Raw genomic sequence first — 144179 nt, 5'->3', positions numbered from 1 at the left:
TGTTTTCCTTCCTTTGGTCATTGCTCGTTGCTTAATTTTTTCCCCCTTTTTCTAATTTCTTCTAAACTGTATTGGAAAAGAAGTAAAGATTTCTACTGTTGCTCTAAAGTCAAGAACTGGTTTTCTCAAAGATTTTAGACCTTGGATCCTTTGAAGGGTGGAGGTGATACGACAATAGGCAGCGGGTCTCAAGCAGCTTTTGGACCCCCTTAAAGATACCTGCTGCTCCCATGGATTACTTGTTACACCCGTTCTTCCTGCTCTTCAGTATCACCAGAAGAAAGAGAATCCAAGGACAGCTGTGGATAAGGCATCAACAACTATCCCATCAACAAGAAATGTCTTGTTATATTTTAGGCATTTGTTCTACTAGATACGCAACCATAGCCTACATGAAGCACCCTCCAGAACCACAGTCTGAAGATCCCAAGGGTAGGAAAATCACAATGCAAAACCTAGCTTACTTCACTCCAACTTTTCCCAGCCTCATGCTACACTATTTTCCTTAAAAAAGTGAAGTTTTCTGAGGTACCATGTCCAATATTTCAATATATGAACACTACTTAGACTAAAGTGAGGACTTGCTGAGTTTTATTGGTTTGTTTTGGTTTTTGTTTTTAAATTAGAGATGAGATCTCACTATGTTGCCCAGACTGGTCTTAAACTCCTGGCCTCAAGCAAACCATTACACCAAGCAGCCCTTGCTGAGTTTTAAGTAGATTAAGTCAATGGAACATTACCAGCATTAGCTGTGATCATTGATAAAAGCGAAAGCAACATATCTCAGAAGAATGGAGAGCTCAAATCATTCTTCAAATTAGGAGGACTTGAGTGGAAGAAAGGAAAGGCCAGCCCATCATAACATACTTAGAGAGAGGTGGCCCATTTGAACATGCTTTGAATTTCCTCATCCTTGCAGCCATTCCCCATTACCTCAGTCAATAGGAAATCATCAGTATACATTATACTTTATTTGCCTTATTTCACAGACACTCCATGTAGACTCAGAGATCCTAATGGTAGTGTCTGGATTCTCACATCAGCTTACCTGAGAAGCATCGTTTCTGAAGTCAGAAATAACTGTCAGAGCCAATAGATGAAACCAAGTCCCCATCTGGCTGATGTCTCTGCTACCTTTGGCCTGTCTAATCTCACACCCTTCCCCCAGATATGATCTTCTGCTCATGGATGTTTTAACAGCTCTGCCTCGCTCTAATTTTTACTCTGATCCCATGGTTCTTCATTTCTGCCTTTCTCAGCATGTCAGTTCCATTTTCCTATCCACAGACTCAGCAAGGCTATAGCACTTCTGCTGCCCACTTGCTTGTGGTCCTGGCTTGCCATGACTCCAGAACTGATCTCATGCCTACATAACCATTCAATTCAGTATACTGTATGGCCAGGCACAGTCATTGACCTCATCTATAAGGCAAATGCCCAAAAAGGAGAAACTGCTTGATCACATTCAAGCCAAAAGACGGACTAGCTGCAGGCCAGGTCTAATCAGTGGGAAGTGGTGATGGGCATGCTACCCACTTAGTAGGCCCCGTAGGGAGCACTGGGTAAACATTAATTGACTGTTGGTTCATAGCATGCATTCTTCACTGTTTGCCCTCAGCCCACAACTGTTGTAGTCCGTTATTTATCTCTTATTATTCCCCTGCCCTCCTGTCAATCCTTTGCTATATTCACAATGGAAGTTTCGCCATTTTTGCCTTACTTTTTCATGCTTTTACAGATGTCATTCTCTCTGCCTGAAATGCCTCTATTGTTTTTTTGTCTGCAAAATTTATGTTGCAAGACCCAACTTTACCTTCTGTGGGATAACTTCCCCTACTGTTGTAGGCACTAAGTTCCCATTCACTTTTGCACTTACTTCAATTTTAGAATTATTTTACCCTTATTGTACCCAGTGACTTCAATTTTAGACTTATTTTACATTTATTGTACCCTGTGGACACTGGGTATTAATATATCTTTCTTCTGTAATAGAATTCACGTTCTTTGATGTACATGTCTATCACTTGTTAATCATATCCTTTTTTTCCAGTGCCTACGACTGTATCAGGAATTCAGGGACTCAATAAAGATTACCTGAAAGAATCCACACATAAGTGAGTGAGGAGTTTAAAATGAAAATGGAAATATTAAATCAAGGATAAGGAAAAGGGGAAGAAAGGCACTGAAACAACTTACAACAGTCATTCTTTCAGGATTCTTCTGGCCAAATAAATGCGTGTACTAAGATAAATTTTACTGCTTCAATTGGCTTCTCTATAAAAGGTAGGGCTCATTTATGGGGAAAGAAATTGATACTGTAGCTTATACACCATAAATCACATTAAAATTAACTTCCTTTCTACAAAATAAAGAAGCTAGCTATGGCTTTTCTTAATGCTGATATCCTGGACATATTCTTAACATAGCAAAGCTTGAAATTAGCATTATTAGATCTTTCTAACTTGTATTCATTTGTGATAAGAGTAGGGAGTCAGCAAAATTTTACATTTAGAAAATTAGAATTATTTTCTAATTTCCTAATTTAGAAAAATAGAAAAGTAAAATTATATACTTGTTCAATAAAGAAGTGTTCCAGTTATTTATTGTTTCATAATAAACTACCCCAAAACTAAGTGATCTAAAATAATAATCTTTTATTATATCTCAAGATTTTATCTGACTTCAATTCAAGCAGGACTCAGCTATATAATTCTTCTGCTCCTTGCGGTACTGACTGTGGTCACTTTGTGATATTTATCTAGATGAGCTGTTCTGGAGGATTCGAGACAGCTTTCTTCGCATTCCAAGAGCCAGGGTGGGGGTGGCTGGAAATTTGGTCTAAGATGGGCCCCTCTCTCTCCATGTAGTCTAAATACCTCTTCAGCACTGAAGTTGAACTTTATACATGGTGGCTCTGGCCTCCAAGAGACCAACGTGAAAGCTGTTATACTCCCAAAGGTCGGGACCAGAACTGATATAGCGTCAGTACTCTACTGGTTAAAGCAGTGGCAGGGTGGGATTCAAGGATGTGGTGGAATAAGCTTCATCTCTTGGTGAGGGAATAGCACCTAATACAGGCACAGGAGAAAGAAAGGCAGCCATCTTGGGACGGCTACCACAGAGAGATAATTTTATTACTTTTAAGAACATAAGAGTAATTTGATTCATGTTTCAATCTATCAATAGTTACTGAATGTTTCTTGTGTGCCTTAGTCTCTGCTCAGAGTCCTGCCTTAAAGTCCTTAGAAGGCCTGTTTTTATAAGTAAATGTTATTACTGATGATACTTTTTAGAAAACGTCACAATTTGGCCTTAAGAAGAAGTCAACCGTCTCTGCATCGGGTATCAGAAGAGGGAGAAGTTTCATTCTAGCTATGTGTGTAACTTTGACTAGTTGAGCAGATATTTTCAGGTTTCTGTTTCTTTATCTGTAAAATTTATTTAACTACTCTTTATTTAGTAAACACTCTATATCTTTCTGGTGTAAGCACTGATGACACAAAGAAACATAGACGATGTCCTCAAAAGCTTTCAAGGAAGGAACACATTCACAAATAATCATGATATACAGTGATGTGTTGAACACTGAAGGTTTCTTTCATATCTGAAGTGATGTGACTCTATAAGTTTTAATTAGCTCGTAAATAATTCGTATTTACATGAATGTCTTTGAAGAACTTATTAATATTTTCTTAAGAATTTAGAATATGCATCCACACAACTTGTTTATATTATTACTTTGACCACATTTTAATCTGTTCTTAACCAGTCATAAAACTCTGGAACTGAAAGTGACTAAGAAGATAAGATATTCAACCCTTTCTTTCATGGACAAGGAATCTGGGACACAAAGAGGCTAAGGGACTTGTTTACATTACATGGCAGGCCAGGCCAGCATGTTCTTCATCTCACAGATCTGCCTGCCAATGAAAATGTTTTGGTCCAGCATCTCTTTGCCCACTGAGGTGCTAAAACCCAGAGCCCTGTAAGTATTATTGTACTTTGTTTATCTTCTCCAAAATTCCTGTGCTATTCTAATGAAGAGAACGTCTTAATCTCTCTGCTTCACAAATTTTGGAAATTAGGCTGTGACATGTTGACATAACTTCTTTGGCCATGGAAAAAAGTCCCTAATTATATACACACTAAGCATACCACCACAAATTCTAATTCTATTTGTCCTGTAATTCCTAACTGGACATTAGCATAGAAAACACAATTGTTCACAAGCATAACAATGTCTTCATTACTCAAACCACAGTATTATCTTTATTTTTTAACACCCATAACCAACAGGACATGTACTAGAGACATGGTTTCTATGAGCTTTCTTTTCTTTCTCTGAACTTTCAGGGAGAAATATAGATTTCCAAAATATTGGTACCGGGAGGAATCCTTATGAGATTAAAGTCATTCTCTTCCAAAGGAAAGGAATGCTAGTGCTTGCCATATATCAAGGAACAGTTTCCAATCCCTCTGTGCCTTTTATTTATAGGGACGTTTTCTTCTCGAGTGATTCACTTGGTCTACAAAGGTATGCCCTGGATAATAGGTAAACATTCCACTTCTCTTTAAAAAGTAAGACAAAGGAGTGACATTTCCATTTTTGCTTCAATAATTTATTGCTAATATCAATAAATAATAAAAATTCCTTGAGCCATTGTTTTCTGCCCACAGATGCTTTCCTCATATTTTTCCAAATCAAGGAATTGTTGATATTATATTTTAGTAATAAATATTTGTGCAAACCAGATCTTCCTTTAATTTCAGCCAAGACTAGTGTAGACATGCTGTAAACCAAAGCAAAAACTCGTGGGGGATAGCCACTCATTGCAGCAGTTGTGACTACATTTGTGCTTAGTGGTTGCATATGTGGTCGTTTTGTTATTTCTCTTTATTTAGGTCTAAGAGACCATTACATCTTCCTAAGTCGTCTTCTTTTGTTCATTCTTCTTTCTGAACATTTAACTCATCTTACCATGATCTTTCTGACATCTTCTTTCTTACAAGTATCAGTACAAATCTATTAAGAGATAGAACAATATTTAGGCACCACAAATGTTTATAGGATAAAAACAAATCATCTAAGAGAAGGAGTAAATATTTCACTTTTATTCTCTATGTACTGATGGTATATAGACATAGCTTGACTGTGCATTTTGAGTTAGATAGAAAACATTTTATTATTTAAAACATAGGATCCCAGTAAGTAGAGCTGATCTCTTTTGACCTAATCATGAAGAAAACATCTGCACGTTTTAAAAAATATCCTGATTCTGACACTTAGACACAAATGCTCTTGGATGAAACCTGGCCATTGGGGCACAAACCCCTGAGGCTCTCACTCACTCTTGTCGGTGAGATTTGCCAATATTTCCCTCTGTTACTAATGTAGCCTAAAGTCATATTTTTAAGACAGCTTTTAAAAAATTAAGCAAAAAGCTAGCCTCAAGAACATAGACAAACAGAGGTCAGACTTATCCTTTCGACAGGCTGAGAAATCTCCATTTGGTTGTGTCAGCAGGCTTAATGAAAAGACAGCAATTAAAGAAATCAAACATTGCAGTTTGGCCAGAGGAGGCAATATAGGCACCAGCACATTAGCCAACTTTTAGGCCTTACTAGGATAGAATTACACATGTTCTAATGACTTGGTTTAGTTCAACCTATGATAGGCACTTCCTGACAAATAACTTCAGAGTCTGTGCCCCTGAACCATCAATCTCATCCTGCTTTTTGGCTTTATCTAGGAGCCTAAAGTTTACTGTAACATCTTGGTTGCATCCTACTCTTCCACAGTAACATGAGGAAAAACAGAACTATCCCAATCTTTAGGTTTCAGGAGATAAATAACATAGAACAGTTCTCTTGGCTCTTTTCTTAAATAACTTTTCTTGCTGGCTCCAACTCCAATCCCATCCCCAGTACCTCAATGCCAGCCCAGGGAAGTCAGGACCACGTCACTCTGGGTCCTGTCTTCTGTCCACTACCCTCTTCATAGTATACATGGATAATATGAAAAGCTTTGAATGCTGTTCTTTTTCTATTATCTGGTCCCTAGCACAGCTGTGGTACCTCATTGGACTCTGGCCTAATGGTTTTTATGGAGTCAGATAATTATTCACAGGACTTATCTTCATTGAACACATGCTGGGGAGAAAAATAATAGCAGGATACAGGAAACATTATCTGCTTCAGATTCAAAATTGGCTTCCAACTATTTGATTCTGATTCATGTTATGAAAGAGGAATAAATAGTTTGCTTTCTGTTGCTATTAATGCTTTTGCTGAACCCTATCCCATAACTTCACAATCATACATCAGAAAAGGCAGTTATTTCATGCTACTTATGGGTGATGGGGATGGAAATAGAACCATCTATTAATATATTGCATCCGTTGGTCCTTATTGAGACCAATGGCACCTATTTGTGCCATGATATTGAGGGAGGAGAGTACAGTCTATATTTGAGCTTAAGTGCTCTGGTTCCAGTGACCTCTATGAAAACATAAGAATGTTACCTAGACAGGGAGACACACACACCAACCTACTGATGCTCCTAAAGAGTACTTTAACAGGTTTTGTTAATATTGGGTAGCCTGAATCTAAAGCCATAAAGAGAAGCAAGATTGTTGGACAGAGGAGGAAACCAGGAAAGATTTCTAAGCAGGTCAGATATTATATGTTGTAAAAATAAGGACACTATACACTCAGCAGCTGTCATACACATTCTGAGTACCAAGACAATATTTAGGGAGAAACAACTGAGAGGTTTATGAGGAGGGGAACTCCAGACAAAGTTGAGAGTGATGGTGGTGAGGAGAGATAAGGTAAGATGGGACCAAAAGCAAATCTTGGCTGAAGCTTAACCTTGTCTGATCTTGAATTTTGAGGAAATCAAATGACTTTAGCAAGGAGTAGACATTGTTCAAATAAATTACTTGAAATTTGTATTTACAGTTTTTAAAAAGTCAAATAATCTTAAAAACAACAAACATCTTACTTTCACTCAATGTACCTTAAGTTTTGATTCCTCCTTCTCACATGGACTAGTGAACTATCTATCAGCCTATAAATTACCTGCACGTGGTCACTTGTTCTATTGGTCACTGCAAAAACTGTAAATGTTGGGGAACCAATTCCATGAGATGGCCATGGCTTATTTCCAAGTTTGGTCACTTTACACCCTTGTAAATGGCATCATGCTTCAATTCAATCTCAATTACAAAAACAAAGACAAAAAATTATCCAGTCGTATACTCATATTACAATAGCTTTCTTCCTTAGGTTGTAGCAAAGATAAAAACACTTTAGTCAAAATAAAAAAGTAAAACTAGTTATTTTACCACCTGATATATGTATGAGTAAAGAATCAAGTACGTTGAAAATCCCTCCGTTTGAAGGAATGCTTTTCAGATAGTCGGTAAAGCTAATTTGTTTTGCAGCCTTCACCTTGTATTGGATGTTGAAACATATTACCTAGTTAATTAGATCTCTTCATAATATGCTAATGTTTGTTTGCACACTGACTCCAAACAGCAGTCATGTATGAAGTTTGTCATAACCAAATGGATTACAGTACACAGAAAAGCAAAATTTCTAATAATCTCAATTTTTCTAAATCAAAGAATGCCTCTCCATGTTTTCTAAGAATGGAAACAAAAGAGAAGGTTGAATGGAAACAAAAGAAAAGGTTGAATTTCACCCCAAAATTGAGAAATCAGTTATACAAGCCCTATCCATACAGATGTACACAGTCAAAAAATGAAACTTTTAAGATATCTTTTGAGTTACCCCAGAAGACACAAACTTCCTGCTCACTATGCACACCTAGAGGACCTCAAAGAGGAAGAAATAGTGAAATAAAAAGTCCTTTCTGTGGAGGCAGGAAGGAGGAAGCAGCACGTGCAATGAAAAGGCACAATCGTTTCAGGTGTTAAATTTCTCCTTGATCCTCATACCACAATAAAAATCTGAGCTCTTGCTGCATTTCAAATTACCTCAAGCAGTGTCTACCATCTTGGAGTGTGACTGTAGCCTTTACAAATTGTTTGCTATGGTTTCATCCCTCTTTATTTTTTCTGTTCATTTTTCCTGTCCTCCCTGCCCACCTTAATTCTCAATTCCAGGTTTGTGGAACATACTTTAGGAAAAGTGTATTTGAGAGTAAAGAAGAAAGAAAAGAAGGAAGGAAAGAAGGGAAAGAGACAGAAAAAAAAAGAAAAAGATGAAAAAAGAAAAAAGAGAATTTTCTTGCTCACTTATATATACACAGGATTTTTTTTTTTTTTTTTTTGCCAGCAGTTTATCCTCCAAAGGAATGTGTCTTGCTTATCATATAATTCAGTATATTTTATTCAATAGAATTTTTAATTAATTTTTTGTGTTTTCTAAAAACCTGTCAAAAACATAGAATTTGAAAGTATTTTGAATGCAGAAAAAAATCACCACATTCTGATGTAGTGACATTGCTACCCAAAAAAAGAAAATCAATCTCATTAAAAATGAAGTGAAAGATAATAATAATTTTGTATTGATAAGTGACAATTAAATAAGTTTTAAACTACTGTTTATATTTGAAAATTTTAATAGTAAGATTGATTTTAAATATTTGAGATGCAACCCCAATCTTTCTGAATTTGTGATTTTTTAAAATTGAAATAGAAAGTTTTTGCAATGTTTAATTTGTGTGAAAAAGTTCTAAAAGATAAAAATAAGCAGGAGATGGGGGTAGGAAGATAAAACAGAACAACACAGTTGTATCTGGATTTGCATTGAGTCTCTATTGCAATTTCGTTTAAAAAAGAAAACTAAAATGTAGAGATTCTCAATCCGTTTTATCATACATAGGAGTTTCTCCCCAAAATATACTCGTCTCTCTTAATTTTGTATGTCTTCAACATAACATTTATTAAATTTTATTCTGAAACTGAGTCTTAAAAACTGAAATACTTTTAAAGAGAAATGTTTCTAGCTTAAATATTTCAGCATATAATAAGATTCCTGCTGAGAGCTCATAATAAGAATTATGAAACTAGTTACTCTGGACTTGGAATTTGATGTGATGAAGTATTTGCTGGTATTTCTTCAAGTCATAGATGCATAGTAAGTTTTCTACTTTTTTCGTCTTTTTTTTTTAATTGGTGGGCATGCATATGAGGTTGGTGCTTCTTGAAATGGCCGGTTAAAAGATTTCCAGATGAAAGTTTACAAAGGCAGTAGTTTAGTTTTATAGGATATGGTTTTGGGTACATTTGTGATGGTACTTTTTATGATATGTGATTGCTGTGTGACAATGTCTTTGTGAAGTCAATGGATATTTCACATTTGGAAAACGAACCTTTGTGTAGTGTCTTGTCATTACTAATTGAAGTGTAATTTTGTCAAATCTAACTTGTTCGTGTTTTCATTTTCATTCACGCTGTTTCTCCTTACTCACAGTATCCGTCTGTAGGACTGGTGTGTTTAAGACTAGAGAAGTTGCAGTTTGTTTGTTTGTTTGTGTGTTTGTGTGTTTGTTTATTTTGAGACGGAGTTTCTCTCTTGTTGCCCAGGCTGGAGTGCAACAGTGCCATCTCAGCTTACCACAACCTCCACCTCCCAGGTTCAAGCGATTCTCCTGCCTCAGCCTCCTGAGTAGCTGGAATTTACAGGCATGCACCACCATGCCCAGCTAATTTCTCTGTGTGTGTTTTTTGTACAGATGGGGTTTCTCCATGTTGGTCAGGCTGATCTTGAACTCCCGACCTCAGGTGATCCACCTGCCTCAGTCTCCCAAAGTGCTGGGATTACAGGCATGAGCCACCGCACCAGCAGTTGCAGCATTTTGTTTGTTTGTTTTAGGGGGGGTTATTTGTTTGTTTGTTTTTACTGAACAATTCTGGATTTACTGAAGAGAAGGGATCTGAAAGCACTAATTACAAGTCTTGATATAATGTGTTTGAAATTCTGTGCCTCCAATATTTGCAATACATCCTTTTTCTGAAGACAGTTATGTAACTGAGTCACAAAGCTGGCGTGTGTGTGTGTGGTGTGTGTGTGTTTGTGGTGTGTGTGTGTTTGTGATGTGTGTGTGTGTGTTCAAGTTACTACTTCATTTGCCTAGGCAAATGAAAATTTAAAAAATAATCAGCTTGTGTTTTATACCTTATAATAGCCTTGTAGTGGATGAAAAGCAAAATATTCATCTGAATTACTTTTGAGGAAAAAATTAAACTACAGGAAGCTTTGACTGCAACTCATGAATAACCTAGAAATCATTATCCATAACTGGATAATAAGCAGATACATTGAATAAAATAGTTCTTTCTCTTCAGAGGTGTTTAGATTTCCAGCTGAGAGTGGATTTTTCTCTACAGGACATTTGGAAATGTGCGGGGATAGCCCCAGGCTTTTAGTGGGTTCAGACCAGACGTATCAAATAATCCTCAATTTCTATGAGACATTCTGGTTTAAGGAACAATTGACACATCATAATGCCAATAGCAGCCCTATTGAAAGCTGATGGTGTCCATATTCTTAATAGGTACGACATATGGGAGATATTAGGAAAACATAATGGATAATTTTATTCTTTTTAAGTGCAGCCTCAGGCCAATAACGTGAACTAATTAGGAAACAGAAACCTCCTCTTCCTAAAATTAGAGTTAAGGACCACTTGTAAGCAATTGGTAATTTAAATTTGCAGTATTTGTGCCAACGTGTTTATTGGATTTTTGTAAAGTGGTAATGTGCTGAAAACAGTTCAAATCTTGTCGTAGGAAAATAGTGCTATTATCTCAGAAAACAAAAGATTATTTTTTGTAATTTCAAGGACTCAAATTTGGAACAACTATGCAGTTTTTAATGGCATTGGACCTGACTTGAAAAATAGAATTTAAAATTGATATTAACATTGTCAAGAGCCTGGACATCATTGCTTATATTAACAATGGAATAAAATACAAGAGATTCTAGAAACCCATATACATTCACCAAGGAATGCAAAGTAAAATAAGCCACGTGTTTAGTTCACACTTTGCCAGTTATTTTTACTCTTTGCTTCTCCATTAAGAAGAACTAAGGTTAGATTTATATCTTTTTAATAATTTCATTAAACATTTGATTTAATCATTTTGAATTTGAATAAGTAAATGTTTTCAAGTACATTAGAGCAAGATCCCCTAAAGGCAACACCAATTTATTACATTCTCTTTTTTAAAGCTTTTAAAATGAAACTTCTCATCTGTGACAGTGACCCAGAGTCCAGTTCATTATTAGTGAACTTAAAACCCATAAGCATGTTAGTTGGTCTCACTGTATACGTATGTGTCATATGGTTTGGCTCTGTGTCCCCACCCAAATCTCACCTTGAATTGTAATCCTCATAATCCCCACATGTCAAGGGTGGGACCAGATAAAGGTAATTGGATAATGGGTTAGTTCCCCAATGCTGTTCTCGTGATAATAAGTGAATCTCATGAGATCTCATGCTTTTATAAGTGTCTGGCATTTCCCCTGCTTGCACTCATTCTCTTTCCTGCCACCCTGTGAAGAGGTGCTTTCCACCATGATTATAACTTTCCTAAGGCTTCCCTAGCTATGTGATACTGTGATTCAGTTAAACCTCTTTTCTTTATAAATTACCCAGTCTCAGGTATTTCTTCATAGCAGCGTGAGAATCTCTAATACAACACATATAGATATGGTTATTTTCATTCAACAGGTCTTTCCCTCTAAGACCTGTTCAATATAAGTAAATTCTTTGAGAGCTTTCAAAAATATTTTTTTGCACCCAAACAGCATTAAAACACTTAAAGGACTGGGTTCCAAGGTCTGACATTTAGAAAAGGGCAGGTCGGCCTTCTAGTTTGAAGCTTTTTCTATTAATATATAACCTTCTTATTTTCATTCAATGTGGTTGTCTCATATTTCAGCTAATAAAATCATTAAACAAAATCATGGAATTACTACAGTATAGAGACTTCAGCCAAAAAAAAAAAAAAAAATGAATAAGTGTCGGAATCCTTCTTCACTTCATATAGAATAAAGAAGTTTATAAGGAGTAAGGAAAGGATCCAGTTTCAGCTTTCTACTTATGGCTAGCCAATTTTCCCAGCACCATTTATTAAATAGGGAATCCTTTCCCCATTTCTTGTTTCTCTCAGGTTTGTCAAAGATCAGATGGCTGTAGATGTGTGGTATTATTTCTGAGGACTCTGTTCTGGTCCCTTGGTCTATATCTCTGTTTTGGTACCAGTACCATGCTGTTTTGGTTACTGTAGCCTTGTAGTATAGTTTGAAGTCAGGTAGCGTGATGCCTCCAGTTTTGTTCTTTTGACTTAGGATTGTCTTGGCAATGCGGGGTCTTTTTTGGTTTCATATGAACTTTAAAGCAGTTTTTTTCCAATTCTGTGAAGAAACTCATTGGTAGCTTGATAGGGATGGCATTGAATCTATAAATAACCTTGGGCAGTATGGCCATTTTCACGATATTGATTCTTCCTATCCATGAGCATGGTATGTTCTTCCATTTGTTTGTGTCCTCTTTGATTTCACTGAGCAGTGGTTTGTAGTTCTCCTTGAAGAGGTCCTTTACATCCCTTGTAAGCTGGATTCCTTACTCCTTATACGAAAATCAATTCAAGATGGATTAGAGACTTAAATGTTAGACCTAATACCATAAAAATCCTAGAAGAGGCCGGGCGTGGTGGCTCAAGCCTGTAATCCCAGCACTTTGGGAGGCCGAGACGGGCAGATCACGAGGTCAGGAGATCGAGACCATCCTGGCTAACACGGTGAAACCCCGTCTCTACTAAAAAATACAAAAAACTAGCCGGGCGAGGTGGCGGGCGCCTGTAGTCCCAGCTACTCGGGAGGCTGAGGCAGGAGAATGGTCTAAACCCGGGAGGCAGAGCTTGCAGTGAGCTGAGATCCGGCCACTGCACCCCAGCCTGGGCGACAGAGCAAGACTCTGTCTCAAAAAAAAAAAAAAAAAAAAAAAATCCTAGAAGAAAACCCAGGTAGTACCATTCAGGACATAGGCATGGGCAAAGACTTCATGTCTAAAACACCAAAAGCAATGGCAGCAAAAGCCAAAATTGACAAATGGGATCTAATTCAACTAAAGAGCTTCTGCACAGCAAAAGAAACTACCATCAGAGTGAACAGGCAACCTACAAAATGGGAGAAAATTTTTGCAATCTACTCATCTGACAAAGGGCTAATATCCAGAACCTACAAAGAAGTCAAACAAATTTACAAGAAAAAAACAACCCCATCAAAAAGTGGGCAAAGGATGTGAACAGACATTTCTCAAAAGAAGACATTCATACAGCCAACAGGCACATGAAAAATTGCTCATCATCACTGGCCATCAGAGTAATGCAAATCAAAACCACAATGAGATACCATCTCACACCAGTTAGAATGGCAATCATTAAAAAGTCAAGAAACAACAGGTGCTGGAGAGGATGTGGAGAAATAGGAACACTTTTACACTGTTGGTGGGATTGTAAACTAGTTCAACCATTATGGAAAACAGTATGGCGATTCCTCAAGGATCTAGAACTAGAAGTACCATATGACCCAGCCATCCCATTACTGGGTATATACCCAAAGGATTATAAATCATGCTGCTATAAAGACACATGCACACGTATGTTTATTGCAGCACTATTCACAATAGCAAAGACTTGGAATCAACCCGAATGTCCATCAGTGGCAGACTGGATTAAGAAAATGTGGCACATATACACCATGGAATACTATGCAGCCATCAAAAAGGATGAGTTTGTGTCCTTTGTAGGGACATGGATGCAGCTGGAAACCATCATTCTTAGCAAACTATCACAAGAACAGAAAACCAAACACCGCATGTTCTCACTCATAGGTGGGAACTGAACAATGAGATCACTTGGACTTGGGAAGGGGAACATCACACACCGGGGCCTATCATGGGGGGGGGAGGGGGGACGGATTGCATTGGGAGTTATACCTGATGTAAATGACGAGTTGATGGGTGCTGACAAGTTGATGGGTGCAGCACACCAACATGGCACAAGTATACATATGTAACAAACCTGCACGTTATGCTCATGTACCCTTGAACTTAAAGTATAATATTAAAAAAAAAAAAGAAGTTTATAAAATTTGACTTCACAAGTCACCTTTGGGTCTTTAGATCTGTAGAGCAAAGCAATAACAATGACTTTCAGATGTATTTTACCTTTCCTCATAATACATTAACAAGAATTTTAAACCGACGTTTGGATAATACCAAGACTACGTTATTGTAGAATAATGAGAGAAATTAAAGCAATTTAATTTTTGCTTGTGAGGACCATGCCTGGTGGGATTTTTCTTTTTTGTTGCTGTTTTAAAGTCATAAAAAGTAAAGTTTTATGATTTGGTAGAAAAAAATGAGTTAATTATGTAAAAAGATTTTTTCTGTGTGAAATTTTAAATTTGATTTAAAAAATTTGTGCTGATGGTTGTTAAGCTTCTTTCAAGTAAATCATATCAAATGCATGCATGTACATGGGGACAATCCAGAAAAGCAAGAAAATTGGATAACTAGCCAAAAAAATAAAAAGAGAAATATGTGGGTGGAATCTTCCTAATTCAGCATGAGGGGACTAAGAAGTAGTATATATGTCAGCCTTAGCTGGGAGAATAGATTGTTAACAACAGGGAGGGCAGAGTATGTGCCCACAAAAGCAGGTAGGTGAGTAGATGTGATATAGTTGTTTGTAGCTTTCCATTCTGATAGCTTCTATTTTCATAGTGGTAACCCTTCCTTAAACCTAAAGAAGCCTGAAGTCTACTCCCAAACACTTTATTCATCAAGTGCAATAACCATGCAACCCAGCAGCCCTACTGCTCGGTGTGTACCCCCCAAAAATATAAATCATTCTACCAGAAAGATACATGTACTCATATGTTCATCACAGCACTATTCACAATACCAATACATGGAATCTATCTAGATGCTCATTAACAGTGGACTGAACAAAGAAAATGTGGTATATGTACACCATGGAAAGCTATGTAGCCATAAAAAAAAGAAATAATGTCCTTGCCCGCAACATGAATGCAGCTGGAGGTCATTATCCTAAGTGAATTAATGCAGGAACAGAAAACCAAATACTGCATGTTTTCATTTATAAGTGGGAGCTAAACATTGGTTACACATGGACACAAAGATGGGAACAATAGGCACCAGAGCCTACTTGAGCGAGGAAAGTGGGAGGAGTGTAAAGGTCAAAAAACTACCTATGCTTACTATCCGGGTGACAAAATCATCTGTGCACCGAACCCCAGTGAAATGCAAATTGCCAGTGTAACAAACCTGAACATGTAGTCCCTAAACCTAAAATAAAAGTTGAAAAATAAGAAATAAATAAATAAATAAATAAATAAATAAATAAAAATAAGAGTTGGAAGTACTCTCTGTGGCATTTTTCGTGTAAACAAAGATAAAAGCCTCATCCAAATTGCAGAAAGCCTACCTCATTCAGAAAACAAAACACCCCATTGGACTTGGGGATGGGAAGTGGGTTTGGGAACTTCCCACTAATATTGCACCATGAGGCAATTGTTCCTTTACCCATTTATAAAATGTGTTCCCTTTTATCAAGGAGCTGACTGGCCTTCAACTTCTCTAATAAGAGACTCAATCTGCTCATAAGGTACAGATGTTCCAGAAAAAAGAAGGTTGGTTTGGAATATGATGCAGTTGGTAACATTATTGAGGTCATTAGGGGCAGGATATCATAACATAAAACCAGGCAAACTTTATACCAGAGAACTTAAAACCAACATTGAGAAACCCCTGTGTGATACAAAGATTAGTTGACATCAAAGCACAAAATTCCCTCAGCAATGGGGCCCTCTGATCTCAGTAACTGAAAAGGTGGCGTTAAGGGAAGCTTAGCAGTCTGGGTGGTGCAGTCCAGCCTGAGGCCTGTGGAATCTGAGACTCTTAACCCCAAATTACATCTAACAGGACATTTGCTCTCACTGCACAGCAACCTCATGATGAGAGAAATTAAAGCAATATAATTTTTGCTTGTGAGGACCATGCCTGGTGGATTTTTTCTTTGTTGTTGTTATTTTTTAAGTAATAAAAAGTAAACTTCTTAAAAGTTGGGAATGTAACCCCCTACTTCCTTTCCATTAGCACATATCCACTCACAGATGCTTAAACATCTTTTCACAATGATTTTGCCTTACCTGGGAAGTACTCCCTCTGTAGAGGCTGAACTATAAAGATAGGCTTTTTACAGTAATATAATCTCCTCATTGGACCACAGGTCAACTCCTGACCAAGCTGAACACTCATATTCCCTTCTCTGGGAATTAAGAATTGGAACTGCCAGTTTGTTTTTACTTTTGACAGACCCATAGCACATAAATTCAGTTGTGAAACATTGTCTTCCCTTCATAGACTGCATACAGCAAAAGCTAATCAGGGCAGGTACAAGAATGCATATGGTATTCAGAGAGAAGTGGAGATGTGCTGAGGCTTCACAGTTTCCCATTTCCTGATTAGAGTCCCTTCCCAAGGCTTGGCTTCATGACTGCCATTGATTCCAGAAGACACACTTGTACTGCTATATACATTTCCTACTAATAAGCCCTTGTCTCCATTACTTGCAGCCCAAAGAGTCGGATTTCCCTTCTACCAAGAATGTGAAAGAATGAAAGTGGATCCTGTGGAACCATGTTGAGACTCTTATCACTTTTTTTTTTTTCAATGGAATCTCACTCTGTCTCCCAGGCTGGAGTGCAGTGGCACAATCTCGGCTCACTGCAGCCTCTGCCTCCCAGGTTCAAGCAATTCTCATGCCTCAGTCTCCCGAGTAGCTGGGATTACAGGCACTCACCACCATGCCCGGCTAATTTTTGTATTTTAATAGAGACAGGGTTTCACCATATTGGTCAGGCTGGTCTTAATCTCCTGACCTCAAGTGATCTGCCCACCTCAGCCTCTCAAAGTGCTGGAATTACAGGGATGAGCCACCATGCCTGGCCAAGACTCTTACCCTTTTTTAAAGATAATTTCTAGTTGGCCCCTCAAAGCATTTATTCTCTGGGAAGTTGATGTGGATGACCAGGAATGGGACATGAACACCTGTGCATTATACACCGGGTCTTCACCATTTCTTGCAAAATTTAAAGTGACACAATCCCTCTATGAGACCTGCCTACTCATTTGCAAAATTATCTAGGAGACTAAAATGCTTTCACTGAGATCCATAGTAGCCGAAGTCCCATAAACTCTTGCAGCACTAGTCACTGTGTGCTTCCTATAAATCTTGCTTTCTGGATTGCAACTGTTCTTCAGTTAAAAAATTATAAAGAAAAAATGTTGTCAAATTGATTAAAGTCTATTCCAACACTGTATTATGATTTCCTTGCTATAGGGAATTTCTTAACCTTTACATTGAGCTGAAATACACAGCAGTAATCTCTGATCTATCAGATAATAATTAGAATAATTGTGAAGGTTCTACAAACGGAGTTATCAAGGTTCTCTTCACTCTCCACTTGGTAGTTATATAATGAGGCTGGTGATATAATCTATAAGTAATATTTTAATTAAACCTAAGAAATGGAGGCTATAGATGTAGGTACTTCTGTAGAAACTCTATTTTACTAGCTAAGGAGAAGACAAAAATTATAAAACTATTCTTTCCTTTTCTTTCTTTCTTTCTTTCTTTCTTTCTTTCTTTCTTTCTTTCTTTCTTTCTTTCTTTCTTTCCTTTCCTTTCCTTCTTTCCTTCTTTCTTTCTCTTTCTCTTTCTTTCTTTCTTCCTTCCTTCCTTCCTTCCTTCCTTCCTTCCTTCCTTCCTTCCTTCCTTCCTTCCTTTCCTTCCTTTCCTTCCTTCCTTCCTTTCCTTCCTTTCCTTCTTTCCTTCTTTCTTTCTTTCTTTCTTTCTTTGTTGAGACAGAGTCTTGCTCTGTTGCTCAGGCTGGAGTGAAGTGGCGCAATCTCGGCTCACTGCAAGCTCCGCCTCCAGGGTTCACAACATTCTCGTGCCTCAGCCTCCCAAGTAGCTGGGACTACAGGTGCCCACCACCACACCAGCTAATTTAATTTTTTGTATTTTTAGTAGAGATGGGATTTCACTGTGTTAGCCAGGATGGTCTGTATCTCCTGACCTCATGATCCACCCACTTCGGCCTCCCAAAGTGCTGGGATTACAGGCGTGAGCCACCATGCCCAGCCAAAACTGTTTTTTCTTTTCTATGTAATACTGGTTTCCTATGTATATTGCAGTCAGGGACTTACTTTTATACATAAATCATTCCTAGAAACATGTACTATTAATACATAAGGGCAACTGTGTGAAATTTGCCCATATTTGCAACTTTTAAGGTTGGGATCTAGACTTTGAGAACTTGGAATGTTATAAAATCCTAAATTACACATTGCCTTTTGGGCATAATTATCAATATATTTTTTCACTGTTGCATTCAATGTATTTTTTATAACTCAAAAACACCTTTAGGAAGCACTATCAATTTAATTACAGCTTTGGAGAAATAACAATAAAATACCATATTTTTAAAAAACACTTACTTTATTGTTGATGTTGATATAAACAATAGCACAAATTATCCGTACAATTACATTTCACTCTGGATCAAGAAGGTGTAACAAGGACAAGCCAAAATAACCTAAAAACAAGCTAAATAAAACAATGGTTGTTCAGCCATTGGACCCTACACACTGTAGAGCAGTGATTCCTGGGAGAGAGAAAACAAATTAGGTAGGTCCTACAATTGCCCTAGTTTACAGCCTTGATAAAAGTTTTTAGGCTTCAAGAAAAGGAGGAAAATCCCAAGTGGAGCCTGGGAGTCTCCCAGAGTTAAGAAAACAGAGTTGGGACTGAAGGACATACAGCCAACTAGAGTTCACAGGGCAGGGTAATAAAAAGGAGAGAGCTACACAGAGAGGGATTTATGAGATAAAAATTTGATGACGGCCCTTCTCCAGCCTTCGGATGATTATCAGTCATCTCACAGGTGTGAGGAAACCACCCGAGGCCCAGCAAAGAACCACCCAAGAGGTTGGATTACAGGTGCAAACCACAGAGCTCAGACAAGGTTAGGGATGTTTATATTCCTACCAGCCAGAAAGGAAAAACCCCATGCATAACATAAACGAAGAAAAGTACACCAAGTGACTTCATAATCAAATGCTTAAAACAATTACATGTCACTCTTAACATATAATTAGATTTCAATTCAAGCCCATGCCTTCTTCCCCTCTTCAAAAATATTTGAAGAGGTTTATTCTGAGCCAAATATGACTCAAATATGACTGACCATGGCCTAGAACACAGCCTCAAGAAGTTCTTAGAACATGTGCCTGAGGTGGTTGAGTTACAGCTTGGTTTTATACATTTTAGGGAGACAAAAGTTACAGGCAAAGACATAAATCAATAAACGTGCGATACATATTGGTTCAACCCACTCACATGCCAAAGGTGGAGTCAAAGATTTTCTGATTGGCCAGGCAAGACAGGACACAGAACCAAATGTCAAACAAGAGGGGAATAACATGTTAGAAACAGAATCATAGGTACACCACTGACTTTAAAATAAGTCTAATTAGTACTTTTTTTAAAATGTCAAAGTGGAGAATTTTACCAGAGGACCAGAATTTATTTTTAAAAAGAATTTTTTTAAAATGAAAAATATAACCAATTAAAAATAAACTAGATGGTTTTAATAGCATGTTAGCTTAGATATTACATATATTATGATTACACAAGATAATAGAGGAAGCAAAAGTGTAGTTTTTGTATGTGAACAAAATTAAACCATTATCAGTTAAAACTGGACTGGTTTAACTGTAAGATGAATTCTGTAACTTTAACTGTAAGATGAATCTGCAACTTTAACTGTAACTGTAAGATGAATTCTGTAAGCTTCATGGTAACCATAAAGCAAAGCCATATAGTATGTACATTAAAGAGAAAAAGAAATGAAACATACCATCATAAAACAATCATAAATATCACAAAGACAGCAAAAGAAAGAATTTAAAAAAACCTACAAAATATCAAGCAATTTTAAAAATGAAACAAGTCTGTATCGTTCAATAATTACTTTAAACATAAATGGATTCAATTCTTCAATTAAAAGAGTAGCTAAGTGATAAACAATAAATACATTTTAAGAAAACAACATCCAATTGTATGCTGTCTACAAGAGAGTCACTTTAGCTTTAAAGACACACATAGATTGAAAGTGAAGGAATAGAAAAAGATACTCCATGCAAATAGTAACCAAAAGAGAGCAGGAAAGGCTATACTTAGATGACACTAAATAGAATTTATTATTGATAAATTGGTTAATCCATCAAACAGATACAACAATAGTAAATATATATGGAAACAACATCAGAGGACCAAAATATATCAAGCAAATATTAACAGAACTGAAAGAATAAACTGCAGTATGATTGGTATTGAACTTTAATACCCACTGTTAACAATAACCACATTATCCAGATAGAAAATAAATAAGGAAGCCAAAGATTTGAATAACACTACAGATTAAATGGACCTAAAAGGCATATACAAAGCATTCCATCCAACAACAACAAAATACACACTCTTCTAAAGCACACGCTGAAAGTTATTGAGAATAGATCACGTGTTAGACCACACAAAAAAAGTCTTACCACATTAAAAAAAATACTGAAATCAAATTGCACCATCTTTTCTGATCACAATAATATGAAGCTAGAAATCAGTAACAGGAGGAAAATTTGAAAATTTATAAATATGTGTAAATTAAACACAGTTCTGAACAACTGACAGGTCAAAGAAGAAATCAAAAAGAAAAGTTAAAAACATATTGACACAATGAGAATGGTAACATAACATACTGTAACTTATGGATGAAGCAGTAAAAATGTTCTGAATGAAGTTTATAGAGATAAACACCTACATTAAAGAAAAAAGAAAGATCACACATAAACAAACTCCACCTCAAGAAACAAGAAAAAGAAAAAATAAGCCCAAACTTAGCAGAAGAAAGAAAATAACAAATATCAGAGGAGAAATATATGAAATAGAAAATAGAAAAAAAACATTAACATGATCAATAAAATTAAGAGTTGATTTTTTTGTTTGTTTGTTTTTGTTTTTGTTTTTGTTTTTGATGGAGTCCCGCTCTGTCTCCCAGGCTGGAATGCAGTGGCACAATCTTGGCTCACTTCAACCTCCACCTCCCAGGTTCAAGTGATTCTTCTGCTTCAGCCTCCCGAGTAGCTGGGAATTATCTCTGACTCATTCTACAGTGTAAGCATTAGCCTAAGTGCAAAATCAGACAAAGACACAACAAAAGAAGAAAACTACAGGCCAATATTCCCATGGAACGTAGGTGCGAAAGCCTTCCATAAAATACCTGCAAACTGAATTCAACAGTATATTTAAACAATCATTCACCATGATCAAGTGGAAGTTATCCACAGGATGCAAGGATGATTTACCACATGGAAGTTAATAAATGTAATACAGTGCCTTAACATAAGGAAAAACAAAAACCATATTATCATCTCAATAGATGCAGAAAAAACATTTGTCAAAATTTAACATCTTTTCATGATAAAAAGTTTCAATGAATTAGGTGTATAAAGAATGTACGTCAACACAATAAAGGCCATATATGACAAACCCACAGCTAAAATCATACTCAGCAGTGAAAGATTGAAAGCTTTTTCTCAACAATTAGGAATAAGGCAAAAATGCCCACTTTCTTCTTCTATTCAGTCGAGTACTGGAAGTCTTAGCCAGAGAGATTAATCAAGAGAAAGAAATAAGACATCTGAATGGGAAAGGAAGGTAAATTGTCTCTGCTTGCTGATGACACAATCTTATATAAAGAAAACCCTAAAGGCTGCACTTAAAATATTATTAGAACTAATAAACAAATTTGGTAAAGTGGTAGAATATGAAATCAACATTTAAAACATCATAGTACTTCCATACACCAATGACAAATATTCAAAAAAGAAATCAAGAAAATAATCCCATTTACGAAAGCTACCACAAAAAAAAAAAGGAATAAAGTTAACCAAGGAGGTAAAAGAGCTATATACCCAAAACTATATATTAATGCTGAAAAAAACTGAAGAAGACACAAGTAAATGGAAAGATATCCCATGTTATAATTTGGAAGAATTAATATTGTTAAAATGTCCATATTACCAAAATCGATCTACAGATTCAATGCTATCTGTACTAAAATCATGATGGCATTCTTCACAGAAAACAGAAAAAAAAAATGCTAAAATTTGTAAGGAACCAAAAACACCTCAAATAGCAAAGTAATCTTTAGCTAAAAGAGCAAAGCTGGAGGCATCACACTACCTGACCTCAAAATACACTGTAAAGTAATAGTATTTCAAACAGAAAGGCACAGGTGTAAAAACAAATACATAGACCAGTGGGACAAAATAGAGAACCTAGAAATAAATCCATACATTTGAGGTCAATTGATTTTCACAAAGATGCCAATATCACACAGTGAGGAAAGGACAGTCTCTTAAATAAAGTGTTGGAAAAGATAGATATCCACATGAAAAGAAATAAAGTAGACCCTTATCTCACATAGTATACAAAAATCAACTGAAAAGTTATCAAAGACTTACACACACGATTTGAAACTATTGGAAGAAAACTCTGAAACTATAAAACTACTGGAAGAAATCAGGGGTAAGTTCCATGACATTGGTCTGGGCAATGATTTTTTTGGATATGACCCCAAATGCACAGGCAACAAAAGCAAAGATAGGTAAGTGAGATTACATCCAACTATAAATCTCTTGCTCAGTCAAGATAACAATCAATCGAGTGAAGAGACAACCTACGGAATGGGAGAAAGTATTTTCAAACCATACCTCTGATGAAAAGTTTATATGCAAAGTGTATAAAAAACCTCAAACAACCCAATAGTTAGAAAAAAAAACACAATTAAAAAATGGGCAAAAGATCTGAACACACATTTCTCAAGAGAAGACATACAAATGACCAACAGGAATTTGAAAAACTGCCCAACATCACTAATCATTGGGGAAATACAAATTAAAATCATAATGATGTATCACCACACACCTGTTAAATTGACTATTATCAAAAGGATAAAAGATGATAAGTTTTGATGAGAATGTGGAGGAAAAAAGCTCTTACATACTGTTGGTGGGAATATTAATTAGTATAGACATTATAGAAAACAGTATGGAGATTCTTTAAAGAATTAAAAAGAGAAATCCATATGATCCAGCATTTGCATTATTGGGTATACATACAAAGGAAATAAAATTAGTATGTCAAAGAGATACCTGTACTCCTATGTTCACTGTGGCATTATTTACAATAGCCAAGATATGGAACCAACCTAAGTATCCATCGGCAGATGAATGGATAAAGAATCCTTCATATATATATATGTATATGTGTGTGTGTGTGTACATATATATATACACACACACAAAGGAATATGATTTAGCCTTAAAACATGAGGAAATCCCATCTTTTGAGGCAACATGAATGAACCTGGAGGACATTACACTAAATAAAATAAGACAGGCAGAGAAAGACAAACACGGAGTGATCTCACGTATGTGGGGAATCTAAAAAAGTAGAACCCATAGAAGCAGCAATTAGAATGGTGGTTAGCAGGGGCCACAGGAGAGAAGTGATAGGAATGGGGAGATGTTGTTCACGAGACATAAAATTTCAGCTAGACAGGAGGAATAAGTTCAGGAGAGCTACTGTATAACATGGAGACTATAGTTAGTCACAATGTACTCTACAGTTGAAAACTACTGAGAGCACATTTAGTGTTCTCACCACAAAAAACAAAATGATAAGTGAGGTAATAGATATGTTCATTAGCTTGATTTAGCCATTGGACAATGTATGCATGTATCAAAACATCATGTTGTGCACTGTAAATATAGACAAATATGTATAATTTTGTCAATTAAATAAAATTAACTGTAATAGATTTATTGATATTATTTCTGGATATGATACTGTCAGACAAACCCAAAGTAAAGAATATTCTAAACATAATTTGCTTTTATTGCTCAAAATTGACAATGTCTAGAATGACAATGAAAATTTAGCCACTGCTCTCTGTATTAAAGAGATAGAGAGATATGATAACTAAATGAAATGTGATCTTGGGCTGGATCCTGTACTGGAAAAAGAAAATAAAGAAACGTTGTTGAAATGTGAACAAAACAAACCATATATTAAATAAAAGTACTGTATATGTTGCCAACTTTTCTAAATTTGATGACTATACTTGGTTTAAGAGTAGATTGCATAAATAAACTGTGAATTTCCTTCAAAGACATGTATTTTTGTTGTCTTTCATACATCTAAGCCTAATGGAACGGTTTTTATTAAAATAAACTGCTTCTCATCCACCTCCAACTTAACAAATTAGAAAAGATTAAGCCAATACAGTCAGACAAAAGGCCAATTAAGCATATTCCATGATGTCAAGAAAAGGTATTTCAATTTATCCTCTACTGTGGAGTAGGGCTAGGAAGGTACCATGTCCAAGCCAGATTGAGAGTTTGGCTTGGTACCCTGGGACCTGAGATTCCCCACCCACCCAGCCTAATGTGTAATTGTTGTTCCTCTTTGGTTTTCTCTTAAATTACTCCAGAGAGAAGAGCAGAAAAAGCATATTTATCCAAGTATAGGTTTATTCAACCATCTAGTCCTTGTAGAATAATGAAATCATCACAGTTTTTTTTTTTTTTTAAACTCTAATTATCTGGTGCTTTCTTTGTTTCCTGCCTCCCCTGACATATATCACCCCAGTGCCCAGTGTGGTAACAATACCTGTTAATCTCTAAATGTTAGCTATAGGAGAAACCATAGAAACCAAGCTTTTGTTTATTACAGTGGTACCTGAAGTAAGTTCAGCTCCAGGCTAAGTACAAATCTATCCCTCACAATAACATAAATTACATTATTTAGATCTGTGATCAAAACAAATTGGGAGGTTGTATTTACAATAGAAATTCCAGAGAATTTAAGCATGTTAAAGTTTAAAATGGGAGTGGGGATAGGGAAAGTTTCTGGTTAAATGAATACAGTTAAGAGATTAAATTTATTCCCATTTAAAAGACTACATGAATTTCTATTGAACATAGCAATTAGCCATGTGGACTTATTTCATTACTCTTTCAATACAAGAGAAAAGAAATAAAATGCTATAAACCCGAAGGACTAGGAGAATAGAGGAGATCCTAGTAAACATAATATTTTAACAAATTTTAGAAAACAGAAAGCAGTAGAATACTACTTGACTCATAAGAGCAGGGGAAGCTATATGCAAAAAGGTATCAGAAATAGTAAATATATAGAGATTCATAAAAATAAATATTTTTCTTTTAATTTCTTTAAAGTAATGCAATAGTTTAAATTAAATCTTCAAACTTTTTTCCATTATTTCCCCCCAAGAAAACTTTTAGATACTTTTCACTGTAATTATTCATTCCTTCCTTGACATTTTTATACCCAAGATACGTTATGCTCTTATATATATGTTATAGATATATCTGTGCTTTATACATCGAAATAAAAAATATAAAACTTAGTTTTTTGTTTAATGCAAATTTCAGAATGACTAAATTTTACAAGTTAAATGTAATATTTAAAAAATTATAAAACTGGCCGGAACTGGTGGCTTACGCCTGTAATCCCAGCACTTTGGGAGGCCAAGGCGGGCAGATCATGAGGTCAGGAGATCGAAACCCTGTTGAAACCCCGTCTCTACTAAAAATACAAAAAATTAGCCAGGCATGGTGGTGGGCGCCTGTAGTCCCAGTTACTCAGGAGACTGAGTCAGGAGAATGGCGTGAACCCAGGAAGCAGAGCTTGCAGTGAGCCGAGATCACGCCACTACACTGCAGCCTGGGCGACAGAGTGAGACTCCATCTCAAACAGAAAAAAATAAATAAATAAAAAAACTATTAGCATATAACAACTTTGTAACTACATGATTATTGCAAATTTTAATATATTTAATTATATAATTATACAAGTTAGCAACATATATAAATACACAGTAATAGTTTTCAAAACTATTAATTTTCAGCAAAAGTAAACTAATTACAAAATTAAATTTCTTAAAGTTTATTTTTAGTGAATTTAACTTTTTTTTTTTTTTTTTTTTTTTTTTGGTGAGATGGAGTCTCACTCTGTCACCCAGGCTGTAGTGCAATGGCGTGATCTCAGCTCACTGCAACCTCCACCTCCTGGGTTTAATCAATTGTTCTGCCTCAGCCTCCCAAGTAGCTGGGATTACAGGTGCCCACCACCATGCCCAGGTAATTTTTATATTTTTTAGTAGAGACGGGGTTTCACCATGTTGGTCAGACTGGTCTCGAACTTCAGACCTGAGGTGATCCATCTGCCTCAGCCTCCCAAAGTACTGGGATTACAGGCGTGAGCCACCGCGCCTGGCCAGTGACCTTAACTTTTAACTTCTGCTCAATATAAGAAAATAACTTTTAACTTAACTAGCTGCCAGATATTCATTTATATATTGTTACTTTTTTTGTTTTCAGCACCTGTATAATGATGGATTTAATAACTTTTATATACTTGAATAACTCTTTTGAGTAACTATTGAATAATTATTCCAAATAACTATTGAATAACTATTAAAGCACTATTCTTATTTAATTCTCAAAGTCCTAGTCACACATCAAAACAATGAGGATCAAACATAAACAACATCCATAAGGTAGCCAATGGCAGCCAATAAACTTGAATAGGCCACTTCTTACAATCTATTAAGGAAAGAAAGCTATCTACTCCCTGTAGCACTGATCTTATATACATTTTGTGTATCTTCCATGAACTCAATGTCAATGCTGCTCATGGGATGCCCATGAAAACCAAACACAAGAAATTAAATTGTAAAGAATGAGATTGTGTCAGACAGGGTTGAACTTTACAGGCCATACACCATTGTAACAGCTGAGAATAGTTCAGGAACCCCATGAACAACCAATTTTCATCCTTTTGGGGGGAAATATCATCCCTGTTGAGAATGTATACCTTAAAGCAAAAATCATGACAGTGCATTGTAGAGTTTTCATGAAAACTATAGCATAAAGGCCTGGGATCAGGATAAATGAAACTACATAGTAGCAAGTACTATGAAATATGGAGATGAAAACCAACAACAGCAACAACAACAACAAAAAAAACCTTCAGTTTGAAAGTGTACTAGGAAGAAAACTGCAGGGCTGGGACAGGGTGGAGCAGTGGCTTTGGTTTGCTGCTTTAAGTCTTGTGTTTCTATTTTTAGCTACATAAATAGATTAGTTTTAAAAGATAACATTTTAATGAAATATTAAAATTAAACTGCCAAGAACATATATTAGATACTTGTTCTTTTTTAAAAATCTGTCTATACATTGGGCACACAGGGACATAAAGATGAGAACAATAGACATTGGGGACTATTGAGTCATGGAAGAAGGAGTAAGGAAAGGGCTGGAAAACTACCTATTGGGTATTATGCTCACTACCTGAATAATGAAATCATTTGTATCCGAAACCTCGATATTACACAATATACACATATAACAAACCTTCATGTGTACCCCCTGAATCTAAAATAAAAGTTGAACTCCCTTTTTAAAAAATTAGCAATCCAAAGAATATATATAAACGGGCAGCAGGCACATGAAAAGATGCTCAACATCATTAATCACTAGAAAAATGTAAATCAAAACCAAAATGAGTTATGACTGCACCCTCACTCGTATGGTTATAATAAAAAAAGATGGGCAGTAAAAAAAAACAAATGAAAAATAAATCTAGTTTATATAATGGCCTTCTTTCTGATTACACACAAAACCTTAGTAAGTCTTTTGAAGGAAAATAAGCAAAACAGGATGGTTTGAGGGAGCCAGGGAATACGGGAAGATAATAAAGAACAAGGTAAAACAGCTTCCACCAGAGAGCAGAAGACCACAAATTTCTCTTCCATCATTTATTTGTTGCATTCATTTGACTAATTGTTTAAGTAATCAGAGCCTTAGATTCTCCTTTTTAAATAATTCATTACCTGCATAAAAATGAGGGCTGTCCAGGGAAGCTCTCAAAGTCCTTTTAGGCTTGAAGAAAATAATTCATTAATTTCTACTCTTTACCTATTGGCCTCCATTCTACTTATTAAGCTATTTTTTATCTAATAGGTCTCAGCTTAGATGTTTGCCCTCCATCCGTTCCTGACCTCCAGATCTATTCCATATACTTTCTCATAGTACTCTATAATTGTTATGGCACTTAGCAAATTTGTTATTATATACTTTTTCTGTGTGTTTATTTAATAATATCAGTTTTTACCTAATATACCGTAAGTACACTTATGAGAGGAAGGATTATATTTGTTTTATTCATAATTATATTAGGGTTTTAACTGAACCTAAAAATAGACTTTTAAAACACATCTAGTTTGAAGGTGGGTTGGGAAATAGTTTGGACTCATTTTCAGCTCTCTTAAGTTCAAATTTTGACAGATTGGTAAGAAAAAGTAGCTTTTTATCATAAAACGAATAAACACAGCTAAATGGCCAGCCTCATTTTTGCAAGTGTTTGAAACACATGGCAAGAAATCAGCAAACTGTTTGTCCTTGTTTTACACACCACCCCAGGTCAGTAGATGTTGACATTTTGTTACTGTGAGATTATTTCTTGTCATCATTAATAAAAAATACAACTATTCATCAGAGTTTGATTATTTTAAAAAATGACCTCCTCAAACACTTTTCAATTTGTTCCTATTCTTTCATTTCCCTCTTTACTTTGGCCACACTCCTAATAATATGTAGAAAGATGATTGGAAACTGCTGTCTTCCCATGCAGGATTCAATACCCAGAGCATATGATGTTAATGGGATTGTCACGCATTCAAGCATTTGACTGAGACAATCTTTCTCCTGGAAGAACTTTTAAAAATTGGTATTTATTTGTGTGATTCATGTCTCAAAGAGTGGCCTTTCTACCTCTCACTGCCTTTCTCCCTTAGATGTCGTTAAAACTTGGAGTTGCTTAGATGACAACACAGCATGTGTTTCTTTGCCTTGTTACTATGAACTTAGCTAAGATTTCAATAACCTCTGACCTGGAATTATTTCTTCCTTCTTTTCATCATGCTTTAGGTATTGCTCTTTGCCCACAGGATCACATCACTGCTATCATTAGTTTTTCAGTAGTTTCCCACAACCTCAGAACTCAGAATAAAAATTTTCCCTCAAAGTACTTTGTCAGAGTTATTTCAAGGACTTCACATTTCCCTTCATTGCTTGCATTGCCTCATGTACTAGTTACTTATACCCCAGAGAACAAAGGGGTTCAATACAGCCCTCCCAAAGCTCTCTCAACAACTTTATCTGACCACAGAACGGCCTTTCTTTCTCAGTCTCCCCACTTCCATCCTACAGACAAATCTAGATGACCCTATCTCAAATAAGATGTCCAGACTTGGAAGCATGATTTCCAGCTTCCTTTTTCTATACCACCCAAGGAGGTAAAGAATCCTGGTTAATTAAATTGATTTATTAATTTCTACAATTGCTGGAGATTGTGTGACATACTTGTGCATCAAGCTCAGGGCTGACATCAGCCAGCACGTGTGGCTTGAATAAACTGGACAGCATCCATTCTCATTAAGCAGTGCCACTTGTGAAATTGTTGGAGTATCTTTTCTGAAATTGTTTGCAATTGTTTGAAAACCATAAAAGACATCCTAGTTAGGATAACTTCCTTGCAAGTAACAAAAATGTATTCAAAGTATAGTTTACTAAAAGGAAAAGGTGGACCTTGTGAAAGACAAGGGAAGGAAGTGCAGCTGAGCTTCACAGGGACAATATTTGCATTCTCCAGGGCCATATGTTCTCACACTCACATTTCTTCAAGTCCTTACTTCATTATTTTTTCTCTCTACAGACAGGCATTCTCTTCTTCTCCCTGCATGCAGCTTAAGCAAGCTTCACATTCTATTTAACTAATATCTCCAAGTCCCACTCCCCAGCCCTGGCACATGCAATCCTAATGACCCATACCCAATCCTGGCCTATCACCTTTGTCCAAGGGGCAGGATCATGAGATCTGAAACCAGCTCAGTGGGTCCTACAGGATTAAATTTTCTGAGATCAGGCTGGACAGATTTTCTTCAATAAAGCATAGACCCAGGAAAAAAAGAGGCAGAAAGAATGATCTGCATTTTAAGAAGACACAAAAGTTGAATAAATATTAAAGAAACATTTCTTTAAAACCATATAATTCATTTATTTATTTTGTTTTTTCTCTCCTCTCTTTATGGAGATTGCAAATTTTACAAAGGCAGGATTTTTTTTCTGTCTTGGTTACTATTCAAGTGCCTAGAACAGTTCCTTGCAGTAAATTTTTGCAAAATTCGTGAATAAAAACCTTTGCATAATGACAACAGTGACAACAGTGGTAATTACAGTGAATATGATTAAAAGATAAGAGAATAAGTGACTGCATGAACAAGGGAAGTTACAATTTCTGTGAATAGATGAATTTCTTATAACTTTTAGTACTTCTTAACATTCTTTTTCTTTTCTATCCAACTACTATTACTATGAGGTGAAGTTCTTGAAAGAACTAACCAAAAGTATTCATCTTTGAATCTTAAGTCCCAGCATAATGACTGGTATATAATCAGTAAATGTTTGTGAATTGAGTGAAATGGATGAATCAAGATAGTGTTCCTCCTATGGCACTTTGAAGAGTGCTTTGCAAGCCATAAAATGCTACCCAAATATTAGATTGTGATTTTCATTATAGTAGTGCTTTAGAAAAAAATAGCTTAGTCACAGTATTCCAGATGTTTGGGAAAATTGGAGGACAAGAAACAAAGTAGAAAGCTGACCCAAGAGTCTAGGTACAATTCGTCTGACCTCAATAGGCCTTTTTATTCTACATTTTCCCACAAAGGTCTAAATTAGACTCCAATCTAAGTTTCTCTATAATCCTAGAAGGGGCAAAACTTGCAGAAGTTTGGCTTCATTGTCTCAAACTAGATTTCTATTACTATGTTAGACCAATTTTAGATTTGAGACTAAATTGTAGCTCATTTTCTTTCCATTCCAAAGAGTCACCAGAGAGTTTATTCCATTTAATATCATCATTATGCATTGTTCAACAATTCAACAAACATAAATAAAAGCAATTCTTCGAGCATTTTGCTATATGAAAGACTGCTACCTCATTGCCAAACCCATGAGAATCTACATAGTGGAATTTACCCAAGGGCACATTTGTAGAGGCATATTCAGCAATTTTCTCATAAACTCGTGTGTAGACAACTCAATTCAATCAACATTGATTTAACTTTTATGTTTATCAAATATAAAGATAAATATTATTCAGTCTCAGTATAAAGGAACTTTGAATCTATTAAGTGGACCAAGAGTGGGCAATAATAAAGCACACAATGATCACGATATCCGGCAATAGAAAGTGAGTTCCGTATGAAAGGTAAAAAGAGGTTCATACGTTTAAAGGGTGGAGGAATCATGTAGCATCTGATCTAAAGTGTGAAAATGGTTGTGAAATACAGAAAAGATTTAAGAAAGGAATACATTTGGAATGGCCTCTGAAGAACAGGTACACAATACACCACATTTGGAATTGGGGAAGAAAAACTTTCAAGGGAGAAAATACAATAACAAGAGAAATCATAGTCCATTCTGAGGATCAGCAAGTTGTCCAATTTGGTTAGATGGTAGATTGTGCAAAAGGAAGGACAGAAAATGAGTCTAAAGGGTAACAGAGAGTAAAATTGCTCAAGGTTTCCAATACAAAGACTGGGACTTTGTAACTAATTTGGTGGTTTCCTTAAAAGAATAACACTGAGATTTTGAATAGGGTTGTGTCACTGAGAGGTGAACTTTAGAATATCCTTACAGAGTAGATTAGAAGAAATTACAGGAGGAGTTCTAAAGCTCAGAGACCAGCTAAGCCACTGATGCAATCTTCAAGGTATGGTATCATAAGGGCTGGAAGTGGAGCTGTAGCCATAGGCATGATGGCAAGGTGGGAAGATGAGGAATGCATAGATGAGATACTTCAAAGATAAAAGCTAAATAAAAGATAAAATTGCATCATATCTTAGCATCTAAAAGGATAGGAGGAGTCAGGGAGTGAGGATGTGATCTCTGTGATATGGTGTTTCTATTATCTTGTCTGAACATTAGAATACTAAGACAGGTGGACTAGGAAACAATCAATACAAAGGTGATCAATAAACCCATGGAAGTAGATGAAATCTCAAATGAAAGAAAAGAGGCTGAGGATAAAATCCTAGATGGGTGTAGGAGGAGAATCATAGATGAAGGCATAAGAGAAATTGCTTAAGTGTTCAGAGAAATACATGTATTATATTTTGTCCAGGAAGACAATAGTGGATTGAGAAGAGGTCATTCAGTTTGGCAATTAGGAGGTTAATGGTGGTCATTGAGAGAATAGTTCATGTAGGCTGGTGGTATTTATCACACAGATTTCAGAGTGAAGTGACTGAGGAGTAGATGGCACAACATTAAATGCAGTCAACTTGGACTATCTTTCTAATAATTGTAGTAGGAAAGAGAAGACATAAAGAGCATGGAAGCCTGAGGTCCAAAATACCTTCTATTTCCTCCATATTTGAGAGTTTTGATCTATGATTCCCCAAGTGAAAGAGTTTGATTTGCTGTTTCACTTTGTCTGCTCACGTATTGACTGACAAAGCACACTCTGAAGAGTTTTTGAAATAGATGGGATCATTAGCTTTGGTTCTAATGAGAAATTATAGTACTTTTGTTATAATGATAAGTTGGCATGTGAATACTTAGCATGTGAAAAAGCCTTCAGATAGCAGCTTCCATTGTTCATTATTTTATATTTGTGGTTATTTTCTTGGCAGAAAATACCTTTTGGCTATGAATCTATTATCGTTAAAAGAGGAATAATGCTTTCTAACAGAATACATATTCTCCTCCTGGTAAAATGATAATTGCTCCATCTTAACTCTCCACGTCCTGGCCCTCATTTTCTCCTGCACCCTTCTGTTTTTTTTACAATTATATGCTTTCTACTCGTCAGTCAATAGCAACTTATGAAAACAGGAGATTTTGTGTGAGAAGGTCTTCCGTGTCACCAGCCAGAACTTTAGAAGGCCTGCAGTTGCTGAAGCAACTCAGTCAGTAAACTTCATAGCAGACTTTGTTTTTCAGCAGCACACATCTAAATATTGTTTAGAAAATGCCTATATTCTTTGCATGCAGAGTCAGACCTGAGCACAACCACACACAAGTATTCAATTCCTAGCTCTGAAACAGTCACCTACTCATCAGTCCCAAGTAGACTACTTCTACTTCCCAAAGCCACTGGACACTGTGTTTTATGTATCAGACCAGCAATATCTGCCTCTGGGTTGCAACTTTTCCTATAAAGGGCCAGACGGTAAATATTTTAGGCTTTTTAGGCTAGATAGTCTTGTTGCCAGCTACTTAACTCTACCATTGTAGCGCAAAAGCAACCATAAACAATGGCCAATTATGTGACTTTATTCCTGTAAAATGCTATTTACAAAAACAGGCAGTAGGCTAGTTTACCAATCCCTGCTCTAGAAAAGGACTCATGAGGGTGCGCCCAAGATGGCCAAATAGGAACAGCTCCAGCTTTCAGCTCCCAGCGTGAGTGACACAGAAGATGGGTGATTTCTGCATTTTCAACTGAGGTACTGGGTTCGTCTCACTGGGGAGTGCCAGACAATCGGGGCTGGTCAGCTGGTGCAGCCCGACCAGCAAGAGCTGAAGCAGAGTGAGGCATCACCTCACCTGGGAAGTGCAAGGGGGAAGGGAATCCCTTTTCCTAGCCAAGGGAAACTGAGACAGACAATACCTGGAAAATCGGGTAACTCCCACCCTAACGTTGCACTTTACCAAGGGTCTTAGCAAATGGCACACTAGGAGATTATATCCCACACCTGGCCCGGAGGGTCCCACATCCACGGAGCCTCCCTCATTGCTAGCACAGCACTCTGAAATCTAACTCCAAGGTGGCAGGGAGGCTTGGGGAGGGGCACCCACCATTGCTGAGGCTTAAGTGGGTAAACAAAGCCACCGGGAAGCTCGAATTGGGTGGAGCCCATTGCAGTTCAAGGAAGCTGGCCTGCCTCTGTAGACTCATCCGCTGGGTTCAGGGCATAGCTAAACAAAAAGCAGCAGAAACCTCAGCAGAGGTAAATGCCCCTGTCTGATAGCTTTGAAGAGAGCAGTGGATCTCCTAGCACAGAGGTTGAGATCTGAGAACGGACAGACTGACTGTTCAAGTGGGTCCCTGACCCCTGAGAAGCCTAACTGGGAGACATCCCCCATGAGGTGCAGACTGACACCTCACACCTCACACGGTGGGGTAAACCCCTGAGATGAAGCTTCCAGAGTGAGAATCAGACAGCAACAATTGCTGTTCAGCAATAGTCTCTCTTCTGCAGCCTCCATTGCTGATACCCAGGCAAACAGGGTCTGGAGTGGACCTCAAGCAAACTCCAACAGACCTACAGCTGAGGGTCCTGACTGTTAGAAGGAAAACTAACAAACAGAAAGGACACCCACACCAAAACCCCATCAGTACATCACCATCATCAAAGACCAAAGGCAGATAAAACCACAAAGATGGGAAAAAGCAGTGCAGAAAAGCTGGAAATTCAAAAAATCAGAGCTCATCTCCCCTTCTAAAGGAAGGCAGCTCATCACCAGCAATTGAACAAAGATGGACAGAGAATCACTTTGACGATTTGAGAGAAGAAGCCTTCAGTCAACCAAACTTCTCAGAGCTAAAGGAGGAACTACGTGACCAGCACAAAGAAACTAAAAACCTTGAAAAAAGAATGGATGAATGGATAACTAGAATAATCAATGCAGAGAAGACCTTAAAAGAAATGATAGAGATGAAAACGATAATACAAGAAATACATGACAAATGTACAAGCTTCAGTAACCAACTCGATCAACTGGAAGAAAGAGTATCAGTGACTAAAGATCAAATGAATGAAATGAAGCAAGAAGTGTGGAGAAAAAAAAAAACCTCCAAGAAGTATGGGATTATGTGAAAAGACCAAATCTGTGTCTGATTGGTGTGCCTGAAAGTGACGGGGAAAATGGAACCAAGTTGGAAAACACTCTACAGGATATCATCCAGGAGAATTTCCCCAACCTAGTAAGAAGAACCAACATCCAAATTCAGGAAATACAAAGAATGCCACAAAGATACTCCTCGAAAAGAGCAACTCCAAGACACATAATTGTCAGATTCACCAAAGTTGAAATGAAGGAAAAAATGTTAAGGGCAACCAGAGAGAAAGGTCGGGTTACACACAAAGGGAAGCCCATCAGACTAACAGCAGATCTCTCAGCAGAAACTCTCAAAGCCAGAAGAGAGTGGGAGCCAATATTCAACATTCTTAAAGGAAATAATTTTAAACTCAGAATTTCATATCCAGCCAAACTAAGTTTCATCAGTGAAGGTGAAATAAAATCCTTTACAGACAAGCAAATGCTTAGAGATTTTCTCACCACCAGGTATGCCCTAGAAGAGCTCCTGAAGGAAGCACTAAACATGGAAAGGAACAACTGGCACCAGCCATTGCAAAAACATATCAAAATGTAAAGTCCATGGATGCTAGAAAGAAACTGCATCAACTAGCGAGCAAAATAACCAGCCAATATCAAAATGACAGGATCAAGTTCACACATAACAATCTTAACCTTAAATATAAATGGACTAAATGCTCCAATTAAAAGACACAGACTGGTAAATTGGATAAAGAGCCAAGACCCATCAGTTTGCTGTATTCAGGAGACCCATCTCACATGCAGAGACACACATAGGCTCAAAATAAAGGAATGGAGGAAGATCTACCAAGCAAATGGAAACGAAGAAAAGCAGAGGTTGCAATACTAGTCTCTGATAAAACAGACTTTAAACCATCAAAGATCAAAAGAGACAAAGAAGGCCATTACATAATGGTAAAGGGATCAATTCCACAAGAAGAGCTAACTATCCTAAATATATATGCACCCAATACAGGAGCACCCAGATTCATAAAGCAAGTCCTTAGAGACTTACAAAGAGACTTAGACTCCCATACAATAATAATGGGAGACCTCAACACCCCACTGTCAACATGAGACAGATCAATGAGACAGAAAGTTAAAAAGGATATCCAGGAATTGAACTAAACTCTGCACCAAGTGGACCTAATAGAGTCCACCCCAAATCAACAGAATATACATTCTTCTCAGCACCACATCACACTTATTCCAAAATTGACCACATAGTTGGAAGTAAAGCACTCCTCAGCAAACGTACAAGAACAGAAATTATAAAACACCGTCTCTCAGACAACAATGCAATCAAACTAGAACTCAGGACTAAGAAACTCAATCAAAACCGCTCAACTACATGGAAACTGAACAACCTCCTCCTGAATGACTACTGGGTACATAACGAAATGAAGGCAGAAATAAAGATGTTCTTTGAAACCAATGAGAACAAAGATATAACATACCAGAATCTCTGGGACACATTTAAAGGAGTGTGTAGAGGGAAATTTATAGCACTAAATGCCCACAAGAGAAAGCAGGAAAGATCTAAACTTGACACCCTAACATCACAGTTAAAAGAACTAGAGAAGCAAGAGCAAACACATTCAAAAGCTAGGAGATGGCAAGAAATAACTAAGATCAGAGCAGAACTGAAGGAGATAGAGACACACAAAACCCTCCAAAAAAATCACTGAATCCAGGAGCAGGTTTTATTTAAAGATCAACAAAATTGATAGACTGCTAGCAAGACTAATAAAGAAGAAAAGAGAGAAGAATGAAAGAGATGCAATAAAAAATGATAAAGGGAATATCACCACCGACCCCACAGAAATACAAACTACCATCAGAGAATACTATAAACACCTCTATGCAAATAAACTAGAAAACCTAGAAGAAATGGATAATTTCCTGGACACTTACACTCTCCCAAGACTAAACCAGGAAGAGGCTGAATCCCTGAATAGACCAATAGCAGGCTCTGAAATTGAGGCAATAATTACTAGCTTACCAACCAAAACAAGTCCAGGAAATTATCCATTTCCTCTAGGATTCACAATCGAATTCTACCAGAGGTACAAGAAGGAGTTGGTACCATTCCTTCTGAAACTATTCCAATCAATAGAAAACGAGAGAATCCTCCCTAACTCATTTTACGCGGCCAACATCATCCTGATACCAAAGACTGACAGAGATGCAACCAAAAAAGAGAATTTTAGACCAATATCCCTGATGAACATCGATGCAAAAATCCTCCATAAAATACTGGCAAACCGGATCCAGCAGCACATCAAAAAGCTTATCCACCATGATCAAGTGGGCTTCATCCCTGGGATGCAACACTGGTTCAACATATGCAAATCAATAAACATAATCCAGCATATAAACATAAACAAAGACAAAAGCCACATGATTATCTCAATAGATGCAGAAAAGGCCTTTGAAAAATTCAACAGCCCTTCATGTTAAAAACTCTCAATAAATTTGGTATTGATGGAACATATCTCAAAATAATAGCTATTTATGACAAACCCACAGCCAATATCATACTGAATGGGCAAAACTGGAAGCATTCCCTTTGAAAACTGGCACAAGACAGGGATGCCCTCTCTCACCACTCGTATTCAACATAGTGTTGGAAATTCTGGCTAGGGCAATTAGGCAAGAAAAAGTAATCAAGGTATTCAGTTAGGAAAAGAAATCAAATTGTCCCTGTTTGCAGATGATATGATTGTATATTTAGAAAACCCCATTGTCTCAGCCCAAAATCTCCTTAAGCTGATAAGCAACTTTAGCAAAGTCTCAGGATACAAAATCAATGTGCAAAAATCACAAGCATTCTTATACACCAGTAACACACAAACAGAGAGCCAAATCATGAATGAATTCCCATTCACAATTGCTTCAAAGAGAATAAAATACCTAGGAATCCAACTGACAAGGGATGTAAAGGACCTCTTCAAGGAGAACTACAAACCACTGCTCAGTGAAATAAAAGAGGACAAAAACAAATGGAAGGACATTCCATGCTCATGGATAGGAAGAATCAATATTGTGAAAATGGCCATACTGCCCAAGGTAATTTATAGATTCAATGCCATCCCCATTAAGCTACCAATGACTTTCTTTATGGAATTGGAAAAAATTTCTTTAAAACTCATATGGAACCAAAAAAGACCCCGCATTGCCAAGACAATCCTAAGCCAAAAGAACATAGCTGGAACCATCACACTACCTGACTTCAAACTATACTACAAGGCTACAGTAACCAAAACAGCATGGTACTGGTACCAAAACAGAGATACAGACCAATGGAACCGAACAGGGCCCTCAGAAATAATACTACAAATCTACAGCTATCTGATCTTTGACAAACATGACAAGAACAAGAAATGGGGAAAGGATTCCCTATTTAATAAATGGTGCTGGGAAAATTGGCTAGCCTAAGTAGAAAGCTGAAACTGGATCCTTTCCTTACTCCTTATACGAAAATTAATTCAAGATGGATTAGAGACTTAAATGTTAGACCTAAAACCATAAAAACCCTAGAAGAAAACCTAGGCAATACCATTCAGGACATAGGCATGGGCAAGGACTTCATGTCTAAAACACCAAAAACAATGGCAAGGAAAGCCAAAATTGACAGATGGGATCTAATTAAACTAAAGAGCTTCTGCACAGCAAAAGAAACTACCATCAGAGTGAACAGGCAACCTACAGAATGGGAGAAAATGTTTGCAATCTACTCATCTGACAAAGGGCTAATATCCAGAACCTATAAAGAACTCAATCAAATTTATAAGAAAAAACAAACGACCCCATCAAAAAAGTGGGCAAAGGATACGAAGAGACACTTCTCAAAAGAAGACATTCATACAGCCAACAGACACATGAAAAAATGCTCATCATCACTCGCCATCAGAGAAATGCAAATCAAAACCACAATGAGATACCATCTCACACCAGTTAGAATGGCAATCATTAAAAATCAAGAAACAACAGGTGCTGGAGAGGATGTGGAGAAATAAGAACACTTTACACTGTTGGTGGGACTGTAAACTAGTTCAACCATTGTGGAAAACAGTGTGGCGATTCCTCAAAGATCTAGAACTAGAAATACCATTTGACCCAGCCATCCCATTACTGGGGATATACCCAAAGGATTATAAGTCATGCTCCTATAAAGATACATGCACACGTATGTTTATTGCGGCACTATTCACAATAGGAAAGACTTGGAATCAACCCAAATGCCCATCAGTGACAGACCTGATTAAGAAAATGTGGCACATATACACCATGGAATACTACGCAGCCATTAAAAAAAGATGAGTTCATGTCCTTTGTAGGGACATGGATGCAGCTGGAAACCATCATTCTCAGCAAACTATCACAAGAAAAGAAAACCAAATACTGTATTTTCTCACTCATAGGTGGGAATTGAACAATGAGATCACTTGGACACAGGAAGGGGAACATCACACACCGGGTCCTATTGTGGGGAGAGGGTGGGGGGAGGGATAGCATTAGGAGATACACCTAATGTAAATGAGGAATTAATGGGTGCAGCACACCAACATGGCACATGTATATATATGTAGCAAACCTGCACGTTGTGCACATGTATCCAAGAACTTGAAGTATAATAAAATAATAATAATAATAAAAGGATGGAAACAAAAAAAAAAAGAAAAGAAAAGGACTCACGAGTGGGATATGTCATTTAACCTTCCAAAAGAACCCAAGATGGAGAACCCAAGTACATTTTTGGAAAAATTCTAGATTTTCAGTTGGTGCTAGCTCAATTCTAGTGTTTGGATCACAGACATTTGCATTCCATCTCAAGGATTTCCCCCATACCACCCTTAACTCTCTCCACCTGTGTTTTTCCAGTGCCACAGCACGCAGTCTTACTTCTCTGTCCTCCTCAAAGCCCACACAAATAAAGCCCTCTTTAAGATCATCCTACTGGCAACTAACTTTCCATCTCTCTGTATTAAGACTTCTAGAATTTGCCTTTAGCTCCAAACACTTTGAACTCAGGACAAATGAATTTTATTTTAGGGCCTCAAAGACCAATTAAAGAAAGAAGTATGCAAATTAAATGACATATATTCTTGTCCAGTCACCGAAGATTTCTTTTCCTATTTATCTTCTCTGGTAATAAAGGGTGAAACTGCCATCTCAGCCCCAAACTAGCTTCAACACTGGTCTGCAGCACACCACTCTACTTTCCTCTTTAGGCTCAAATTTCAATCTTTAAAGTCTCAATGTAGTATAAGAGAGTTAAAAAAAAGACTGGAAATCAGATAGTCTGTTTTCTGGTTCTGACTCACTCTGTCCTTGGGAAAGTTACTACCATGTATGTTAAAGTATATGACCTTTGAGTGGTGGTTTCCCAGCTATGCTTCAAGTAATCTGTAGACTTGCTGAGATCATCATTTCCCACCATGTGATAAAAATTCAAGTTGTCTAAGGAATATTTGTTTTAGCTGTTTTCTACTGATTTGAAAAAAGTTTGAAAAGCACTTATTTTACAAATGAGGGACCAGTGTTCCAATGAGGTAAAGTGATTTATTGAAGCTCGCATAGCTGGTAGCTGCTCAGTGCAGAAACAAGACCAGAATATGTATCCACATTCTCATTCTCTATAGTTTTTTCTTTTCTATTGCACTATTTTGTTCTGCTTCACCTTAGGATGAAATCCATTTTAGTCAATCTCAAGTTATATTGCAACCATTTCAGAGAAGCATAATCATCATTACATATAAAGAGCCCATTCGATCATTGCTATTTTAATTCTTTCCAAATTAAATTTTCTGTTTGGTTTTGCTGGCATATAGAAACACTTTTTCCTATAATAAACTTGTGTAGATAAATCATACCAAATTCATTTATTAATTCTAATGTTTGTAGATCCTTTTGAATTTTCTACATACACAATCACATTGTCTACAAATAACATTTCTTAAATAGTTACCAATAAATATTCTATAATCAAAAACTAAGAATCTATACATTCCTAAGGGGGGCAGCAATTTTAAGTAATTAATCTAAAGGATTCTTTAAAATTGAGAGATTTCTATGCAGTAGCAATAGCTACTACAGTAACCCTTGACTTGAAAACTCACTGAAAATTCAAGACTCTGTGTAACATCCAACACCCAGGGTTTCAGGGTTACTGCTGATTGGTGTAATCATTTGCAAAGTTCAAGTTCCAGAGAACATTTATTTTGACAACACTCTAGGTGTTGCTAGGCCTCTGGGATATGACAGCATTACCTTGTGTTAGCTAGCAATAAGAAAAGAAGCTTTGTTTGGATTAACATATATACCCTCTTCATTGTGCATATCTATTTTTTCCTAAATAATTTACAGGTTAGGTCCGAGGACACCACAAACTCTCCTTAAACGTGAGTAATATGATGATTTCATTTTCAATCTTAATATTTCAAAATTGTTAATCATGTTTCCAACAAAATTACCATTCGTAAAAATACATAACTCAGACTATAACCATTTCTTTGTCTTTGTTTTTTATAATCGCTTTGCTTAAATCTGAAAAGAATCAGAGGTCATGTTTTTTAAACAAATGTCATTCCAGAGGACATTTGAGATCAAGTTTCTCTAGGAGTTAAATTAGTTAAAAGTAAAGCAAACATACTCTTTAGCCAAGGTCAGTCATGCGCCTGGACCACCCAGCTTACCTTGGCTATAGTAAATATCCTTTCTTGAGCCTCTGGGCATGCACAAAAACAAAAAAAGTAAGAAGAAATAAGAAATTTAGTACGTGTAAATGGAGATGTCAAGCAAGAATCTATAGTTGGGGATAAACTAGAGCATCCTCTGAAATCTGTTGGGTAAGATATGCTGAACTGCCTTGCAGACAAATGGTTCATGTGAGTGAAATACATTAGTAGGTGACAGGTTAGAATAAGATGGGCTTCATTTTAATTGAAATTCTCTGAATGCTCATAAAGCTATCATCAATGGTTCAATGGGATCACTGATTTTTGGAAAACTCAAGAGAGTATGGCAACTATGAGAAAAATGCAGAATTTCTGCTCTTCTACCATGGCACTGAATTGGAAGACTTTTTCCTATCTTCCTCTATTCACTGAACATTCTTTTATTCTATGTTTGTATGAAAATTGTATAGTAATGGGTAAAATGCCTGCATGTAATTTTAGATACCTCCAAAATGCCTGGAGATGTGGAAATTAATAAATAAGAAACCATATGATACGATATGCTAAGTCATCATAACAAAAAAGTTCAGAGAAGTAATTATTTTCATTTGAATAAAAATTGTTGCTGGGCATGGTGGCTTGTAATCCCACCACTTTGGGAGGCTGAGGCAGGTGGATCACGAGGTCAGGAGTTCAAGACCAGCCTGGCCAAAGTGGTGAAACCCCAAGTCCACTAAAAATACAAAAAATAGCTGGGCATGGTGGCAGGTGCCTGTAATCCCAGCTACTTGAGAGGCTGAGTCAGAGAATTGCTTGAACCCAGGAGGCTGAGGTTGCAGTGAGCTGAGATCACGCCATTGTGCTCCAGCCTGGGTGACAGAACATAACTCTGTCTCAAAAAAATAAATAAATAAAAATAAAATTGTTTTAACATAAAACAGTTTTTCTTCCTAACAATAGAATATTAAAAAAGAAAAGCTACCAATTAGCTCTTTCATTAGTACCTCATCAAATAAGTTTTAATGTTTCCATCTTATATTAGGCTCCATATTGCCTCAAAACAGTTACAGCTTAAAGAGAGATCAGAATATTTTATAAGGGTTCTGTTTTTGCAGTTTTTGATGATAATTGGAATAAAACTCACCCATACATTTCAAGCTTTTGGAAGTTAAAACATAGTGTCTGCTGAGAACTGAGAACTAATAATCTCTTGCAATTTAACTTCTCCAAATTATTTACATGAAAATTTCACAAGAGGCTTTAATAATTTGTTTTCTCCACAATTGAGAGAAATATTCTGGAAGATATCTGTCTCATCCAACATCTAAAAAGAAAAAAAAATTAGACAAAAAAGTATCTATTTAGTTTTTCTTGCTGAAAAGATCCCTGTATGAGAAGATTCCAATTTTGGCAGTGGGGAGCAAAGGTGAAGGGTATAGGGAGGTGGTTTCTCTAGTCTATCTAGTGGTTGAAAGGAAAGCTTCACATTATTTGGGAGCCTCAGCTCCCAAGGGCCCTGAAGCCAGTGAAACACCACCCAATCTTGAACTCAGGTTGGATGTTTGGGACTCACATCATATGTCTGATCAAAACCTAAATTCTATCTGGCTATTCTTGTCCCAATACCGTGTGATTCTGTGTTGCTGTGGAAAACCAGGAAATGCGAGTTACTTACAGGTGAACTAGAATCACCTTGCAAGTGGAGTGGGAAAAAAAGCCCCTCATTTTTTTTTATTATACTTTAAGTTCTAGGGTACATGTGCAGGTTTGTTACATATGTATACATGTACCATGTTGGTAGGCTTCACCCATTAATTCGTCATTTACATTAGGTATATCACCTAATGCTATCCCTCCCCCTTCCCCCCACCCCACGACAGGCCTCAGTGTGTGATGTTCCCCGCCCTGTGTCCAAGTGTTCTCATTGTTCAGTTCCCACCTATGAGTGAGAACATGTGGTGTTTAGTTTTCTATCCTTGTGATAGTTTGCTCAGAATAATGGTTTCCAGTTCCATCCCTTTTTTTGGGTGCATAGTATTCCATGGTGTATGTGTGCCACATTTTCTTAATCCAGTCTATCATTAACGGACATTTGGGTTGGTACCACATCTTTGCTATTGTGAATAGTGCCACAATAAACATATGTGTGCATGTGTCATTATAGGAGCATGATTTATAATCCGTTGGGTATATACCCAGTTACGGGATGACTGGGTCAAATGCTATTTCTAGTTCTAGATCCTTGAGGAATCGCCACACTGTTTTCCACAATGGTTGAACTAGTTTACAGTTCCACCAACAGTGTAAAAGTGCTCCCATTTCTCCACATCTTGTTCAGCACCTGTTATTTCCTGACTTTCTAATGATTGCCATTCTAACTGGTGTGAGATGGTGTCTCATTATGGTTTTGATTTTTGTTTCTCTGATGGCCAGTGATGATGACCATTTTTTCACGTGTCTGCTGGGTGCATAAATGTCTTCTTTTGAGAAGTGTCTGTTCAGATACTTGCCCAATTTTTGATGGAGTTGTTTTATTTTTTCTTGTAAATTTGTTTAAGTTCTTTGTAGATTCTAGATATTAGATAATCTTTGTCAGTTGGGTAGATTGTAAAAATTTTCTCCCATCCTGCAGGTTGCCTGTTCACTCTGATGGTAGTTTCAATTGCTGTTCAGAAGTTCTTTAGTTTAATTAGATTCCATTTGTCAATTTTGGTTTTTGTTGCCATTGCTTTTGGTGTTTAAGTCATGAAGTCCTTGCCCATGCCTATGGCCTGAATGGTATTGCCTAGGTTTTCTTCTAGGGGTTTTATGGTTTTAGGGCTAACATGTAAGTCTTTAATCCATCTTGAATTAATTTTTGTATAAGGTGTAAGGAAGGGATCCAGTTTCAGCTTTCTACATATGGCTAGCCAGTTTTCCCAACACCATTTATTAAATGGGGAATCCTTTCCCCATTTCTTGTTTTTGTCAGGTTTGTCAACGATAAGATGGTTGTAGATGTGTGATATTATTTCTGAGGGCTCTGGTCTGTTCCATTGGTCTATATCTCTGTTTTGGTACCAGTACCATGCTGTTTTGGTTGCTGTAGCCTTGTAGCATAGTTTGAAGTCAGGTAGTGTGATGGCTCCAGCTTTGTTCTTTTGGCTTAGGATTGTCTTGGCAATATGGGCTCTTTTTTGGTTGCATATGAACTTTAAAGTAGTTTTTTTCCAATTCTGTGAAGAAAGTCATTGGTAGCTTGATAGGGATGGCATTGAATCTATAAATTACCTTGGGCAGTATGGCCATTTTCACAATATTGATTCTTCCTATCCATGAGCATGGCATATTCTTCGATTTGTTTGTGTCTTCTTTTATTTCATTGAACAGTGGTTTGTAGTTCTCCTTGAAGAGGTCCTTCACATCTCTTGTCAGTTGAATTCCTAGGTATTTTATTCTCTTTGAAGCAATTGTGAATGGGAGTTCACTCATGATTTGGCTCTCTGTTTGTCTGTTATTGGTGTAATTGTTAGCTTAAAGTCTGTTTTATCAGAGACTAGGATTGCAACCCCTGCTTTTTTGTTTTCCATTTGCTTGGTAGATCTTCCTCCCTTCCTTTATTTTGAGCCTATGTGTGTCTCTGCAAGTGAGATGGGTCTGTTGAATACAGCAAACTGATGGGTCTTGACTCTATCCAATTTACCAGTCTGTGTCTTTTAATTGGAGTATTTAGCCCATTTACATTTAAGGTTAATATTATCTGTGAATTTGATCCTGTCATTATGATGTTAGCTGGTTATTTTGCCCATTAGTTGATGCAGTTTCTTCCTAGCATCAATGGTCTTTACAATTTGTCATGTTTTTGCAGTGGCTGATTCCGGTTGTTCCTTTCCATGTTTAGTGCTTCCTTCAGGAGCTCTTGTAAGGCAGGCATGGTGGTGACAAAAATCTCTCAGCATTTGCTTGTCTCTGAAGTATTTTATTTCTCCTTCACTTATGAAGCTTAGTTTGGCTGGATATGAAATTCTGGGTTGAAAATTCTTTTCTTTAAGAATGTTGAATATTGGCCCCTACTCTCTTCTGGCTTGTATAGTTTCTGCTGAGACATCTGCTGTTAGTCTGATGGGCTTTCTTTTGTAAGTAACCTGACCTTTCTCTCTGGCTGCCCTTAATATTTTTTCCTTCATTTCAACTTTGGTCAATTTGACAATTATGTGTCTTGGACTTGCTCTTCTTGAGGAGTATCTTTGTGGCATTCTCTGTATTTCCTGAATTTGAACGTTGGCCTGCCTTGGTAGGTTGGGGAAGTTCTCCTGGGTAATATCCTGCAGAGTGTTTTCCAACTTGGTTCCATTCTCCCTCAGGTACACCAATCAGACATAGATTTGGTCTTTTCACATAGTCCCATATTTCTTGTAGGCTTTGTTCATTTCTTTTTACTCTTTTTTCTCTAAACTTCTCTTCTTGCTCCATTTCATTCATTTGATCTTCAATCACTGAAACCCTTTCTTCCACTTGATCGAATCAGCTGTTGAAGCTTGTGCATGCATCACGTAGTTCTCGTGCCATGGTTTTCAGCTCCATCAGGTCATTTAATGTCTTCTCTACGCTGTTTATTCTAGTTAGCCATTCGTCTAATCTTTTTTCAAGGTTTTTAGCGATGGGTTCGAACATCCTCCTTTAGCTCAGAGAAGTTTGTTATTACCGATCATCTGAAGCCTTCGTCTCTCAACTTGTCAAAGTCATTCTCCATCCAGCTTTGTTCCGTTGATGGTGAGGAGCTGCATTCCTTTGGAGGAGCAGAAGTGCTCTGATTTTTAGAATTTTCAGCTTTTCTGCTCTGGTTTCTCCCCATCTTCATGGTTTTATCTACCTTTGGTTGTTGATGGTGGTGATGTACAGATGGGGTTTTGGTGTGGATGTTCTTTCTGTTTGTTAGTTTTCCTCCTAACAGTTAGGACCCTCAGCTGCAGGTCTGTTGGAGTTTGCTGGATGTCCACTCCAGACCCTGTTTGCCTGGGTATCACCAGTGGAGGCTTTAGAACAGCACATATTGCAGAACAGCAAATGTTGCTGCCTGATTGTTCCTCTGGAAGCTTTGTCTCAGAGGCACACCTGGCTGTATGAGGTGTCCGTTGGCCCCTACTGGGAGGTGGTGTCTCCCAGTTAGCCTACTTGGGGGTCAGGGTCCCAATTGAGGAGGCAGTCTGTCCATTCTCAGATCTCAAACTCCATGCTGGGAGAACCACTACTCTCTTCAAAACTGTCAGACAGGGACGTTTAAGTCTGCAGAAGTTTCTGCTGCTTTTTGTTCAGTTAAGCCCTGCTCCCAGAGGTGGAGTCTACAGAGGCAGGCAGGCCTCCTTAAGCTGTGGTAGGCTCCACTCAGTTTGAGCTTCCCAGACACTTTGTTTTCCTACTCAAGCTTCAGCAATGGTGGACGCTCCTCCTTCAGCCTCACTGCTGCCTTGCAGTTCGATCTCAGACTGCTGTGCTAGCAGTGAGCAAGGCTCCATGGGTGTGGGATCATCTGAGCCAGGCATGGGATATAATCTCCTAGTGTGCCATTAGCTAAGACCATTGGAAAAGTGCAGTATTAGGGTGGGAGTGTCCCAATTTTCCAGGTACCATCTCCCACGGCTTCCCTTGGCTAGGAAAGGGAATTCCCCAACCCCTTGCACTTCCCGGGTGAGGCAATGCCCTGCCCTGCTTTGGCTCACACTCTGTGGACTTCACCCACTGTCCGACAAGCCCCAGTGAGATGAACCTGGTACCTCAGTTGGAAATGCAAAAATTACCTGTCTTCTGTGTCACTCATGCTGGGCGCTGTAGACTGGAGCTGTTCCTATTCGGCCATCTTGAATAATGCCCAAAAGCCCCTCATTTTTATGACTGAAATAGTCTAGGGCTATAGCAGCATATCTATGAGTTGGAGTAAAAAGCTTGGGTAAAAAGCATAGGTAGTATTTTCAATTTCTGTCTACCCTCCCAGACAGTGATAAAGGCTTCTATTTCTTTGTGTCTCATTCAATGCCTAGCAGCACACAATGAATACTCAAATGCATGTTCATTCCATCTTAAATTGAAAGACATATTCAGCCATATGTCAATGGATTTGGTTTCTTTTATTCTGACATTTTTCTTTGAGCTTGTAGAAGAGTTTAAAAAGCTTACTGATTTATTAACAAGAAATACCTTAGTTTCTGAACATACTGAAGAAACAATTTTTATATCTGATCTCAAGCTCTTGGCTTAAACCAAGATTTATCAAATGATGAACCCCATTTATTTTTACTGAGATATCCTTTCATCAAAACTAAGAAACATAAACTAACCACACACGAATATAATCAGAAACTCATCCTCTGAGACATGAGGGAGCCATATTTTATCAGGGCAATTTGGAAATATCTATTAAAAATATGTGACCAACAGCTCCTATTAAATCTGTAACATTCTTAAAGTTATTACTAATTTGAAAAGCTAGTATTTATTGAGTAATGATTCTATGCCAATAATTGTTCTAAGCATTTTACATGAACCTTCTTACTTAATCCTGACAAAAGCTTTATGAGGTAGGTATTACTCTTATTTTATAGATAGTGAAACTGAGACAGAAAAATTAGGTGAATGGTATTTGACTCTTTAAAGTAAAAGTTACTACTTTATTAATTACAGCAGAATTATTGACATATACATATATAATCATGTTGCATGTTTCATTAGGGATATAACGATCAAACTGGAAATAACGGGGAGTGGGTATGGTTTTGCAAGTAACTCATGGATCTTCAAGACTATAAATGGGAACCACTGGTCAAAGATTTTTCTGTTCAACCTCTTGTGGTCTGAGTGGTGGAGCTCCAGCCATCTTGATGCTCCAGTAACACAGTACTTAGGATTGTTAGAAACTCAGTGAAGGGCTACACCTCGTTCAAGAACCAGGGTTCATGAGCTCCTACTTGACCTGCAGCCTCAACACTATTGCACTGCCTTGAGCCTCATTTTATTTCCATAAAATGAAGGAGTTTGACTTGGAGGTTTCAAAGACCCTTTCCAGCTCTTATTTCTCTGGCTCTATATGGAGTCAGTGAACATTCTCTTTAGCAGGTTTCCAGCATGTCAGGAAATGAAAAAGAGCATCCAGAAGAATGATCCAAACTTCTTTCCTAGTCCCAGAAAAGTAGGAACAGCTGAAATGTACTTGAAGCTATTGCCCACACAAAAGGAGCAGGTGTTTTGAGAAGGATAAGATTGTGTAAGTCTAAAATACTTTTTGGAATGAAATGGATTACAAATACATGCTACATACTTTGTCTTGTAGCCTATCACTAACCGTTTGAAGAAACTTACTAGTACTGTATGTTGTGCCTATGGTAATCTCCACACTAAAAATCTTTAAAAATAGGATTTGTACTCATGAGCATGTGAATTTGTAAGTGTTGACTTGCCTTAAGGAAGGCAGAAAAATGCATATATTTTCTAAAATCACATTTGAATCTGTGACTCAGGATGACTTGTGAAGGTTTACCCTCAAAAAAGCATTTGATATGTGGTATATATTCTTTCATTTTAGGGCCTGGAGGCTCTCCAAGCATGGCCAGACACTCCATCTTGTACTTCATCCTGCTGAGTGCTCTGATCAACAAGGGCCAAGCCTGCTTCTGTGATCACTACCCATGGAGTCAGTGGTCCAGCTGCTCAAAAACCTGCAATTCTGGAACCCAGAGCAGACACAGGTGGGTGTGAGCTTTGTAGCTTTTCTTTGTGCCCTGGAAGGACTGGAGGATGAAGTCAGCAACATCAGAAGTGCCACACTAAGCAATGGGGGAAAAAAACATATATATATATATATATATATATATATATATATATATATATATATATATATCTCAAAGTAAGAACTTACAAATTTGGAGGAAATTTGAAGTTTTTTTCTTATGAGGTTGAAAGAAAGTCTACTTTTGTTCTCTCTACAAAAACGAAGGGTTTCAAAGAAATTTAATTAAGAATTCATGCAACACTTTCAGTTGACTATTCAACTTGCTTAGAATCACTACCCAAGCTTTTTTTCAATCAGCATACAACTCTGCTTGCCTACAGTTAGTGAGTTAATTATAGAGAATTTTCTACTCATTAAATCAAATCTAACAGGACCTCAATTGAGCAGAACTGCTAGCTATTAGCTTGATTGTTGGCATATACAAAATGGCAATAAAACTGTTCTTTCTTGATAACATTTAATAATTCAGTCTTTTCACCAATTCAGACTTCTCATCCCCCACAGTTTCTTTAACTCTGTTAAATGTTTCTGTACCATGGAGTTGCTCACATGTTAGGAGAGAAAAACATACATTTAATGTGTTTTCACCATTACAGAATCTTTTAGGATCCTTATTTTAGAAAATTATGTTTACATATGTAGTGTGAATCTCATTAAACTTACCGATTGACTTCCCCAATAAACTATCTACTACATATGTGAAAACAGATTTGTTACAATATTCCTCAGTAGCTCCCTGCTGCCTACAAAGAACAGCAAATATTCCTGGCCAGTCACACAAGCTCCTCCCTGGAGAGCTACCTGGACATGCTCTCTTCTACCTCAAATCTTTGCACATGTCACTTCCTCCAAATTCCCTTCCCTCTGTTACCTGGAGATTTCATGTGAATTATTCAGGATGTTTCTCTCATGTCAATTTCTCTTTGAATCTTTAGCCTTACAGCACCCTGTATTGTCCTCCTCAAAGCAATTTGCAGGATATTTCTCTCCTTTCATCTTTCCTTGCCTTCCAGTCCATTCGAGGAGCTCCAGCATGGCTGGCTTCACAGTGTAACATGTGCAGTCACACAGGTCCCACACTTAGAAGGGCTTTGTGCTTGGATTAATGATCTGCCATTGCTGCCCTGAAGTTCTTAGTTTTGAGCAAGAGGTTTCCTATTTTCATTTTATACTGAGTCTCACAAAGTATGTCCTGAGTTCTATTAAGTGACGAGAACTGCATATATGCCAACCTGCCTAATTTTTCCATGAAAATTTTCTTTCTTTTCTATTTATTGTAGTTAATGCTCAATGATACTTTGATTATGGAGCAGGATGTATGGTGAATACACTCATTCTAAGCAACTTTTTCTTCACTGTTACAGACAAATAGTAGTAGATAAGTACTACCAGGAAAACTTTTGTGAACAGATTTGCAGCAAGCAGGAGACTAGAGAATGTAACTGGCAAAGTTGCCCCATCAACTGCCTCCTGGGAGATTTTGGACCATGGTCAGACTGTGACCCTTGTGTTGAAAAACAGGTAGGCAATCATGGGCATTTCCAGGAAATACAAGTCACAGTAGAGGGCTCTGATTCCCTGACACGCTTAAGAGCACAGTAATGCTGAATTACTTCAATTTCTGAAAATCAATTGTCCCAGCTTCCATTGAGGGAAAATTCCATTTAACACTTTTGTGGGGGGAAGAGGGGATTTATTTATTTATGTATTTTACTGTCATATGAACACAAAAAGGAAATTTTGCTCCCAGTATTGGTATTGTACTTACACAGTTCTGAATTCTACTACCTGTGCCTTCTGAGAATTCTGAAAGCAAAAGTGTATACAGATTGAGTAATCCTTATCTGAAATGTTAGTATCAGAAGTGTTTTGGATTTTGGATGTTTTTTGAATTCTGAAATATTTGCATATACATAATGTTGTAGCTTGGGGATGGGACACAGTCTAAACATGAAATTCATTTATGTTTCATATATACCTTATACATATAGCCTGAAGATAATTTTATACAATATTTTTTATAATTTTGTTCATGAAACAAATTTATGATAAGTATTTACATATACAATACTCCACTGTGGCATCATGTTGGCACTCAAAAATTTTTAGATTTTGGAGCATTTTGGATTTTGGGTTTTCAGACTAGGTATGCTCAACTCGTACTAAACAAAACAAAACAAAACAAAACAAAAAACACTGGGTTTCAGGCCAAGGTTTTAAACCAGACAGAAATGAGGGAAATGAATCAAAACCTTGACTCCTTGCCCTTCCTCTACATTCCCTCTCCTCACAGCAGTCCCTCAATTTGTTTATTGTTCCTGATTGGAATATTTACCCACCACACGCTCATTCCTGTAAGGGCATTGGCCAATGTGAACCACAGTCAGGGTTGTGCTGAGCGTTTACATAGCAGGGAAGAAAAAGAAACTCATCTGTGGAACACCTACTTTCTAACAGGAACTGTTCTAGCTCCCTTTCATGTGTCATCTTATTCAAACTTCACATCATATTGGGTTTCTCTACCCATTTTACAGATGAAAAAGTTATTGCTCATTTGGGGTTAAGCAATTTGCCCAAGAATACACCCATTAATTAATAAATTGAATTTTTCTGACTTCAAAGTCAGTACTTTTTAGTCCTATCATATTTCTATTCTCCCTTGACTCACCATTTTTTTTACTTACCATTTAAAATCTTTTTAAAGTGTAGACTACATTAGCATTGGCTTTCACAGGGACTTTCTTATGCAAAAGAACCTCAAAATTATTTCACATTTATCCCTTGACATTATCTTTAAGATCTAGGAAAGGCTACTGTTATGGCCTAGAGGAATTTACTGTACTCAAGAGACTCTCAGCAAACATTTTTTTTTTTTTTTTTTTTTTTGAGACGGAGTCTCGCGCTGTCACCCAGGCTGGAGTGCAGTGGCCGGATCTCAGCTCACTGCAAGCTCCGCCTCCCGGATTCACGCCATTCTCCTGCCTCAGCCTCCCGAGTAGCTGGGACTACAGGCGTCCGCCACCTCGCCCGGCTAGTTTTTTGTATTTTTTTTTTTTAGTAGAGACGGGGTTTCACCATGTTAACCAGGATGGTCTCGATCTCCTGACCTCGTGATCCGCCCGTCTCGGCCTCCCAAAGGGCTGGGATTACAGGCTTGAGCCACCGCGCCCGGCCCTCAGCAAACATTTATACATTTTATTTTGAAAATGTATAACCCATATGGTTTCAGAGTTATAAGAAGCCTTAGAAACCTTTTTGACTCACTTCCTCATTTTACTGGTTGGGAAACAGAGGCCCACAGAGGTGGTTACTTCCCTAAGGGAGCATAATAATGGAATTTGAAGAATCATTAGTAAAATTTAAGAAAGGTTACTACAAGAAAAATCACTATTGTGACTGAGAAGCCCAGTTTTCTTAGATACATTTTGACCTTGACCCTGCCTCAGAGTTTTATCTTTCTCTTCTTTCCTTTCAGTCTAAAGTTAGATCTGTCTTGCGTCCCAGTCAGTTTGGGGGACAGCCATGCACTGAGCCTCTGGTAGTCTTTCAGCCATGCATTCCATCTAAGCTCTGCAAAATTGAAGAGGCTGACTGCAAGAATAAATTTCGCTGTGACAGTGGTAATGTATTTTTGTGAAATGTTCAGTCCACACTAAAAACAACTTAACTAAATCAAAGTTACTCCAATTGACTAACAGTAGAATCCATCACAGAGAAATCCCACCACGTTTTAAGCAGAGTGTAATGGAGTGTTACGCTGCCAATTTCCAAGATATTCCACTGTAAAATTATGGCTTTTCAGTTATACCATTTTGACCACTTACCTGATATGCACAAATCTATAATCAGGATAATTTTAAAAGAAATCACGTATTTTAAAAGATTTTTAATATAATTTATTGTGACAAGAATATTAAAATATCATGGTGGAAGATGACTAGAGATGATGTACAAAACTTTCTTGACTGGCTCTAAAATTAATTCCAAACGAGTAAGTCAAAAGCACATACACAAATGAGCATGGCTGTGTTTCGATAAAATTTTCTTTACAAAAGCAGGTGGCCATAGTTCAGGTTAGTTTTAGCCCACAGGCCGTAGTTCATTGACCTCCTATCTAAACAGTCAACTTAAAGTTACAATAAAATTAAATTTCAGATGAATGAAATGTCTATCATTTCTGTGTGCTCTGAGATATCCTGAAAAGTGAAGTATTTATAACTAGATAGCAAATTTCCAATTCCATAGAAAATTGACCCAAGACCTTGGAACCCATGTTTTCCCCTCTTACTCCCTGCCTCCTGCCCTCAGCTTTGCCAGCTTTTTCTGAATGTCAGACAGGAATGCTGGGGTCAGGGTTTTCCTCTATCCACCTCCACCCCAAACCTGGAATATGAGAGTGAGATTTGGGTGGGGAGATATACTTTGTGCTTATATAAATAAGGTCATGTCACAAATTGACAACAGAGGAAATCAGAGCAAAATCCTGATGACAATGGCTGAGGGTAATACAGACCTGATCATTTTATCCAGAGTGTCAAAATCAAGATCTAGAACTGAAGTATAACTATTTGAAGCTTGAAAGATGGTTTTTACCACATATAAGCAAAAAAGACTCTTTTATTCAGTAGATGATAAATCTATGAAAAATTACAAAAGAGCTGCATTCAGGCCAAAAATTCTCAAAGTTTGAGAAGCCTTGAAATGCATCAATGGGTCACCAATTTATAATGAACAATTTTAGAAAGGTTAGCAATGTAAGCACAGCTGATCACCAGTTCATCAACAGTTATGTCCATAACCACTGATTTTCAAATAACTGTATTATGAAGACGTGTCTGTAATGATTGGTAAGCAGCTGCTACTCCGTACTCCCTGAGTAACCCATGCCCTGCTTTCCGGAGCCCAAAGTCCCTAGATATTTTCATGATCCAGGAACTGATTGGTAAATCCCTGGCACAGATATAGTTGGCATACATTCTGACTGGGTGATGCCATAGGCTTTTGGTTGTCAAATATTCCATTGAAGATGGTATACTATTTTGCTCTCCTTTTGCTTTTGCGTCTACTAATGCCACTGTCAATGGGAATAAGAGGTTTATGAATGATTGTTTTTCTGACTCAAGATGATACTTGGCCCTCAATTAACAAAGAACTATCTCTCCTGAAAAGATTGACCATCTTGCCTTTCCTCCATTATGACTGATGTTCAGAGTCTCCCAAGAGTCCCCAAGACTAAATGGATTATTTTGATATATACATGGATTTTTAAGAATTACCCTTTAGGTTAATTCCCATGCAATATACCAACTCTTCTTTCAGAGCCCTAATTTTAAGCATAAAAGGTTAGAGAATTTGCAGCTGGTTTTAAAAAATAATACATTATTACAGTGACACAAATCGCTTCCAATGGATAGGAAAAACGTGCAATTTCTAAGTGATTGCATGGTTCCAAGTACAAATGTATATATGCATGTGCTGGCTAAGCATGCTGACTTCTGCAAATCCTGCAATATTCAAACTATCCTTTAATTTCTCATTCCTTCTTTGGTATAGAATATATTTATGGCTTACAATATCTCTCCCCTTATGCTTTCTATTCCATAGAGTTTTTATGGCCTGAAACCATTCTCAACCATGACACGTCAGGCCTATTCCTAAACATCACTCAAGAGGTATCCTCTTCCCTTCATCCCTGCCCTTGCTAATGGACTCTCTAAGATATCACTATAAGTACTAAATGAATAGAATTTCTTTATTCTCACAAATCTGGTACTCTACTCACAAAACTAAGCTAATGAGAACTATATTATACATGTGTATCCCTCTTTCTGTCTAATAAAATGTGATTTTAGTGTAACCATATCAAAAATAAACCTTTGCTTAAATTTTAAGTGCTAGGTTCAAAACTTTTTTTTTTGTCTTTTTTTTATTATTATTATACTTTAAGTTCTAGGGTACATGTGCACAACGTGCAGGTTTGTTACATATGTATACATGTGCCATGTTGGTGTGCTGCAAAACTTTTTTAAAAATGTAATATGTATAGATTCATATTTTAACAAATAGCCTCTCTATTTCAACCTAAAATGCCCATTCTCTTCTGCTCTGAAAACAACACAAAACAAAAAAAAAGCTAGAAATGCACTGTTTAAAAATAGAGCATCTTTCAGGTTAAGTCATGGGATGAACAGACATTCAATTCAATCTGTATTTTCAGTCCTGTGTGATTATGGTTCTCGTAGCTATAATTCTTTATAATAATAGTCCTGACATAATGCAAAATGGAAGATGTAATTATTTTAATTACACTCTACCTTCTAAGTGAAGATTACTAACCAAAAAGTTGAAACCAAGTACTTTCTTGGGAACCCGCTATTAATTAAAAAAGAATTAATTCAACAGAATGCCCAATTTTGCCGAGCATTTTAGTCAAAATAGTCATGCACAATTGTAGTGAGATGCTAATCACATCTTAAAATAATCCACCAGATAATCTCAAGTAAAACCTTTAATCATTGTCAGTTGGACCTGTACATATGGGTACAGATGCCAACATCATTGACTACAGGCAAGAAGGTAAAAGGCAGGAGAGGAGATATCTGTCATTGCACATAAGTATTTCAATTTCTGTAATATATAGTTATACACTGATTCCAAGGGTCCTTATGAAATTCAGTAAGTCAAAAACGGAAGGTAATTATTTGGGTACATTGAATTTGTACCATTTTCTAAATTTGCTCACTCAACTTGCTACTGTAGTATTTAGACACTTAACTTGTCCAAAAAATAGATACAGCAAATTATATGCAGTAAAACAATTATGTATAGTAATTATATATAGTAGAATACATAGTAGATATATTTAATAAAATCTGTACTAATTATACATAGTAAAATATGATTCTAAGTATGCGATTTTGCTTTGACAAATTATACAATCATGTAAACAACCCTATGTCAAGATATAGAAAATACAGATTTCTATATCAAGATATAGAAAATTCCCATAAGCCTAAAAAGTTCCCTCCTCCTTTCTAGTTAGTTCCCCCTCCTTCTTCCTGGACATTATATAAAGGAATCACATGACATGACTCACGTGTCTGGCTTTTTTCACCCAACATAAAATTTGAGAGATCCAACCATGTTATTGTGCGTGACTGTGCATCTGTGTGTGTGTCTATAAAATTACAGGTTTTTAAATCAAAACAATGACCTTGAGTCTCCCATCCTGGATCAAAACAAAATTTTGAACCTCCTGTTAATTTTCTCCTATGGAACATGACCTCTATAGCATCTCACTGTAATGGCAATGATATTCTAAGTGTACTTCTCTTTTTAAAGACAATCGGCCCATAGCAACTAAATAATTCTGTGGCAACCCTTTTAATCTTACAAGTGGAAATTTATCAGTTTATCACTCCATTTTTATGTGCTCCTAAAACTCTATCAAAAATAGTGAAGACTTGCCTTCAACTTCACCTTGAAACTTAAAGCATTTGTGTTTCAAATTAATAAATATTTTCTAAAATGATAATTTGTTGCAATGATGATGTTTGCTTTTCTTGACTAGGCCGCTGCATTGCCAGAAAGTTAGAATGCAATGGAGAAAATGACTGTGGAGACAATTCAGATGAAAGGGACTGTGGGAGGACAAAGGCAGTATGTGCACGGAAGTATAATCCCATCCCTAGTGTACAGTTGATGGGCAATGGGTATGTAATGTCTTTTTATCATCTTGGGGGGAACAGGTATCAGAATAAATGAGTCAGAAGGAGCAATAAGATACATCATTGTCCATCTTCCTCATTAACTTCTTACTACTCCTACCAGCCATATCTCTGATACTTAGAGGCCATGATCCTCACTCCTGAGAAGTAAAAGTTAGCATTTTCACATATAGTTTGTGCCAGGCAATGCTATGAGCCCTTCATAAACATGGCTTGTTTTATTTCTCATATATCTCTCAGAAAGCTTTGGAATGGTTTAGAGCAGACTGGTAGAAAGCCCAAGCCAAGAGGTACCAGGGTGGGGTCCTGGAGCTAGGCCTTGAATGGGTGAGTAACCACTCAGAAATGTCAGGAGCAAATGTAGGAAGAAGGTGTGATAAAAGTATGCCTATGGGTGGCTTGAAAGCCAAACACTAGAGAAACAAAACCAGTCTTCCAGCATGAGAAGCAAACCCAGAGTCCAATAATGAATGGTAAAGCCAAAAGGAAAGAAGTTAAGCAAACATAGAAAAAAGAGAGGGCTAAGCAACAAGGGTGTGAAAACGTAAGACGGTAGGAGGTGAAGTGAATATAGCTAGGTATTCTCTCCCATAGGCTGTGTGATGTGTGGGTAGGTCAGTAGAGCCCAATGGCAGAGGCCAGACCTATATTACTATCCAGTCTCAGCTTACAAACTGAGAAATGAGTCCCAGAAAGCTTAAATAACCTGACCAAGTCTACCAACGAGCAAATGGTGGAACCAGGTTTCAAAACCAGACTTCAAAACCCAGGCTTTTCTCACCATTTCATGCTGACTCAGGACTACATCCACCTTACAAATGAGACATTTTGGAAGAAACCTCAGGAGATCACATAGCTCTTTCTCCTATTGTTCCTACTACAGGAATGCCCAATTATGAACACAGTGCGGGTTTTACAAGGGGTTGTAAATTCATTAGACTGAACCAGTGTCTTGAAAGATGTTAGGAAATATAAGAGAAGGCTATCAAAACAGAAAAACTGAGCCTAAATTTGAAGCATAAGAAAAATCAGTAAAGATAATCTATCCTCTTCCCTTTACATAATAAAGAAACCCCTCTTAAATGTTTGGCCAGAAGGCCGAAGTTTGCTATCAATTTCTATTGCTTCATGCTGGACTTTTAAAAATTAGAATCTTCACTTAATGCTGCCAGAGTTGCATAATATGAAACCTCGAGGCACCAAAGACAAACAGCCACAATTGCAAATACAACCTCATTTGATTTAGAATAAAACCCAGAAAATATTGAACCAAACCCAAGGACACCAGTAAAATGGAAAAACCACTAGTCTGAAAGTAAGAGGAGCTGGGTTCTAAATAACTCAGCTGGTTCTAATGTAGAACTAGAACCAGTTCTACATTATGTCACTACACCACAGCTGAGTTATTTAACAACTCTGGGCCTCGGTTTCCTCATCTATATGGTGGATGACTATAAACTGATGTGAGGTTCTGTTCTAAGAATTTCTAATTAGTGCTGATTTCGATGAAAGTGCTTCAACAACATGTTCTTATCCATGTGCAGAAATGGTTTACTTCTCTTGGTTTGCCTACAATAAAACGTCAGCCAAAAACTCCCACTGATAATCACATCTTCTAATGTTCTGACTGATGAAGGGTGACATTACAAAATCACCCTTTTGTTCAGTTGATCTAAACTCTAGAGTTACAGATGGGGAGGACCACATGCTATGTGTACTTTGGCTGAAGGACCATGTGGCCCTCTGCCAACCAGAGCTGTTGTCCCAGTGATTCTCAGAAATGAGCAAAGCCTGCTGGCTCAGGACAACCAGTCCTCTCCTTGCCTCCCCAGGGACTGAGAGTTTTGAGAATTGCTTACTGTAATCTTGTTCTAATCTGCTGGCCTTAGAATCTCTGCCTCTCCTCTATATCCTGCTCCCCAACATATTTCTAACCACAAAAAAGTAGCTCCCTGAGTGACTGTCCTTCTTTTTAAATGATACTTCTCCATGAAAAATTTTAACAAGAGATAGAAAAATTTCTACATTGCCAACATCAGTCACTAGGTCCTAAATATGAAGCAAGAATCAGGCAATGATAGCACGCTATTTGTTTTCACTCAGGCTTAGTGCGTGTATTGATACACACACAGTTGAAAGGACACATTCATCTATGTGGCAAAATACTGAGACCTGTGAGTAGGGATCACACACATACATATGTGAAAATTCATGCATACACACAAATATATATTTTTGATTTATATATTTCTAGTTATATTCAAAAAGTTACAAAGTATGACACATAAATCAGTTTAGATCAAAGCACTTTAGAAACAACACTGTATGTGAAACACTAAATTATTTTAAGTCAATATCAACAACTTGAGAGGAGGAAGGAAACAATATAACGGAAAATGTATTCATAGCTTGCTTAGCTCCTAAAAGATTTCTCAGGCATGGTCTGCTGGAAATACCTCCATAAAATCCTATCTTCAGATTCTCCACAAATAGCTGGTCACCTTCGTAGATTCCTCGTGACCTGAAAGCCATTTTTCTCACGCCCTTTTTCGCTTATGTACAAACATAAGTACATAGTGTAAAGCAGCATAAGGTCAATAGTTTTTTAGTCCTCACTGTTATGCTTTCAGCTATTTGAATATAATATGCATCTTAGACAATCCACAGAATTCACTCATAAAAAAACAGCCTTATTGAGATGTAATTCGCATGCCATACAATTCACCCATTGAAAGTATCTAATTCAATCATCTTTAGCATATTCACAGACTTGTATAACCATCACCATGATACAACTTTAGAATGTTTTCAACATACCCAAAATAAAACGTTTGTACATATTAGATATCAAGCTTCATTTCTTTCCCCCTTCTACCTGACTCCTAACCCTAGGAAACCACTAATTCACTTTCTGTTCATGTAGATTTGTGTATTCTAGACATTTCATAAAAACGGGATTATACAAAATGCAGCCTGTGTCTGCCTTTTTGCACTTAGCATAATGTTTTTAAGATTCATCCATATACTCACAATTGGTACTACAGAAAAACAAAGGATCATTAAAGACTATTATAAACAGCAATATGCCAACAAATTTGAAAATCTAAAAGAAATGGATAAATTCCTGGATACAAAAAAAAACTTACTAAGATTGAATAAAGAAGAAATAGAAAACAGACCAATTGTGAATAATGAGATTAAATCAATAATAAAAATTCTCCCAACAAAAAAAAAGCCCAGGACTGGATGGTTTCACTGCTGAATTCTACCAAATTTTGTAAGAACTAATACCAATTATTATCAAGATATACCCAAAAATCAAAAGGGAACTTTTCCAAACTCATTCTACAACACTAGTATAACCCTGATACCAAAACCAGATAAAGATGCAGCAACAACAACAACAACAAATCTACTACAGGTCAATATCCCTGATGAAAAAATCGTCAATAAAATAGTAGCAAACAGAACCCCATAGTACATCCCAGATATCCACTATGATTAAGTGGCATTTAATCCGGAGATGCAAGGATGGTTCAAAATATTCAAATCAATAATGTCATCACATCAACAGAGAGAAAAAAACATCTGATCACCTCAATAGTTGCAGGAAAAGTATTTGATAAAATTCAACATCTTCTCATGATAAAAACTCTCAAAAATTAGAAATAGAAGAAATTTAACACAATAAAGGCCACATATGGTAAACCCACAGCTAGCATCATACTGGATAGAGAAAAGTTGGAAACTTTTCCTCCAAGGACTGGAATAAGACAAGGATACCTGCTCTTACCACTGTTATTCAGCATAGTCCTGTAAGTCTGAGCTGGAGCAATTAGGCAAGGAAAAGAAACAAGTAGATCCAAATTGGAAAGGAGTAAGTCAAATTGTCCCTGTTTGTAGATGACATCATCTTATGTAGAGAGAATCCTAAAGATTCCACCAAAAAAGAAAAAAGCCCTAGAAATGATAAATGAATTCAGTAATGTTCGCAGGATACAAAATCAATATACAAAAATCTGTAGCATTTCTATATATTACCATGAGCTAGAGGGAAAAGAAATCAAGAAAGCAATCTATAATAGCTACAAAAAAAAATATCTAGGAATAAAGTTAACCAAGGAGGTGAGAGATCTCTGCAAAACACTGATGAAAGAACTTGAAGAGGACACAAAAGAAATGGGAAGGCATCCTGTTTTTATAGACTAGAATATTAATACGTTAAAGTGACTCAACTGTCCAAAGAATGAGTTTGGAAAATTACAAGTTCAAGGTAATCCCTATTAAAACACCAGTGGCATGCTTTACAGAAAAGAAACAAAGCTCTGAAATTCATATGGAACCACAAAAATCCCTTAATAGCCAAAGCAATCTTGAGCAAAAAGAACAGGCCAGGAGTGTTGGCTCATGCCTGTAATCCCAGCACTTTGGGAGGCCGAGGTGGGTGGATCACAAGTTCAGGAGTTCAAGACCAGTCTGGCCAACATAGTGAAACCCCATCTCTACTAAAAATACAAAAATTAGTCAGGCATGGTGGTGGGTACCTGTAGTCCCAGCTACTTGGGAGGCTGAGGCAAGAGAATCGCTTGAACCCAGGAGGTGGAGGTTGCAGTGAGCAGAGATCATGCCACTCCACTCCAGCCTGGGCAACACACAGAGACCCTGTTTAAAAAAAAAAAAAAAAGCCAAAGGGATCACACTACCACCTTTCAAAATATACTTGTTACATGTGTTACATGTTACAAAGCTATGGTAACCCAAGCAGCATACTATGGGCATAAAAACAGACACACAGACCAATGGAATTGAATACAGAACCCAGAAACAAAGCCATGTATTTACAACCAACTGATTTTTGACAAAGGTGCCAAGACCATGCACTGGGGAAACAAGAGTCTCCTTAATTAATGGTGCTGGAAAAACTAGATATCCATATGCAGAAGAATGAAACTAGACCCCCATCACTCACACTATACAAAAATCAACTCCAAATAGATTAAAGACTTACATGTAAAATTCCAGAGTTATTAAACTGTTAGAGAAAAATATAAGGGAAAAATCCTTAGAACGCTGATGTGAGAAAATGTTTTATGAAAAAGACCTCAAAAGCAGAAGCAACAAAGCAAAAATAGACAAATGGGATTATATCAAACTAAAATTTTTTTGTACAGCAGAGGAAACAATAACAGAGTGAAAAGACAACATACAGAGTGGAAAAAAGTATTTGCCAACTATTCATCTGACAAGGAGTTAATATCCAGGATATATAAGGAACTCAACTCAACAGCAAAAATAAATAATCCAATTTAATGGATTAAGTTCACCAGTGAACTTAATAAGACATTTACCAAAAGGAGACATAAAAATGTCCAACAAATATATTTTAAAATGTTCAACATCACTAATCATCGGGGAAATAAAAATCAAAACTGCAATGAGATATCATTTTACCACAGTTGAAATGACTGGTATCAAAAAGACAAAAAATAACAAATGCTGGAAAGGATGTGGAGAAAAGGAAACTCATACACTGTTGGTGAGAATGTAAACTAATGTAGCTCTTATGGAGACCAGTATGGAGATTCCTCAAAAAACTACAAACAGCACTGCCATATGATCCAGCAATCCCACTACTGGGCATACATCCAGAGCAAAGGAAATCGGTATACTGAACAGGTATCTGCACTTCCATGTTTATTTGCAGCACTGTTCACAGTAACCAAGATATGGAATCAGTCTAAGTGTCCATCAACAGATGAATGGATAAAGAAAACATGGTACATATACAAAATGGAATACTATTCAACCATAAAATAGAATGAAACCTTGTCGCTGGAGAAACATGGATGAGCCTGGAAGATATTAAGTGAAATAAGCCAGAAACAAAAACATAAATACTACATGTTCTCACTCACACGTAGAAACGTAAAAAGTTCATCTCAATGAGATCACTTGGACTCAGGAAGGGGAACATCACACACCGGGGCCTATCATGGGGAGGGGGGAGGGGGGAGGGATTGCATTGGGAGTTATACCTGATGTAAATGACGAGTTGATGGGTGCAGCACACCAACATGGCACAAGTATACATATGTAACAAACCTGCACGTTATGCACATGTACCCTACAACTTAAAGTATAATAATAATAAATAAATTTAAATAAATAAATAAATAAATAAATAAAGAAGTAGAGTAGAATAAGGGTTGCAAGAGACTGCAAAGAGTAGGGGAAGGAGAGGATAGGAAGATGTTTGTTACAGGTTACAAAATTACAGCTAGATAAGAGGAATAAATTCTAGTGTTCTATAGCATTGTGGGTGACTATAGTTAATAATTTAGTACATATTTTCAAATACCTAGAAGAGAGAATTTTGAATGTTCCAAACACAAACAAATTATATATTTGAGGTGATGAATATGCTAATTACCCTGCTTTTATTACTATACATTGTATGTATCTAAACATCACTATATACCCCATAAATATGTACAATTATGTGACAATTTTTAAAAACATAATTTTAAAAATCACCCATATAAAGCATATGCTAATACTTCATTCCACTGTATGAGAGAATAACAACCCATTGTATCATTCTGTCACATTGTGTTGATTCATTCATCAGCTAATGAACATTTGGTTTGATCCTACTTTGACTAGTACGAGTAACGCTGCTTTGAACATTCATGCACAAGTTTTTGCGTTGATATATATTTTCAATTCTCTTGCATATATACTTAGGAATGGAATTGCAGGGTCTTATGGTAATTATATGTTTAATTTTTAAGAACTCCCAACTATTTTCCAAAATAGCTGCACCATTTTTCATTTCCCCCAGTTACATATGATTGAAAATCAACTTGTCCACACCTTCATCAAAACTGTTTCTGTTCATCTTTTGATTAAAGCTATTCTAATGGCTATGAAATGGTATCTTATTGCAGTTTTGATTTGTATTTCCTAATGAGTAATAACATTAAGCGTTTTTTCATATGCTTATTAGTCATTTTCATATTTTTTAAAGAAATACATATTTAGATACTCAAATTAGTTGCTCATTGTTTAATTGAGTAATTTGTGGTTTTTTTTTGTTTTTTTTTTTGTTTTGTTTTGTTTTTTGTTTTGAGATGAAGTCTGGCTCTGTCGCCCAGGCTGGAGTGCAGTGGCCGGATCTCGGCTCACTGCAAGCTCCGCCTCCCGGGTTTACGCCATTCTCCTGCCTCAGCCTCCCGAGTAGCTGGGACTACAGGCGCCCGCCACCTCGCCCAGCTAGTTTTTTTGTATTTTTTAGTAGAGACGGGGTTTCACCGTGTTCGCCAGGATGGTCTCGATCTCCTGACCTCGTGATCCGCCCGTGTCGGCCTCCCAAAGTGCTGGGATTACAGGCTTGAGCCACCGCGCCCGGCCGAGTAATTTGTTTTTTATTATTTAGTTCCAAGCATTTTTTGTATATTCTGGGTGTAAGTTCCTCATTAGATATGTGATTTGGAAATATTTTCTGCCATTATATGAGTTGTATTTTCGCTTTTTTGTTGGTGTCCTTTAAAGCGCTAGTTTTTAATTCTAGTGAAGTTCAACATATTTATTTCTTCTTTTATTGAATGTGCTTTTAATGTCATATCTAAGAAGGCTTTGCCGTACCAGAGATCACAGATACTTAGTCCTATATTGTATTCTAAAAGTTCTATAGTTTTAGCTCTTAAATTTAGGTTCTATTATCTATTTTGATTAATTTTTTTTTGCATTATGTGAGAAAGGGGCCCAATTTCATTCATTTGCAATATAACTATTTGGTCGTTACAGCATCATTTATTTAGGACTATTTTCCCTCATTGAACTGTCTTGGCACCCTTGTTGCAAATCAATTGACCATAAATGTATGGGTTTATTTCTAGATGCAATTCTGTTCCATTGGTCTATATGTCTGTCTATCCTCACGCCAGTACTACTACACTGTCTTGATTACCCTAATATTGAATTAAATTGTGTATCAGGAAGGTAATTCCTTGAACTTTGTCCTTCTTTCTCAAGATTGTCTTGGCTGCTCTGGGTCTTTTGAATTTTAGAATTGGCTTGTGAATGTTTACAAAAAAAAGGCAGCTGAGAGTTTGATAATGATTGTCTTGAATCTATAGATAAATTTGGGAAGTACTGCTATCTTAACAATACAAATTCTGCCAATCCATTAATACGGAATGTCTTTCTATTCATTGACATTTCACTTAATATCTTTCAATATTGTTTATACTTTTCAGTATACGAGTCTTAGACTTCTTTTGTTAAATAAATACCTGAGGATTTTATTCTTTGAGAGGCTATTAGAAATGGAATTGTTTCTTTAATTTTATTTTTGGATTGTTCATTGCCATTTGTATGGAAATACATTTGATTTTTGTTTGTTGATTTTGTTTCTGCAAGCAATTACTTTTGAATTTAGTATGCAACCTTTTAATAAAATTAAAATATACTTTCCCTGGTGGAAAAATTGGGAGAGTTAGTATGTGTTGTTTCCTCTCATAGGGCAGACCAGGCCTGTGCTAATCACTATTAATTTCCACAACTACTATAAAAAAGCAATTAGCTCCATTTTCAAATGAAGAAACCTTTTCAGAAACTTAAAAGCTGTGTGTGTGTGTGTGTGTGTGTGTCTGTGTATTTTTACATTAGCACAATTTTACTGGTAGAGAATTTACAAGTATTTCTATTAGCCTTACTTTCTTTTCAGTATTTTAACATCACTTTACAACTTTTCAAACTATCCTTGCTCCTCTTTGATATAAACTATTGTGTCCATTGGTTAGAAGTACCTGAGTAATCGATCAAATTTTCTACTTTAAATCCAAATGTCTAATAGCAGATCACAAAAGCCTCGCATAGTGAACTGCTTCTTGATTCCCTCACAAATGGATGAGTCTCTTTGTCTTTTTTTCGGCTCTTTGTGATAGTTACAAAACTTAATATTTCAGCTTCTGGTAAAAGTGGTGCCTTTCAGGTACATTTTGTCTTGTGAGTTAACGCTATAGAAGTACAAGGGAAACAGACATGTAAGTGGTAGATGACGTTCTTGAGGATGTTTAGAGTTCACTTGAGCCCCCACAACTATCAGAAAGGATGGTTGTACTGAAGGGTCATGAGAAAGGAAGGTCATTGGTGCTATTCCTTCTGCTACATGGAATTTTCCAGTAATATTCTGGAGAACTATACTATGTGTTCTATGAAAGACAAGGTTATTTGGTCAAATGTATTTGGAGATTGAAAATTTATATTTTTAAGTCTGTGACATGACCTGTAGAAAAAAATTTTTTTTATTATTATTATACTTTAAGTTCTAGGGTGCATGTGCATACATGCAGGTTTGTTGCATATGTATACATGTGCCATGTTGGTGTGCTGCACCCATCAACTCGTCAGCACCCATCAACTCGTCATTTACATCAGGTATAACTCCCAATGCAATCCCTCTCCACTCCCCCCTCCCCATGATAGGCTCCGGTGTGTGATGTTCCCCTTCCCGAGTCCAAGTGATCTCATTGTTCAGTTCCCACCTATGAGTGAGAACATGTGGTGTTTGGTTTTCTGTTCTTGCGATAGTTTACTGAGAATGATGGTTTGCAGTTGCATCCATGTCCCTACAAAGGACACAAACTCATCCTTTTTTATGGCTGCCTAGTATTCCATGGTGTATATGTGCCACATTTTCTTAATCCAGTCTGTCACTGATGGACATTTGGGTTGATTTCAAATCTTTGCTATTGTGAATAGTGCCACAATAAACATACCTGTGCATGTGTCTTTATAGCAGCATGATTTATAATCCTTTGGGTATATACCCAGTAATGGGATGGCTGGGTCATATGGTACTTCTAGTTCTAGATCCTTGAGGAATCGCCATACTGTTTTCCATAATGGTTGAACTAGTTTACAATCCCACCAACAGTGTAAAAGTATTCCTATTTCTCCACATCCTCTCCAGCACCTGTTGTTTCCTGACTTTTTAATGATTGCCATTCTAACTGGTATGAGATGCTATCTCATTGTGGTTTGATTTGCATTTCTCTGATGGCCAGTGATGATGAGCATTTTTTCATGTGTCTGTTGACTGTATAAATGTCTTCCTTTGTGAAATGTCTGTTCATATCCTTTGCCCACTTTTTGATGGGTCTGTTTGTTTTTTTCTTGTAAATTTGTTTGAGTTCTTTGTAGGTTCTGGATATTAGCCCTTTGTCAGATGAGTAGATTGCAAAAATTTTCTCCCATTCTGTAGGTTGCCTGTTCACTCTGATGGTAGTTTCTTTTGCTATGCAGAAGCTCTTTAGTTGAATTAGATCCCATTTGTCAATTTTGGCTTTTGTTGCCATTGCTTTTGGTGTTTTAGACATGAAATCCTTGCCCATGCCTATGTCCTGAATGGTATTACCTAGGTTTTCTTCTAGGGTTTTTATGATATTAGGTCTAACATTTAAGTCTCTAATCCATCTTGAATTAATTTTCGTATAAGGAGTAAGGAAAGGATCCAGTTTCAGCTTTCTACTTATGGCTAGCCAATTTTCCCAGCACCATTTATTAAATAGGGAATCCTTTCCCCATTTCTTATTTTTGTCTGGTTTATCAAAGATCAGATGGCTGTAGATGTGTGGTATTCTTGAGGACTCTGTTCTGTTCCATTGGTCTATATCTCTGTTTTGGTACCAGTATCATGCTGTTTTGGTTACTGTAGCCTTGTAGTATAGTTGGAAGTCAGGTAGCGTGATGCCTCCAGCTTTGTTCTTTTGACTTAGGATTGTCTTGGCAATGCGGGCTCTTTTTTGGTTCCATATGAACTTTAAAGCAGTTTTTTCCAATTCTGTGAAGAAACTCATTGGTAGCTTGATGGGGATGGCATTGAATCTATAAATTACCTTGGGCAGTATGGCCATTTTCACGATATTGATTCTTCCTATCCATGAGCATGGTATGTTCTTCCATTTGTTTGTGTCCTCTTTTATTTCACTGAGCAGTGGTTTGTAGTTCTCCTTGAAGAAGTCCTTTACATCCCTTGTAAGTTGGATTCCTAGGTATTTTATTCTCTTTGAAGCAATTGTGAATGGAAGTTCATTCATGATTTGGCTCTCTGTTTGTCTGTTACTGATGTATAAGAATGTTTGTGATTTTTAAACATTAATATTGTATCCTGAGACTTTGCTGAAGTTTCTTATCAGCTTAAGGAGATTTTGGGCTGAAATAATGGGGTTTTCTAAATATACAATCATGTCTTCTGCAAACAGGAACAGTTTGACTTCTTCTTTTCCTAACTGAATACTCTTTATTCCTTTCTCTTGCCTGATTGCTCTAGCCACAACTTCCAACACTATATTGAATAAGAGTGGTGAGAGAGGGCATCCCTGTCTTTTGCCAGTCTTCAAAGGGAATGCATCCAGTTTTTGCCCATTCAGTATGATATTGGCTGTGGGTTTGTCATAAATAGCTGTTATTATTTTGAGATACGTTCCATCAATACCGAATTTATTGAGCGTTTTTAGCATGAAGGGCTGTTGAATTTTGTCAAAGACCTTTTCTACATCTATTAAGATAATCACGTGGTTTTTGTCTTTGGTTCTGTTTATATGCTGGATTACGTTTATTGATTTGCATATGTTGAACCAGTCTTGCATCCCAGGGATGAAGCCCACTTGATCATGGTGGATAAGCTTTTTGATGTGCTGCTGGATTCGGTTTGCCAGTATTTTATTGAGGATTTTTGCATCGATGTTCATCAGGGATATTGGTCTAAAATTCTCTTTTTTTGTTGTGTCTCTGCCAGGCTTTGGTATCAGGATGATGTTGGCCTCATAAAATGAGTTAGGGAGGATTCCCTCTTTTTCTATTGACTGGAATAGTTTCAGAAGGAATGGTACCAGCTCCTCCTTGTACTTCTGGTAGAATTCGGCTGTGAATCCATCTGGTCCTGGACTTTTTTTGGTTGGTAGGCTGTTAATTATTGCCTCAATTTCAGAGCCTGCTATTGGTCTATTCAGGGATTCAGCTTCTTCCTGGTTTAGTCTTGGGAGAGTGTAAGTGTCCAGAAAATTATCCATTTCTTCTAGATTTTCTAGTTTATTTGCATAGAGGCATTTATAGTATTCTCTGATGGTAGTTTGTATTTCTGTGGGGTCGGTGGTGATATCCCCTTTATCCTTTTTTATTGGGTCTATTTGATTCTTCTCTCTTTTCTTCTTTATTGGTCTTGCTAGCGGTCTATCAATTTTGTCGATCTTTTCAAAAAACCAGCTCCTGGATTCATTGATTTTTTGGAGGGTTTTTTGTGTCTCTATCTCCTTCAGTTCTGCTCTGATCTTAGTTATTTCTTGCCTTCTGCTAGCTTTTGAATGTGTTTGCTCCTGCTTTGCTAGTTCTTTTAATTGTGATGTTAGAGTGTCAATTTTAGATCTTTCCTGCTTTCTCTTGTGGGCATTTAGTGCTATAAATTTCCCTCTACACACTGCTTTAAATGTGTCCCAGAGATTCTGGTATGTTGTATCTCTGTTCTCATTGGTTTCAAAGAACATCTTTATTTCTGCCGTCATTTCGTTTTGTACCCAGTAGTCATTCAGGAGCAGGTTATTCAGTTTCCATGTAGTTTTGCGGTTTTGATTGAGTTTCTTTGTCCTGAGTTCTAGTTTGATTGCACTGTGGTCTGGGAGACAGTTTGTTATAATTTCTGTTCTTGTACATTTGCTGAGGAGTGCTTTACTTCCAACTATGTGGTCAATTTTGGAATAAGTGTGATGTGGTGCTGAGAAGAATGTATATTCTGTTGATTTGGGGTGGAGAGTTCTGTAGATGTCTATTAGGTCTGCTTGCTGCAGAGATGAGTTCAATTCCTGGATATCCTTGCTAACTTTCTGTCTCATTGACCTGTCTAATGTTGAGATTGGGGTATTGAAGTCTCCCATTATTATTGTATGGGAGTCTGAGTCTCTTTGTAAGTCTCTAAGGACTTGCTTGATGAATCTGGGTGCTCCTGTATTGGGTGCATATATATTTAGGATAGTTAGCTCTTCCTGTTGAATTGATCCCTTTACCATTATGTAATGGCCTTCTTTGTCTCTCTTGATCTTTGATGGTTTAACGTCTGTTTTATCAGAGACTAGTATTGCAACCCCTGCTTTTTTTTTGTTCTCCATTTGCTTGGTAGTTCTTCCTCCATCCCTTTATTTTGAGCCTATGTATGTCTCTGCATGTGAGATGGGTCTCCTGAATACAGCAGACTGATGGGTCTTGACTCTTTATCCAGTTTGCCAGTCTGTGTCTTTTAATTGGAGCATTTAGTCCATTTACATTTAAGGTTAATATTGTTATGTGTGAACTTGATCCTGCCATTATGATATTAACTGGTTATTTTGCTCGTTAGTTGATGCAGTTTCTTCCTAGCCTTGATGGTCTTTACATTTTGGCATGTTTGTGCAATGGCTGGTGCCATTTGTTCCTTTCCATGTTTAGTGCTTCCTTCAGGGTCTCTTGTAAGGCAGGTGGTGACAAAAATCTCTAAACATTTGCTTATCTGTAAAGGATTTTATTTCTCTTTTACTTATGAAACTTAATTTGGCTGGATATGAAACTCTGGGTTTAAAATTCTTTTCTTTAAGAATGTTGAATATTGGCCCCCACTCTCTTCTGGCTTGTAGAGTTTCTGCCGAGAGATCTGCTGTTAGTCTGATGGGCTTCCCTTTGTGGGTAACCCGACCTTTCTCTCTGGCTGCCCTTAAGATTTTTTCCTTCATTTCAACTTTGGTGGATCTGGCAATTATGTGTCTTGGAGTTGCTCTTCTTGAGGAGTATCTTTGTGGCGTTCTCTGTATTTCCTGAATTTGAATGTTGGCCTGCCCTACTAGGTTGGGGAAATTCTCCTGGATGATATCCTGAAGAGTGTTTTCCAAGTTGGTTCCCTTTTCCTCCTCACTTTCAGGCACCCCAATCAGACGTAGATTTGGTCTTTTTACATAATCCCATGCTTCTTGCAGGCTTTGTTCATTTCTTTTTCTTCTTTTTCCTTTAGATTTCTCTTCTCGCTTCATTTCATTCATTTGAGCCTCAATCACTGATACTCTTTCTTCCAGTTGATCGAGTCGGTTACTGAAGCTTGTGCATTTGTCATGTATTTCTCGTGTCATGGTTTTCATCTCTGTCAGTTCGTTTATGGCCTTCTCTGCATTAATTATTGTAGTTATCAATTCTTCCACTCTTTTTTCAAGATTTTTCGTTTCTTTGCGCTGGGTACGTAATTCCTCCTTTAGCTCTGAGAAGTTTGATGGACTGGAGCCTTCATCTCTCATCTTGTCAAAGTCATTCTCCGTCCAGCTTTGATCTGTTGCTGGCGATGAGCTGCGTTCCTTTGCAGGGGGAGATGCTCTCTTATTTTTTGAATTTCCAGCTTTTCTGCACTGCTTTTTCCTCATCTTTGTGGTTTTATCTGCCTCTGGTCTTTGATGAGGGTGACGTACTGATGGGGTTTTGGTGTGGGTGTCCTTCCTGTTTGATAGTTTTCCTTCTAACAGTCAGGACCCTCAGCTGTAGGTCTGTTGGAGATTGCTTGAGGTCCATTCCAGACCCTGTTTGCCTGGGTATCAGCAGCAGAGGCTGCAGAAGATAGAATATTGCTGAACAGCGAGTGTACCTGTCTGATTCTTGCTTTGGAAGCTTCCTCTCAGGGGTGTACTCCACCGTGTGAGGTGTGGGGTGTCAGACTGCCCCTAGTGGGGGATGTCTCCCAGTTAGGCTACTCAGGGGTCAGGGACCCACTTGAGCAGGCAGTCTGTCCGTTCTCAGATCTCAGCCTCCATGTTGGGAGATCCACTGCTCTCTTCAAAGCTGTCAGACAGAGTCCTTTGCATCCACAGAGGTTTCTGCTGCTTTTTGTTGTTGTTTTTGTTGTTGTTGTTTAGCTGTGCCCTGTCCCCAGAGGTGGAGTCTACGGAGGCTGGCAGGCCACCTTGAGCTGCTGTGAGCTCCACCCAGTTCGAGCTTCCCAGCGGCTTTGTTTACCTACTTAAGCCTCAGCAATAGTGGGCGCCCCTCCCCCAGCCTCGCTGCTGCCTTGCTGTTAGATCGCAGACTGCTGTGCTAGCAATGAGGGAGGCTCTGTGGGCGTGGGACCCTCCCAGCCAGGTGTGGGATATAATCTCCTGGTGTGCCCATTTGCTAAGACCCTTGGTAAAGCGCAGTATTGGGGTGAGAGTTACCTGATTTTCCAGGTGTTGTGTGTCTCAGTTCCCCAGGCTAGGAAAAGGGATTCCCTTCCCCCTTGTGCTTCCCAGGTGAGGCATTGCCTCACCCTGCTTCAGCTCTCCGTGGTTGGACTGCAGCCGCTCACCAGCATCGATTGTGTGGCACTCCCTAGTGAGATGAACCCAGTACCTCAGTTGAAAATGCAGAAATCACCTGTCTTCTGTGTCGCTCGCGCTGGGAGCTGGAGACTGGAGCTGTTTCTATTTGGCCATATTGCTCCGACCCCCAGAACAATTTTTATAATCTATGTAATATAGCATTACCAAACTGTTTGACAAAAAAACTACTTTTTTCACAGAATACATATCCCTTAGAATTTGGAAAAGTTTTAGCATCTTGGAGAAGTTTTTTTAATCTATAACAAAATAATCTCTTAAATATTTGATTTATGTTAAGCTAATTAATCTCTATGTGCCTCAATGTCCTCATTTGTAAAACAGGTATAATAATTATATCTACATCACATAGTTATAGTAAATATAAGTTACTTAGTAAAGCACTTAACTAAGTTAATACTTTAAAGCACTTACTATTGCTTGGCTTATAGTAAATAGTATGTAAGCATTTGTTAAATAAAAAATATTTTAAATATTATAGTCAGTTTTTAGTAAAACTATAATATTAGTACAATTCCATTAAAATATTGCTGTTACTAGTTTATTATGAGCTCTCTATTAGAATTCCACTCAGAAAGAAGTGGACCCGGAATGGCATTTATTATATAATAACTTATTTCATAATCTGCTTCCAAACTTTGCGCTGGCATTGTAAGTCATAAAAAAGTATAAATCGAGATGTTATTGTATGTTGAAAGCCAAGAACAATTAAGTAAGTTGAATAGGAGAACCTAATAGAGCCAGAAAAGCTGAGCTTGGGCTTTCCAGCTTCCTTGCGTGCCTCACCACAGACTACGGAAAAAAAAGCGGGGGTGTGTGGAGTTCCTGCAAATCATTTGTCTTCAGTCAAAAATGTTTAGAAGAGGAATTCCTTTCATGTAACTAAGATAAATTTTAAAGATTGCTCTACATCTATTGAATTCCTGAAAATTACTTTGTTTCTAGGTTTCATTTTCTGGCAGGAGAGCCCAGAGGAGAAGTCCTTGATAACTCTTTCACTGGAGGAATATGTAAAACTGTCAAAAGCAGTAGGACAAGTAATCCATACCGTGTTCCGGCCAATCTGGAAAATGTTGGCTTTGAGGTATGACAGTCTAGCATGGTGGCAACTTCAACACCGTCAGTGATTACAAGCTAAATTTCTCATGCGAAATTAGTGATGAATGAAGGGACAGAATGAAAAGGTAGTGAACAATTTTAATCACCTGTTATGTGTTTGTATTTTGTCCATGCACACCCAATGAGGCCAGTGTTATGAATTTACAGATGAAAAATCTAAGGTAACTAATTTTCCAGAAGTCAAACAGCTAGCAAGAAGTGAATTTGAGATTCAAGGCCAGGTTTTCCTGCTTCGAATCCATGCTTTCTCCAGTGAATATTCAGCTCTAAAATAGCTCCACACAGATAAACAGTTTGATTTCTTCAGATTTTCTCCTAACCTACTTAGTTCTCTTAGATAACTACAAAATATAGACTTTTTTTTAAAAGTGCCAGGCTCATAAGAAAAATCATGATAAGTCAGTCTAATGAGACAGTTCTGCTTACTTTTATTCCTATTTTATTAGTTGGTTTGGTTTATTTGTTTGTTTTAGTAAATTATAATGAGCAGCATACTACCTACTCTCAGAATCTAACCCACACTTTACACATAAGTGCTCCATATTCGTTGCACTAAAGTGAGTAATCTGCTTCTTTTAAATTGTGGTAAGAACAGAAAATACACAGTTTTAATGGTGACATTCATGCATAGAAATTTGACAAGCTAGAGAGAATTTCAAAAGTTGTAATTATTTCTGAGAACCACTTTATGGGTAATATAAGTTCAGCAAAAAGTCATTTAATCCTTCCTTTAAAAAGACCTTTATATACATATAAATACAGGCATTTTCCAATTCGATTCACTCAATTTAAAACCATCTAATATATACTAATAGGTGGGGAATGTCTTTGGGAACTAACTGTCAAATTTGAATACCTCTGGGAAGACTGATAATACTGCTCTTGAGATGTATTGTATTGAACAGGCTTTGTAGACAGAGCTAAAACCTAAACATTTATATGTAATATTGTTCTGATGGAAGTTGCTTTCTAGTTCCAAAACAACCAATCCACAAGTTTACTTTCAAAATACAATCATTTCACACAGGCATATTGCCTACATTTTCAGCAAGCATCTATTTCATGTAGTTTTACAAGTAACAAATTAAAGGAAGTATATGAGATTGGAGCAAATTGAGGCTTAGATAACACTTCATACTTATCATACTTATATGATACTTCAGAGTCTTCAAAGTACTTTCGTATATTGCTTTATTTGATTCCTATAACAACCTCCCCAGAAAGGTAGCAAATTGTTTACATCCACATTACTAACAGAAAATTTAGGCTCGGCCGGGTGTGGTGGCTCACACCTGTAATCCCAGCACTTTGGGAGGCCAAGGTGGGGCGGATCACTTGAAGTCAGGAGTTCAAGACCACTCTGGGCAACATGGTGAAACCCCATCTCTACTAAAAATACAAAACTTAGCTGGGAGTGGTGGTGCATACCTGTAGTCCCAGCTACTCAGGAGGCTGAGGCATGAGAATTGCTTGAACCCGGGAGGTGGAGGCTGCAGTGAGCCGAGATTGTGCCACTGCACTGCAGCCTGGGTGAAAGAATGAGACTCTGTCTCAAAAAAAAAAAAAAAAAAGAAAAGAAAAGAAAAGAAAAAAAAAAAGAAAAGAAAATTTAGGCTTATTGAAGTTAAACAACTTTCTCAGAGTTATACAGCAAATAAATGGCACAGAAAAATAAGAACTCCTGGCTTCTGGCTCTTATAGTCGAGGGCGGCCTATGTTAGATGAGACATTTATAGTATATCAAGAAAGACATTAAAACTCCTCGCAGTAGGTTAAAAGTCTGAGCACCTTCATAAACTATCAGTTAAAATGTATCCCCCATGAAGGTAGACAAGGATGTGCTGGAGCCAGCTCTTTGAGTTCACGAGTCAACTGTTAAATTTTCAGGAATTTTGGAATCCAGTTGTGAAACATAGACTTTTTTTTTCTTTTTCAACTTTCATTTTAGATTCAGGGAATACATGTGCAAGTTTGTCACCTGGGTTTATTGTGTGATGCTGAGGTTGGGGGTACAAATGATACCTTTACCCAGGTACTGAGCAGAGGACCCAACAGGTTTTCAACTCTTGCCCCTCTCCCTCCCTTCCCCTTCTAGTAGACCCCAGTGTCTGTTGTTGCCATCTTTATGTCCATGAGTACCCGATGTTTAGCTCTCACTTATAAGTGAAAACCTGTAGTATTTGTTTTTCTGTTCCTGTGTTAATTTGCTTAGGATAATGGTCTCCAGCTGTATTCATGTTGCTGCAAAGGACATGATTTTGTTCTTTTTTATGGCTGCTAGTATTCCATGGCACATATGTGCCACATTATCTTTATCCAATCCACTGCTGATTGGCACCTAGGTTAATTCTATGTCTTTGCTATTGCGAATAGTACTGTAATAAACATGCAAGTGCATGTGACTTTTTGGTAGAACAATTTGTTTTCTTTTGGATATGTACCCAGGAATGAGATTGCTGGGTCAAACGGTGGTTCTGTTTTAAGTTCTTTGGGAAATATCCAAACTGCTTTTCACAGTGGCTGAACTAATTTACATTCCCACCAACAGTGTATTAGCATTCCTTTTCTCCACAGCCTGGCCAACATCTGTTGTTTTTTTGACTTTTTAATACTAGTCATCCTGACTGGTGTGAGATGGTATCTCATTGTGGCTTTGATTTGCATTTCTCTGATGATTATTGATGATAAGCATTTTTTCGTATATTTGTTGGTCAAAACACAGTCATTATTAAGTATCAAATATATTATCTCACAGGTAAACGTATTAAAAACAAAGATTATAATTACTCAAAACTGATCACTTTTCAATTATTTTGCTACATTTTACCATTATCCATGCTCTAGAGGTTATTTACATCTATTGGATCTGTATTTTGAAAATACTTTGTAATTTGCTACTGTGCATCTCTTCCCAAGTATGAATTCAGGACATCACATAGGTAGCTTGAAATCAGCCGTGGTAGGAATATATACACAATGGAAAAAGCAAATGTTATAGTAAATCAGGGCTTTCTTCCCCTTCCCAGAGAGCTAGCTGTTAAACATTTACTAACAGATCAATGGGTTAACCCACAAAGTTTGATAACACAAGCCTGGATAACAAGTTACATGAGGAAATACAGCCTGAAAATTCTTTTACAGCAGATTAAACTCATTTCCTTATCAATGTAGCTCTAAGATTTGTCCAACCTTATGAAGCTACCTGAGCTAATCTTTAACTCTATGCCATAGTGGTATGGCTGAAGTCATAGTGATATGGCTGAAGAAGGTCATAGTGGTATTTCTTCAAACAAAAATTTGGGAATGACTAGAATCAAGGTCACGAGCTATCGGTTTTCTTTTAACTGATCTCTGTATAACTTCATTCTTTAGGCATGCCTTAGCAGGCAGCTGTGCAAACCTAAGCTATACCTTATTGAAAACAATAGAGGAGGAGAAATAGCAGGCATCTCACTTCCCTTCTTTTGTAGTGTTGTAACTTATGAAGATAGATGAAATAACGGGCTCGCTGGTACACAAAGATTAAAGAGGCTCATGAAGGGAAGAGAAGGCAACTGGGCAGGGAGTTAGAAGACCTTAGAAAAACTACAGGATAGATGAGGGAATACAGACACCAGACCCAGCATTTTATCAATCAGGGTAAGTTAGGTTACACTGCAATATCAATACTAAGATGTCAGTGTCTTAAAACAGTTTCACTCATACCGTACTTTCTACTCATAATAGTCCTTTAGAAAGCAAGGGACTTAAGGGATTCTGCTTTGACACATCCTTCCATGATGAATTGCAAAAAAAAAAAGGGAACGTGACATATTGCCCATCAACTCTTAAAGTGACAGATATCATTTATGTTTACATTTCATTGGCCAAAGAGAGTAGGAAAATGCATGCTTTTTATGTGCCCGGAAAGAGACTAGGGTAGTTGTAAACAGCGTTATGACTAACACGAAGGTCAGTCAAGAGTTGAGCATCACTGGGGACTTAGGGAGCAGACAATGGAAGCCCAACCTCAGAAACTGTGATCCTAAAGTCAGACTCATCTCTTGAATAAGTATAAAACAAGATGGGACTTGGTTATAAAGAACAAGCCCAGTTGTCAGGACTGAAAGGTATCTTAGTTAGATTGCACACTGCATCAAAATCACAGGCATAATAAAAATAACCCTCACTGCTTATCACCCAGTTAAGTCTCAGCTTAGGTGGCATTTCCTTGAGGGAGGGTTTCCTGATATTGCCCCTCAGGGTCTTCTATTTCCTATGGGATTCCATTGGCCACACAATACTTACCATATTAAGTGTTTGTGATTATCCCTCTCTCTAACTAAACTATCAACTCCTCAGTGCAGGAACTAACACTATTCTTTGTTCTCTAGCAAAATGTGTCCTCAATAAATATTGGCTGAGTGCATAAATAAATAAATCATGTCATTAGATATCCACAAGTAGCTCCAGTATTTCCTAAATTACTTTTTATTTTACATGGATTTTTCTCCAGGTAGAAACTGCAGAAGATGATTTGAAAACAGATTTCTACAAGGATTTAACTTCTCTTGGACACAATGAAAATCAACAAGGCTCCTTTTCAAGTCAGGGGGGGAGCTCTTTCAGGGTACCAATTTTTTATTCCTCCAAGAGAAGTGAAAATATCAACCATAATTCTGCCTTCAAACAAGCCATTCAAGCCTCTCACAAAAAGGTATCAAAAATGGTTTCTAACCTTTTATTCTTTCTTGAAATTTAACACCAATTCTAGCAATCATACAATAAGGAGAGGAGAGTTTATATATTGTACCAGTGTGACTTCTAATACAGATATAAGTAATTTTCCCATTTTTGGTTATATCTCACTTCAAAAGTTAAAGAAATACTATGTGTATTAATGGTTCCGTTTTGCATGCATTTGACTGCTATTGTTGTGTTTTTTATCTTAACTTTTTTTTCATACTGTTGTAGGTGTGCTTCTTATAAACTCCAAATAACAGAACTTCGACCTTTCATGTAATATGACAATCTGTATTTTATATTTTTGTTATATTCTATATACATATTTGTATAGATGTATATATTTGTACACATATACAAATACATATATAAAATATAACAAAATGTATATTTTGTTACATTTATGTAAACACACACATTTACCCATCTCTGTTTTTTTCCTCTTATAATCCTTTTCTTGAAATCCCTATTCTCATTCAGTTGCCTTTTTTTCCTGTATTTTCCTCATATAGGACACATGCAAGGTATATTTTCTAAATCTTTGTGTATCTAACATTGCCTGCCTTTTCCCTGAGCAATAAATATAAAGAATATCCTGACTGTATCATAATCTTCTTCTCTAGATAGTAGATGTTTTTCAACTGTCTTCTAATTTCCATTGCTGTATAAGAAAAATCACATTCAGAGCAAATTTTTTCATTTTCTTTTCCCTGCTTAAAAAGTTACAATTATTTTTTTGCACTTGGAACTTAAGGTATGTCCAAGTATTGGCCTTTGCCTGTTAATCTTGCCAGGGACTCAAGGAACCCTTTTAATATACAAAGATACAACTCCCCTTGTTAATTTTCTCCTATTACTTGCATTTTAAATCTCTTAGATATGTCTCACAGTGCTTAAATGATTTAGGAGACAGATTTCTATCGCAAACTTTTTTTTTTTTTTTTTTTTTTTTTTGAGACAGAGTCTCGCTTAGTGCCCAGGCTGGAGTGCAATGGCGCGATCTCGGCTCACTGCAAGCTCCGCCTCCCGGGTTCACGCCATTCTCCTGCCTCAGCCTCCCGAGTAGCTGGGACTACAGGCGCCCGCCGCCTCGCCCGGCTAATTTTTTGCATTTTTAGTAGAGACGGGGTTTCACCGTGTTAGCCAGGATGGTCTCGATCTCCTGACCTCGTGATCCGCCCGTGTCGGCCTCCCAAAGTGCTGGGATTACAGGCGTGAGCCACCGCGCCCGGCTATCGCAAACTTTTAAACATTTACAAAGGTCTTTTAAAATACTGTCTATTGCTTACTACAACCACCACTCTAAGTAGCATTTGCTCTTCCCCAAGAGAAGAATGAAGAGAATGAGCCCTGAATCATGGAACCATGGAATCATATTATGGTTGCTCCTATCTTTATCATATTGCTCTTCTACTTTTATTTAGTCAACCATTTATGCGCTTATATAAATATAAGACCTAACAGCACTGTATGGATAATTTTCCCAAGTATTTCATTTATCTTCAGAAAATTTAAGAGATTATCAGAGTTGATATTTAAACATAATTTTGCAGATGAATAAATTGAAGTTCATATATGCATTTTTAATTCAATAAACATTTATCAAATACCTACCATGAGGCAGGCACTAACTGAAGTCTAAGAAACTGAGTGACTTCCAGTGATCTTACAGTAAATAAATGCCACAGTTGGGAGCTGAAATCAATTTGTCTTATTTTTGTTTACTTTTCTTATCCATTGCATTACACTTCAAGATATTCGACTCTTTATTCATTTATTTATTTATTCATAATTTTAGCAAATTACAGAAGGAACACAGTTCTGGTGATATAGACATGTAAAAATGACAATGAAATAGATTCATTTTATGTATAAATTATATATATAAAATTTAGTTTAGAATGGGCTATGGGTCCTATAGTGCCCTCCAAACTTAACAAATTGTATTTGTAAGACAAGATATTACCAGAATTTCTTGTAAGTAAAAATACACATCTCTAGGCCTTTCCCTTAATCTACTGATTTCAGAATATCTGGAATTGGGCATGACAATATGGCCTTTTTTTAGCTCCCTAGCTCAGCATAATATAGCATGCAGGATTAGAAATAACTGCTTATAAACATAGTCAAAGATGAGTGAGATAGACATGTTTGAATGAGACATAGTTATAGTCCTATGTCTTGCTTCACGTATGTGATTTATATGTATTTCAAACATGCTAGAGAACATTTGTAAAACCCTTATATGTAGATAAACAACTATTGTTTGATCCTCTAATAGTCTGTCCCAAAGCAAAAAAATTTAGAGCTATTCACATTATCAGGTTGGAACATATTAAACTACTGTTATTCAACCATTTCTGATTTGCAAAATTGTTAGCCTCACCGGGTGCGTGGCTCGTGCCTGTAATCCTAGTACTTTGGGAGGCCAAGGTGGGTGGATTGCCTGAGCTCAGGAGTTCAAGACCAGCCTGGGCAACACGGTGAAACCCCGTCTCTACTAAAATACAAAAAATTAACTGGGTGAGGTAGTGTGCACCTGTAATCCCAGCTACTAAGGAGACTGAGACAGGAGAATCACTTGAACCTGGGAGGCGGAGGTTGCAGTGAGCCGAGATGGCGCCACTGCACTCCAGCCTGGGCGACAGCAAAATTATTAGCCTCATACAGTTCAATCCAACATCATTACTGTCATCTTTGATTAGGTCTGAACAGAATTAAGGAATTTCAGTCTAAACAGGAAATGAGGCTGGGCACGATGACTCACGCCTGTAATCCCAGCACGTTGGGAGGCTGAGGTAGGCAGATCACCTGAGGTCAGGAGTTCAAGACCAGCATGACCAACATGGTGAAATCCTGTATCTACTAAAAATACAAAAATTAGCCGGATGTGGTGGCAGGGGCCTGTAGTCCCAGTTACTCAGGAGGCTGAGGCAGGAGAATCGCTTGAACCCGGGAGGCAGAGGTTGCAGTGAGCCGAGATGGCGCCACTGCACTCCAGCCTGGGTGACAGAGCTAGACTCCATCTCACAAAAAAAAAAAGAAAAGAAAAAAGGAAGAAAAACAAATGCTACTGCAGCCTCTCTTAGTCTTCAAGTAGAGAAAACAAGATACCACAAAATTGAAAATCAACCCAAGCCTTTCAGTAGAGCATGATGCTTTAGCTGTTTCGGCAATCACAGATCAAACTAGACATTTGTTGGGCAAACAGTCTGTTTCCAAGCAAAATACCAGTTAACTCAGTAAGGTTCAGTACTTTCCTGATATACTTTACAAAACTGAAACCACAACAATATTATTAAAATAAAGTAAGACCTCACACATTGTTGAAATGGATTATATATGGTTTAATAACCTATAGTAATGTATTTTTTTTAATCTAAAATAGCCAGTTTCAGGTATCAGGGACCAGCAAGTAGAACACCATGGAATGATTATGCTAAGTTGAGTTACCAAAGTTTAACTTGTATTTTCCATGACTGAGACTTTAAAGCAACCTGGAAATGCTGAACCTTCCAGAACAGGCACTTCAGATACTCAGGGAGTGAGTGTGCTTCTTATTAAAAGCACAAGGGCTCTCCAACTTTTGAAACTATGGTTCTATGACAAAATTCAAGTATTAAACTTAAAAATAGAATTAATGAGCACTTACTAAAATGTAAGTTCCATAAAGGCACGAACTTTGTCTGCCTTCTTTACTTCTGTATCTACAGCATCTCAGATAGCTAGGCAATAAATGTATAGAGGGCCAGAAGGTGGAATGAAGGAAGAGAGGGAGAGGGACAAGGAAAGAGAGAAGGAGATTAATGCTGATTCTTTCTCCATCCTTGTGATTATTTTTTTTCTCTTGCGTCAGCAGTCATCTTGTGCCATACGTATAGCAAAGAGGAATATGGTTAATAATTAACAATTATAATACAGTTATTTTGCTAAAATATAGCCCTTACTCTGTTACTATTACTGCAATTTGTTAAAATTGAGAGATCAGATAAAGTATATAAAATTTTTTAAAACAATATACATAAATACACTTATAAACCTCAGTGGCTATGTGGAAAGATAATCTGAGGAAATGAGATTTTAAGCATAATATCCACCAGCTAATTCTAAATTAAACTGACACAAAAAGAAATTATAAATAAATAAGTTTGTAAACAAAAAAAAAATCTCATGTATTTCTGCATAAGGGTGGAGGAGAGAGAATAGAAATAATTTTACTTGATTTCACCCCCTAAGTAATTTAGAATCAGCATTTTGGAGTTGAAAGGAGGTTTGAAATGTTACCAGGTGCAAGCCCTCATCTTATCATTTGACAACTGAAGTCTAGAGAATCGAAACATTTTTTCCAGAAGGACAAAGCTGTAATTTGAATCTCACTTGCATAACCTCCATCTCAGTTGCATAACTTCCAGTTCAAAATTCACACAATCCTTTTTCAATTATTCACATTAGCAAGCATTCTAAATAAAAACACAGTAGAAATGCAGCCATGATTGGCAATTAGGAGGGAAAGATGACTTTTTTGATCATTGAATTCTTCTTTCTTAGAGAACACGTGCCCCCATTACACAGTTTACTTTATTGAGATAATCTTATCTGTTTTGCCCATTGAACATTGGTATTGGAAAGTAAAATGAAATTTATAATCTTGTATGTGAGAACGTGCAGTAGAGAGTGAGAATTGTAATACTATGGTGGGAATGAAGCTAATGATAAATCAATGACATTTAAATGCTTGCTACTTCAAACTTTCATTACCTTTAATCATCTTTTTACTTCTTTCTTTCATTTAGGATTCTAGTTTTATTAGGATCCATAAAGTGATGAAAGTCTTAAACTTCACAACGAAAGCTAAAGATCTGTACCTTTCTGATGTCTTTTTGAAAGCACTTAACCATCTGCCTCTAGAATACAACTCTGCTTTGTACACCCGAATATTCGATGACTTTGGGACTCATTACTTCACCTCTGGCTCCCTGGGGGGCGTGTATGACCTCCTCTATCAGTTTAGCAGTGAGGAACTAAAGAACTCAGGTAACTTTCTTCAGTCCTTACTCTTTTTAACTGGTATGAGAGCATGCAGTACATTTTTCTCTTACTCTGTCATTTTAATAATTCTGCTTTGACTTTATTTAGATCCTGCTTTATTTCCAAAATATGATGAATGATAAAAAACCATACACATTCAAATAAATAAAACAAAAATAGAAAGCTAAGATCAAAATATAAGAAAAATAAGTATGCCTAACCACTGTGATTTTAGGCATCATATTTGTCTCTAAATTTCCTAACATCTGGGAACATCATAAGCTGACGCAGTAGTGGTTACCCAAAGAGGAAGATGCATGCCAGTATCTCAAGGGAAACAAAGTTTGTACTGGCACTAAATTCTAAAAGATAATTTATGAATAACATTTTATAGGATATAATTTCATAGAGCAATACCTTATAACAAATTAAATAGCATTTTTTTCTTATAATAGTTTTAACTAAAAGCCAAGATGAAACCTATGATGAAAGTAAAGTTAGAAACTTGACAAACAACTAAGCTGGAGTGGGCCAGATGAGCACCTATGGGCAATGAAACTTGAAACTAAATGCAAAAGATCTGTGTTATTGTAGGCTTTCCATACTGCCTGCATGCTTTATGTTTCCTCTCAGTTATCCTTTCCACTGGAGCAACTCTGGCATGATGAATTTGATGTCTTCTGCTACCGCAAATAGTATCAACTCCAGTGCTGAGCAAGAGTAGTTAGGGGAAATCTCTGGTCTTTGACTTGGTTTTGTCTCACCCTCAGATGAAATTATTCTGGTCACTTCTGCTATAGCCCAGACAATAATTTCCCACTTGATGAGTATAATCCTCATGCATTCAGAGCAGAGCCCCTAAATGCTTAGAGTTCAGGTCAGTTAAGAACTGGGTGAATCTTTAATCAACTATTTATCCTTTAAAGAGTTAAAGCCCCATAACCAAAATGAAGAGTGATGAGTTATACTTTCCTACAGAAACCTTCTCACATTCCATCTCTTTCTCTGTAGAGGTAGAGATTGACAGTTACATATAATGAAGGAAAGAAAAAGAGTTTGGGATGTGATAAGAAATTCAAAATAAATAAATACCCATGCATATCCATATATACATGCAAGCACACAATACATACATACACACACATACACTGTGTATATGTATTGAATATATGTCGATATATGCATATATATACACATATATGTGTATATATATTCAGTAAGATGTATTCTGGATGTGAGGACGATCTGGCTGTGACATCTGTCACTTCATTGATCTCCAGGGTTGATTTGGCTGATCTGGCTGGCTAGGTGGGTGTCCCTTTCCTCCCTCACCACTTCATGTGTGTCCCTCCAAAGCTGCATGCTCAGTCAAAGAGGATGACCATCCCCAATAGAGGAGGACTGGTCTTAGGTCAAGGGTATATTAGTAGCTGCATTCCCCTGCTAGAAACTCCAAACAAGCTCTCAATAAGATGTATTTGATATTCTCATGTTCAATAAGTTTATATGTAATAACTTATCTGTAAAATTTTAATTGTGGTTAAAATGAAGCACACCCAGACAGAAACGACTTCTCAAGAAAATGAAATTCTCCAGTTCATGTGCTTGTCTGGCTTTCCCAGCTCTCTAGATAAATGTATATTCTGGCCTCTTCTCTTTTCTCTCCTCCTAGTCTCTCTCCTTTTACCTCATCATAACATGAAACTAAAGTATAGATTTAATTTTTTCTATGCTTTATTCAATAAGAATTATATCCCGTTGTTAATTTTTGAAAAATGACTTGAATATTTCATAGTACTTTCTTTCCCTCAAGAAAAGAAAACAAAATTAAATTGCCTTTTATTTGCATGCATTGATTTATTTCTCTATTGTTCAATGTCCCATAGTCAAGTTAAAACCTTAAATAAAAGTTGACATTGCTTCAGTATGCAAGGTGAAAAGAGTTTCATAAACACACTGAAAACATCAAACAATAAAAATATCATAATATGCAAGAGGATAATTTTAAACTCCTTCTGTTGGGAAGTCATCTTCTACACTGAATTGGAGGTTAAAAATTATTCACCACACTAATTATTAATATGAAATTTTCAACTAACAATCTTGTCTTTGGGCATCAGAGTAGCTAAAGATATTACTGAAATACTCATTCCTGCACCCCTCAGCAGAGGAACACTCAGGTTTAAGATACGAGGTACTGCAGTATCAAGTAGCTTGTTAGTTCATATAGATAGAGGTCCGGCAGCAAAAAAGTGGACATACTGCAGGGAAGAAAAGAGTTGCACAGAAATTCACTGATACTTTAATCACTGCATGACCAATGTCATAAAAAATATTCATCATTCAAATCTTCAATTTTTCATCTATAGCCCTCAAAAATGAAATTAAGTTTATAGTTAATTCATTATGTTATAGTTAATTAATTATGTTATAGTTAATTAACTGGACACATACAATTTAATTATTACTTATAAATAATAGGAACCTAATGAATGATTAAGGAGTCATGCACTATAAATGCATTACATTCCAAGTATGGCCTAAATATTTGACAACCCACTTATAAAAACAATCCTACCAGAAGAAAAATGAACTATATTTATTCAACTAGACTGAAACAATTATCTTTCTGTTAGAGTTGAATATGCAAACTAAATATGAGGGCTTCAAACCAAGAATTTTTTACTCCCAACTAACAATGCATATCTTCAAACTGTCACCAAAAAAATGAGGTAGACAGACCCAGTTCACATCTACCCAGCCTCATTTCTCAGCAATCTATGCCTTCAGATTTCCATTTCAGTATCACACGTAATCAGAACCTCAAGCTCTAAAAACACACATCCCTGCCTATTATGACCTGTAACCCCAAATACTAGTATTTGCTTTTAGGCGCTTAAGAGCTTATATTAACAGCTCTACCTCTCATGTGCTTGTATTTTGCAAGGCAAATTTTAACTAAACATCAAAAGACCTGGATTTTAGTTTTGATGTTTCCAGCAGTGAGTCAGGTGCCTTGGGAAGCTATTAAGAAAAATAAAATTATTTCCCTCAATTACCCGAGACAGTATAGCTCAGCCTACAAAAATACTAGATCTGTTTCCCTGCACTCTTCCACTAACACACAGATTCTGAGGCCATTGAGAATGATCACAGGACTGTGGCGGCGGGAGTGTTTCAGATGCCCAAATCTTCAACAAGTGATGCTAGAGAGTTTGGTAAAGGAGAATGATGAGGACTAAAGGTGTTAAAACCAGATGGCCTGAGCCTCAGGGCATCAAGGTTTTTGCAGGTTGTAAGACCATGGGGAGTCATCCAATGAAAGCAGCAGTGGGAAACTAGGAAGATATCATTCCCAACTCCCAGACATGAATGGGGTGAGAATATGGCCTTCTGAACTTCTGCTGGAGATGACAGTGGAAACAGTATCAAATACAGGCTTGAATTAACATGGGGAGATAGAACAGCCAAGGAGGAGTTTGAAAATAATTCATAGGTCAGGAAGTCAGAATTTCTGAGATTACAATAAAAAGGATTTTAAGGTAGGGGTTGAGTGAGCAGCTTAATTAAGCAGAAAAAGCCCAGAGAGGTATGAGAATGAGTGTTCAGGGAAGAAGCATGGTCCAGAAGATTTGCATTTTAGGTGACAAACAGGGAAGCAATTGAAGCGGACTCAGGTATCACAAAATCAGCAGTCGCCCAGAAAGTAGGTCTTAGAGAACAGATCAGAGCATGTCATAACCTTTTGATTTGCAGGGCTACATAGTGCAGTGGCCAATAGAAAGGGAAAGCTTAGAGCTCCATGAGTGGCAACAAGGGGCAGGCAACAGGGACAGGACATCACTGTCCCCATGGGAAGGGCCACAACGGCTCGTATGTGCTTCTGAGGGTCAGTGTTGAAGGAGGAGATGATGGGCACTCACAGGATTCTTCAGTTCAGGACCATCTCTCTGCCCATGCAGGATTGAATCTGTAGGTAAAACTAATTTGAGCTGCCACTTAAGTTTATGGGAATTGGGGAAGAAAGGGGTTAATATAAAGTATCTGTAACTCCGAAGTGACCAGAGCATCATGTTCCTCTTTGAATTGTCAGTGGTGCACTCTCAGTGGTTTTTGTTTGTACTTCATCTCCTAGGTTTAACCGAGGAAGAAACCAAACACTGTGTCCGGATTGAAACAAAGAAACGTGTTTTATTTGTTAAGAAAACAAAAGTGGAGCATAGGTGCACCACCAACAAGCTATCAGAGAAACATGAAGGTAACAGTACTCTCTTAGCAGCTTATCCAGTGTGCCCTGAGCCTAGCTGTCATTTACAGACCATACTGGATGTCACTGTGCTATTTTTAGCTTTTCACTTATTTAATTTCTCTGCCTCAGAACCCTGTGTGTTGGGACAGGGGATACAAATAAAATACCATTAGCATTACCTTAAAAAAGGAAATTGTTAAGGTTTTCTTTATCTCATACTTAGGTTGTTTAATGAATAATTTATTGATTTTACTCATGGGAAGAACTCAATATTAGGCATTGTGAAGTGCATATGGCTGTGAACCAGGAACTTACAAAGTAAAGAAACATATAAACATCCATTAAAAATACAGATTGACAAGGGTTTAAGAGAGGTATAGTTTCTAAAAGGCTATAAAGGACTATGAGCAGAAGAAAATCCTGGAATTGAAATACATCAGATTTTGTAAAGAGAATTATTCTGGGGCCATGCATTAAAAATGGCTGAAGACTTTGGCAAATGGAAAGAGTGAGAAAGAAAATCCAGGCAAAAAATACTGAAAAAAGAAGATACAAGTTATGTTTTGCAGAATTATCTTACTCTTTCCCAATTTTAGCCACTGCTTTCACTCCCTATCCCAATCCCCAATCGGCTTTCATTCTTCTATCCCAATCCCCAACCCAGACATCCCTTCTGAACTCCAGACACCTACTGTCCACTAAACATCTCTACCGGAAAGTCTCTAGGCAACAATGCTTTATGTATTCTCTCCCTGCTGCTGTTGGTTCTCACTCACATCTAATAGCATAGCCTTTACTTTACAGCCTAATAGGACTGTTGTGACATGATGTTTATAAGGAGCCTTGCAGGGTGACCAGCAGTGGTTGGCTCCTTTCACCTTTCCTCTTCTTCAGCAGTCCCAGGCTTCATGATGGTATCACCATCAACTAAGTCAGTCGAACCAGAAACCTGGCTATTGTCTTTGATTCTACCCTCTTTCTATATCTAATAAGTAACCATGCATAATTCATTCTACCTTCTGAATGTCTCTGCAAGTTGTCTTCATATTTTTATTTCTATGGATATAAAACCTTCCATGGAAGGCAAACCATCCATTCATTATTTCCAACTTGGATTATCTCAGAAGCACCCTAAGTGGTCTCCCTGCTTGTAGTCTGCTTTATTCCAGTCTATTCTACACATTTTTATGAGAGGAATCTTCTCTATGGAAAATCTTATTCATGAAATCTTCATACTTGGAACATGTCAGGTTCCACATGGCCTTAAGCATAAGTTCCTGTCCTTCTCTGCATAGCTAATCTTTCTGCAGTCTCCTAAACAGGTCATGCTCTCTCCTAGGCCTTGCCATTATAAATAACTCCTTCCTCTCTGTAAAATTCTATTTCCTTAGTTTGCTTGATTACTTAGAATAAAGGGAAGCAGAATCACAGAAATTCCCAAATTTGAAGCTTACCTTCTCATGGCGAAGACAGACAAGAAACAAATAAAATATAAGATTTACTGTAATAATAAATAGATAATTTTAAATACAATATCAGAACAGATAGTCTACATAGACATGACTGTGTTATGCATAAGCAAAATGAAAAGAACTGGCTTGACAACTGCACATTCCTATTATAGCAAAGAAGAAAAAGAGGGCACAAAGGTATATAGAATGCAAAACAAATAATCTGGTAATATTAACCAAAATATAGATATAGATTCTCTATAAGTTTATCATGTAGTAGAATAATTTAATAAGAATATGAGTTCAATAAATCAAGAACTCAGAGATAGATTAAATACAAGAATTAATTAAAACAGATTTCAAAACTGAGGTACAAAAACAAACATTGAGAAATATAATCATTATAATTATAAATAAATTATCACAATGCAAGGACAAAATATAATTCTTTAAAAATAAAATTAATCAAATTAATCACATACAAGAAAGATATCAAGCAATCTCAACACAGAAAAATATTATTAAAGAAAATTTAATGGAAATGGAATGACAAATGTAATTTAATATGTGAAAATTAGTATCCATGAAAAAGAGATCCCAATAAATGAAATAGAAAAACTGTATTTTTAAAAAATGCTATATAAGAACATGTCTCTGAAATAAAGGAAGAAATTTTTCTTGATTATATATATTGGAACTATTGTTCAAATATGCAACTTCAAGACAAATTCTAGAAATACATTATTAAGTACTATTGGAAAAAACTATTTATAAAATCCATGCAACAAAGAGGTAAATAAAAAAGCAATTTGAATAATTCAGATGTTCAAAGTTAGGATATTTTAATGGAACTTAACATAGCTTTATGATATGGTTTGGATTTGTATCCCCTCCCATATCTCATTTTGAATTGTAATCCCCAATGTTGGAGCAGGTCTCTGGTGGGAGGTGACTGGATCATTGGGGCAGACTTCCTCCCTGCTGTTCTCGTGACAGTGAGTTCTTATGAGATCTGGTTGTTTAAAAGTATGTAGCCCTTTCCCCTTCACCCTCCTCCTACTACTCCAGTCATGCAGGACGTGACTCCTTCCTCTTCACCTTCTGCCATGATTGCAAGTTTCCTGAGGCCTCCCCTGCCAGTCTTCCTGTACAACCTGTGAAATGGTGACCCAATTAAATTTCTTTTCTTTATAAATTACCCAGACTCAGGTAGTTCTTTATTGCAATGCAACAATGAACTAATATACTCTCAAATTCCTATTTCTTTTAAGTGATAAAAAGTATAAAATTGCCAGTGAAATGTAACCCAGTCATTCTGGGTTTCAGTTTTCAATTTTTAGTCAAACTCAGGATTCCCTCACTCTTCTCCTTTGCTGCTTGTCAGGGATAATTTAAGAGCACGCATGTGTGTGTGTGTGTGCATGTCTGTGTGTATGCATGCACATGCATGTGCATATGCATATGTGTTGGGGAAGGGTGGACAGATAGTATCCTAAAGTCACAGGAAGAATGAGACCTTTGTTAGCATGTTTCTGTTTGCCTTGGCTAGCCTCATCTGATAGGTCATTTGCCTCCTCTGGTTCTCACAATCACGCACTGGCACCTATTGCCAATGTTGATGGTCCTGCCTTAGCTTTCGGTTACTAGATTCATATCCTTAAATCTTCCTCACCAAAAGGCCAGGCCCTGTTTTGTCTACCACTCTTTCTCGAGACTTCCTCACCTTCTTCAGGCTTTAGGGAACCCCTGCCTGCGTTTTCTGCACATCACAGTGAAATGTGAGGGCTTTGAGACTACCAAGGAACTACTTGCTTGCATGCCATGTTGGATACAAAAGATTCTCTACAAAACTTGCCATTCCCATCCTACTACTTGAGAAGATTCAATGTACATGAGAGGACTTTGAAAAGTTTGAGAGTTCACGGGGAACTGGAAGTAAAAGATAAAAATAGAAAATATGAACTTTATTTATCAAAATAAGTTTCATCAAATTCAAGACTCATTTGTTAGTGATGATGCCAGCCATCTAGTCCATCTGTAAAGAACTGAGAGTCCTAGGAATTTAACTTCTGGAGATTGTAAAAATGCAATCTTCTTTACATTAATAACTGAAAAAAAGGGTGCCCTTTAATGATATTTTAAAGATATTTTAAGATTAGAAAACAAAAAGAAGTCAGAAGGAGTCAAAGAAAGACTGTAAGGTGACTATCTAATAATTTTTCATCTAAACTCATACAAAATTGCCCTTGTTTGATTAGAGGAATGAGTAGGAGCATCATCACAGTAGAGAAGTAGTCTCTGGTAAAGCTTTCCTGGGCACTTTTCTGCTAAAAGTTTTTCTGTCTCAAAGCACTCTCATAAGAAGATGATATTATTCTTTGACCCTCCAGAAATCAACAAGCAAATGCCTCGAGCATCCCACAAAACCATTTCCATGACCTTTGCTCTTGACTAGGTCATTTTTGCTTTGGCTGGCCCACTTCCACCTCTTGGTAGCCATTTCTTTGATTGTGCTTCGTCTTCAGGACCATACTAGTAAATCCATTTTTCATCTCCTGTGTACATTTCTTTTTAAAAAGTGCTTCAGGATCTGATCCTACATGTTTAAAATTTTTATTGAAAGCTCTGTTTTTGTCTGCAGCTGATCTGCACACAATCGTTTTGGCAGCTATTGGGTGGAAAGTTTACTCATCTTTGATTTTTCAGTTATGATTGTGTAAACTGAACTAATTGAGGTTATCTACAGTGTTGGCTCTTGTTCCCACTGTTAATCATCAGTCCTCTTCAATTAGGGCAGGAATAAGGTAAATTTTTTCTTCACAAATTCATGTAGATGATCTACTGCTAGGAGTTTTCAACATTATTTCTTCCCTTCCTACAATGAGTTATGAATCTATTAACTGCTGATTGCCTTGAAGTATTGTCCACATAAACTTTTCCTAAGACATCAGTGATTTCACCATTCTTCCACCCAAGTTTTACCATAAATTTGATGTTTGATCTTACTTCTATTTTAGCAGATTTCAAGTTGCTCTGATAGGGACTCTTTTCAAAGTGATGTCTTATCCCTCTTTGTGCCTCAAACTTGATCCTATTTAGCTATGTTATAATAAGTTAGTATGAGTTTATTTTTGTGCAAAAAATTTGAAAGCCATGCATTTTCTTTTCATAATACACATTTTCCATTAACTTATTGAAGAGCCTCTGATGAGCTTCTATCAAACTTCTGCTTGTCAAACTATTCTTTCCAAGACTTTCTCCAAAGTGGTAGAATCTTAGGCCTGCACAAAGGAATCCACCAAGTCTATATTTTAGTTACCACATGTCCAGTATTCCCCCATTCTCCCAGCTGCTCAAAATCTTTTCTACTTTTGAGAAGGAAAATGGCTATCTTATACATTTTTTATCATTCTGTGGTTGATGTTATAAATTCTATGATTCTGATCCTAAAATGTTTGGCTCTTGATATTTTAGTTCAAGCATTAAGATCTCAAGAATTCTTTTTCTCTCTCAAGAGCTTGGCCCTTAACATTAAAATCCCTAGCCTTCAAATCTATGATTTTTGCTAGATTTATAAAAGTGTACTTGAGATCTAAAAAGACAAAATTTTACTCTTTTTCTCTCTTGATTCTCTCCAGCCTGAGGCTGTACATGTAGAAAACCCATGATTCAGCTTCAATTATCAAAGAAATAATCGAAATAAAGAAAATATAAAAGCACATAAAAATTAATATTAAAACATTAATCCAATAGATAAATATAGAGCCCAGGAGTAAAGAAACAGTGAGCAAAGATGAAGCAATGAGAAATAGATTCATTTACTATATAAAACTAAGACTAAACAACAAGGGGAATAATTATTGTGTTTTTCTGCGTTGCTTAAGTGTTTAATATGCTAAAGATGTAATAGCTAGTTTGAAGTGACAAAATCTTGAAATTGTAATTTTTAGCAGACAGTCCAAGAAGCCTTACCTGATTACCATCTCTATTGTTGTTCATAATTAAGGTTAGGTGCCCTCATATACATACTCACTACAACTTGCATTCACAACATCATAGCACTCATCACACTGTATTATGTTTACTTTCTATTTCCTCCATGGTATGCAAATTCAGGACCGTGGTGTGTTCTTTATGTCCTCGTACCATGACTTCGTACCATGGTACCAGACTTCGTACCATGTCTGGCACATTATAAATGTTTAATAGATGTGCTCAATGAACACATGAATGCTTGAAAGAATAAATGAATGGAAAATTAACATTTATTGAACTCTTACTATGCTCCAGGCACTGTCCTAAGTGTTTGTGTGTGTTAACTTCTAATTCTCACAAAACCCCATGAGACTGGTATAATTATTACCACCATTTTGTAGATGAGGAAACAGAGACATAGAGAGGAAAAGAATGAATGTGTAAGTGAATAAATGAGTACTTCTATTTGGCTTGAGCATAAATTTGTGAAATAAAGCTGAGAAAGTAGGTTTGGTCCATATCAAACAGGGCTTGTATGCCTTGCTAAAAAAATTAGACTTAATCCTATTAAATATTGTCACTATCCCACATATGATCTACAGAATGTTAATAGGTGCTGCATGTGAAAAGGGAGTTCCATCTTTAAATTGAAAAACTTTTTGAGTGTAACAGTGTTTAAGAGGATTTCTCAGAGCTTTTAAAATTATAAAGAACATTGTAATTTTTTAAGAAGCTGATATACTGTGCAGTTTTTCCCTCAAATACCTTACCAAGAAATTAAGAGACTTACTGTTGAGCAGAACACTTTACTGGATTGATTCAGTAGGAAAGCAGTAAAAATTATTAAGTAGGAAAGTAAAATGTTATTTATAGAAATTATTTATTGCTGTGATGTATTAAGTTCATTGCATATCAACTAAATTTTCAGGCTAGATTACATTCAAGTGTTGGCTCCACTGTTGATTGGCTATGTAATCAACATCAAGAGTTTAATCTTTCTTCTTGTAAGTACATTAAAAATAACAATAGTATTTACTTATGCTTATTGTGAGAATTAAATAAACAGTCCATATAACTGGATGAGGACAAAGCGTAGCCTATACTAACTATTCAATTCATGTCTGCTATAACTATTTTGTGGTTGCACAAGTGGCATGTAGTAAAGACATATAATATAGGAAAATTGGAGTTGAAATTGTAAAATAAGCAAAAATATTGAATAAGCACTTAACAAAAGAACATATTTTAAAAAACAATAAACAGGAAAAGATGATAAAGATAACTGGGAATCAAAAAGATAAAATTAAAACCATAAAATGCGTGAAATGGTGAAAAAACTTAAATTAACAAGGATTGGCAGTAGAACTTTACAACCTGCCGTACACTGCTGGTAGGAGTATAAATTGTTAATATCATTTTGGAAACTATTTGGCAATATCTACTAAAGTGAAACATAAATGCACACACACATATTTATGACTTAGAAACTCTACGAATAGGTGTGTACCAGCAAAAATATGCACAAACGTGGAGCAAAAAATAAGAAAAGCCTCATTATTCATTTATTGGATACAACTCATATGTCTATCAAGAGTAAAATGAACCAATTACGATATGAATTCACTACTGCTGCAAACAAGATAGATGAATGTCACAAACATAAAACTGAGCAAAAGAAACCAGGCACAAAAGTGTACATGTTTTGTAATCTTACGTATAAAGTTAAAAATATGCAAAGCTAATCTATAGCAATAATAACAAAATTGGAGTTTGCATTTGGGGATGGAATAATGACTGGGTAAAAGCATGAAGGAGGCTTTTGGGTGTTGCTAGAGTTCTATTTCTAGGCGTGGGCAGTGATTATATGGGTGTGCTCACTTTTTACGAATTAATTGAGCTGTATGCTTAATGATTTGTTTACATTTCTATGTCAATATTATACGTCAGTATAAAAGTTTACTTAAAATATAAGAAAATACTAGACTGGAATCAGGGCTACTTAGGAAACTGAGTTAATGTAGAGGAATTTAAGTGAGAAAATATCAAATATGGACCCCAGTTTTCAGACTGTAGGAACAAGAGGACATTGCAAAGTTAAAGACTATTGCAATAGGCTCCAAACTGGTTTTTCAATTACCCATTGCTACCCAGATGACACAATACTGCTGATATTCCTGAATCATTTTAAATCCCCACTTCAAAACCTTTCATTGTTTCTAGGAAACGTAATTGTTTCTAAACCTGAAGAATGAAGTCTAATTTCCTTGACTTTACATCCAGATTCTCTCAGTTCTGCTGTTCTTCCCTGTCCCCAGACCTTCCACTTCAACTCAAACTGATGACTGTATGTGCTGTCTCCAGACCATGGCACATCTTGACTCCAGGTCCTTGCTCATGGTGTGCCCATGGCTTAGAAGGCCATTGTCTCCCTAATATTAGGGCCATGATCTCCCTAATAGGAATCAGCTTTCCTTCCAGGAACACATCAGTCTTCCTTCAGAGCGCCATCCTCCCTAATTGCCAAAGATGACAGAATTATTTCACTTTCCTAACTCATTAATTGTTCATTGTTCTTACCATTGAGTAATACTTAGCAAAAATTATTTTATTGGTCTTTTTAATTTCCTTTCTTTTCTTCCATTTTCCCTCCTTCTCTCCCTCCCTGCCACTTTCTACCTTCCTTCCTTTCTTCTTTTCCATCCTTTTTTACTTCTCCATAGTCTTGCTAATATATTTATATACCTATTCCATATACTCACTGAGAGTCTGAGTTCTTAACATGATATTTGATATTTATCTGGGCCTGACATATAGAAGATTCTCAACAAATATTTACTGATGACAATTTGCCTAAAGTCAAAGACACAGACACATTGAAGAGCAAAACACACACGAGAACATAGATTTGCCTATTTCTAACCCTAAACTAGTTCAAGTAAATCATTGGACTTCAAACTTCTCAAGTCTGTAATTATATCATTAAAAATTGTTGAAGATACATCACTAATATGTATATATTTACTAAAGAATTGTATAAATGTATTATTCAAAAATGTGCATTAAAATATGCAAATATAAAAAATGGAATTTTTTTTCAATAGCGCATATGGAACAAACAGAATTTTTATCTTCCTCATAGTGGTGGCTGCACACACTTAAAAACAAAATTCAGGCCGGGCACAGTGGGTCACGCCTATAATCTGAGCAATTTGGTAGGCTGAGGTGAGCAAATCACAAGGTTAGGAAATCGAGACCATCCTGGCCAACATGGTCTCTACTAAAAATACAAAAATTATCTGGGCCTGGTTGTGGGTGCCTGTAATCCCAACTACTCAGGAGACTGAGGCAGGAGAATCACTTAAACCCAGGAGGTGGAGCCTGCAGTGAGTTAAGATCGCTCCACCGCACTACAGCCTGGGATATAGAGCAAGACTTTGTCTCAAAAAAAAAAAAAAAAGAAGGAAAAAATTTAAAAAGTTCATTGATAAATCCATATATTACAAAAGTTTCTTGAAATTTTTTACATGCTTTTGGTCAGCTTTGGTATTCATCTTATGATGCGGCTTCTGAGAAGACTGTGTAAGTAGAAATATTCATTCTGTATTTTACTAGCTTTTTTTCTTTTGTTTGCATTATTGGCATTATCTTCAATCTGCATTTTCTTTCTGGAATCTTTTTAAGGCACTTGTTCACTTGTAAGAGTAAACCAATGGAACAGTAAACAGATTTACTCTTTCTTCAGGATCCCATTGCCCTCACAGATAACCATTACCAGTGTCAATCCGTTTATGAAATACATGGTATCAATCTAAATACAAAATAACATGACAAAGCCACTGTCAGTCTGTACATGATATATTGGCAAACTCTAATTTCGCTTCTACTTTTATATGAAAAATAAGTATGAAAACCTCTAAAATTTTCATTGTATACCTTTGTTTTGTTAATCCTTATACCTGTGTTTTGTTATGCACTTCACTTTAAAAGCAGCCATACTACTTTCTTCATAGGAAGACGATTTCATTATTTTCTAATCATTCTAGACTATTTTACTATAGAATTTCTGAATAGTGAGGGCATAGCTAATTCTTACTGATAGACATCAAATTAATGCCACTAACTATCACTCATATCACTAGTCTTCTTTTTATTTGCTAGTATTTCTTACTGCAATTCCTTATTACTCAGTCTCTATCCCTGTTAATTAAAGTTACCATTTGGTTAGGGGAAATTGTTATGGAAATTTGTATAAAAGAGTTGTGCTATATACTTTAACAGTAAATGTCATTGTGTCTAAGGAAACATTGTGCCAACTCTTAAACTGATGGTTAATTTTTTTTCTATGTTAGTTGTGCTTTCACCTCTGTCTTTAAATCTAAAATCATTCTATCATTTTTTCCTGTAATTGGAAGTTTCACCGTGACAGTCAATTGATTGGCTATCAGAAGTCATGTGACTTATTTTATTCTGGGCACCCAAAACATATGTAACGTAAGTCAGAAGCAAGGGGGTTGACATTAAAGAGTAAGGGGCAGAGTAGTCAAGGACTGGGCTGTAATTGCATCCTAGTCCTGTCTCTTAGTAACCATGTGTTCCAGGACAAATTACTTTTGACTTCAATGTTTATAATAATAACTACTTCCCAGGGTTGTCATGAGAATTATATGAGATGTGTGTAAAGTGCCTGGCATCTACCAGATGCTTAATAAATGGTAGCTGTTAGTACTGTTATTATTATTTCTGTTATTAAACTCCCTACAGGAAGGAGGAGTGTTCTTTTACTTTTTCACTTGGCTTACTTAATGGAGCTACATACTGTACCATCTACTTCTCCCTTCTGTACAAATAGGCTGGTTTTTTTTAAAAAAAAAAACTAAAATTAAATGGGCATTTTTATTGGAACACCTTGCAGGTTCATTTTTGCAGGGAGCAGAGAAATCCATATCCCTGATTCGAGGTGGAAGGAGTGAATATGCAGCAGCTTTGGCATGGGAGAAAGGGAGCTCTGGTCTGGAGGAGAAGACATTTTCTGACTGGTTAGAATCAGTGAAGGAAAATCCTGCTGTGATTGACTTTGAGGTAAGGGTAAAAATTATTCCAGGTAAGAGATCTAAAGTAGTTCTCTAGTGGCCCAAATTGCACATCACACAATTTATTTTCCATTTTCTTCTCAGACAATAAAAGAAATGTCTTTCTTTAGTATTCATGCACAACGTACCTTTTTAAAATGTTAAATTGCATGTCTATTGCTTTCGCTGTTAACAGTACAGTATTTAGAATTCCTAGCATGCATGAAACACCAGGAAATGGAACTTAGTGAATAAAAATGCTCAAACTTGCCTTGAGTAGTACTTATTTTTCCATGTATACAATAAATCTGGTTTCTGCATTCTTCTTGCAACTCCTTATTTGATGAACACTCCTAAGTCTTCATTTGTAGCTCTGTGAGATAAATGAGATTTTAGATCCATTTTACTTCCTGTTTCGATTACTATTGATTGAATTTACCAGTTTTGTATTTGTTGTAATTGCATTAAAAGGTGATATTTATTATTTATGGAATGCTTTACCCACGTATCAGCCATATGCCATTTAGAACTTGTTTTCCCCCAAACATTCCACATTTTTAAAAGGCCTCCAAAGAAGCTATTATGTTCATTTCGTTTAAATGAAGATGAAAGAGTTCAATCATTATGAAAATAGAATCATTTACATGCAGCATGAAGATGTATTGAACTCTACAAGTTATGGGAGAAAAATGAGACCCAGCTGCCCTTCCGGGTACTTGCAAGTCATATTGCACTAGACGGTCATTTCTTTGAGGTTTTACGATGTTAATAAAATGAGCCCTGATTTATCATTAGCCCATTATTTGTTACTGTAATTCTTCCATTCATCCTACTGGCAAGTTTATTTCTTCATTTTCTCCCACTCCATATTTTCTCATCTAACTCCAACAAAAGCCAAAACTGTCCCTGGAAAAAAAAAGAACATGGAAAGCTTCTCTTATCCTCTCTAGATTTTTTGTTGCTTAAATCAAATTTAATAAGGTTTCAGCAGAGCAGTAAAGAGTTGCCAAACTCTTGGTCACCAATCTCAGTGCTTTGATGCATGCATAGAATACTTAATAAATAACATAACATACAACCAAGTAAGCAACACCTCCCATGTGACTTCCTTCACAGTAAAATTGCAGGTAAGTGCCATATACATCACACCGATCCACAGGTAGAAAGCTTTTGCCTACTGGTTCAACAGGTGCCAATACTATATTCTGCAATAATCCCTTTGAAGTGTAGAATTTTCCGGCTTTCCCTCTCATCTCATGAGAACTGGGCAGTAATGGCAACCTATTACCAAAGTGGATGTGACTGGACCTCCTCTCTCCCATTTGCTTCTAGCTTGCCCCCATCGTGGACTTGGTAAGAAACATCCCCTGTGCAGTGACAAAACGGAACAATCTCAGGAAAGCTTTCCAAGAGTATGCAGCCAAGTTCGATCCTTGCCAGTGTGCTCCATGCCCTAATAATGGCCGACCCACCCTCTCTGGCACTGAATGTCTGTGTGTGTGTCAGAGCGGCACCTATGGTGAGAACTGTGAGAGACGATCTCCAGATTACAAATCCAGTAAGTATCAGGAATCTATTGTGAGGTAGATACGTTTTCCCTTCCAAAGAGTATTCTAAATTGTTCAATTAAAAAGAAACAAAACTTCTATCAGCAGCCTCCACCTTGTACAGGCTCAGAGAGAAGATAAACCTGCAAAAAGTGTGAATCTCAAGTGTAACCTACCAACTATGTGACCTTGGGAAAGTTACCTAGTTTTCCTATGCCTCAATCTGTTCATCCATAAAATGAGGATAACACCAGTATCTATCTAAGGAATATGAATATATTATATAAGTATTTGTATATCAAGAGTACATGCACAATGCTCATAACATAAAAAATCAAACATAACATTAAATAAAATATATGATACTGATATTATAAGCCTCTTATGTATTGTAATATAGAAGGAGGATGACTTTGTAATAAAAGATGAATTAAGCCACAACAAAAGTTTTCATACAGGACTAAGTAATGCTCACAGTTACCTCAAATCCTCCTTAGAAACAGGGTAAGGCATGGGAGTAAGAATGTATTCTACTACCTTTAAAAATGTAATTTAATATGCATCCTATTAAGAAGATGTTCATGTTTATACATATATGAGTGCACATTTTTAAAAGGTCTCCAAAGCAAAGAATAAAAAGGTTTGTTAACAGTTGAAAATAATTCATAATGGTTGCCATTTGTTGCCATTTTATTTAAGTTTATGGGAACAAAGTCTAAAAGGAAATCAGGCAATGTATCAGGCCCCTTCCACAGGTAATTTCTTTTAATCCTCAGAAGAACCCTATCATATTCCACAAAGGAAGTTACTCAGCTAAAAAGTGAGGAAACCAGGTTGGCCTCGCTTCAAAACCCAAATTCAGCTGCACCATGATCCATGGGGGTGAGTCTTCCTTTGTTCCAGATGCAGTAGATGGACACTGGGGTTGTTGGTCTTCCTGGAGTACCTGTGATGCTACTTATAAGAGATCGAGAACCCGAGAATGCAGTAATCCTGCCCCCGAAAGAGGAGGGAAACGCTGTGAGGGGGAGAAGCGACAAGAGGAAGACTGCACATTTTCAATCATGGAAAACAAGTAAGACTGGGTAAGGGAAAAGAATGGGTCATTTTGCCCTAACTCTCAATAACATTGAGAGTTCAAATGGTTATTAGTCTACTGCTAAGTAAAGAAATAATTAGAACTTTACCTATACCAACACAGAATATTAATGAGCCATTGGGTCTGCTGCTGTGCCTTTTTCTGTGTGTAATGTTTTCTATTTAATACATATATGTATGTAATGTGTACATATGTATACACAGAAGCATATACACACATGTAAATGTGTGTACATACATACATATACACGCATATTTATGTTTCCCTTTTAGTGGACAACCATGTATCAATGATGATGAAGAAATGAAAGAGGTCAATCTTCCTGAGATAGAAGCAGATTCTGGGTGTCCTCAGCCAGTTCCTCCAGAAAATGGATTTATCCGGGTCAGCATCCTAACCCTCATTTTTGATTTATAGTTTTAAAAACCTCAAAAAGTACAGATTGTCTTTTAATTAGAGTTACTGTTTTCCTATTCAAATAATCTCCTGTTGACTTTAAAAGTACAAAATAATATTTAGAAACACTTTGCCACTCTTCCATCTTGCATTTCCTAGAGATGTCTTCATAGCCAGTTGTTAGACTAAAGGATAGCAGATTGCTTGGGTTTCTTGGAAAGATAATAGAACTTCAATATAATATAAGACTGTATGACTTGTGAGAATTTGCAAGTAAGATCTGGCTATTTCAGAGTCTGAGCAAACTGATACCTTTACCTAAGGAATGTTTAGAGAAACACACTAGACTGGCTATAATCATAGGAGGTGTTTGTTCTGTATTGTTTTATTAGGTTAGAAACCTGTAGAGTTCTTACGCAGTCAAAACCATTTTCACGTACCTTTAAGTTTCAACTTTTTTTACTAAGTCACAGTATGTTTCTATGACTTTTTTAAAAGCTGAATACTTTTTGTCAAACAGATCTACGCCCTTAGACATAAATTGTTCAGGTGATACATGATATCTAAAATTGATCACAGAAGACATGCTCCCTATTTCATTTTACCTTTCTTAAACTTAGTAATATCATTACATTAATCTTTTCCCAACTGTATCACACTTATGATAGAAGATCAATAACACTCAATTCTCTAAGGTCAGCAAATAGTTTTATTCACGGAGTATAGTCTAGGCTAATGTATCTTCCATATTCACTTATTTTTCTGCCCATGCATAAGGACCATACATTAAAGTTTATGGGGAGGAAATATTTCAGAGGGAGGTAATTTTAATTAGTCTTTACTCTAGAAAAAAGGTTCTCAAACTCAACAATGCGCCAAAGGACCTGTTAAAACACAGATCATTGGGTCTCACTCCTCGAGTTTCTGATCCAGAAGGTTTTGGGAAGGGCACGGAAATGTCCATAGCTAATACATTCCTAGGTAATACAGACGCTGATGGTTTAGGAGCCACACTTTGGGAACCAATTCTTTTGAACAAGAGCCATCAGTCTATGGCCCAAAGGCCAAATCTGACCTGCCACTTAAAAAAATAAAGTTTTATTTTTATTGAAACACAGCCATATTCATATGTTTACATATCGTCTATGGCTACTTTCATACAATAACGGCAGAGGTGAGTAATTTCAACAGATGCCACATGGCCTACATATGACTATCCAGGCCACTTATAGGAAAAGCTTGCTGGCCCCTGCCCTAGAACATTATCCTTAAAATCACATATTGGCAGATCCAGATACCAAAATAACTTAATCTATTTATTCCGGTTGCATACAAAGACCATTAAAATTATTGACATTCTCATTTTAAAAACGCACAAAGGCTTTCAACAGTGATGCATTATTCTTCTAACTCATTTTATAAGGTTAGATTATATATTCCCATTTTCATGGATAAATTCATTTCTTATTTTATTTTGCTCTTTACTAAAGTCCTGGTCTCTATCTGGCAATAGTTTTTACTCAAATGTAATAAAATTTTATTTTTTCCTAATAAGCATCTTCTGGAATTTCTAGTGGCAAAATGCCCCTTGTATAGATTCAAATAGAGGTAGATATGCCTAATTCCAAGCTAGAGCAATGATGTTATTGCACACAAGTATGTTTATTTAATGAGTAACAGACAAGTCCAACCTCTGTAGGCAAGTGACAGGGACTTTTGGCAAGGTTTTTTGTTTAGTCAGTCTACCAAATGTACTTCCCTAACTTTGATTATTGCAACATACACTTATATGTTACAAATTCATAAAAAAACAAGAAATACAAACAAAAGTTTAAGGCAATAATTTATTTCAGAAGAAATGCAAGAAAAAACTGTGCAGCCTTTGAATAAAACATCCAAATCATTAGTCCATTTCCCTTGGAAACAAAGCCATATCAGTAATAACCAGCAGTAGAATGGTAGTTTTGTATCCAAAAAATTAAGAATCTTCTAGGAGACAAGTTTAACCATATGACCAAGTAAACATAAGCTGACAATTAAGTTTTCACCGCCCTCAAGTTCCCAGCTTCGATTATCAGAGAACAACTGCTTAGTCAATTCTTGGTACTCTTACCCCTCTCAGTAAAGGAAAATTGTATTGCATTACTAGCTCCTTAAGAAGGATAACGTTTTGTATTCTTTCAGCAAAGAATTCAGGCCCATATAAAGATTTATGAGACAGAGATCTGGTTGTGGAGTTGACACTAAAGGGTCAGGGCTGGGGCTGATAAACGTGATAAACACTATAAAAATAGAGCCTTGCATGAGTTTCTCTCAGAACTGAAAGGACGTTGTACCTCATGAAACCAGGGAAATCGAAGATTTTTGCAAAGGATGGTCTAGTTGAGCTGGGTCTTGAGGGGAAGAGAGAAGGTGTTGAGGATACAAGGAACAGCCACGTGGAGACATGGAGGCATGAAAAAGAAGTTTATGTTCAAAGAATGGCAGGGTTTTGCTTTGCTAGAGCATAGGTTTTATGGGAGGAAATGGCAGGCGGTGAGGGGGGTAAAGTAAGTTAAAATAAATATTCTGATCTAAGAAGTATAAGACTCACTTTACCTTGAAAATTGTAGTGAACTACCCCCCCGCCCACCACCCCTGGCAACATGATAGTAGTTGTACAATCCATTAATTGGGAAAATATATAATGACTAGTGGGTTACTAGGAATTGAGTAACAATTTTAAATGATCTGCACTCAGTCACAATAGCAACTGCTTATGTTTGCTTTATATGTAAGATATATTATTTATTCAGTTTATAGTCACTACATAGTGAGCATATGGTTTTCTATTCTAGCAATAGAAGGACATCCCATATATAAAGATTTTTAGTTTCTTCTTCTTTTTTTTTTTGTTTGTTTTGGGGATTTTTGTTTGTTTGTTTTTTGGTTTTGGTTTTGAGACAGGGTTTCATTGTGTCACCCATGCTGAAGTACAGTGGAACAATCATGGCTCACCACAGCCTCAACCTTCTGAGCTCAAGCAATCCTCCCAGTTCAGCCTCCCAAGTAGCTGGGACCACAGGCACATGCCACCACTTCTGGCCACTTTTTTTGTATTTTTGTGGAGACAGGGTTTTGCCATGTTGCCCCAGCTGGTCTCAAACTCCTGGACTCCAGTGATCCACCTGCCTCAGCCTCTCAAAGTGTTGGGATTATAGTCATGAGCCACCATTCTTGGCAGGGGAGCAAGTTTTCAAGTTAAAAAACAAACAAACAAAACCCTAATCAATTCAGGGAGACAGACTGGAAGAATGACCAGTTAAAAAGTTACCCTAGTAAGAAACAATAAATACCATGAAGAAAAACAATGATGGCAACGGGAAGGAGAGAACTTTAACAGGTTTTCAGAAGTAGAAATTGAGAGGACTCGGTGACTGAGTAGATCCAGAAGTGAAGGATAGAAAGGCTCAGTGTGAGCCTAAAGAGTTAGAGAGTGTTATTCGTAGCATTAATAATTTCTGGTTTCTGCTTTAATTAAGAATGAAAAGAAACTATACTCGGTTGGAGAAGATGTTGAAATTTCATGCCTTACTGGCTTTGAAACTGTTGGATACCAGTACTTCAGATGCTTACCAGACGGGACCTGGAGACAAGGGGATGTGGAATGCCAACGTGAGAACTGGGCAAACAATTTTGCTTGACAACTTTACAGAATGAATGTGCCCAATATAAAAACAGTAAAATCACATCCTTAGATCAATACATTTTACTCATTTTTAGTAACTCTGGTGAAAGAGTTTGTGAAGCAGGAAATAAATAGGAGGGCTCATTTGCTAAAACTGGATTTCCAGATATCTCCATACTTCCGTGTTCCTGCTCCTACATATTACTGTCACACACACAGGACTGCGAAGTATGCACTTCGCAAGAAATCCGGGAAGTCGGCAAGTTGTATCTAACCACAGATATCTGCCTTGCCCAATGTTCAAATTGACGCAAATTGCTGAGTCTCAAGAAGATGATATTTACACTCTTTATGTATCAGAAATGGGAATTTGTGTAAGACGCGATTTTGTGTAAGATACAGTTTTCACCAAGACACTACTCCTTGGCGCATGTTCACATTCTTTGCTGAGAAAGAGTGAATAAGCTTTAGGCTCTGCACATATCTGTGCTAGAGTAAAGTAAAAACCAAGGTTCAAATAAGGCTTGAATGGGACTCCAAAGACTTATTTTGGGGCACCATGAAGCAGAGTTGAGACCAATGTCAATTAGAATGCCCATCACTCTGCATCACTCACAGCGTGGTAACTTGCATTTGGAGAAATCCACTAGGGATAAGAGAAAAGAAAGTGTTTCTTGAAAGGAAAAGGGCCCAATGATTTCATAAAAGTTGGATGTGTCTGGAACCAGTTCTTTAGCAAGGGAACTTCAGATAATGAAACTAAAGGGAATTTTTCAATGAAGGGTCTGAGGGAAAGCCCAGGATTCTTATCCCCCAGGTTTTCTGATCAAAAGGAGGCACCACAGTTGAACAAATGCTGTAAATCTCATCAAAATCACCTCTTTGGTTGCATAAAATTTGCCTAAATTTGTTGTTTATTCTGTTCCACTAAACACATATGAAATGTTGCTCTCTTGCAGGGACAGAGTGCATCAAGCCAGTTGTGCAGGAAATTCTGACAATTACACCATTTCAGAGATTGTATAGAATTGGTGAATCCATTGAGCTAACTTGCCCCAAAGGCTTTTTTGTTGCTGGGCCATCGAGGTACACATGCCAGGGGAATTCCTGGACACCACCCATTTCAAACTCACTCACCTGTGAAAAAGGTGCGTAGCAGCTCAGTGTTCTGGGGTCTGATAAGGTGGTGCACCCTGAGATTGGTAGTATAGCCTCTACAGCCATTCTATGTCTTAAGCACTGAGAGGCTAAATAAAACACAAGTTTAGACAGTGTGGATCAAACAGCAACTATGCAATGGCTCTGCTAATTCCGTAAGCTCTTTGCCATCCTGCCTCCTTTATCCTCTTCTGGCCTTTTATGATGTGTGAAATAAAGGGAGAAAGTTAACCTTTTGAAAAACCTTAAATAAAATTATCAGTAAAAAGATCTCATGGAAATTAGTGAGAACTAATTTTGTGTAAGTATTGTGTCTTGGTTTCACTAGACTCCTGATCATAATAATAAATTACAAGGAACATAAATGTCAGTGGAATGAATGTATGTGGAAGCCATAGACTTCAGAAAGTTAAGATCTTTTGGACACCGTAGGCAGTATCCTCATCAGAGCATATGCATGCATGTGCACACACATCCCCTTAGATTAGAAATTAAAATTATAATCCAAACTGAGAAATAGGAAATGTTTCATTAAAATTATTATTCAAACTGAGAAATAGGAAATGTTCCACCGCTAGATAAAGGAAACACATAGCCTATTTCATATACTTTCTCTCCAATAATATTGACAGAAAGACCAATGCAGGGAGTCACAGAAAGAGAAAGACAATCGTAAATAAAACCGACACTGTGAGGTAAAGACAGTTTCAGGCAGGGAAACATTATTAATTATTTCAATGTGAAAAAGTTCTGCTTCATAAAGATGTGAGATGCTACACAGTTACTTTTTCCTTCCTCCCAGACCTGGACTCCTCCAGTAGCCCTTCAGAGGATCCTCTTGCCCTGAGCGCTTTACAGACTGTGCAGTATTGTTGCTCTTGTGTTGGGAGGTGTGGGCAGCTGAGTCCCAGCACTGCTTCAACCTGAGGCTGATTGGAAGAGCAGATTCCTTGCATAAGATCATTGACAATTTCAAACCTGTAGCGAAAGAGCAAGGCTCCGTGCCACTTGAAAACTGATTGATTCTTTTTGGAAACAGTGTATACCTTGCTGCTCCTCCCTGGCCTAAATGTAGAATTACAAAGGGCAAAGAGGCATAAGTAAACAATATCACCACAATGTAAACCATAGTAGCTAAAGCCTTACCAGAAGGATAGGTCTCCAAGTTCACGAGAGTTCTGGGCCAAGTTTCACCAGATAGCGTGGGGGTAAATAGAAGGAAATGAAAACAACTGTGAATAAGAAAACCTAGGAATTTTTTATATCTTTATTTTTGCTTCTAACATGAGCCACCTTTCCTTATCAAGCCTTCTACTTGATAAGCTAAGAGGAGGAAGAGTGAGCTAAGCCTCCAGTTCTGCCTTGACGATTAACTTGCTCACGAGGTCCTTTTGGTTCTGGGGATGCCTGAATAGTCAGATCCGGATCAAAAAATTTTGTTTCATTCAATAGACTCAGGAGTTTGGCTCTAGGTCCAGATTCTCTAGGTGGGCCTCAACATGAGCAAAGAAACCAAGGTTCCCTCTTTCATAAATACACCCCCAGTGTCACTCCCTCTATTTTCATCCCCCTCCCTCACCGACATGCTATTCAGTTCCTCATCTTAGTTCAAGTGTAATTTCCTTACGAATCCTTCCTTACCCTTCCCATTTGGAGTCTTTATGGTATGTGGTCTCCTGAAACCATGTTCCCTTTCTTCAGAATACTTGTCTCAGCCCTTAATTATAAATCCATTATTATAATTATTTGATTAATATCTGTATTCTCTTTCTTTTTTCCTCTCCTTTACTCTCCTCTCCTCTCCTCCACCTTTCTTCCATCTGTCCTTTCTTTTTTTTTTCCCCCACCATAATGTCCTAGTGCCTAGAATGTCATGCAGGGATTAATACCTACATTTAGGAGCTGCATTTCTCCATTGATTCTTGTAAGAAAATCTGACTTGCAAGCCATTCACATCCACATTGCTAAATCTAATGGACTTTTTTTTTTCCTTATCTTCTTTGACCTCTCAGCAACCTTCAGCAATGTTGACCTTCTGCACGTATGTTCTTTCCTTGGCTTCATATTCTTGTTTACCTCCGAATTTCTGGCTGTTGCCCTCTATTTTTGGCAGGCTCCTGCCAGTGCTTGGACATTAATCACTGTTCGTTTCCCAAGTTTTGGATCTGTACTCTCCTACTGAAGAATCTCACCCACATGCATAGCTTCAGTAATTCCCCCATAGACTAATAACAGATTTAAATCTTTAGCACATACTTCGCCACTGAGATTTAGACATGAATATCTAAATTCCTATATATCTACATTGTTTGGATGTCTTAAAGATACCATGAATTCAACATCTACAGAGGGGAACTCTTAATTCATCACCCTTCCTTCCTAAAACTAAGCATTTTCTAATATTTTCTATTTCAGGTAAGGCACCAATGTATATTCTCTTATGCAAATCAGAAACCTAAGAATCATATAATTGGCAGCTCTCATAACTTACCCACAATAGATAATATCACGTATTTTACCTGCTAGCTGTGTCTCAAGTTTATCTACTTTTCTCCATTTCTACCTCTGGAACCTTGGTCCAAATTATCATCCTCTTTCACCTGAACTACCACAATAACCTCATCGATTAGCTCCCTGGAGCCCTATTGACCACCATGCCTCTTCAAATCCATTCTCTGCACAGAAGCCAGAATTAATTTCTTTTTTTCAAAATCCAGGACTGATTTTGTCACAACACTCCCTGCTTAAAACCCATCAGAGACTGTCTACTATTTATAAAATGAAGACAAAAACCCTTCAAAGACCCTATTAGTCCCCCACACAACCTACCACACACGTACCTCTCTGGCCACATCTTGTTCCATGCTCTTGTTTTTCAGCACTTCAACCACACTGGATTCTTTCAGTTCCAGGAAACTCACAAGCTGCCTCCCTTTTTCTTTTTTTCTTTTTCTTTTCTTTTTTTTTTTTTTAAGACGGAGTCTCACTCTGTTGCTCAGGCTGGGGTGCAGTGGCACCATCTTGGCTCACTGCAACATCTGCCTCCCAGGTTCAAGTGATTCTTTTGCCTCAGCCTCCTGAGTAGCTGGGACTACAGGTGCATGCCACCACGCCCCACTAATTTTCATATTTTTAGTACAAATGGGGTTTCACCATATTGACCAGGCTGGACTCTTAACTCCTGACCTTGTGATCTGCCCGCCTTGGCCTTCCAAAGTGCTGGGATTACAGGCATGAGCCACCATGCCCGGCCACTGCCTCCCGTTTGAACATTTCCATACCTTATGTTTCCTCTGCATTGAACAGCCTCACTTTTCTTTCTTCATTTTACCTTTTCTAATCTTTCTAGCTACATCAATTTTTTTATTATATGCTTCTCTTTAATAGCACTAAGAAAGGCAACAATTCTGTATGTATATTAGTGTGCTCATTTGATTAATGTCTGTCTGCACCCACAAGACTATTAGCTTGGTGAGCCCAGGATCTGGGTCAGTTTATGCTCAATCTACTCTCTCCAGAACCTTACAGAGTGTTGGGAATATCATGCATATGCAATAAATATTTGAAAAATAAATGAACAAAAATTTCAACAGTTCCATTTTCTTTAGTTATCTGAACATAATAGCAATTTTAGGTTGGAAAATGACACCTCATGTGCACTGGAAAGGACCTTTCAGATGGAATATTTAATGACAATGTATTTAGAGAAGCCAAAATGAATGTTCCAACTCCAAGAGATAAATATGAATCCGTTACCACTGCCTCTTCTCTGAATTCAAGCTTATCACTTAGAATCCATGCTGTGCACTGTTCTTTTCTCCTTTTTTCTTTTGTTTCAGATAGTCTAACAAAATTAAAAGGCCATTGTCAGCTGGGACAGAAACAATCAGGATCTGAATGCATTTGTATGTCTCCAGAAGAAGACTGTAGGTAAGAGATACCCTACAGACTGTGTCTGGAAATTGGGAAAACCAGTCTAGTGTAAGAAACTTGGTGGAAGAGCTGAGCTTCTTGAAGCACAGACATGAAATAAATGAAATTTCCACATAACTGATATTCCTGTGCTCTGCTGAATTCCTCCTTCGCCATTAGGTAGCAAGTTTCTTAATTATCTCTCAGCCCAGTTCCCTGTTTAAAATGAGATTGTTTATTTAAACAATCTCGTTTTTATGAGATTGTTTCTTTAAACAGTTTCATTTTGGTTATAAAGACTTAACTTCTGCACATGTAAAAACTTTAAACTCAGTTATATCAACACCTTCCTTTTCCTCTCACTCAAGCCCAGGGCTTGGAGTGGGGCGGGGAAAACAGGCACAAGGAAACTGGTTGGTGAGTGAACACACTGCATTGGCTACGTGCCCCTGTTTTTTCTGATCTTCATATGGAAATGCTTGCTTTCTTCTCTTGGGCAGCCATTATTCAGAAGATCTCTGTGTGTTTGACACAGACTCCAACGATTACTTTACTTCACCTGCTTGTCAGTTTCTGGCTGAGAAATGTTTAAATAATCAGCAACTCCATTTTCTACATATTGGTTCCTGCCAAGATGGCCGCCAGTTAGAATGGGGTCTTGAAAGGACAAGACTTTCATCCAACAGCACAAAGAAAGAATCCTGTGGCTATGACACCTGCTACGACTGGGAAAAATGTACAGGTCAGTTCCACTGGTGACCACACTAAACGCTCTCACTTAACCTTCATCTCAGCTTGAACATCATCTTCCTTAAAAATAACCTATCCTTAATCAAAAATATTTCCTTTTCATTGTAAAAAAAATCGTGATTTAAACAGAAAGGAAAATTATAATCACCTACAAGTAGAAATAACTTCGGTAGTAATGTGGGTGTTTATCTTGTCAATCTTTTCTCTATGCATATGTGTAATCAGTACCACCCTTAGGCCCTAGTGGGAAGAGCACCTGTCCTGATCTCATGTTTCGAGCATCCCTCCCAGTCCCAGCTTCGGAGGGCCTTCACCAAAATTGTCTAAGTTTCCTTCTGGTGTTGGGACTGTCTGAGGCCAATAGTGCTGTCCAAGCAGGACTGAATTTTGCATTGCCAAAGCATCTTCCTGAAATTTCTTTAAGTCTTCTTTCAGTGCCTGGGTCAAGCCAAGGCTGACAATACTATTCAAGCAGGACACCCTGAGCCCAGACAACATCCCACACGAACGCAAGCACTGTTATACTTTCCAACTCTCTACTGCTTCTTCTCCCCACCATGCATAGGGTCAGCCAGATGCCCCAAAGAGCTCTGGGGCTCATGCCTGTGGAGTCATCTATGGCCCAGAGCTATACCCTCATTCTCAGAAAACAGCTTGGTGAACAAATTGCTCCTGTTAGCCAGCAGGGCATTCTTGCTCAAGATTGCTTGAAATTAGAAAGCCAGTATGATGCTGACACTCTAATTTGGGGTGACTCTAATTGTTTATAGATAAGCACCCCATAAAAAATTTGTCCCTGGGTCTCAAACATCTCAGGAGTGGCCCTGCATATAATACAAATTTTAAAAATATAAAATGGGATCATACTCTACATGTTATTCTATATATTGCTGTTTTTCACTTACTGTGTCATGGAACTGTTTTCATATCATCATATATTATTCAGCCACATAATTCTCAATGTCTGCAAAAGTCTATATAGGTATTCTATGATTTATTTAGCCAATCTCTGGTTAGCCACTTAAATTTTCTCCTGTATTTTGCTATCATAAATAGTGCCATCATACCTAAATCTATCACAAATCAATCAGTGATCTAAGATTACGTTCTTCAGATATAGCTTATAAAGGGGTATTTCTAGGTAAATATTATTGTTAAATATAATATATTGGCTCCCTATCCAGAAATGTTTTTGCCATATTATATTTCACTCTAGAACATATAATAAAGACTGCTCTCCCACACTCTCACCAAACCTTGGAGTTATCACTCCTTTGTATCTCTGCCAATTTAATACTTAAGGAGTAGCATTCTATTTCCATTTTTCCTAAGTTTACTGACCATAGACATTACATTTGTGAGTTGTTTCGAAGCAGGGACTTCACAGCAGTACATTTGCTCCAAGATGAAGTTTGACCCTGAAATAGTCCAACTAAGCTTTATATCTTTTTCAAAAGATGGATTGGAGATTACAACAGAACCCAAGCAGTTAGAGATACTTCCTTTGTGGAACATTTTCCCAAAAAAAAATTATCTTAAATTGGGGCATAAAGTATGCAAAGGAATGTTTGCTGAAACCACCTTACTTTTGCAAAAAGAAAGACAAAAACTATATTGTTCCCCTTGACTCTTTTTTGGCTTTGTGGCCCAGTGTTCTTCAGCTCAGTCCTGGAAAGGGGAGAGGTCTTATTACTTAAAACCATGTCTTTCCTGATCCACTTCAAGCTGATTATCAAGCTTCAGTTCCCTTGACAAGGATTGAAACATGACAGAGGGTGGACATAGCTGGCATCTAATGGTGACAACTCAGGAAGCCAGTATCTGGGGTTTTCAACCTTCATGCCATGACTAAACAAGGCAATTCCATATAACATACAGAAAACCAGGGCCTGATATTAATTCTAATCACTATGAAATAATTTTTAAACAAAAACTCTACTATTCATTTTTTTGATGCTTGATCAACACCATTACTCAACTGACATCTCTTGCAGACAATAATTTGTGATAGAAAAGAGCTGAAAGTATATACAATATCATTTTTATTTTAAATATAAACTTTTTATCTGAGAAATGTAGTGTAAGAACATTATTGTCAAAAATACATAGAGAAAATAAAATTTGGTCAGCAGGGCAGGTAAGAACTAATCCCTGACTATACTGTAATAGATAGGTCAGGCATTTGGGGCTATATTTAGTGTTACCTTCTATTCTTCCTTATTCATTGTAGAGAAGCAGTCTTCAGAGAACTCTTCTATTGGAAATAATTTTTTTTTTTTTGCTATCTTCCCACAAATTATTTTTTTCAAATCTGCCTGAGTGAAAAATAACAGTTGACAATTTTATCAAAATACCTGTCTTTACTATTACCCCTTTGCTATACACATATCTAAATCATCGCATACTTGAAGAGTCTAAGTTTGCTAAAAAAAAAAAAAAAAAAGTACTAAAAACTGAAATTAACAGAATGCTTTGGGTAGTCAAACTAACACATGAACATTTCTTAATAGAAGATTTATTTAGGCAATTTAAAACATTTTTTGGTTCTGCACACAATCAGGAAACTCAAAGCATTTTTTTCCCCTATAGATATGATCTGTCTCTGCAAGCTTTCTTTAACTGGTGAGCAAAAGTAAATGTCTCAGAGGGTTCTGTTTGGATTAGCACTGTAGAAAATTATCAACATACAAATGATAGCATTTATGAAGACAGAGAAAGCTAAAAATGTACTTTATACCCAGGCCAGTCATGGGAAGTTGAAATATTAGTAATTTTCAGTTCAATTGCATGTCACTTTGATTAAACTGTGTTCTTGATTACATTGCGCTCTTAACTACTCTTTTCCTTCTCTATCTAAAATGAAATTTTAAAAACTTTAAAACGGAACTTCAAAGTAATATGAAGGTCACCTTTCAAAAGTTACAACATGAATGAAATCCCCCAGAAGCCTATTTTATAGATATTAAGTATATTATCTGAATTTCAGAAATATCAACCACCAACCAACAGAAAGGGGAAATTTATTCAGTCAACATCCATTTAGCAGCCAATGTATAAGTCACTGTTCAAGGCATGATGATGGTTTTAAGATGAGGCACCCTTTTTACCCCTCAAATTTTTGGAGGAGTAACGTTAGACAATAATTACATGAATCACTTTAGTGCAAGTCAGGATGCGATAAGAGCTTTAAGAGAGAAATATCTTCTGGTCTGGAAGGGTTTCTTAAGCACAGAAGCGTGAGAACTGAGTGTTGAAGGATCAATTAGTGGAGGTGGTGGGGTCTTTTGGTGCTGGTAGTCTGAAAATAATTAGGCAAAGAACATTTAAGCTATATCCATACTAAAAGAGTAGTGACCATGGCCCTTCCAAAAACCTAAGGAATAGATGTCCTAACCAGAGGTGGAACAGTCCCCTATCTTTCACCAAACTCTGTCCCTTCCAACAGTGGGCAGGAACATTCTTTCCAACAATGAACAACTATCTTCTCTAGCTGGTTGACAGAGAGCATAGTAAGAAAATGCATGCTTTTTCATAAAATGTTTCCTACCAAGGGCAAGATGCCCAGGCATGTGGTACATATGAGTATCTCCCTACTTCCTTTCCCTATTTTTTCCCATCAGTTGAGACACGTGGGAAAGAATTGATGTCGCCTAAAATAAGCTATTCATTCATGACCTCATTGCTAATACTCACGCTGACTCAGGTATTTTGGCAACATGAATTATTCCAGATCCATTAAGTAAATTTCTTTTTTGTACACTTATACCTGCACCCACAATTCAGAATTTCAAATCAGTTGATCCAGAAGAATGAACTGAGTGCCTTGTTAAGAGCTGATCAGACGGATGAGCCACACTGCTCTCCAAAACAGCACTTCTCATTGTCTTGGGGAAAAGACATATGAAAGCTAACTACTAAGAATGTACACAAAAATGTCACATATGGTACTGACAAGTTTACACCACTAAAATTTAGCCAAATAAAAGATATGCTTTAGCTCAACCATCATGGAAAGCAGTATGGCGATTCCTCAAAGAACTTAAAACAGAATTCCTTGAAGGACTTAAAACATAATTACCATTTGACCCAGCAATCCCATTACTGGGTATATACCCAAAGGGATATAAATCATTCTATCATAGAGACAAATACACATGTATTGTACTGTAGCACCATTTACATTAGCAAAGGCATAGACTCAACCTAAATACCCATCAACAGTAAACTGGATAAAGAAAATGTGGTACAAATATATCATGGAATACTATGCCACCATAAAAACAATGAGATCATGTCCTTTGCAGCAACATGGATGGAGCTGGAAGCCATTATCCTAAGCAAACTAATACAAGAACAGAAAACCAAATACCACATGTTCTTACTTATAAGCAGGAGCTAAACAACGAGAATATATGGACACAAAGAAACAACAGATACCAGGGCCAACTTGAGGGCGGATAGTGGAAGGAGGGAGAGGATTTAAAAACTACCCATCAGTCACTATGCTTATTCTGGGTGATGAAATAATCTGTACACCAAACCCTTATGGCATGCAATTTACCTATATAACAAACTTAGCACATGTATCCCTGAAACTAAAATAAAAGTTAAGAAAAAGAAAAAAGAGAAAATCTGGTCAGACACTGTGGTCCATGCCTATAATCCCAGTACTTTGGTACACCAAGGCAAGAGGATCAGTTGAGCTCAGGAGTTTGAGACTAGCCTGGGGAACATAATGAGACCCTGTCTCTACAAAGAGTAATAGATTAGCTGAGCATGGTTGAGTGCATCTGTAGTCCCAGCTACTCGGGCGGCTAAGGTGGGAGGATCTCTTGAGCCTAGGAGTTCGAGGGTGCAGTGAGCCTTGATTGTGCCATTGCACCCCAGCCTGGGAGACAGAGTAAGACTCTGTCTCAAAAAAAAGAAAAGAAAAGATCAAAAGATCAGAATATGGTTATGTTGCTATGAAATGCTTCATTGAGGAGGCAAGACTTGTAGAAACTAGATGTGTGGGGAGAAGTAGGAAAGAGCTCATCAGTCTGGCAAAAGAGGAAGATGACATGGGAGAAAGGACAAAAACTGGAATACCTTTGGGATCTTGTTGGGGAAACAGTTAATCTACTTGAAATGCAGAAAGTAAAAAAGACAATGTTGAAAATGGAAGTTGAGGCCAAACTGTGGAGAACCTTGACCTTTGACTAAAACATATGTGTAGAATATATAAGCCTATAAACCTTTGTTCAAAATTAATTTAATATACTCAGCTTTGGTAACTTTATCCCTAAGTCTTAAACCTATTTCATGAACATAAGACTTAAATGAATTATGAAGTGCTTTGGTGATTCCAAAAGCAGGCCTCATAGGAGAATCACCCAATTTAACTGCCTATTAAAAATACAGATACCCAGGTATAACGCAATAATATTCTAGAAAGAAAGAAACAAATGTGATATAGAGTTATGTTAAAAAGCTCAGGCCTGGGAGTCATGTATTATTTAAATCCTGCTTCTACCATTTACTAAATTGTGTGGCCATAGGCAAAGAGCTTAAATTCCTTGAGCTCAGTTTCCTCTTCTGTAGAATTATTATGATAGCCTAGTTCATACATTTGTTGTAAGGGTTTGAAAAAATTAAGCATATAAAATGCTTGGCATATTGTGTGGCTTCACAGTACATGATCTACAAATGATAACTATAAAGGTACTTAGGCAATGCCAACATTAAAAATGAAAATAAAATAAAAGGACAGGCTGAAGACATTGGAGAAATGGATTGATAGGACTAGTGCCTGATTGAATGTAGGCAGTGAGTGAGAGGGAGGTGCCAGAGATAGCGCAAATCTTCATTGGATGTGGACAGTGAGACAGGGGGAACTGCCCAAAATAGGCCAACTCTTTAAGCTTATTGGCTTACTAGTGCCCTGTAGTCTCTTATATACAGATCTCTCTATTCAATCACAGTTGGGTCTTTGGGGTCATTGCCTTTGGTGGGTTGTTTTGTTGTTTTTGTTTTGTTTTGTTTTCAATTTTTATTTTTTGGCTTTCTCATTCATTAGAGAAAGCTTTGGACCAAACTTAATTTAACACCATCAAGGAGCTCGCCACCCTGGGGATGATTTAGATGAAACCAAACCCTAATGTACTGTGGTGAGTCACACTGTCTCTCTCTCTCTCATTACAGCCTCCACTTCCAAATGTGTCTGCCTATTGCCCCCACAGTGCTTCAAGGGTGGAAACCAATTCTACTGTGTCAAGATGGGATCATCAACAAGTGAGAAAACATTGAACATCTGTGAAGTGGGAGCTATAAGATGTGCAAACAGGAAGGTGGAAATACTGCATCCTGGAAAGTGTTTGGCCTAGCACAATTACTGCTAGGCCCAGCACAATTAACAGATTTACCATCCAGAAGAACCAGCTCCTACAAATGAGAATTCTTGTACAAACAGCAGACTGGCATGCTCAAAGTTACTGACAAAAATTATTTTATGTTAGTTTGAGATCATTATTCTCCCCTGACTCTCCTGTTTGGGCATGTCTTACTCAGTTCCAGCTCATGAGGCCCTGTAGCATACCCCTAGGTACCAACTTCTACAGCAGTCTGGTAAATTCTCCTGTTCACATTGCACAAAAATAATGTGACTTCTGAGACCCTTATGTAGCCTGTGACATTAAGCATTCTCACAATTAGAAATAAGAATAAAACCCATAATTTTCTTCAATGAGTTAATAAACAGAAATCTCCAGAACCTCTAAAACACATTCTTGAAGCCCAACTTTCATGTCTTCATTCAACAAATAATTTCTGAGTGTACATACAGGATGTCAAGTACTGACCAAAGTCCTGAGAACTCGGCAGATAATAAAACAGACAAAAGCCTTTGCCTTCGTGAAGCATACATTCATTCAGGGGTAGACACACAAAAAATGAAATAAACAGGTAAAATATGTGGCATGTTTCATGGTGATAATTGTTTTGGAGAAAATACAACATGGAAGGGTGAGTCCCATCCTTAATTATCATCTTATGCAAGGAAATATTCCATAACAATAAACATCACTGTAAAGATGATTGAACTCCAGTGGAAATTATCTTGTATAAAGTTGTTAAGGATAAACTTCTGGAGTTCTATTCTCTCAGAAAGTAGAAGAGAGATTCCCTTTGCCTCACCTAAAGTGCATCAGAAAGTTTTAGGCTGAAGTGTGTGATGGATGGAAAATTGTCAGAGAATTTTGAAGGAATAATGTTTAAGGTAAGTCATATTTTTCATTAGGCCATACAAAGCAGAAACCAGTTTATTAGCGCGGCTAGGGTGTCAAATTGAATTGGAGAAGAGAGGCATCTTTGGAGCAGCAGTTCTCAAATATTAGAGTGCATTAGAATCACCTAGAGGGTGTGTGTATTCAGATAGATGCCTGGAACCACCCCAGTTTCTAACTTAGTAGTTCTGGGGTGGGACCTGAGAATGGGTGTTTCTAACAGCATTCCAGGTGGTACTGCTTATGATCATCAGGACACCACATTTTGAGCATACCGAATTTAGAGATGGAGTCATCACACAGCTAACTCTGATTAAGTAATTGATCTCAAAACCATAGCCAATCTCCAGGGAGGTGAGTGAAAGCAGATTCCCTTCCAGCAAAACTCATTGGGATCCTCACCTCTTGGAAGGAGGCTGTGAGCCACAGCTACCTGCCAACCCCATCCCCAGACCTTATACATGCAGCTCCTCCTTCATCTCATTGATCATAGGATATCCGCAAAAATCTAACATATATCATAATATTAAAGGAGAAGAATGGGGAATGAAAACACCTATAAACAAAAATCATTTTCCTGGTGTAACAGAGGTTGAACATGACCTTTTTCTTTCGCAGGAGTCAGCAACCCAACTATTTACCAGTCATACCACCCCACTCCCTTCTCACCCTGAGGAGTGCAGGCCACTCCTGTAAGCATCATAAGCCTTCAGCACATGCGAGACATCAGCTGAGAGCAAAGAGGTATTAAATACTCCCACATCCTCAGGAGAGCCACTAACAATTAAATCAATAAACTTTCCCCAGGATTGAACTGGCTCCGTTCAACCCAGCTCTCATGCCAGCCCTACACCTTTCCAGGCTATAAAATGGGACTAGATGAGTAGCGAAGGGAGTCATGTGAATCTGCAGCCACAGGAATGCAGAGTTCACAGCGGGTGTCCTGTTCTTCTCCTAAGTCCATTCTCTCCCTTTGGTGAGGAGGAGGAGGAGGATGCTGAAAATGTCCACTGAAGCCAGGCAACCAAAGCCCCAAGACAACTAGGTCGAGGGTGTGATGAAACCACCTTTGCTAAAATTATAACAGTGAGAACATTATGTCTGTGAGAGAGATCTGATTTAACAAACCCCCATCTTGCGTTTAGCCTTCAAACTACTCTTAATCATTCCTGGGCTTGGGCCAAGCTAACTTTGGGAGACATTTAATTTATAGTTTAAATGGTAATAGCCTCTCCCCAAAACTCAACCACCTTTATAAAGCTAATGAGAGACCACCACACTAGGAGGATGAGAGGAACCTGAATTCCGCTAGGGTGTAGACATACATGATTACCCACACATTATTCCAGATGCACAAGATGTACAACTTCCCCAAATTACTCCTGCAAGTAACATCACTATTGTAGAACCTAAGATTGGCCTTTTTAGATGTCTTTTCAGGTTTTTTGCATCTGATGACCAGTGGCTCCACCTGGATCCACCAGCTGCTTCTGTGGCCCCATCCAGAAGTGACTCAGTGAATAAGGGGACCATTTCCCACACTCCTATAATTACACTCCCAACCAATCAGCAGCAAGTACCCATTGCCTAGCCTTCCTCCCTTTTCCCCCAAACTATCTTGGAAAAATCCTAGCCTTTGAATTTTTAGAGAGACTGATGTGAGTAATAATAAAACTCAGGTCTTTCATTCAGCTGGTCTGTGTGAATTAAGCTCCTTCTCTATTGCAATCCCCCTGTCGTGATAAATCAGCTCTCTCTGAGCAGTGTGCAAAATGAACTCATTGGACAGTTACAGTGGGGTTACCTACAATATGGATATATGGTACTGCCCTAGCTTGTTGGAGGCTGTGGAATCTTATAGCTGCTACTGGCAAGGTTTCTGAGGATTAGCACCTTGCCCCTCTCTCATAGTTGCAGCCTGACTAGGGAGAAGATGGATACAGCCCTTTTCTCCATCTGCATCCCATGGCACAGGGAAATCATGAAAACTTGGTGGCTCCTGTGGAGCACAGAGAAGAGGAAAGGCCAGCACTGTCACTGGAGGGAAGAAGGAGATGAAATGAAAATCAGATATGAGATTGGAAACTTAAACTGGAACAACTTTCAAAAAATAGAAACTGACCAGAAAACTGTCTGATCTGTGCCAGAGCTAAGGAGAATGGAATTTGGCAGACTAGTGAAAGCTAGTGAAAGCTGGAGCTGCCATAACAAAGTCATACAAAGCTGGAGCTGCCATAACCAAGTCATACAAATAGAAACTTTTTGTCTCACAATTCTGGTGGCTAGAAATCTGAAACGAAGATGTTGGCAGAGGCATGGTTCCTCTGAAACCTATAGACGATAATCCTTCCTTGCCTCTGCCAGCTTCTGGTGTTTGCCAGCAATTTTTGGCATTCCTTGGCTTTTGGATTCATCACTGCAGTTTCTGCCTTCATCAACACGTGGCCATCTTTGTTGTCTTCCTTCTGTCAATATCTGCCCGAATTTCCATTGTCTTATAAGGATGCTAATCTTGTTAAACTAGGCCTACACTAAATGAGGCAGGAGAGTAGGGTCTGGAGGTAAGCAACACAAGGCCGATTGATGATTTGCACTGACTTCCTAGAACTAAATCAAATAGAAACACTTCAGCTATGACAGGAAATAGCCTCTCCATTTACCTAGGGTGTACATGGAGTATATGACTTTGTAACTTTACTTCATCCTCTTTATTTCCATAGGGCATACACTAAGTAACCAATGGAAACCTCTAGAGGGTATTTAAACCCCAGAAAATTCTGTAGTGAGGCTCTTGATTAGTTGGTCTTTTACCACTTCAGCTACCTTTGTTTCAAAGAATTTTTTGAGTACACTAATCCATTAAAGTTTGCATTAGGCTGATTTGCATACCATTTACCAGCTGAATTTTTACACTTTGATATTAATATTAAGATAGCAATTTAGTACAGTAAGTGTTAAGAGCTAGTGATAAAATTATTAACATGAAACAGAGAACAAAACTGAAACATATTAAATACCTGGAATTTGGCCCTCCAATCTCCAATTCTGTCCTAGAAGATTAAATAAATTCCAGATCAAAGGTAAAAGCTTTATCTCTTTGGCTATTAGAGATGAATACTAAGTCTTCATGTTTGTAGCTTAAGTAACTGGAAATCAATTCAGCTCTTTTTTAAATATGGATTTGAATTGTTGATGGTTCTGCAATATACTAACAAACTGAGACACCAGCTTAAAGAACTTTATGACTAGACATGTTATATATTTCTGATGTCCTGGAAGCGAAGACACAAAAATAATTATAAGGTTATGATTTTAAAATTCCAGTCCTCTGTTTATCTGACAATCAAGCTTAATCAAAGGTTTCCTCTTTTGAGCAGTCTTCAATAAAGCCCACTAAATTTTAGAATATGTTACTGTTTTTTCTCTTTCTACCAAAGCCTTCAACTCCTACAATCCACATTTCATAGTTTTAAAGATTGAGCTCCTCTGTTATTTCCAAAAGAGCACCTATAAGCTATCCCTGAACCACATTCCTTCCTAAAATCTAATTCTGAGTAACAAGAATCTGATAGATCATGATGTTTCTGGTCAGTGTTGGGTACAAAACTACCCCGAAGCTTAATTAATTGGATTCTAAATGGCTGGCTCTCTCCAAGGTCACCTTCATTCTTTTGGACATCATGTGTGGAATCAATGAGGCATTGAGCTTCTAACCAAACAAATAGCCTGCAAAATTATAGTTGTATCCAGTCCTTTTTATGAACATAAGACAGGCCACTGCTACCCTATTTGTCTTCTTGACAAGTTCTAGCTGCATGGTTTCAGTTCCAAGTGTCAAATATCAGTTAACAGAGGTGTGTGTCACCAATCAAGGGACTCCAAGGAACAGATGGCACACTGAAAGTCATGCTCACAAAGATTTATATAGAAAGATGCTCATCACAACATTATTTGTAATAGCAAAAAATGACAGACCCTAACTGTCCAATAATAAATTATGGCCCCTCAATATAAAGGAAAATATGAGGTCACTGACAAACATCTTTTTTAAATGATTTTAAGGGATATAATAAAAAGTGAAAGACCAGACTACAAAACTATACATGATTACAGCTATGAAAATTGTGTGTGTATATAAATGGCTTTAAAAACAATGATTGGAAAAACAGTATCTACTGTTGGAATTTAGAGTGACTTTTATTTATATAGCTTCTATATTTCAAGATTTTCTTCAATTGGCATGCATTTTTTTTTATAGTTGTGTATGAAAGGTCATTTAAAATTTGTTCTCTTCTACGTAGGTGAGAAGGGCAGATAGTTAATTCTGCTTGCATGGACACACTGATGGCTTATATGGTAGAGATCTCCCTGGTCTGAATTTGACCACATGGGGAGGTGTGGCAGCTTTCAGCGAAACTTGTGAACCTCATATACATCATTCATTCATTCACAAACACTTACTGACTACCTGCTAAGTTCCAGGAGTTAGGGCTATAATCATGCAGAGGTTTTGGAGGCACTTAGAGTATGATGAAAAGATCATAAAGGTATACTTAAAACAGTATTACATAAAGTAGAAAGGAATGAGTTACTGTTAAAATAATTGTAGGTACAGACAATGCCTTAAAGGAATAAATTTTAAAAACTAGACAGTTAATAAAATCAAGCCTAAATCTTCAAAGTTTGATAGCAGTTAGAGACACTTAGCAGCTGTTTAAATTTGGACAAGTCTTTCCAAGACTCAATTTCCTCTCATGAAAGATGGAGATAACACCAGCTAACTCACTCTGTTTGTTCTGAGGATGGAGTGGAGTAAAAAAATTATATATAAAAAATATCTGTATATATCACAATTACCACTAGAGAGCCTAGAATGAGAAGTGCATTTACTACTTGGGTGTTGTTTATTGTTACTATTATTATTATTATTAACAACAACAATGGAGACTAGTGGCTGCAGTTCACACTTTATTTTCTATTACATGACATATTTCCTCTACTGCCAATCTTGCTATTGAAACCTGATTTATTAAGGACCCCATGGTGGAGTGCTCAGGGGAGAGAAAGAGCTGGAATATTCAGAATCCATATCAAACGAAGCAGAGAAAATGTACTTGTTCACTGTGCTTATGTATCAACAACAGAAGTAAAAGTTTTGAGTTCTTTTTAGAGTATTCATCATGTATGCCAGATAAATGGACATGAACAAATGTTTTGCAAATGAAAACAAAATGGGGAAAAAAATAAAAATCAATGATGTCAAAGAAATGTAGACAGAAGACTCATTAATAGAAAATGAGGAAAAAATTGGCCGGGCGCGGTGGCTCAAGCCTGTAATCCCAGCACTTTGGGAGGCCGAGACGGGTGGATCACGAGGTCAGGAGATCGAGACCATCCTGGCGAACACGGTGAAACCCCGTCTCTACTAAAAAAAAATACAAAAAACTAGCCGGGCGAGATGGCGGGCGCCTGTAGTCCCAGTTACTCGGGAGGCTGAGGCAGGAGAATGGCGTAAACCCGGGAGGCGGAGCTTGCAGTGAGCTGAGATCCGGCCACTGCACTCCAGCCCGGGCGACAGAGCGAGACTCCGCCTCAAAAAAAAAAAAAAAAAAAAAAAAAAAAAAAAAAAGAAAATGAGGAAAAAATTAGATGGAGTAATTGGAAATATACTCCAAGGATTACTTGTTTAGTGTCACCCTCTCCCTGTCCCACAGGGAAGGACATCGTCTATTTAGAAGAGTCTCCATTTTACTAAAACGTGGCCCTTAACATGAGGGTAAAGTGACATCACAGTTCAAAGCCATGAGACTAGAAGCTGTTGTCCTTCATGCACTTTATTTCTAATAATGTCAGCTTCTAGAGAAATACCCTAACTGAAGAATTTTCATTTTGTTTATCACAACTGAAAACTAATTGTTCGGCCATGTCTACCCTTCTGTTGAAATATGGTGATGTACACTAGTACATCTCTGCAATAGTCAAAAATACTGCTCACCAATATTTGTGGCTCTCCATCTCCCAGGAATCAGGTTGGATCACACTTCTTGGCTCTTGTGGTAGGAGTGCTATGCCATTCTTACAGATGGATGAAATGTGAGCAGATATACGTGTGGAACTTCTTGGTCAAGTATTTAATTGCTGGCCTGAAGATTCCCCCAGTTTCCCTTTCTCTATGGCACATTTGAGATAGTGACTTCTTCATCAGCCTGAGTTCCTGAGTCACTAATAGGAACAGAGCCCATTATACTCCATTGAATATCTGTGGGTATGTGGTTTGAGCAAAAAATAAACCTTTCTTGTTTTATGCCACTGATATTTTGGGATGGTTATTCGTTATATCATTACCTAGCCTACCTGTCTGACATTAACTATAATGTAACAAGTGACATGATGCCGTTAAAAGCTGATCTCTCTCACTTCCTCAAATTGCATTCCAGAACAATTTCACATTTCTCCAGGCATTACTGAATTAAAAAGTAAGAATTGTCATTCCCTTGAACATGGCCTATAATCATGAGTATACTTGAGTGGAAAATTCATAAACAAATTAAAATTAGAAGACGAAAATGATAATGTTTAGTTTTAAAATACATTCTGAATTGTATCCATTATTTTATAGAGAAATTGAATAGGAAAATTTAAAGTTGCAAAGAAAAAATAAATCCTTCTATATAGAGTTTACTTGCGAGGACTAAAAAGAAACATAAATGCAAAAAAATGGTGAACACTTTCCTAAGAAACATTTTATAATTTGAATAATTCTGTAGTATCTTGGAAATGTTTATTATTTTTAAAAGCATTTCAAAGTTGTTGAACCTGCTTCATATTTCTTGATTACCAAATCATCTTCATTATATTTCAAACCAATTGCTTGTCAAAAATACATTATAAAGAACTTTGGGCATTTACAAATGATGTCAATATTTAAAAATTGATTCTTTATTCCGATTTCTAATCCTTGAATAAAACATAAAATCCAGTTCATATGTTGTAGCAGGTTCTATTTATTGCCCCATCTCTCCCAACACTCATTCAAGTCCCTCCCAATGGGCAATATTTCAGGAGATGTTAGTCCCAGTCTCAACCTCAGCCCCAAAAAGTGAATTCCAATTGCTTTAAGGCAGTCAGTGCGGTCCCATTTCCCTTCCCATGTGGATCGGACACATGCATGGCAAGTCTGCCAAATGAAAGGTGAGAAGCATCTTCTGGAGGACTTATGAGAAGAATTTTTCTTACTCTTCGACAGTTCAGAGGAAGAAATCATCTCTTTTTGTGAATGTTACCATATCTGAATATGATGCTGGCAGCTTCTTCAGCCTTCTTATTACCATGAAATTTCCATTTCTGGTCTGGCCAACATATGGAGGAGGTTTCAGCAGAAACATGGAAAGAACTGAACCATTGATGAAATCACTGAGCTACTGAATTAACCAACTGTGGAATGTTCACACTTCTTGTCTTTCTGTTATAAAATAATAAATATTCTTCATCGTTTAAGTGATTTTGAGTTTTCTGCTACTCATAGCCAAATATATGCTGATTCAGAAATTAATCATGTTCTTTTCTATTCAACAAATGATGCTGGGATAATTGTCAAGCCACATGTAGAAGAATGAAACTGGATCCTTATCTTTCACCTTATACAAAAATCAACTCAAGATGGATCAAATACTTAAATCCAAAACTTGAGACTATGAAAATTCTAGAAAATAACATTAGAAAAACCCTCCTAGATATTGGCTTAAGCAAAAACTTCCTGACCAAGAAATCAAAAGCAAATGCAACAAAAACAAAGATAAATAGATGGGACCTAATTAAACTAAAAAGCTTCTGTGCAGCAAAAGGAACAGTCAGCAGAGTAAATAGACAACCCACAGAGTGGGTGAAAAAAATATGTATATATTAATACATACATATATACATATACATATATATATATATAGTAATACTACCGGTATTCCATGGGGGGTGTGTGTGTGTGTATATATATATACATACACACATATGTATATATGTACATACATTCAGGAGATGTTAGTCCCAATCTCAACCCCAGTCCCAAAAAGTGAATTCCAATTGGTTTAAGGCAGTCAGCGTGGTCCCATTTCCCTTCCCATAAACATATATATACACACACACACACTCACACATATACATATATATACACACACACACACTGACACATATATATATACACACACACATATATATATACACACACTCACACATATACATATATATACACACACACACACATACATATATATACACACACACACTCACACATATACATATATATACACACACACACTCACACATATACATATATATACACACACACACAGACACATATACATATATATACACACACACATATATATATACACACACACACTCACACATATACATATATATATACACACACACATACATATATATATACACACACACTCACACATATACATATATATACACACACACACACACATAAAAAATGGAATACTACTCAGCCATAAAAAGAAATGAAATAATGGCATTCACAGCAACCTGGATGGAATTGGAGACCATTATTCTAAGTGAAGTAACTCAGGAATGGAAAACCAAACATTGTATGTTCTCACTTAAAAGTGGAAACTAAGCTATTAAGACACAAAGGCATAACACTGATGCAATGAACTTTGGAGACTCGGGGGGAAAGTGTGACGGGGGGAGAGGGTAAAAAGACTACAAATTGGGTACAGTGTATATTAATCAGGTGATGGATGCACCAAAATCTCAGAAATCACCACTAAAGAACTTATTCATGTAACCAAAACCACCTGTTCCTCAAAAACCAATGTAAATAAAAAATATAAATAAATACATAAATAGGGGTAAAAATAAGAATTTTTAAAAGAAGTTAATCATGATTTTGAGGTGTGTACTTTCATGATGTTGATAGATGAATAGCATAAGTTTTTCTCTTAAAATGACTATAATTTGTATTTAAAAAATTGAAGGATTCTCTCCGCTGGTTGAAGATACTTATCTAGCAACAAACAAAACGAAAAAAATCTTCAGAAATAGAACTTAATAAAAAACATTGTAATTTTGTAATGAATCTCTCCATTATTTCTCAGAAAGCCAGGCACCTCTAAAGCTTCTCAAATAACCGTAATTAATTATAGGCCTTTTGTGTACTCAGTACCATGTTTATTTCTCTGAGGAGGAAGACCTAATGCTTACTAAGCCACTATTTACGTCAGACTCATCATGTAATTATTTTATTTAGCCCTTGCAGCAACTCTAAGAGATGTAGGTGTTATTGGCCTCATTTAGAGATGAAGAACCTGAGGATTTGGTAACCACAGTTACCTGCCAAATGTCATACATCTCATAAGAGGCAGAGACAGAATTCAGACCTGGGCAGCCTGACTGAAGAACGTGGGAGCTGACTGTATTGTATGAAAGTTAAATTACTTGATTTTATAATTATGCTGTTGATTTCAGTGGTTACAAAGATGGCTGTGAATTATTACTCTTCCCATTGAGATGTGGTTTGTAATTCTCCTCCCCCTTGAATCTTGACAGGCTTGTTGCTGCTTTGACTAATAGAGTACAGCAAAAGTGACACTTTTGAAGTGACACTTCTGAAGCTGTCAAAAAAAAGGCCTTGAAGCTTTCACCTGATTTACAGAAACACTTGCTCTTGGTGCCTTGAACTGCCATGATAGAAATTCAATGACCTTGATGTCACCATACCATGAGACAACAAAAGACACATGAAGAAGCCACATGTAGAGGTTCTGGCAAGAGGTATAGCTTAACCCAGATTTTGACACATCCAAATCTAGACACCAGGCATGTGAATGAAGAAGGCTTCAGATATTTCCAGATTCCATATGTTTAAAACACCTTCTGAGGTTTGAGTCTTCCAAGTTGAGGCTCCAGACAGCAAGAAGCAGAGACAAGCCATCTCAACTGTCTTCACTCCAAATTCCTGATCCATGGACTCCATAAGCAAAAAAAGCAACTGTTATTTTACACAATTAACTTTGGATCAGTTTATTGTACAGCAATAAATGACCAAAATAGTTATGTAAGAGAATGTCTCTACTCGTAGAAAATATACACTGAAGTGTATCGGAATAAAAGGATATAATGTTCACATTTCACTCTCAAGTGACCCAGAGAAGATAGTATAATACACATATATAATGTAATTTTATACATATAAATATATACATAGCCAATACTCTGGCCATGTAAGGTAATATATATGTAATATATATTATATAGAGAGAGAGAGAGAAAGAAGAAGGAAGAAGAAAGAAAAAGAAATAAAGAGAAAAATGATGAAGAAGAGGAAGAAGAAGAAGAAAAGGACGAAGGAGAAGAAGAAGGAGAAAGAGGAAGAGGAGGAGAAGAAATTTGGCAAAATGTTAATAATTGACGAATCTGAGTGAATATATATGGAGTTATTTGTATTATTCTTGAGACTTTTCTGTAGGTCCAACATTATTTTAAAATAAATTTAAAAAGAGAACCCATGGGCTTTTCACTGTAACATGAATGAGATGTCATACCTGTGTAAAACCATTGCCGACAACCCAATGCAGCATCTAGTTTTCTGCTAAGCTACATGGTACAGACCACATCACTTCATTTCTACACATCAATATTCATCTGGGAAGGATATATTGAGAAGTGAAATAGAGTTCCTCTCCATTTCAAAATGAAGGAAAAGAATCACAACAGCATTATGATTTTACCTGGAATACAGGACATATTTTAACATGTACTCTTTTGCAAACTGAAAGTTGGCTTTTCAGCTGTAAGAAAACTATGGTTTCTTCTCCAAAACACCTGTTTGTATAATTATTTAAAAGACAAGAGGCACCCAAGAAGCTGGGTAGAGTTGATGGCTCTTCAGAAAAGTAATCAGGTGGACAGTTTTATGATCTTGCAAATTCAAAAACCTAGTTGAGAGCAAATTGGAAAAATAAATACAATAAAAAGTCCCTTCAGAACTGCGTTTCATTAAACTATGAACAAGAATTGTTTTGTGTTCTTTGCCTGGCTGCACATGAGAGCTGACAGCAGCTGATCATGCTCCACTGAGCACTGGTAATCACAGCACAATTGGTCACAAGCCTGTCGTAGGGAGCCTGAGCAGACAGGTTAACAGCAGAGCTATGAGGCTGAATTTTCTGTTATGGAGTGGATGTCTTCTTTAGGTGATCAATATGCCATTTTACTCACAAATAGAAACTTGTTTTTCGGATTGTTGGGACTTTTTGCTCTTAGTTCTAAACAACGCCTTTGATCTTTGGAGGACTTTATTGCTTGCCTCCTTTCTCAAAAAGTAACTGGGCAGGAATAATAAAGGAAGGCTAAGGCTTGAGCTCAAGGCCCTCTGCCAATGCAAAGTCACCAAAATTAATGACCATAGGGCATGCTTTCATGGAACTATGGGCAACTGAACTGAGAGTAACTAAGGAGTGCGCTTCTGGGCCCTCAGCTACCGGAAACCATGCCCTTATCACCACAAGGCTGACCACTGAGAAATTCCTAATTGCACCTTTGTTTTTGCCTGGTGCATTTCCTATTGTTGCTGTAACAAATTAGCACCAACTCAATTGCTTAAAACAACAGACGTTTATTATCTTAAGGTTCTGGCAGGGGCAGGAGTTCAAAGTGGATCTCACTGAGCTAAAGGCAATGTGCCAGCAAGATTACAATTTTTCTGGAAGTTGGAGGGGAGAATCTTTTTCGTTGTCACTTCCAGCTTCTTGAGGCCTCCTGCATTCCTTGGCTTACGGCTCCCTTTCCCTCTCTTCAAACCCAGGAATCACATCCTTCCAACTCTGCTTCTGTCATCGCATCTCTCCCTCCATCTCTCATGCTCTTTCCTCTTCCCACTTTCCCTTATAAGAACCTTTGTGATTACACTAGACCCACTCAGATAATCTAGAATAATCTCACTATTTCAAATCCTTAACTTAATCACATCTGTAAAATCTGTTTGCTCATGTAAGGTAATATATTCTCAAATTTGGAATATTAGGACTTGGATATTTTGTGGGATCATTATTCTGCCTACCATATCTGCTGTACTTCAGACAGCATTAGACTTAGGGTCTCCATGAAATTGGGAGATTTTTAAAAAATTGATTATAAATGGTTTTACAAAGCAAAATACCAAGTATCAAATATCAAAATATCAAATATCTGCTAATACTAAGGGTATCCTAACCTCTTTGCTTCTGATCCCAAAGGATGGGTACAGAGCTACCAGAATTTTCCAGAATACTTGGACTTTGAATATTGCCAGAACTATCTTCCCATCTCATATTTCAGTTTTCTTATGCATTCTTTATTCTCTGACTCCACAAACTAGCTATATTTCATAGTAGAAAACATGTCAGTCAGAATTTAACAAAAGAATAAGAGAGAAGACTTCAGCTTTCTAATCTAAAGTTAAAAACCTCAAAGAAGACTCATTAGTTCTACTTCAACGAGTGGTTTACTCCTAGACCAGTCAACTGTGGTCAAAGGGCAAGTTCACGTAAGAGCAAAACAGCTCTGGCACTAGTCCTCTGGCAGCGTGTGTGTGGGAGGCAGGTGATGGGGATGTCCAATTCCCTTGAGATTGGTTACTATAACACATAGAGCAGCACAATACAGCAACCACACTTCAAACTTTCCATTGACTTGCCAGACAATGAAGGGTCTTGAATTGGGGTAATGATACCCCCTTCAGGAAATGAGGACATTTGCTACAACAATGAGAGATCTCCTGGTAGTGGTCCCCAAACCTTTGGAGAGCTTTTAAAAAATATTTATTCTAAAATCACACCCCACACCTACTAAAACAAAATCTCTAGAACTTGGATAATAGCACACAGTTGCTAAAAACCCAATCAAGAAAACGTTTTCAGATCTAGGCTGAGGCAGGTGATGTGTATCAAGAATCACACTGCCTGCCTGCTCCAAATTCTTGAATGCTGGCCCTAGTCCAAACTCTTACTCCTCATCCATTTTCTTACACCCACCTTACGGCTTCGCTACCTTTCCTAAATCTGTGCCAATGCAATCAGATTACACGATTACCAGTACTTTTTTCTGAAAATGTGTTCCTTTAACTATCATGTTTGAGTCCTCTGCTTGACCAACTGCATTGGCCAACTCTAACTCTAGCTTTAAGCTCAGGAATCACAGGAATCAGCCTCCACTTGTAAGTGAAGTGTTTCATTTTTGCCTATTGTCTCCATACTGTTTATTACCTTAAAACAGTGAGGAATAGAGCCAAATTAAGAAGAAAATTACAGAGAACGGATAAAATGAGAATACTGTGATGAACTGGGGTGTCATATTAAAGGTTATGCAATTTATCCTGTAAGTCAGTATTTTTCAAAAGATAGAGCCAAGATCACCTGGACCAATATCACCTCAAATAGTGCTACTAAAAGAGAACTCTCTGTACATTATTTATTATGGTATCCAACAAGATAATAACATAGCACTAGAATGTAAACCATCAAACTACTTCCTTCATCCACAAAATCTTGCTGCAAGAAAAGTAGTTGACTAAATTTAACAAGGTAATCAATGATAAACTTTATATACACTCTGTTACAAGTTCATCATCCCATGAAAACCAGCAAAAATCTTTTCTCACACAGGCGCTTTAAGTATACTTAACCTAAGGTACTATTTAAACAACAGCAACAACAATAGTAATATACTTAACACTTATTATATGATTGACATGGTTCCAAGCACTTTACATAAATTAATACATTTGAATCTGGCTAAAATCTTATGAGATGGGTAATATTTTCTTCATTTTTAAAGACAAAAAAAAAATGAAACAAAAATAACTCCAAAAATTTGCTCAAGGGCACGCAGGGATATGGATATCCATCACTCTTATTAGAAATATGATGAACCCAAATCTCTTTGTTTAGCACTCAGGAACTCTTATTTTAACTAGATCTCTCGGTCCTCATCTCTATAAAAGGAGTCCTTGGATATGTTAAAGCAGGGAATAAGAGAATTTAGATTTTAGATTAGATAGTTAACTCTTAGCCTAATATGAAAGGCCAGCTTGACGCAAGAAAGATTGGAGATAAGGAGACCTGTTTAAAGAGTCTGAAGTCCTTGAGGACAAGAGGGTCTCACCAAGGCAGGAGAAATCAAAAAGAAAGGACAAATATCAGAGATGCACTGAAGACAGAATTCAGCTGAATAATTAAGCACCTGCTGTGTCAGGCACAGCATTAAGTATTCTACATATGCAACCCAGACGTAACTAGATTCCATATGGACACTCTAGGTGGGTGCATCTTGAAACAGAAGACAGCATATTATCATATCCCCCCAAAATGTTACTGAGTAATAAGGATTTTACTGAAGATTTTACAGTTTCAGATGTTATGCCTAAATCCATACATTCTAGAGGGACTGAGTGCAAATTATTCCTGCACTCTTCATAAAAGTAGGTGCTGCTTCCACTTGGGAGCAGTCTCAATCCCTGCTGGCTGGGCTTCCAACAGTTGTGCTCCTGCACTCCCACATTCATGGTGGCGATGCAAAATGAATGCAGAGGGTTAATTTTCAACAAGTGCCAGGGGAGCACCATGTTTGTATATCCCAGATCTCTTTTCCCAACCGGGGGGTAGACAAATATATCATGCCTTTTTCTTGGACACAATCTGGTTCCTGGCTACTGTTTCACCTAAGCTTTGGAATTTGTTTTTCACATCTCAGCATGGATACCACAACTGGGTGGTTGTGGGAGACTCTGCAAGTATTCATGATTGCCCTCATACTATTACTTGAGGCCTGTACTTTCATTTATAACAAAAGCTGAAGATGCCATTAAAAATCCAATTGATTTCCATCTCAGGTTGTGTCAGAGGGTGACATTATGTAAAGAAACAAGCAAGACTGTCTGGTGAATGATCACAGAGGCTCAGATTCTCTGGTAACACACTGATCAAGACAGGGAAAATTTATCTTCCCGCAAGAAGTCCTCATTTAACTTCTGCCAAGGGTGACAAGTATTACTCTCAAGACATGTTGACATGTACCAGTGGGGCACTTCAGCCCCAGTAGTAAACTACCTGCATACAGGGTTGTTCTCATGAAAGTGCAGAGTGGGGATGGGAGAGTTAAAGGAGGGTAGGGAGGGTTCTTCTAGAGCAAACCTACTAGCTCCCTTGCCTCACCCCCACATACCTCCTCTGCTGACCTTTTGCTGGTAAGTTTGCCAATAAAACTTGTCCATTAATCCAATAATGTGAGACATTATCTATTTGCCTTTAATCTTGCCATAACAAGAAAAACATCTTTTTTCATATATTCCATATTTTATTTGATCTATATATTAACCATTTTACAGTAAAGTTCTAAGAAGATAAATAACTTTTCCAAGCACATGAGGGGCCTGAATAAGATGTTAGCATACGTTTGTTAGGCTTTGGAAAATGAGAAGAACTGAGGATAATTTCAAAATATCTTGCTTCAGTATCTAGGACAGTGATTCTAATGGAAATATAGATTGTAGAAAGAGAATGGTCTTAGGGTAATAAAATGAATTTAGTTTAAGTTATTTTAAGTGTTATGTATAATGGGAGATTGTAAGGTTTACAAATTGTATCTCCTAAAATTGATCACAATGTAAACGAGAAAAAGAGCTATGTTTATACCTCAAAATAACTGGCACAGAGCTATTTACACAGCAATCAATCAAAATATATTAACTGATTAAGGTAAAAACATGGAGAAATTTTTTAAAAATTATGTCAGAAGTATTTGGTTGGAAGTCATTTACCAGTTTAAAAAAAAAAAAAAAAAACCTATGTAAGTAGAGCTGGGTGCAGTGGCATAGGCATGTAGTCCCAAGCACCTGCAGAAGCTGAGTTGGGAGAATCACTTGAGCCCAGGAGTTCTGGGCCAGCCTGGACATCATAGCAAGACCCTATCTCTAAAAAGACAGACAAATAAAAACTATATCAGTAAATAATCTTCCCAAGAGAATGAAGCCCAATTTTCTTTTTTGAATTATTTATTCACTAATTCATTTCAGCATTTCTTTGTTTAATTGAGAGGTTGCTAAAAACATTATTAGGGACACATATGATTCTTAATCTCAAAGAGCATAAACTATCATGGAGAAGATAAAAAAATAAATTATTAATTATTAATCAGTTATTCCAAACTGTGATGAGTGCTATAAAGGAAAAAAAGAAAAAAAAAATGCTGTGGTAGAGAATAATGGGAATGAATGATGACTGAAAACCTTCTTTAAATAGTGGTCAGGAAACATGTCTCTGAGAAGAAGGCATTCAAGCTGAGAATGAAGAAGTGGAAGAAGCCAGACACCAGAAGTTTTAAGTAGAGGGTGCCACATAGCATGAACAGCACATGTGGAGACCCCAAAGTTAAAAGAGTCTGGGACTTTTCCAAGAAATAAGGCTAATTCAACTTCTGCTGTCACATAGGTTGAAGGCCAATGTGCCACTAAAAACAGAAAGTCAGAAAAATTTAAAAATCACATTTTTAAGGCACAAGAGGACTGTAGAGGCCACAAGGACTGAAGGGAATACATTTCAGAGAAAGAACCTTCGAGAGGTGAGCTAAGGTTCTGCCACTGTCCTCCTGGGGCATAGGTTGTCTTGGACATAGGCTAGAGGCTACAAATCAGTAATATAGGTAGCATTCCACTGCTGGGGGACAGACAAGCTGTTAGAGTAGGTAGATAGGCAGATATGAGCTGGTCAGGATAGGGCCCCAAAGAATGTCAGGTGGCTGAAGGGTGACTACCAAGCAATGGTCAGGTAGCTGACAACAGGGAGGGGAAAATTTCCTAACAAACAGGAGACACCTTGAACTTGTGAGCAACAACTTCCCGATAAGAACTTAAAATGGCAGACATTCACCTTCCTCTGGGACGTGTCCAGGCATGCACAGTAAGGAGCAAACTGGTGGAGTTTGACCCATATATGACCTTCCTCTGGGGGCGCTACACTGGTATGGGAGAATTGCCCTAGGGGAGCAAGCCCATAACTTCGACTACCAAAGGGTGCATGCAGCCTCTCCCAGATACTGACGCATCACTGCGCTTGCCGCCAGTCCAACAGCCTTCCCTGTGGAGGGATGACTAGAAAAGTCTGGGGAAAAAAGCCAGAAAATAGTAAATCTGTAAGAGCCCCGAGCTAACAGTCAGGTAGGGCACTCAATCTTTTGAGTTGCACTCTTGGTTCCTTAAAAGTGTACTATTTTTTTTTTTCTTCATTAAACTCTCGTTTCTGCCTTAAATCTACTTCTGTCTCTTGGCCAAATTCTTTCTCCCAAGTCTTTAAGAGAAGAATTGAGGACTGTCGACCCTGCGTGGAGTCCCCAGTGGTAACAGAACCAGTGGGATTTTTTGGTTGTGAAGAGCAAGAGGCTCTTCACAAGTATTACTCTCAGACATGTTGACATGTACCAGTGGGTACATGTCAGAGGCTAAAACATTAAGCTGAAGCCTCAGAAAAGCAGACAGCGCTCTTTCCTGTACTCTCCTAGTGCTTAACAGCAAAAAGTCTGGGAGGAAAATCACAAGAGTTGGAGGCCTTCGGCCAGGCTCCATAGCTCACGCCTGCAATCCCAGCACTTTGGGAGGCCAAGAGGAGGTGGATCACCCGAGGTCAGGAATTCAAGACAAACCTAGCAAACATGGTGAAACCCCATCTCTACTAAAAATACCGAAATTACCTGTGTGTGGTAATGGGCACCTGTAATCCCAGCTACTTGGGAGGCTCTGAGGTGGGAGAATTGCTTGAACCCAGGAGGTGGAGGATGCAATGAGCCAAAATTGAGCCACTGCATTCTAGCCTGGGCGACAGAGGGAGACTTCGTCTTGAAAAAAAAAAAAAAAAAAAAAAATGTTAGAGCCCTGAGAAATAACTCTGGTGTTTTCCATCCACTTTTTCACAAGGGCATTTGCCAATATGGGAGTGTCAGCAAATCTAGAGGCTGAGAATCCAAGCTGGGTCCCCATCAAAGAGCTATTGCTGGGGACACAAAAGCCAGCAGGTCTGGCAGCTCTACAGGGCAGGAGTGACAAAAATGGAGTCTTCTGGGGCATCATTATAGAGTAAGTCATTTTCTTAAGACATCTGCCAATGCTGAAGGTACATGGGGTAGGCTAAAGAGTGAAGTCAAAACCTCTCCAAGGGTCTAAAATTAGACAGTGGTGATGGCTGCAGCACAACTCTGTAAATACACTAAACACCATTGTACACTCAACATAGGTGAATGTAATCGTTTGTAAATTATTTCTCAGTAAAGTTGCTTTTAAAAAATGTCTCAAAATCAGAGTGGAAATTCTTACCATGTTTCACCACTGAGAAGAAGAAATCCCAAAGACTCTTTGATGAAAAATCCCTGGAGGACCAAGCCCTAAGAACAAGGGTGAACTAGAAATATACTGCAACCCAGCTTCAACCCATCTCAGTCCAAGTGATAGACTCCACACCCTATCTGCCCAGCGAAAGAAAGAGCTGAAATTCCCTGGTGGGTAATAACATCAACTGGAACCTCTACTTTTTTAAATATATAATACTTGATATTTAAAATTACTAGGCATGTAAAGAGACAGCAGCATAGAAGAGTTATATAACCAATAACTAAGAGAAACAAATTGGACAATAAATGCAGACCATCATGTCATGTAACTCAAATATTAGTTAAGAAACAGGGAATTGACAGGGCAACACAGTTGGTGGGCGCATGGTGACTGTATATCTCCAGAGGTAGTGGGCTGGCGCGGTCTGGGGTCTGCCTCTCCGAGCTTAGGTGAGCGCCCCTGGGTGCCTCCTGGGGGCCGAGGCTGAATGTGGTCCCTGGTGGTGGAAAACAGGGGCCTGCCTGGGGTTCCAATGCCTGGCGCATAGCCTTAGGTGCTGGATTCTCCCTTGGCCCCACAGCCTCATGGAAGAAGCTGAGGCACTGGAGGTCTGGCCTCTGTTGTATGATTATTTCTCTAGAACAATTTTCATTTTTAAAGTTTATAAAGCACTCTTAACTGTGTGATCTCCTCTGGGTTTCTTTTTTCTTTTTTTAGAGATGGGGGGTCTCACTTTGTTGCCCAGGCTGGTCTTGAACTCCTGACCTCAAGGAATCCTCCCTCCTTGGCCTCTCAAAGTGCTGGGATGACAGGCGTGAGCCACCGCACCTGGCTGCCTCTGAGTTTAGAGCCTCGTTGGCCTTCCAGCCCATTTAAGCTGTTGGGCCTAGATTCAGAAAGGTTTGTTGAATGGTGAACAAAGAAGTGAATTCCTTCATTTGACAAACGTTTCCTGAGCAACCACTCAGTGCTAGGTGCCGTGCCAGCACAGAAGAGACCTGGTGCCCAAAGCTTGGAGCCACCATACAAAGCAAGATGGAAGTACAGAGGAGAGAAAGCTTTCTTAGACCCATTGCTTGCTGTATTCTCCCTCGTACTTGCTTGACATATACTTTATTTACCAGTTCATTTATTGACTTCCCTACGAGGCACTCAAATTTATTCACTGCTGTGTATCCTCAGTGCCTAGGACAGTGCTTGGAACATGATTCATCGATTCCAGGCAAACCAAAGGAACAAGCATCCTGAAAAGAAATATGTAGAATATGCTATTATGCTGAAGCATGATTGTTGTTTCAGAAGTCCAGCATTGCTATGGGTATAGCTCAGGGGTAGAGCATTTGACTGCAGAAGTCCAGTATCGAGTACACTTAACAATAAAGAATATATTAAATTATTTCCAAAATCGGCCTGGCGTGGTGGCTCACGCCTGTAATCCTAGCACTTTGGGAGACCAAGGTGGGCTGACCATGAGATCAAGAGATCAAGACCATCCTGGCCAACATGGTGGAATCCCGTCTCTACTAAAAATACAAAAATTAGCTGGGCGTAGTGGCACATGCCTGTAGTCCTGGCTACTCTTGAGGCTGAGGCAGGAGAATCACTTGAACCAGGAGGCGGAGCTTGCAGTGAACCGAGATCACGCCACTGCACTCCAGCCTGGTGACAGCGCCAGACTCTGTCTCAAAAAAAAAAAAAAAAAAAAAAATTCTTTCTGACATCAAAAAAAAAAAAAGAAATAGGACATTAAAATACCTATGGTTATTATGTTGCAGACCTGACCTTTAAAAAAAAAAAAAAGAAGAAGAAGAAGGAAATAAGGCTAATGTAGCTAGACCATATAAGCAAGTGAGATACAAGACTGAAGAAATAAGCAAGAGTTGATCATGCAGAGACTTCTAGGTCATGGTAAAAAATATATGTATATTTTTAATTCTAAGTCATGGTTTTAAGTAAGAAAGTAAAATAACCCAGTTTGCATTTTAAAAAGCAGTATCAAGAAAACCATGTAAGGAGCTATAACTCTTATCCAGGTGAGAGATGATGGTAGCTTTGACTGGGATTGTTGTAGAGGATTCAAGATATATTTTGGAGGTAGAACCAACACGACTTTCTGATGGATTTAATGTAATTGACTGGAAAAAGAAAGCCATCAAAGATAACTCTCAGGTTGCTGGTTAAGCAAGAGGCAGTAAATTGGTAATAAAATAGAATAGGGAGCATAAGGAAAGTCCCACTGAAGTTCAGGGGTTTTCCTAAGATTACCAACTAGTTAGTAGCAAAACAAGGACTAGAGACTGGGCATGGTGGCTCATGCCTGTAATCCCAGCACTTTGGAAGGCCAAGACAGGTGGATCACTTGAGGTTGGGAGTTCAAGACCAGCCTGGCCAATATGGTGAAACCCTGTCTCTACTAAAAATATAAAAATTAGCCAGGCTTGGTGGCATGCATCTGTAGTCCCAGCTACTTAGGAGGCTGAGGAAGGAGAATTGCTTGAACCCAGGAAGTGGAGGTTACAGTGAGCCAAGTTCGTGCCATTGCACTTCATCATGGGCTTCGCACCAATATTCTGTCTCAAAAAAAAAAAAAAAAAAAAAAAAAAAAAAAAAAAACAAGCACTACAGCACTAGAATATAGGTCTCCTGACTCTTAGTCCAGTACTCTCTACTATACTAAATTAACTTTTCTTTAGGAACTGTGTTCAGTAGTATTACCTCTATACATATTTTAAAGACAACACACACAAAAAAATTGTGTTTAGAAGTCCAGTTTCCAAGAGTGATCAATTAACTAATTATGTGAGTTTCAACATAAGTAGCAAATGAAAATGTTTTCAGAGCTAGGAAACTTAAGATGGATAAAGATCAAGTTGTATGATGATAGAGAATGGGGTGGGTGCATCCTTTGATGAACCTGCAGTATATATACCACCAGGAGGCATCCAAATTCAATTTTTAAAATATTTTCAACCACTTTCTTGATGAAACTGAAACAGATTATTAGATACAGTTTGCCTGCTAATTAGATGCAAATATATTTGGTACCATGTTATTTTGCCTTTGAACATAAGCAAAAGATAGGCAATTCCTGTCTAAGTACCCTCTTTTTGCTTAACCACTTAATGAAAAAGGCAACGTATTTCTTGTTTCTTTCTTTCTTTTGTTTTTGTTTTTTTTTTTTTTTTTTTTTTTTTGAGACACAGCCTCACTCTGTCACCCACACTGGAATGCAGTGGGTCAATCTCGACTCACTGCAACCTTTGCCTCCCGGGTTCAAGCGATTCTCCTGCCTCAGCCTCCCAAGTAGCTGGGATTACAGGCATGCACCATCACACCCAGCTAATTTTTGTATTTTTAGTAGAGATGAGGTTTCTCCATGTTGGCCAGTCTGGTCTCAAACTCCTGACCTCAGGTGATCCACTTGCCTGTGCCTCCCAAAGTGGTGAGATTACACGCATGAGCCACCGCACCTGGCCAGTGATGTGTTTCTAATTACAATGTGTTTCTAATATAAATATTCATAAATATTTATATTTAACATAGAGGTTCAAATTTTATTCCATAAACAAAGAACTAAAACAGGGCCATGCCTAACTAACTAAACTAATGATTCAAATGTACTGCAATGCAAGGATTATGATTAATACAACACTTTACAACTAAAAACCAAATTAATTAATGGGATTATCTTGCCTGATACATTAATTTTTCCCGAAAGATATGATGCTGGGAATCTCAACCTCATCACGGAGGGAAGAAACAATAGAAAGAGGAAGAAAAGGATGAAAACAAAGAAGAAGCTGCCAGCAATTTTATCATATGGGTATTTAACAATAAACCTTTGGGAAAAAAAATTGACACAGAAGAAACTATTTTACATCTATTTCATGAAATTACTTTTGCTTAAAGAAAATGTTTATGTTTCAACTGGGAAGCCATCCAGCTAAAATATTTCTTAACAGTTTGTAATTTCTAAATATATTAATATAGAACCAAATTTAGCAGGGATCCATGTACTTGCCTTTGACAAAACATCTGGATTATATGCTTTATTCTTAACTATTAATTTGTAATTTAGAAATTACAAAACTGTCAAGAAATATTTTAGCTGTATGGCTTCCCAGCTGAATTTGGTAGTTTCTGCCCTTCTGCTTAGAAAAATATATGAGTGTACATCGTGCGCATATAGGAAATCAAACACTGACTTTAGAATAATTCATATTAAAAAATCTGAGACTTTTAGGTGATGACAAGCTTAGTGTGAACCAGTACTGCGATAATTACCACTACTGCTTCTACTGTTACTACTGTTACCACTGATAATAATAGCAATATTTGATTCTAGTCAAAGTAGTAGTATAAGATTACCCATTAAATAAACAACTTGAAAATCTACCCGTAGCAATGATAAAATATGTGCATATATTTTGCAAGTTGTAATTGTGCTTAAAATGATATTAACTAGACATTCATAAATCAGAAATAATTAAATTGGGTTAGAACCCCAGACCTCGTGAGCTTCCAGATCAATCCAGAACAAATATGTAGGTGATCAACTTCTGGGTGGTTGATTAAAAACCATAAATCCCAAACACATTTTAGACATCAGGGTGAGTTTTGTAGCATGAATCCAGGGGTGACCGGGGCTCCTTGCCATGGCCAAAGTCTTTATAAAAAGGTCCATCCATGCTAGAGAGAGTATCAACATTTAAGATTCCAAACTTGGGTCAAGCAAACCTGCTGACTTACGAAATGACTCTGATAATCTTTCAGGATGACACACCCATGCCACCAAAATAAGGTCTGATTCCAAGCTGAGGATTTCAGCATACTGGGCAAAGGCAGTTGTAAAATACAAGCACAGAGATATGTGCAGGGCGAGAGGAGGGAGAAAACACATACATGTGTGCATAAACATACACATAAATTCTACACAAGATGAACTTGGAAATGAAAATCTCCAAGCGCATGAGAACGACGAGCATCATAAAGATCAAAAGACAGGAGAAATTATTCTAAAATAATAGCAAATATTAAAGCATTCTTCTAAGAGGGGCTTTAAAATCCTCATAGTTATGAGGAGGAGGAAAAGAAATATAATAAAAATGATAACAATATTGACACAAAGTAATGCCAGCTAAAATATATTGAGTACTTTTGTCACCAAAGTTGACTGACTTATTTAATACAACAAATCACTAGGAAAATATAGGGGGAAACTGCAATTTTTACTTGAACCCCATTAAATCACTGAAACTCCACTTAGCTTCTCAATTTCTAGACACTGGCATTAGCAAACACCCTAAGAGAAATAAACATAGTGCCAAATGCTGGAGATTCCTTTGTGAACTTCCCTTCATCTCCCTGAGTCTTCCTCTCACTTCCAAAAGCAAAATTAATAATTATGGAGCAAAGACAGGAAGATATGAATGAAAAACAAGTAAAGCTAGAGGAAAACTAAAATCATAGGAATGAAAAATACAATCACTGAAACAAGAAAGGTTAGGATAAGAATCCAACTGATGAGAGAATTGGTGAAATGGGGGACAGTAGTTAGGAATGTACCCAAAACAAAATACAGAGGATAAAGAAAGAAAAAAAACTTAGAAGATACGAAATAAGGAGAATAGATTGAGAAACTCCAACATATACCTCATAATTTTCCAAAATTAAAGAACAGAGTACATGGTTGAAAATGTTGCTGAATTAAAGAAAAACAGAAGTCATCAGGAGGAAAATTCTTGGTGCCGAACAGAACAAATGAAAGTAAATCCACATCACTGAGTTGTATTGTGATAAGGGTGATGTTTGCATAGGGCTGCACACTGCTTTGAGTGCCTCACATAGGAATCTGCTTCTGGCAACAGATTTTTCAGATTATCCTTCCAACTGAGAACAACTCAGAAGTATGGCATTTTTTTTCAGTTTATGTAAAAGCATAAGAAAGGTCCCAAGAAAGTGAAGATCTGGGGTGCCACGGTCTAAGCAGAGGAAAGAGGCCCGCAGAGCTAAGCTCTTCCCCTTAAGGGAATTGACAACTCTGAAAATGGCAGCTGAGGGCCGAGAAGCTGAGCAGAGCTTTACACCAATTCATGAGGCTACAAAAATTTGAGTTCAGTGATCACACACAAGAGGATCCCCAAGAAATACCACATGGTTTTTATGGAAATTTTATAGAGCTACACCCTAGGAATAATGCTGAACTAGAATTAAATCACATGTAGGTTCATCATGGTCAAGCGGTTAATAACCAGACAGAAAAAACAAAAACAAAAACAAAAACTTGAAAGTTGTAAAGCCAAAAAAAAAAAATCCCTTCAAAGGAATTAACCTTTTAATTAACAAATTAACCTCACAGCTGATTTCTAGGCAGAAATAATAGAAGCCAAAGACAATAAAATTATATTTTAAAAGAACAGAAAGAAAACATCTGCTATATTGATTTCTATATACAGAAAAAAATACCTGCCAAAAACAAAACTGATAAAAATAATTTTTTTAAGAGAAACACAAACTGAGATAATTTTTCATGAACAAAGCTGCACTAAATAACAAATGTCATTATGCAGATAGAAGGAAAATGATTCAAGTAGAAAGGCTAATTTGTGGGTAAGTGAACACAGACTGAATAAACAGTATGTATGGGGATATATCTTAGTGGGGATTAAAATAAAATATGAAGAAAAATAAAGAGAGAATTAAATATATGAAAATGACACCACATAATTTGAGAACAGGATAAATGGAGTTAAAGTCTTCCAGAGTCTTCACATTGTCTAAAACATGTCCATGTATTAATTTATATTAGACTTTAATAACTCAGGATTGCAGACTGTACTCTCTGGATCAATAACAGCTAAACAATAATAAAAACATAGATAATTATAAGTAAATTTAATACTTTAAATGTATGGAATAAAATATAATTTAAAACAAGTCAAAAGAAGGAAAAAGAGATTAAACATAGTTAAGACAACTAGAAGGCAAACATCAGGATAATAAATATATATCAGTAATTACATTAAAATTAAAACAAGTATATTTCATCCGTTTGGGTCCTCCAGGAAGCAGGCACCAAGATGAAATGAGAGGTACAAAGCATTCATTGGCAAAAATAAAAGGGGAGAGAAAACAGAAGTATACAGGAAGAGTCTCAGACCATCACGCAGATCTGATATGTACAGAAAAATAAGAGGAAAGAAGGAGGATAGAGAGGGGAAAATGTCAGGCTGCAATGCAGCTCTAAGGCAGCGTCAGCCAGGCTGATTGGAGCCTCAGAGCAAAGATTGCCAGACACAGGAAAGAAAAAGCTTGGCTCCAGTACCCCTGTCATGCTTACTCATTGATTGAGAGCAAGCTAAGTAAAGAATGACCTTGGGCTGAATGCAGCAGTAGATCCCAAAGCAGTTGGAGGCTGTCAGCTAACGATCATCCTTACAGTAGCTTCTCTCTTAAAAATATCTGTGCAACACACCTCATAGGTGTCACAGTCCACCCTTTGTGCTGTATGGATTCACATCTCCACACATGTTCACACGGCAGCTTCTGTGGGCCTTCCTTCCTGAGGGAAACGTAGAAAAGGAAAGTTAGTAAGACAAACTTGTTTCCCCTGCCACTACGGCTGACCATGGGCTGCGACTGGGGCTGACTGTCTCCCCACTTCACTATCCATCCTCAATTCTCCTT

At 37.3% G+C, this 144179-nt stretch overlaps 1 protein-coding gene and 1 long non-coding RNA gene across 5 annotated transcripts; one reads left to right on the top strand and one right to left on the bottom strand.

Annotated features, from left to right (window-relative positions):
• The first annotated feature begins 41304 nt into the window (after nt 1–41304).
• On the top strand, nt 41305–117807 carry C6 (complement C6). Of its 4 annotated transcripts, none has more exons than XM_001087355.4 (18): nt 41305–41568; nt 49400–49562; nt 50971–51127; nt 53082–53226; nt 57177–57318; nt 73662–73800; nt 78331–78531; nt 83351–83591; nt 87721–87843; nt 98173–98339; nt 99662–99887; nt 100780–100951; nt 101248–101359; nt 104893–105025; nt 105998–106186; nt 110036–110126; nt 110609–110850; nt 117039–117807. In XM_001087355.4, exons 2-18 carry the CDS (start codon nt 49420–49422, stop codon nt 117218–117220), a joined length of 2805 nt encoding a protein of 934 aa, XP_001087355.3. In that variant the 5' UTR covers nt 41305–41568; nt 49400–49419; the 3' UTR covers nt 117221–117807. The 4 variants fall into 4 exon arrangements, with proteins under 4 accessions (XP_001087355.3, XP_077860818.1, XP_014995440.3 ...); XM_015139954.3 differs by lacking the exon at nt 41305–41568 and adding an exon at nt 41836–42015; XM_078004690.1 differs by lacking the exon at nt 41305–41568 and adding an exon at nt 45330–47323.
• LOC114678775 (uncharacterized) lies at nt 89802–110049 on the bottom strand. Its single transcript, XR_003730299.2, has 3 exons — nt 107343–110049; nt 98601–98702; nt 89802–90439 (listed from the first exon to the last, which is right to left on the bottom strand). It is a non-coding gene; the product is annotated as an uncharacterized LOC114678775 (long non-coding RNA).
• Nucleotides 117808–144179: the final 26372 nt, after the last annotated feature.

Source organism: Macaca mulatta, chromosome 6 (genome assembly GCF_049350105.2).
Source record: "Macaca mulatta isolate MMU2019108-1 chromosome 6, T2T-MMU8v2.0, whole genome shotgun sequence".
In the NCBI taxonomy this organism is placed as follows: domain Eukaryota; kingdom Metazoa; phylum Chordata; class Mammalia; order Primates; family Cercopithecidae; genus Macaca; species Macaca mulatta.
This window is presented reverse-complemented; position numbering and strand designations above follow the sequence as displayed.

Coding starts and splice junctions, on each gene's coding strand:
- C6 (XM_078004690.1), top strand. CDS start 47,257: ATGGTGGACGCTCCTCCTTCAGCCTCACTGCTGCCTTGCAGTTCGATC. Junction 57,319..73,661: donor GTACAGTTGATGGGCAATGG/GTATGTAATGTC, acceptor CTTTGTTTCTAG/GTTTCATTTTCTGGCAGGAG. Junction 101,360..104,892: donor CAGAAAATGGATTTATCCGG/GTCAGCATCCTA, acceptor GCTTTAATTAAG/AATGAAAAGAAACTATACTC.